The sequence below is a fragment of the Lacerta agilis genome, chromosome 17 (genome assembly GCF_009819535.1).
Source record: "Lacerta agilis isolate rLacAgi1 chromosome 17, rLacAgi1.pri, whole genome shotgun sequence".
Taxonomy (NCBI): Eukaryota; Metazoa; Chordata; class Lepidosauria; order Squamata; family Lacertidae; genus Lacerta; species Lacerta agilis.
In genome coordinates this window covers 22,143,318-22,244,917 of record NC_046328.1, presented here as the reverse complement: position 1 = coordinate 22,244,917, position 101,600 = coordinate 22,143,318, and the positions used below count along the sequence as shown (strand labels likewise).

At 48.7% G+C, this 101,600-nt stretch overlaps 3 protein-coding genes across 3 annotated transcripts; 2 read left to right on the top strand and 1 right to left on the bottom strand.

The window, feature by feature from the left end:
* The first annotated feature begins 8,414 nt into the window (after positions 1 to 8,414).
* On the top strand, positions 8,415 to 35,157 carry MAP3K11 (mitogen-activated protein kinase kinase kinase 11). Its single transcript, XM_033174641.1, is given in 11 exon segments — positions 8,415 to 9,893; positions 23,744 to 23,924; positions 25,985 to 26,133; positions 26,307 to 26,482; positions 28,032 to 28,272; positions 29,342 to 29,455; positions 30,644 to 30,722; positions 30,724 to 30,771; positions 31,709 to 31,794; positions 33,762 to 34,110; positions 34,748 to 35,157. Coding segments are annotated over 11 exon segments (2,319 nt in total). The 5' UTR covers positions 8,415 to 9,199; the 3' UTR covers positions 34,950 to 35,157.
* Positions 35,158 to 38,609: 3,452 nt separating this feature from the next.
* Positions 38,610 to 48,432, top strand: KCNK7 (potassium two pore domain channel subfamily K member 7). The gene is given in 6 exon segments (XM_033136347.1): positions 38,610 to 38,949; positions 38,951 to 38,979; positions 46,294 to 46,428; positions 46,431 to 46,688; positions 47,631 to 47,657; positions 47,660 to 48,432. Coding segments are annotated over 6 exon segments (933 nt in total). The 5' UTR covers positions 38,610 to 38,653; the 3' UTR covers positions 47,848 to 48,432.
* Positions 48,433 to 51,255: 2,823 nt separating this feature from the next.
* On the bottom strand, positions 51,256 to 93,901 carry EHBP1L1 (EH domain binding protein 1 like 1). Its single transcript, XM_033136136.1, is given in 28 exon segments — positions 51,256 to 52,107; positions 53,195 to 53,306; positions 53,779 to 53,852; positions 54,287 to 54,386; positions 55,431 to 55,551; positions 58,651 to 58,724; positions 58,915 to 58,967; positions 59,645 to 59,660; positions 61,505 to 61,782; positions 61,784 to 61,831; positions 61,833 to 62,061; positions 62,621 to 62,674; positions 62,677 to 62,733; positions 62,736 to 62,818; positions 62,820 to 62,899; positions 63,658 to 63,706; positions 64,587 to 64,756; positions 66,271 to 66,447; positions 67,783 to 68,026; positions 72,268 to 72,389; positions 74,437 to 74,528; positions 75,856 to 75,891; positions 77,769 to 77,923; positions 79,073 to 79,251; positions 80,521 to 80,574; positions 81,336 to 81,431; positions 81,661 to 81,718; positions 93,683 to 93,901. Coding segments are annotated over 28 exon segments (3,003 nt in total). The 5' UTR covers positions 93,787 to 93,901; the 3' UTR covers positions 51,256 to 52,019.
* Between the last annotated feature and the right edge of the window lie 7,699 nt (positions 93,902 to 101,600).

The window sequence follows — 101,600 nt, the reverse complement described above, 5'->3', positions numbered from 1 at the left end:
ATGAGACGAGGAGGGGCCTTATGCAAACGTTGACCTTCGTACGCATGCGCACCTATGGAGCTCCCTGTGCCCGTTCAAAGGAAGCAAAGGTCCTGCGCACGCGCCTAAAATCTTCAACGGCGGAGAGCGAAAGTGAAAAATACGCATGCGTGTCTGAAACCGGAGCTCGGTGGGGGAAGAGGGCGGACATTAAGCTATAGAAGATACCCTAAGGACCAGTGCGCACGCGCGCATTGCTAGGTTCCTGTTTTTGTTGAGCGGGTTGAGAAGGCGGGATTCTAGGTGACGATCTTCTCTTCGATTGGCTCAATCAAGATGAGAAGCAGCCCTATCTCCCACTGAGAAACGAACCTCTATGCCTAGCCCAGTCCCTCCTTTTCGAACGCTTCAAAGCGTAGGAGAGCAGCTGATGGACGGGAGTTGCACAAAGGTGCCAGAATCCCTACTCTCCTGGCATCATCCTCTAATTTCAAGACGGGGTGAAGTGGGATGTCAGGCCCATCCAGTACTGACTTCATCGGCACAATAAAATATAATAATTTGCAGCATGCATATAGATTTTTTCGAAATGTTCTGCTTGCTAAATATATGTCATCGAAGCGAACTTGACAGAATTGTCCGTAATTCTTAGACTGCCCTCCTAACGGAGTACCGGTAAGTCCCACCGAATACTGTACAGTGGGACTTACTTTTGAGAAGACGTGCATAGAATTGCACTTCAGCATCCTTTTAACAACCCTGAAATATCTGAACAACGTATCTGAAGAAGTGTGCATGCACACGAAAGCTCATACCAAGAACAAACCATACCACATTGAGCCGCATGAAATGGAAGTCCATAAATCTCACAAAGAAACTGGCACAGATACAGACAGACATCTCCTTTCTAACCAAGAACAAACTTAGTTGGTCTCTAAGGTGCTACTGGAAGGGATTTTTTTATTTTTTATTTTGTTTTGACTCTGGCAGACCAACACGGCTGCCTACCTGTAATTTTAACAACCCTGTAATACTGACTGGTCTTATCCTCATATTGCAAAAAGAAGAGGAGGGCTGAGAGTCATTGGCTGCCCTTCAGTCATGTTTGGGATTGATGTGCCGGATTTACTATAAGCTAAACAAGCTATAGCTTAGGGCCCCACTCTGTTGGGGTGGGGGGCAAAAAATTAAAGGGATGTACATTTTCAAAATATAAGATAAAAAACAAAACCTACATACAGTAACAGTGTTTTGTGTTGTGTAGGCTCCTATGATGGACATATTTTGTTTTGTGCAAATGGCCCTAGAGCTGTTGGTGCGGAGGATAAGAAATAATTCTGACATAAAGGGGATATGGGTGGGCCAATGGAATTGTAAGATAAAAGCCTTTGCAGGTGATGTGTTTTCTGTAGAAAAACTATTGGCAAGTGTACCTAAGTTATTAGAGGAAATAAGGAAATATGGAGAAGTTGCAGGTCTTAAAACAAGTAAAACTAAGGTTTTAGTGAAAAATATGGATGCACAGGCTAAAAAAGATTGGCAGATAGCCAGTGGGCTGACAACTGAGAAAAAGGTGGAAGTATCTGGAAATATGGTTAACAGCGGAAAACTCCAATATATTTCAAGATACTTGTGTAAAGACATGGAAAAATATAAGAAAAAATCTTGAGTTATGGGGAAGAATGAAACTCTCTCTAATGGGAAGAATTTTGGTTATAGAAATGAATAAAGGTAAAAATATAGGGAACCCTGACCATTAGGTCCAGTCACAGACGACTCTGGGGTTGCAGCGCTCATCTCGCTTTGCTGGCCAAGGGAGCCGGCGTACAGTTTCCGGGTCATGTGGCCAGCATGACTAAGCTGCTTCTGTTGAACCAGATCTACTTGCACTTTGACATGCTTTCAAACTGCTAGGTTGGCAGGAGCTGGGACCGAACAACCGGAGCTCACCCCGTCGCGGGGATTCAAACCGCCGACCTTCTGATCGGCAAGCCCTAGGCTCTGTGGTTTAACCCACAGCGCCACCCGTGTCCCATAGAAATCAGGCCAGAGTCCAGCTTGCCACCTGGTTTCCCAGACGCTGCTGCCCACCTTTTGCCAAGGCAAGGAGAGACTCCCAGGGAAGGCATCTGGATTTGCCCTGGTGCGGAGGGGATGAACCAGAGACTGGAGGGAACCCAAGCCCCAAAGTCTCTTTCTCAGAGGCATGAGGCAAGGCGAGGGTGGGGAGAGCTGGGAAAAGAGACAAGGAAAGGGACTGGCTTTGGGTTCAGAGCCTAATTGATGAGCTGGGGGCAGGTGGTACCCGGTGTGGAAAATTTATTGTCACCCTCCCACACAATGAAATTACAGTGGTACCTCAGGTTACATACATTTCAGGTTACATACTCCGCTAACCCAGAAATAACACTTCAGGTTAAGAACTTTGCTTCAGGATAAGAACAGAAATCGTGCTCTGGCGGCACAGCGGCAGCGGGAGTTCCCATTAGCTAAAGTGGTGCTTCAGGTTAAGAACAGTTTCAGGTTAAGAACAGACCTCTGAAACGAATTAAGTACATAACCAGAGGTACCACTGTATTAAAAGAAGGAACAAGAAGATACAGTTGCAAGTGCTATTTTCTGGTTTATTTACTTAACATTGTGAGCATAAGCACTTAAAAAACCTTTTTTCCACGATGGGAATTTCTTATGAATGATTTTTATTTATTTATTTAATCTTGCTATTTTGCAGCCTACTGTTGTGGACTGCAGGAAGCTGAGGTGCTGTGTGAGTACAACTGCAAAAAACAAGCACCCCCACTCTTAAAGAGCTTACCTATAATACAAGAAGAGCCAGTGGCAAAGGAGGGGTGTGTGGATGGTGTGGACCACCCCGAGTGTCATCACAGAGAGGGGGGGGGAACAAAATGACAAAAATGTGAGTTGTTGGTTGTTGTTTTTTAATTGGGCTCACAAAACTTTTTAGTTCAGTCAACAAACGTAACAAAACACGGCTGGCACTGGGCACTACACCACGGGGGTTGGCACTTATGGTGAGCGATGAGTGGTGTGAGGGACCCCCATGGGGAGGGAGGGGCAGAGAGGGGCTTTGGGGAGGGGCTTGTGCATTTGCCGGAGAGGAGGACCCTTCTGGTTTAGGGCATGGGATTGCCAATCTCCTGGAAAGAGAAGCCTGGCATTTGGGGTCGGAGCCGTCCTCTGGAGACCCCAGAAGGAGCTGACTTTCCTCCTCTGCTCTCTTCCAGCACATCTTTGGCCACTTGGAGCACTTCAGGGATCGCCCCCTGGCCTCGGAGGCCCTCCTCCAGCTGAGGTGAGTGGGGTGGGTGGGGTGGGCAGGGTTGTGGGGTGGGGGGCATAACTCCAGGGGGAGCTCCAGGTGGACAAGAGCAGGCAGGAGGGAGGAGGGGGCAAGGGAGGAGGCAGCGTCTGCTTTGACTTCCCTTTACACATCTCTTTCTTCTTCTCCTCACACCCTCGCAAGATTTAACCCAGCACTCAACCTCTCTTCTCTCTTTTCCCGCAGGAACTGAAGAGGCACTTCCAGAGCCTGCTGGGGGGTCTTCTTCTGGAGGCCCCCAATGCTGGCACCCTCCACCAGCTGCTCACTGTAAGTTTCCTGATGGCATCAGGAGTGGGTTTAGGGTTGCCCCCTGTCCCTTACCCAGCAGACTGTCCCATTTCTGGGGCACAGAGTCCCCTGTCCCATTTGGCCACCAATTTGCCCCAAGACCAAAACTGGCAACCCTCATGGTTTGGGAGAGCCAGGGACTCCATGATGGGGGCAGCGGAGGGCCACTTTGGCCCAGACTGGCCCCTGACTCTGAGATGCTCTTTCCTCCCACAGGACTTCTGGTATTACGCCCTTTGGGGAAGTGACATGGAAAAGAAACTAGCAGCCAGCAGCATTTCTCTGCTGTTGGCCGTTTCACGAAGATTCCCCCACCTCAGAGTAATTATCTTGCCTTTCTGTATTCATTTCTTTCGTTGCTTCCATCTCCCCAAGAGCACATCCCCCAGCAACTTTTAATGCAGAAGATGCGGTGTGTGTCCCTGGGTGCCAGGATGAGGCCAGAGGCTTTTTCTGCCCCCTTTCCTGGTGCTGCCCTTCCACCTCTGCCCAGGAGGCTGCGGGCCCCAGGGAGGTCCTCTGGGGCATGGGGTTGGGCCCAAACCATAGGGAGACCCGTCCTTCCTGGTGTGGGGCTGCTTCTGTGCTCTCTTGCACCCATCCAGGGTGGGGTTTGTTTGTAGTGTTATCTGACCCAGATTTTTCTTTCCTCTGCAGAGCACAGGAGCTGGCCTGTTTCCGGCAAAATCTGAAAGAAGGTAAGCCCCACACCTTGGGGACAGCGAATTCCCTTGTCCCTTGTTTGCCTAAGACAAACCTCCCAGGTCTTCCTGCTGGGAGTCCTGCAGGACCCGCTCCCTGCCTGGCAGGCCTTTCCCACCTGTCCTAGGAGGGCAGCACCCAGACTGACTCCAGCTACAAAAAGCGGAGAGGACTGAACAGATTGTCTCTCTCTTTCTCATTCTCTTCCAGCTATGGAGATGCCTGCATATTAAGTGCTTTAGAATGCCGTCATCTGTGTGGGGTTTGCATGAGAGCAAGCGAGAGGTTTCCCCCCCAAGTCTCAGGCTGGTAGAAACCACAAATTGTGCTGGGTTTTGTGATGTCCAGCCCCGCTTCGGCTTGGATGTATTGAGGATCAACCAGCACAAGTGTAAATAAATCATAGAATTGTAGAGTTGGAAGGGAGATTGAAGATCATCTCGTTCTAGTCCCAGGGGCCAGATCCGGCCCAATCGCCTTCTAAATCCGGCCCGCAGATGGTCCGGGAATCAGTGTGTTTTTACATGAGTAGAATGTGCCCTTTTATTTAAAATGCATCTCTGGGTTATTTGTGGGGCATAGGAATTCGTTCATTCCCCCCCCAAAAAAAAATATAGTCCGGCCCCCCCCACAAGGTCTGAGGGAAAGTGGACCCCCCTGCTGAAAAAGTTTGCTGACCCCTGATCTAGTCCAACCCCCTGCAATGCAGGAATATACAGCTGTCCCATATAGGGATTGAGCCTGCAACTTTGGCGTTAACAGCACCATGCTCTAACCAACTGAAATGAGTGCTAATAACTTCCCTTTCTAGAAAGGAGAATTAGAGAGAGAAGTGATTCTCAAACAAAGAAGATGAGCCGAGGGAATGTCTCACACTGGAATAGGACTAAGAGTGACTCCACGCAGTCTTGATTTGGCCTGAGGACTGGAGCAATAAAAGGAAAGGGACAAAGCTTAACCCTGAACTTGCTCAAACCAAAACAGCGCAGCCCAGCCCAGGCATTTGTATACAGGAAATCACTCACATGATCTGCTTCAGCCTTTCCTGTGTTTGAATGAAACCGGAAGAGCGGGGATAATAGCTCGTTTTCCCACAATTCCCTCCTTGATGATTGCCCCATCAATGCCCCAAGGCCACAGGTTCAAGGTCTGCTGCAAGCTCTGTGCTATTTTCCAAAAAGCTACCAGAAAAGCTTGAGTCAAGGAAGCACAATCCTGCTGGAAACATCTACCCAGAAATTCTGCCCCCCAAATGCTTGGGAACCTGGCAAGCAGAGGAGGAGACAGGGAGTTTACTGCTTGATCAGTTTCAGAGAATGAGAAATGTCAAATCCTAGATGTGTGATCTCTCTTGACACATCTTCACTATGCTCAGAAGCATTAGGGGTTGCCATAAATTATTTTCCCTACCCCCTTGTAATCATCAATTGTTATTTTTTAAATGTTCCAGGTCTGGGTTCATGCTCATATTTGATTGTAAGCCTGCAGGCTTCTTTAAAAAAAGAAAAGAAAGAAATTCTGACAAAAACCAAAACAATGCAGAACAGAACACAGGGTTGCCATACGGAGGTCCAGTCTTAACCTGAAACCGTTCTTAACTAGAGGCGTGCTTTTGCTAATGGGGCCTCTTGCGGCCGCTGTGCCGCCGGCACACGATTTCCGTTCTCATCCTGGGGCAAAGTTCTCAACTCAAGGTAACTCTTCCAGGTTAGCGGTGTTTGTAACCTGAGGCGTTTGTAGCCTGAGGTGTTTGTAACCTGAGGCGTTTGTAGCCTGAGGCGTTTGTAACCTGAGGCATTTGTAACTCGAGGCACCACTGTATTTCAAAAAGTAAAATTTCTGAAATCTGTAAAGTTAAAATAGTGATTTTAAGTTTCCGCTGCTTTTTTGATCGCGTGGCCATACATCTGGGTTTCCCTGACATTTTGCTGACCCCCATGCCATTTTTACACCAAAAAACAGGACCTGTCAGGAATTTACCTGATGTATGGCAAGCCTACCTAAATATAACATAAAAATTACATATACCTACAACCATTGGTTAAATCTCTGTTCTTTACTTATGATTGGAATCCTCTTTTGGGGGGTCTGTGGTTAGTGGTTGCCGTTGATGTTCCTTTGTGCTACGTATTTAATAAAGAGATGCCATGTTGCTTGTAACTTTTCTTCTGTCTTTTTTAATTTGTTCGTTTTTCGCCTTTTGTGTCATTTCCCCCTCAATGCAATTGCCCAAGTTTGCTGGAAGCGTTCAAATAGCAAGTTGTCTCTCAAATTCAGGGGTCAGCAAACGTTTTCAGCAGGGGTCCAGTCCACCGTCCCTCAAACCTTGTAGAGGGCCGGACTATATTTTGAAAAATAATAATGAACGAATTCCTATGCCCCACAAATAACCCAGAAATGCATTTTAAATAAAAGCACACATTCTACTCAGGTAAAAACACCAGGCAGGCCCCACAAATAACCCAGAGATGCATTTTAAATAAAAGGATACATTCTACTCATGTAAAATCACACTGATTCCCAGACTGTCCACAGGCCAGATTTATAAGGTTATTGGGCTGGATCCGGCCCCCAGGGCTTAGTTTGTCCACCCATGCTCAAATCTTTCTACCTTCTAGCTATATCTTTTCAGCTTCAAGCATGCTCCAGATAGTAAGAATTTTAATATCCTTTTTTATCATTCCCCCCAAACTTTTTATCAAAATTGTTACATACAAAAACAGGTAGACACTGGGGGGAAACAGGCAAGTAACAAAGGGGGCAGGGTGTGTAATATAGAGTGTTACAGAATGAAATAACAGCAGCAAACAAGACCAATCTATATCACTGAATATCAGATAGTATTGAAATACCCCAACCATAATGTTTTACATTTTGACTTCCCTCATCAAATATGGGTAGCAATGCTATCCTGGGAATTAGGTCTAGTTTCTGAGCCATGTTAAGTCCCTTTTCATAAAATATTTTTTTCTATAATTTCACAGGACCACAACATATGGAAATTGGAAATAGACTCCACAGCCTCTCCAGCATAGTAGGCTATCAGTACTTGATATTCTGCTAAGACTGTGGGGAGCCAGGTACCATCTATGAATTAATTTGCATGATTTCTCTCTCACTTGGGATGAAACGGACTGGAATGGTATCCTGCTCTAGATTTGGTTTGGTTTATATATCTCTACACTGCTTTCCATTCAAATTAATCCCAAAGCGGCGTACAAACAATAACAATAACATGTAATAGAACAACACAAATACAACATTAATTGTATAAAATAATTAAGAGATCACCAGTGAAACAATTACAATTTATAGTCAACTTTATAGTCAGTTTCAGCCTCTAAGACTTGTTCCCACAGTTCTCTTAGGGAGTCTAATAACACTTGTGGCTTCTTGCAATATAGTCTTATACACTTCTGATACAGTTCACTTATCAGCGAAGGATACAATTATTTAGAAATAATGCATGTTTATTAATTTCAAGGCTGTTGGGGATGGGAACCAAACCAGGAGTGGTTAACCTGCGATCTCGAGATGTTGGAGGACTCATAACTCCCATCAGCCCCAACCAGCCTGGCCAATGATCACCAATGACTGGCGCTGCAGAGCAATAACACCCAATAACATCCCAAGGGGCACAGGTTGGCCATCCCTGCCCTAATCCATCCCACAGTATTCAGTGTGCCCCCCCCAACCCCAAAGGGAGCAGTGTGTGCATGCCCTTGTATATATTTTCTTCAGGAGTCAATTGTGGACCTGGTCTCTCTTCTCAGAGGAGGTTCAGAGGCTTTAGAAGTCTTCCTTTGATTGGCACGAGCTGCAGGAGAGCGCAGAGTTTCGATTTTCACAGAACGCTGCGCCGGGAGAGAGAGAAAGCCCTGCTCCGCTGGGAAGGGAGACAATGGTTTTATGTATCGCCTCCCACGAATCTGGAAAGCAAGAGCCCCCGCGTTCTGGAGGCCGCAGCTGACCCTTCGCTGGAAAGCACCCTTGCCTTTTGTTCCACCCTGGGGAGAGAGAGAGAGAGAGAGAGAGAGAGAGAGAGAGAGAGAGAGAGAGAGAGAGAGAGAGAGAGAGAGAGAGACCCGCCTCCCCCGGGGCAGGCCGAGGAATTCAAACCCCTCCCCTGCCCTGCCTTCCCCGCCTCGCTCCGTCCGGCACTTCTGCCCAGGACCGAGCGAAGCGAAGGTACAAAGCCCAGGCAGGCGCGCCATCGGGGCTTCCTCCTCGACGGGACGGCTTCCTTGTGTGACGGGGGTCCTGCCTGCCCTACATCCGTCCCGGCGCCGGCTTTGAAACGGGGCTAGCGAGCGAGTACTTTCCGCGGAGCCGGGCGCCGCTTCGCCTGGAAGCTTCGAGGGGAGGGACCGGACGGGACTGGATAAGGAAGCTGATCGCGGCGCAGATCCGCTTGGAGAGCCTCGGACGGTGTTGCCTTTGGAGAAGAGCAGGCGAGACGCCAGGGTGGGGACGGGGGACGACCACCATTGCTTACATCGGATCGCGTTGGCGGGTTCGACGGGGGGCCCCTTAACGAGTTCCCCGCCCGCTTGGGAGGAAACCGGCCGTAGGGAGCGGCCCCCTGTTCTCTGCGGGAGAGGCTAGACGGGGCGGTCTTCCGACCCCTGGTGTGGGCGATGGAGAGCCTCTGACCCCTGATTCGTTGAGAGGAGTCTATAAACTCAAAAGGGCTGGCTCCTGCTTCCTTGACGGGAGGGGGTTTTGGCAGGCAGGAGTGTTCACCCCACTTCCCTGCTAAACGCCCCTGTGGCTCCCTAGATGGTCTCCTTCCTGTGGGAAGTGGCGAGGAAGGCAATGTTAGTGACCTAGATGTGGGGGGCCCTGGACCAATGAGGCCCAGAGTACCCCAAGGAGCCCCTGGGAAGCATGTTCCGGAAGGCCCCACTAGTGGCCTGGGCGCCAGGTTCGCGGAGCGGGGGTACCACGGCCTACGCCAACCCTGTCTGGACGGCGTTATTTGACTACGAGGCCGCCAGCAGCGATGAGTTGACCCTGCGGAAAGGCGACTTGGTGGAGGTGCTCTCGTGGGACGCCGCCATCTCTGGGGACGAAGGCTGGTGGGCCGGCAAAGTGAACGACCAAGTGGGCATCTTCCCTTCCAATTATGTGTCGCCCAAGACGGGGGGCTACGCGGGCCCCGGGAGCCCCCCTGAGGCCGACTTCCGGGACCTGAGGCTGGAGGAAGTGATTGGGGTTGGTGGCTTCGGGAAGGTGTACCGCGGCAGCTGGAAGGGGGAGTTGGTGGCGGTCAAGGCGGCCCGCCAAGATCCGGACGAGGACATCAGCACCACGTCGGAGAGAGTACGGCAAGAGGCCCGGCTCTTTGCCATGCTGCAGCACCCCAACATCATCGCCCTCAAAGCCGTCTGCCTCCGCGAGCCCAACTTGTGCCTGGTGATGGAATATGCAGCCGGGGGTCCCCTCAGCCGCATGCTTGCTGGCCGCAGGATCCCACCCCACATCCTCATCAACTGGGCCGTGCAAATCGCTCATGGGATGCAGTACCTGCACTGCGAAGCCATCGTGCCGGTCATCCATCGTGACCTGAAATCCAACAACAGTGAGTAGGAGTGTTGGGGTTGGTGGTGGTGGTGGTGAGGGATTTGCATATATTTGCATATATTTTGCCTGAACAAATCTAGCTTGTTGGTTAGTTCGTGTCAAAAAATGTGCATCCCCGCCTTTCAGCCTGAAATTGCTCGCGTAACGTTATCTTAAACTCAAACAGTGGAACAAAACACGAGAAAATGTAACCGAGCCATAAACTGACAAATAATGAAAAGAACGACAACCGAGGAGGGAAAATAAGAATGGAACACGGAAAATTAACTTGGAACAGTCCTGTTGAAATAATGTCATTTTTTAATGCCAGCTTAAAGATGAACAGGGAGGAGGCCAGGCGGACCTTTCTGGGAGAGAATGTCATCTTCTGGGTGCCATGTTGGAAAAGGCTCTGTCTCTTTCTCCTCCTAACCAAACGTTTGCTGTTGTGCAGAAACACGGAAAGACACCACCCTGCTTGCAGATTTGAGTGCAATACTAAAGAAAATGAGGACACTGTAAGCCAGGAACAGGGAGCATCAGGCCTGGGGGCCAAATACGGCCCCCGGGACCTCTCTGTCTGGCCCTTGAACCTCACCCAAGGCCATAGCCCTCACCAGCCCTGCTCTGTGCCATAGCTGAGTTGTTTTGCCTGGTTTGCCTGTCTTCGGACTGTGAGAAGGTGTCTTGCTTGCCTGGGTGCAGGGTGGAAATATGTGGGGGAAGGGGGAGCCATGCAATTGCCTCTGGCTTTTATGTGCCCAGAATGCAACCTACTGCACAAAGCTAAGTGTCACATGCATTGCTCTGCCTACTTTTGCATCTGGCCCCTCCCACCCCTGGCATGCAGCACCTAGAGCATTGGCCACGAAGGAATGCGACCTTAATGTGCGGGGGGGGGGGGGGACGACTTCCCCATTCCTTCCTTCAGCCTTGATAATAAATGTCAAAACTGCAATTCCAAGTTGCATCAGTTTTATGGCCTGTGCTATGTCCTTCCTAATTTATTTTAGCTTTGGGGTACACAATCCAGCAGGCGGTTTGTGCCATTGTGTAGTTCATTGTGTAGAAATATAGCTTCCCACTAGGGATTGTGCCCCACAGGGGGCAGGGAACCACGGAAAGCCTTCCTTTCAGCAATGGCGCTGATTGATCCTCACCTGTCTGGGTTTACAGGGAAGGATTCCATGGCTGAAAATGTGACTTCTGGAATGGTGTATGCTCAGAGATGGAGGGAAGATAACAATACCAACAAAGGAAGAATGGCAGACAAAGCTAATAGAATATATAGAAATGGCGAGACTGACAAACAGAATTAAGAGATCAGGATTTTTTTTTTTTTTAAAAAAAACACCATTTGAGGAAGACTGGGAAGGTTTTATTTAGAGACATATTTGTAAACATATTAAGAAGTTAACAGTGACAGAATAAATTAAGCAGTAAAAAAAATACTGATATATGAAGATGAGGAAAATAAGATAAAGGGAGAAATTAGAATATGTTGTGGGAAAGGAAGTAATAAAATTCACCATGGAAGGGACAGGAAGGGAAGTCAATATCAATTGTGTGTTTCTTTTATTGGAAATGTTGTTAGTGTTTCAAGTGTAAAATAAAAATGGGGGGGGGGAGATGAAGGAAAGAAAAGGTGACTTCTGGAACAGGTGTACTGGGAGCAAGCAGCACTCTCAAAAGAAGCCATTGATAAGGAATATGCACCGTAAATTTAAAGCACCTGTTCCCCATAGAGAATCCTGGGTATTGCAATTTAAGGGTGCTGAGAATTGTTGCTCATTGAGGGGTAAACTACAGTTCCCGGGGTTTTATTTGCTTTTAAAGTATGGTGTATATGCAGCAATAGGAACATAGGAAGCTGCTGTATAGCAAGTCAGACCATCGATCTGTCTAGCTCAGTATAGTATAGAAACATAGAATTGTAGACTTGGAAGGCACCCCAGGGGTCATCTAGTCCAACCCCATGAAGCGAAGGAATCTGCACTAGCTGGCAGCTGCTCCCCCAAGATTTCAGCCAGGGGACTCTCCCAGCCTAACAGGAGATGCTGAGGGTTTAAACGTGGGACCATCTGTGTGCAAAGCGGGCACTTGACCACAGAGCTACATCCCATCCTGAAGGGGCAAGCTGCCCAGTGGACAGGAAGGTTTTGGAAGGCACAGGAAAGGAGCCTTTAAGCCAGAATCTGGCCTGGAATCTTCCTTCAGTTCTGGGACATGAGAAGCAAGGGTGCCTCTGAGCACATCCAGAGTACTGTCCCTCCCCTCCTGCCAAGTAAACACATTTTTTCCCTCTCCCACCTGCCTTAGTTCAAGAGGTGAACTAAGGTGGAGGCAGGCATGAGAACTAGCAGGTCCAGTTTGGGAAATGAAGTTCTATCTTCCACCCTCTCACTGTTCTCCCGGAGTTTTGCCACCAGACAGCAAGCGAGCGTGACCCCAGTGACCCAAAGCTAGAAGGAAGTGACAGCAACACACACACACTCTCTCTCTCTCCCTCCCTCTCCCAGAAACTAACTCTACACTGTCGTTTCCTCTTGTGAGGGCGAGATAAATGTTTTTCTTTCCATGCAAACAAGAGCCTGATGATTTGAAGCCTTTTCCTCTCTCTCCAGGCGCTGGGCTTCCTCCAGCTGTAGATTTGGGGAGGGGAAACCACGGACAAGGAGGGGGAATTTTGTACCATACCATTGCAGCCCTCGCCCTAAGCAACTCTTGCTTGGATCCGTTTCAAAGCAAATCTTCCTGTGGCAGAAGCCCGCACCTCCCCATCGCAGATAGGCAGATGGCCAGTTGTCTCCCTTGTGCCGGTTGCAAGGCACTCTGCACATGTTCAGAGGCACATTGTCCCCTAGATGTCACGTCTTTCCAGCAGAGTACTGGTGGAAGGGTTCCTGTTTCAAAGCTGATTGGAAGATGGCTGTTTTCTTAGTCCCATCCCAACTGCCCGCCTCCGTCGGTCATATGAGAATCATGCCTTGCAGGGTTGTTTTCATTCTGGAATAATGAATTTAATTCTGGGTTAATGAATTTAATTTTGTATTAAAGAAGTTAAATCTGGGTTAAATGGGGAGCATCTGGTTGGCTACCATGGGGAACAAGACACTGGAAGAGGTGAGCCTTTGCTCTTAATCCGGCAGCTCTGCTTCTTACGCTGCGGGAACAGTACCTAGCAATTTGTTCCCTAAATTGTAGTTATTACAGTTTGCAAAATGCCCACCATTATGTCAGGCATGGTGTGAGAGGAGGACAAGCCCGTATATGGCAGGGAATGTTCACCGCGACAGGATTCCTCCAAATATAGGACTAAATGGGAGCTGCCTTTGGATGCAAAGTTGGGAAGGGAGTAGATGTTAAGCACCCATCCTGCACCTGTGTGCAAAGCACTGTCCTCGTTTCTTGGTCACTCCTGAATGTGACAGAGTGCTGCAAACTGGCATATATGCATATACTTTAGGCCCGCGGATCTTCCTGGCTCAGGGGCCTCACCTATCCTAAGAACGATTACTTCCCTCAAAGCAAGGACAAATGCTGCTGTCATCAAATTGGAGAGTCAGAAGGGACCCTGAGAATCATCTAGTCCATGGGTAGGCAAACTAAGGCCCGGTGGCTGGATCTGGCCCAGTTGTCTTCTAAATCTGGCCCACGGACAGTACGGGAATCGGCGTGTGTTTACATGAGTAGAGTGTGTGCTTTTATTTAAAATGCATCTCTGGGTTATTTGTGGGGCATAGGAATTTATTCATTCCGGCCCCCCCCCCAAAATATAGTCCGCCCCCCACCCAAGTCTGAGGGACAGTGGACCGCCCACCTGCTGAAAAAGTTTGCTGACCCCTGGGGAATATGCAGCTGTCCCATATGAAGATCAAACCTGCAACCTTGGTATTATCTGCACCACGCTCTAACCAACTGGACTATCCCATTCGTGCACAAGATAGGGAATCTTTTCAGCCTATGAGCCATTTCCTTTCTGGGGTCACATGTCCCTTGTAGGCAGGGCTGGCAGCAAAAGTGGGCGGAGCAAAAAGAATGTTAATTTTACCATTGTATAATCAGCTAGTTTCTACACACACTCAACACATTGCTCTGTATCCTCCATCAAGAAGCATGATCAGAGTTCAATGACACATTCCAGCCTGGCAAAAACACCCAAAGGAGGATGTGGAGCAGGGCCATTTCTGGATTGGTGCCAGGGCCAGACAAATCCATCTCTTTCCACCCATTTTGTCACGTTTCCACATTAATCTCTTTCTGTTTTATTTTAAAAACCAACATGAAAACTGGCATTCAAAATATGTAATTGATTTTGGTCATTATTAAGGACCAAAACATAGCTGTCAACCTTTTCCTTTTTTTGCGGGAAATTCCCTTATTATAGCATTGGGAAACAGCAGGGAGGGTTGACAGCTATGGACCAGAACAGTGTCGTGAACATTCAAAGAATCCAAATCAAATTTTATTAAACGGTCACAGACCAAATCGTCAACATTCAAAGAAGGTGAAGTTTCAAACAGCACATTTGTTCAAAAGGTGTGGAGTGGATCAGTTTCAATTGGCCAGGATCAAATCCCTCAAACTCCCCTTATTTGAAGCCCCATTACTCTGAGGTTGGGGTGAATTTGTGTGAAATTATTATTATTAATATTATTATTATTATTATTATTATTATTATTATTATTATTATTACCCTGCCTGTCTGTACACTGCCCTACATACAAATAATAAAATATATAATTTTATTTATTTATTTTATATTTTATATTATTATTTGTGGTGCTTCCAGTTTGCCCTTTACTGAAGTTGTCCTGGGTGGCTGTACATATAGCCTCTCCTAACGGGCTCAAAAAAACCTTGGCACCTACCTCTCTATAGAAGAATAAGCTACCGTAACAGAACGTAGACCGGAGCTTTCCCAACTTGTCATGGTGGTGACGCACTTTTTAGACATGCATCGTTTTGTGACACAGTAATTCAGTTTTGCTAGCAAACCAGTAATTCAGCTTTACCAGCAAGCTCTCTTTCCAGCCCACACTGAAGCCGACACGATAACGTGTCATGACACACAGTTTGGAAAGCTCTGATGTAGACAGTCGTTTTTAAGTAGTTGGAGGTGGCTTGAGAGAGAGGTTTCACTTCCTGTGATGTACACACACATGCAGACTTCTTTCTTCCTACTGTCACTTCTGATCAAACAAGTTTGCAGGGGTGGGCGGGGGGGGGTACGAAAAACTTGCCAAACCTGTTTATCACAGGTGAACATGGAAGGAGTAGGTACACCCCCCAAAACAGTGATCCCTCTTCCAAATTGCTTTCAACTCCTCTCAAAGAACAACAATTGCTTGTCTACAGGTTCTCCCTTCTTTATTCCAGGTCGTGTGTGTGTGTGTGTGTGTGTGCGCGCGCGCGTGTGTGTGTAAATTTTGTCACTCATCTCAGTATTCGACCATCTGGCAATACCTGAAAGCAGCATGAGAGTCGTCTTCAAATATCTGAAAGGCCGTCCGTCATGCAGAAGACAGAGCAGACTCAGGCCACCTTCACACCATGCTATAATACTACCTTATAGTCGTGACCTCCGTGCCAAAAAATCCTGGGAGTTGGCGTTTGTTAAGGGTGCTGAGAGCTTTTGTGGCCTTGCTAACTGTTGTTCTGGAAGTCTAGGTGTAGAGCCCTACTGTAGGTCTGGGAACGGCAGGGAAGAAGGTTTTGGCTAAAGATTAAGAGAAAGTTCCTAGTGGCATAAGCTGCCCGACAGAGAACCAGGCTGCCTTGGGAGTCTCAGGTGGGCTCTCCTTTGCAGGGGCTGTTAAATCCCAGAGCCTGAATGGCTGTCAGTCAGGGCTGTTTCACTGTAACGTCCTGCACGGAAGATCCTTCATGGAGGTCATCTTGTGCAACCTCTTGCTCCACGAAGGATCTTCAGTAGATCTCGGGGCTTGCCATTAAGCCAAACCAACACAGAGTTTTCATGTATTGATGACTTCATCAATACATGAAAACTGTGTTAGTTTGACTTAATGGCAAGCCCTGGGGAGCTGACTGTGGGGAGGGCAGTTGCTACAGTATGTTGTGAACTGCCCTGTGAGCTACGTGTGTAGGGCGGTTTACAAATTTAAATAAATAATAATAATAATAATAATAATAATAATAATAATAATAATAATAAAAAACACAGCTTGAGCCAAGGCTTGGCCCTCATCCCTGTTTTCAGTGCTCCAGTTTGCTGTTGAACATACAAAACGCTAACAGAGAGGAGAGTTTCTTTATACCCAGGCAAAGTGGCACTTGCAACTTTACACCACAATATTATAGGGGTTGGATGGCAGTGCCTCAAACACCATTCTTTATTCTCATTGCAGGAATTCCAGCCCCCTTCAGTGAATTCCCAGGGTGTCTTACTGTAAATGCAATTAAAGAGTTAGAGAAGCACCACCATTTAATGCAGCAGCTGAAAAGCAAGGGCAGGAGATAGAATTATTCTTAAAAGCTGCTGCTGTTGTTTTTAAAAGCACATCTTGTCCCCATGCAGAAGCCAAATCAGAGTCGGCGCCACCCACGCCTCCTTAAGGAGAGCATTTCACAATGCTCCTCACAGAGAAGGCCCTTTCCCCGGTCACCACCCACTGCGCTTCTGATGGCAGAGAACAGCCGGCAACGAGACCTAAAAGCAGGGACGGGGAGCTTGCGGCCCTCGGCCTGGCTTCACGTGGCCCTCAGTCTAATATCATGTGGGTGGCAGTAGCTTGGGGTTAGAGGAGAAGAGAAAGTGGGGAGTGGGAGGCAGGAACGGCCGAAGCAGATGCAACGATGGAAGGGGAGAAGGAAATCCCTGTGCAAGAAAGTAGTTCAGACCTCCGGCAAGAGAAATCTGCCCATTCCCTGGCAACCTGCCAGGCAAAGAAAGGTGGGGGTTGTAGAAATAGGCAGAGAGCGAGAGCTGGCAGTGGGAGGGTGGAAAGGGGAGCTTACCCATCCAATCCTGAGTGTTACTACTTCCCATTAAGGTAGGGGGTAGTTGCTGACAGTGTTCGAAATTAGCCAGGCGCCAGGCGCATTTTGCACCTGGTTTTCGACCACTCGCAACCAATGGAAGATGCCTGGGCGCCAGGATGGCGCCTGACATCTCTACCACCTGGGGACCATTGGATCTGGACTGTTTTTTTCACACGCTAAAACCCCATCCTGTAGAATTCTGTCAGTTAAATTTTATCTTCACAGTTGGAATGAATTTCAGGAACCAAATTGCTTTATCTGTGCAGCCTGAGCAGGAGCAGTCAGCATTAAGAAAAAGAGGTCAGAATAGGCCGATAGATATGCGGACTGTCCCTGGATCAAGTGACTTTTCTTCTTTTAAGTTCTTAAGCTAGCTCAGGGTTGTCAGCTGAACTAGCCAGATGTTTAATCAGTCACAGTGAGTCCATGAAAAAAGAAGACTTTAGAGCCGTCTTGCCCTAAAATGGCAACTAGACATTCTGTTTTGGCGACTGCAATCTTGGTTTAAGGAGTCATTTGGCGCTTGGCTTATACTGTATACCTGAGTTTCTAACACGGCGAGTCTTGGCTTGCCTGCACACTCCAGTGAGGGATCTGTGTAGGGATTCTCAACTTAGGTGTCAGCTTTTGAATTGGTGGTGGCAGCTGCTGTCACTGGTGTGCCTTCAAAGATCTTACTACTCCTCTTGTGGTGCTGGCACAGTTGTTCTCCACCCCCACCCCCCACCATGGTGAGGATCTCAGTTCTGCCTGTTCTCTCTCCTGTCCTGGAATTGTGAACCAGAACTCCCAGACAGTTGGGGAGGCCATGGAGTTGTGAAATCACGAGCAGAAAACCCCAGCATGCCAATTGTGCAATAATCACCATGGGAACTCTCTTGTATGTAAAGCAGCAGTCCTTGGTAGTAGAATCACAAGTAGGGACCCTGAGGTTGTTTATGTGCATGTGATTGAACATCCGTGTGAGAGGCAAGATTATTTCTGTGTAACATATATATCCTCCTTATGTTCCAAGTCTTTGCTCCGCTGTTGCAGACCATCCAGCTAAGGCATAAGTGTTTCTCTGTGTGCGTACTAGTTGAGGGAAGGATAATTCACTCTGTAGCTGCCCCAAGAACTCCCCCTGTATTATACTTAATAATAATATTATTTGTTCAAGGTTGTTTTCCATCTGAGCCTTATTCTGAGTAGACCTATCAGGAGGATGTGGACTCTGCTTAAAAACCTCTGTTTTTAAGCAGAGGTAGGATGGCCATCTCTCATGGATGCTATAGCTGAGATTCCTGCATTGCACGGGGTTGGACTAGATGACACTTGGGATTCCTTCCACGCTACAATTCTATGATTCCATGATTCTATGATCCCATGAAATCCATAGCCATAACTAGCTTAGGACTATTGATTCCCATGGGTCTACCCTGATGAAAACGTAGTTGTTGACGACAACCCTAGATATGTTTATTTATTACCTGTCCTTCACCATGATGTTCCAGAGTCTTAAAATCAGTTAAAACTGATATTGCAGTTCCTTGAGAACCTTGTCTTTTTGAGAGGGAGAAGAGACAAATTTCTAGTCCTTTATGCTGCCAAGTAAAAATTCAGTGGGCCACCCATGAACACAAGGTAATGTGTTGGTTAATTCGTAGGTTAATTCGTAGCACTATAGTACCACTTGAAACAGTTATGGCTTCATCATCATCATCATCATCATCATCATTTTATTTCTACCCTGCCCATCTGACTGGGTTGCCCCAGCCACTCTGGGCGGCTTCCAACTTATATAAAAACATAATAAAATATTTAAAAACTTCACTACACAGGGCTCCCTTCAGGAGTCTTCAAAAGGTTGTATAGTTACTTATCTCCTTGGCTTGGGCGGGCGGGCGGGGCGTTTGCATAACTCCATACCCTCTAACATTTCTCCGATGAAAATAGGGACATCCTAAGGAAAAGCGGGACATTCTGGGGTCAAAACAGAAACCGGGACAGCTTCTGTAAATCCGGGACTGTCCCTGGAAAACAGGGGCACTTGGAATGTCTGAAGTGTGGGTGCTGCCACACTAAAAAGATGGATTGTGGAATAAGTGTTACGTGGCACATGAATCGGTGCCAGTTCCACAGACCAAAGCGATTTGGGTGGGTATGTAGGGAGAAGAGGCGACTTATTAAGTTGTGTGTGTTTGTGTGACGGTGCTGGTAAGCAGACCTCCCTCCGGGATCTCTAGGAAGGCTGTGGATGTCGGTGGAGGGTGTGGCGTTGTTTTAAAGAGGGCTTTCCTTGCATAGGGTGTTCTTTCAAGGCAGAGGAGGGAGGGAGGGAGGGAGGGAGGGAGGGAGAGAGAGAGAGAGAGAGGAGAGAGAGAGAGAGAGAGAGAGAGAGAGAGAGTTGTTCGCCAGCCTCTCTTAAAACAATGGCCCAGTGGTTGTGGCAGAGATCTGGTCCCTTCACTTCCTCCCCAGTGGCTTCCTGCTTGCTCTGGCTCAGGCTTCCTCTCTGTCCCAGCCGACGGGGGAAGGGACAAACGTCTAGGCCTCAGAGCAGCAGCAGCTGTTGGGGGCGGGGAGGGTGCCTTCTTGGGGTACTTCTGTCGGGGGAGCCCCTTCCCTACAGCCCAATGGAACAATGGACCGATTCTCCTGCCAGCGCCACACACAATGGGGCGCTCAGTGACGCAGCGTCCCAGGGAAATGCTTGAGTCGCCTACGGGTCATGGGGCCAAAGCCCAGCCAGTACGGCAGGGCCAGGATTGCCTCACAGCCAGGGCTGTGGAAAGGGCTGGTGGGCCGTAGCTGAGGGCCAGGGCTGAGAGGGATTGATGCTCCCAACTGGTACTAAAGGAACGTGGGAGGGAGTCCTTTTGGGTGTCCCAGAGGGAGACAACCATAACCATTTCCCAGGACCTGGGAGGTTCAAAACGGTAACAGCAGTGCCTCTGATGACGTGCAGAGTGCAGTCTTGGGTCACCGTATCCTGTGCTCGTACAGCTGGATTAAGGAGACAGGCTTTTTTTCTGTTTATTGGGTGGTGTTGTTTGTATTTATAATGCTCTGCAGCATCTGTCAGTCATGAGAGTGATAGACACTAATCCGCTTATGCGTTAGGTAAGGCAGATAGATTACAATTCCAAATATGTCAGATCAGAAAGGTATGGCAAAGGCAGCTCTGTTTCAAGTAGCATCAAGGATTATTTGGTTTATTCATAACCAAAATACAGTCGTACCTTGGAAGTCGAACGCCTTGCAAGGCGAACGTTTTGGCTCCCGAACTCCGCAAACCTGGAAGTGATTGTTCCGGTTTGTGAACGTTCTTTGGAAGCCAAACGTCCGCCGTTTCCCGAACCTTGGTCCCCGAACGTTTTGGAAGTCGAATGGACTTCCAGAATGGATTCCGTTCGATGTCCGAGGTACGACTGTAGTGAAATGGACCTAAGTCTAGGTGGACGTGCACAAAGGGCTTTTGCCTGTATGTATCTGCAAGGAGGAGGGAAGGAAGAGTGTGACACCTCAGGGATAGGAGCAAACTCCTAGGGGCCAAAGTTCCTTTGCCCTCCCTCAATAAAGTGTTTGAGGGGGCCAAGCCCCCCAAAGTTGATGGGCATTGCCATTCAGATGGTGTGGGTGAGCCCCAACATGTGATTGATTATGGGGGGCCGGGCTTACCTGCTCCCCCAAAAATATTTTACTCAAGTTGGCACCCCTGGCTCAGTGGGAAGACATCTACTTGGCATACAGAAAGCTGCCATTTCAATCCCTGGCATCTCCAGTTAGGGTTTTTGAGAGCTGGACATTTTCTTTATCTCTGTCTGGCAGCCACTCAGAAAAGGCAACAGCTTTCTAACAGGCAAGCTGCACATTGTTAAATGCACGATCACATTTAATGTACCTACTTTAAAAAGGTGGGGGTAAGGAAGCCGAATTGGGGCCACAACACAAAGGGAACGGGGTTAAACCTTCTCTCTTGCCACGGTGAACACATACACATGGAAGTTGCTGTAGACGCTTCCCTCCTGGGCAAAGAGCAGCGTTCAGTGCGGTGATATTTATCAGAGTCCAGGCACAGAAGAAGGAAAAGGTTTAACAACCCTCTCCCTACCACATGCCACTGTCTAGATCCCTGACCAACATAGGCCTGATCCCCCTCCCCAAATGCCTGCTCTTAATAAAACGAAACCTGCGCACACTCAGTGTGATTATTGGTTCCTAAGATTTGCCGTCTCCTATTCCGTGTGTGCCCCATTATATATTTAACATTGCCCCCAAAACTGTTCTGGGGAAACATCCTAATAAGTAAGAGCTGTCTGGAGGCAGAACAGGCAGCCTCAGGAGGTGGTGGGCTCTCCTTCACTGAAGGTGCTTAACTAGAGACTGTCAGGGATGCTGTCTCTGGAAGATTCTTGCCCTGGGCAAGGGGTTGGGCTAGATGACCACTAGGATCCCTTCCAGCTCTGGGATTCCACTTCCACTCATATGTTGGGGGAACTTAGAGAAGAGCATTGATCAATGACTACAATCATCTAGATGCTCCTTCTGGCTCCTGGATCTCAAGTTGTATAGGTCTTTAAGGGGAATCACTACCATCTCAAATAGAGGTTTTAAAAAAAAAGTACCAAGAATTACATGTGCTTTTTCCAGCTCTGGCATGTTGCATTCCTGACAGCCAGGCATTAGTTTCTAATGACTGGTCTCAGGGCTCTAGCGTTGATCTTGGAGCATCAAACAGGTATGGTAGAGAGCCTTAAATATGAGGACTAGCAACTTTAAAATAACGCCCAAAGCCATTGGAATCCAGCAGGAAATTGAAAACACACTTGCAGCGGCAGGAGAGAAGTATGAGTTCAATCTGGACAATTCACCACTGTACTGAGCAAAATTCTTTCATCTCCTTACTTTGAAGAGTAGTGATGGGGGGGGGGTGTCAGCTTTTTGGACCATCAGGGCGTAGAGCCAGGACTCCTGGGTTCTTTTGCCTGTGAAGTTCTGAGTTGGGTTTAGTAGGTTAGAGCGGGGGAGCGTGACTGCTTCTGCCTCGCCCTGGCGCAGTTTCCATGCAGTGTGTGTGTGTGCCAAGAAGCTTGGCAGCGTGGGCAAAAGCTGCCAGCACAGGAAGCTCCTTTTGTGCCAGGGAGGTGCTGACAAGGGTGCCTTCCCAGGGAAAGATTGCCACATAGTGCAGCAATAAGAATGTCAGGAGAGCTCTGCCGGATCAGGCCCATCTAGCCCGGCATCCAGCTCTCAGATGTCTGTGGGAAGTTCACAATCAGGACCTGAGTGCAGCAGCCGTGATCCCCAGCAACCAGTATTTGGAGGCATAGTGCCCCCAATAGCATATGTAAAATATCGCCATTGTGGCTAGTAGCCAAATCATAACCCCGTAGCCACCAAAAAGGCAGTACTCCAGAATAGCAACTTAAGCTGAAAAGAATATGTGCAGCTCTGTAGACTTAACATATAGAACAAGAGAACAAGAAGAACAAATGTTTAAAGAATATTGGAAAACGTTTATTGAATATATGGGGGGGGAACTCTGTACAGCTGAAAGCGCTGGAAGCATTAAGATAAATTCAACAGTGTAAATAAGTTTTGATGGATGCAATAATGGAATACTGAATGGTTTAGTAATCAGGCATGTCCAGCTCCGAAGAGACTGTGATCTACTCCCGGTATAAAAAACCTGGCAGTGATCAACCCATTGTCATTGGATTGCACAGAGTTTTTTAGCTTCCCCCCTGTAACTTTTTGTACATGATAAGGATCCCGCGATCTACCAGGATCAGCCGGGGATCTACCGGTAGATCACGATCTACTGGTTGGACACCCCTGGTTTAGTTTTTGTAAAATATGCAGGGATTTATGATGTGCAAAATGAACCATGGAAAGAGAAGAACGAAAGTCATTGATATTTTAAGGATGTTTAAATGAGTATTTTAAATTGTAAAACAGAAAATTTAATTAAAAATTAATCTGTATATATATATACACACACAAAAACAAACAAAAAGGCAGTACGGAGGGCTGTCACAAAAGGCTGTCAGCCTTTGTAATTTAAGCTCCCTTTAAGCTGTTGCTGCTATTATTATTATTATTATTATTATTATTATTATTATTAGTACCCCGCCCATCTGACTGGGTTGCCCCAGCCACTCTGGGCTGCTTCCAGCATGTACAAAAATACTATTAAACATTAAAAACTTCCCTTTAAAAGGTTGTATGATCCACTATGTTGAAGTCCATTAACCACCTTTAACTTGCTATTTCCCCCTCTCCCAATATTTATTAAGATAATGTGCTAAAACCCAAATAGCCTTGAAAAATAAAATTGTACCCTTAACTTTCCATCCCACCAATGTTGGGTCCATGTCCTAACTCAACATTAGGACAACTAGGTCATGGGAGACTCCGGGGTTTAAGTCGTCAACACAGCCATGAAGCTCAGTGGGTAACTTTGGGCCAGTCGCTATCGCTCGTCCTGACCCACCTCACAGGGTTGTTGTGAGAGTATAAGATTGAGAGGGGAAGAAATCCGTATGCCACCTTGAGCTCTCTGGAGGAAAAAAGGTGCGCCATACAAAATTATCATCAGGATGGGGCAATGGTAGATGTCCGTGTTAATGGGAGAAAAGGTATTTTGTTACTATTTGTAACAAAAGGACTCTGAGCATATGAAGGGTGTCTTCTACTCATTCCTGATTAGCTCCTCAGATGTACATGGGGTATTTTAAGGAAAAGGCTTCCAGGTTGTAGGGAATGAGGGCCAGGGAAGCTTTGGCCCAGCAAGGCCTCTCTGATGCGTTTTCCTGGATGGAGGCCTCCAAGCCTCCTTCACTGGTTTCCCTCAGAATCCCATGTCTGCTTCTTCTCTCCCCTCAGTCCTGCTGGCGGAATACGTGGACGATGGAGATGTGAGTGGGAAGACACTGAAGATCACTGATTTTGGGCTGGCCCGCGAGTGGCACAAGACGACCAAAATGAGTGCGGCGGGCACCTACGCCTGGATGGCACCAGAGGTCATCAAAAGCTCCACCTTCTCCCGGGGCAGTGATGTCTGGAGGTGAGAGGGTGGGGTGGGCCCTGTCTAAGGTTGGATTTTGGCCTTGGAGCCCAGATGTGCAGGAAAAAACAAGGACTCTCTTGCCCTGGGACACCTCCCTTGCCAAAGCAGAACACCCTGTTTTGAAAACCGTGTCAGAGTCCCAGTTAACTAACATGCTCTTCACGTTCTTGCTCCAAGGATCCGTGGAATTCCACAGCAGGTAAAGGAAGCAAAATTCTGCATGTGTGTAAGAAAAGAGTCTCCCCTCTTACACACACACACCTTTCAGGCTGGGTTTGGAGCTTTGACAGGGAAGCAGCTCAGACTGAGGGTTTGTCTGGGAGCTGGAGGTTCCAGCCCTTTCTGGCTCTCAGCCAGGCCCTGATCCAGGCACGTGCTGACATGCACTTCCCCCTCCTCACATGCAGCTAGCCAGGCACTTTGACAGCAACTCTGAAGTTCCTGACTGCCTTGCCATCTCCTCTGGCCTTGAGGGAGACTGGAGGGTCTGAGTGACAGCCAGTTGGTGCGGGGATCCCTAACAGGTCCTCACGATCATTGGCAATGTGGGTATCTGCTATGGGGCCGGATTTGCTCCCCTTGTTCCTCCGCCAAGGACACTCCAGGTCCAGGTCTGGGCAACGCTGAACGCAGGCCGTGTATGTGTGTGTGTAAGAAAGAGGCAGACAGAAACAGGCCTCATTCACACCAAAGTGCTCTGATGCCACTTTTAAATTGTTTTGTTTCCCCCCAAAGAATCCTGGGAAAGTGGGAAGGGTGACTAGCATTTTTAGGAGACCTCTGTTCTAGAGCTACACTTCTCATAGCAGTTTACCAATGAATTCCTCTTTGTGGGGAACTCTGGGAATCTGTAGCTCAAGGAAGGGAATAGGGGCCTCCTAACAACTCTCAGCTCCCAGGATTCTTCGAGAAAAGCCGTGACTATTTAAACTGGTATCCCAGTGCTTTAAATGTGAATGTGACCACAGTGGGCATACACAGGACAGGACATTGGGTAACAAGTGACTGAAACCATTTTTCATTGCCCGGCTTGGGTGTGGTGTAAAAACCCCTTGTGAGCTTGCAGCTCGAAGTCTCGATCGCAAGCATCAGTCGTAAGTAAGCGTAAAGAGATGGGCTTAACTTTCCAGGTACATGTTTGCTTGTCGTTTTAGCCCTGCTAATTAACTGAGGGAAAAGAACCCCTGGGTGGCTTACAAATACCAACAATAAAACAGCCTTTGCCCTCAGGCTTACAAGCTAAATTGTTGATGTTGTTTTATTCTTTGTACCCCACCTATCTGACTGGGTTGCCCCCAGCCACTCTGGGCGGCTTCCAACAAATATAAAAGCATGATAAAACATCAAACATTAAAAACTTCCCCAAAAGACACTGCACAAAAGGAAAATAGATTGGGAAGAAGGAGGAAAAAGACACTAGGCACTAGTTCTAGTAATGAACAGCTGGAATAGCAGATCAACTGGAAGGGGACAGAGTGGAACCCTCTATGGATGTAGTTTCAAAATGTCTGGATAAGAATCATGAGGAGGGACTTTATAATTCCCACCCCCAATGTAATATTGGGGTAAAAATAGATATGTCTATGAATTTGGAAAACTGATAAAGAGGATAGATAATGAATTCAACAAGGGGGGACCTGAGGAAGTCAACGGGAAAATGAACTTGAGGAAAGGAAGAATATCTGGCCTACAGAAATGGGCCAGGCCTAAGCAATGACATTGAGTATGTTAATTATTGTTAAATGCGAAATGGTTATTGTCTTTCCCGGTGAGAGAGGGGAGTGAAAATCTGTTTCCCCCAGTGAGAGAGATGGAAGGATGAAAATTTAACGAAATTGTAAAGTGCTTAAAATTGTTAAAATCAATTAATTTTTTTAAAAAATATATATAATTCCCACCCCCACCCCTGCAAAGATCAGGAGAGGAGGGAAGCCCAGAGCTCCACTGTTTGGCCTGTTCTGAGAGGGCAGCAGAATATCACCCTGCAAGCAGAGATCCCGGGTGACTCAACAGCACCCTAGAATTTAGCCCTATCTCCCTTGTCCTTTTCCCTCCAGCTATGGGGTACTCCTTTGGGAGCTTCTCACTGGCGAAGTTCCGTACCGGGGCATTGATGGCCTTGCCGTGGCCTATGGGGTCGCTGTGAACAAGCTAACACTTCCTATCCCGTCCACTTGCCCAGAACCCTTTGCTCGTCTCATGGCAGGTAAGCAGGAATCAATAAAGGAGGCGGGACTTAGGGATTCCATCGTGAGATGGGACCCCCTGCAAAGAAGGTGGGAAAGGGCTGTACCGGGGAGGCTACCCATTTCTGGCACCAGTTTGACCTCTGTGTGCATTCTGTCTCCCTCCCTCTCGCTTCCCTGTTGGTCCCGCCAGAGTGCTGGGAGCAGGACCCCCACCGGCGCCCCACTTTTGCATCCATCCTGTCCCAACTGACGGTGCTGGAGACCCAAGTCCTCCATGATATGCCCCAGGAGTCCTTCCACTCCATGCAGGACGATTGGAAAGTCGAGATCCAGGACATGTTTGATGAGCTGCGTGCCAAGGAAAAGGTGAGGGGGAGGCGAGAGGAGCTGGAACGTTCATTCGGGGGCAGGACTCGGGCCTAGAATCTCGCTGTTGTACCAGAACAGAACACTTTTGAAGGCAGCCTTCGCCAACCTGGCACCCTCCAGATGTTTGGGACTACAATTCCCATCAGTCCAATGGGAGCTGTAGTTCAAAACATCCAGAGGTTAGCAAAGACTGCCTGGAGGTATCAGTCAATCCATCACTTATTTTATGATACGGTCACAGGCCTGCCAAAATAGAACAAACAGAGAATAAAAACATGATAATTAAAACATTCACTTATTTAAAACGCAATATGATACAAAGGGTAAAGCATACATATTTTAAATACCAATATGATACAAGAATAATCCATCTGCTCCCAGAATGAAGGCACAGGATATCGCCCTGAAACTGGGGCCTTGTACATGTCCCCGCATTACTGACAGATAGCGCTTCTGAAACAAACATAAAGTGTAATTAATGAGTATGAATGGGCTTTGTTCTGTTCTTTCTTTTTAGCTGGGAGGGAGGGTTGATGGCTGCCATTTTATTTCCCAGGAAGCCACAGTACGGCGCCACAGCTAGGACATTCTGGAACAATAAAATGTTGATGTCCAGGAGGAGGCAGCAGAAGACAAAGAAGGGTGAGGGTGGAGACAAAAACAAATGTGGGTAATTAAAACCAGGGGTGGGGAACTTTGGCCCTTCAGATATGACTTTACTGTAACCCCTATCATCACTGGCCATTGGCCATGGTTGCTGGGGCTCATGGGAGTTCTGGTTCAGCAATGTCTGGAGGGCGAAAGGCTCCACATCCCTGAATTAAAGGAAGGCGAATTTACTCTCTGAATTGCAAGTCAAGTGAGGGGTTTACTAATGAAAATGGGTGGGAAAGCAATTTCTGTGCACCCCTTCGCCCAGGTCAGTGGAAGGGCCCATTTGCTGACTGGGACTGATGGAAGTTGGATTCCTGGATGGGCCCTGGGAAAGGGCCGTACCTCAGTGGCCAAACACCTGCTTTTGCACACAAAAGGTCCCATTGGCCATGCTTGTCAGGGCTGCTGGGAGTTGTAGTTCAGCAACATCTGGAGGGCCAAAAATTCCCCATACCTGAACCAATGTTCTCAGTATAAGGCCATGTTCACACCATACATTCAATGCACTATGGCACTACTTTAGACAGTCCTGGCTTCCCCCAAAGAATCCCGGGAGCTGTAGTCTGTAAAGGGTTCTAAGAGTTCCCTGTGGAGAGGTATGGATTGCTAAACCACCCTGGGAATTGTAGCTCTGTGAAGGGAATAGGGGGCCTCCTAATAACTCTCAGCACACTTCACTACACGTCCCAGAATTCTTTGGGGCAAGCCATGATTGCTTAAAGTGCTTTTAAAGGTATGGTGTGAATGTGGCCTAGGTCAGGTTCTGGCCCTGCTACTTCTCATCGGAGAAAGGAAACTCTGTCGCCCGCAGGTTTCCAAAAGCCAAAATACTCACTCTCTTGCTCTGACCAGACCCACACGCGTACCTTTCCCCCACCCCCCTTCTTTGCAGGAACTGCTGAGCCGCGAGGAGGAGCTGAAGCAGGCAGCCCTGAAGCAGAAGTCCCAGGAGGAGTTCCTGCGTCAGAGGGAGCACGAGCTGGCGCAGTGGGAGCTGGAAGTCTTCGAGCGGGAGCTGAGCCTCCTCATTCAGCAGATGAACCGGGAGCGTCCCTACGTCAAGAAGCGGAAGGGGACCTTCAAGAGGAACAAGCTGAAAGGGAGGGACAGCGAGCACATCAGCATGCCACTTGGTAGGGCCCTGGGGGGGGGGGGGGTGACCAAGCAGAGGGCAAGGATTCCCGTCAAGGATGACCCCTGGTTGGAAGGGGTGTCTTGACAACAGGCCTTCTAGGAATATAGGGTTGTTGTTTGTTTGTTTGTTTGTTTGTTTGTTTGTTTGTTTGTTTATACCCTGCCTTTTCCCCTGACAAGACTCAAGGCAATTGTATCCAGTGCAAGCCCTACTTACAGTAGACCCACTGAAGTTAATAGACACGTCTAACATATTAATTTCAACCAGGGTGGATTTGATTTAAATCAAATTGATTTAAATCACTAGTCAGTAAGACTTGGTTTAAATCACAATTAAATCACTAGTCAGTAAGACTTTGTTTTAAATCTTTTTTTTTTTACAGAAAGATTCATTCTTGTTGGTATCATCTTCATATTTACAACCAGATGAAGTTTTCATTTTTGGAATAATAATAATTTTCAGAGTGGTTTTCACAGTTATATCAAAAATTACTGATTTGGTTATACATACCGTATTTTCCGGCGTATAAGACGACTGGGCTATAAGACGACCCCCAACTTTTCCAGTTTAAAATATAGAGTTTGAGATATACTCGACCGCAGATTCTCCACCCGGTGTATAAGACGACCCCTGACTTTTGAGAAGATTTTCCTGGATTAAAAAGTAGTTTTATATGCCATAATATACAGTAGACAGATAATTATGAAATTATCATGAGGTTTTCAACTGTTTATATTTGGACAACTTTTCTACTGTACTTTATTGGAAGGAGAAAAATAATCATTTCCTTAATAACAATTAAACCATTTATTTAACTAAAACAATAACATTATAGCATATGTACCCATGTTTGTTAACTGATGTGGTTAACAATTATAAAAACAAACAAACAAACCTGTTGCCAGTCCTAAGTTCAGTGATGGGGATGAAGAACCGTGAGCCAAAACTTTGGAACATTGACAGAGCCTGGATTTCTGAGCTGGCCTTTTCTAAATTAAACTCATTTTAACTATGCATTGTTACAGATGGTGCTACTGGGTAATTCATGCCCCCCCTCCTTATTTCAGATTTTAAGCATCGCATCACAGTAATGGCTTCTCCTGGATTGGATAAAAGGAAGGACTGCCTGGAGATGGGGGCAGGTGGCTCCCCTCCCTTCCAACGATTCCGAGCTATCCGATGTAAGTAACGTTTATTGGTGGTGGGGGGGGGGAAGGTGTAGAAGTGGAGCAAATGGAATCAGGAGTGTTCAGACTTCCTCTAGATAACCCCAACCAAATCCTGGCTGATTGACGGCGATTTTGGAGTGAAATGGCACCAAGTTGTGCTCCTAGTTAGGTGAGGCGCAAAGGGCTGCCAAAATGATCAAGAGATTGGAGCAACTCCCTTATAAGGAAAGGTTACAACATCTGGGGCTTTTTAGTTACAAGAAAAGGCAAGTAAGAGGGCAGGGAGACACGTTAGCGGGTGGTATAAATGATGTGAGGTGCAAAGGAAGTGGCTACAAAGACGCTTTTTCTCCCTCCCTTATAATAACTAAAATTCAGGAGCATCAAATGAAAATTGAACGTTGAAAAATCAGGGCAAACTAAAGGAAGTATTCCACTCAGTGCGTAGTTAAACCCTGGAACTCACGGCTTCAGGAGGCAGTGAGGGTCAGCAATTTGGATGTCTTTAAAGGGGATTAGACAAATTCAGGGAGGATGAGGCCATCAGCGGCTGCTAGGAACAAGGGCTATGTGCTACCTCCAGCATAATCAGTCCACCAGCGGCTGGTAATTGCAGTGGGGAAGTATGCTGTGGCTCTCAGGTCCTCCTTGTGGGCTTCCAAAGGGCATCAGTTTGGTCACTGAGCAAGCAGAATGCCAAATGGGCCTTTGGTCTGATCCAGCAAGGCTCTCGTGATATTCTTCTTATGGAACAGCTGAGCCAGGTACCTGGATTTTGTGCAAACCAATAAACTGAATCTTAGCCATGACACAACAGTTCTGTTTCAGAGAGGTGGCATATGACCAGTTCTGGATGGAGCTGTAATCCCCTGAGGGAGTGGCTTTCCCCCAAGGAACTCTGGGAGTTGTAGTTCTTTAGTTTTGCAGGGCGGGCTCCAAATTCTAACTGTTCCTAAGAGGAGGAAGCAATTATGGTTTGAGCCAGTTAAGGTTAGTGTGCAAAAGTGCCATTTAATACATGTACCCCTTTCTTTTTTATTTTATATTCTTTATTGAAAAATTAAAAATTGCGTCCACAGAGTAAGATAAGACACAAAAAAGAAGAAACAAGAAATAGTACCTATGTAGAAAACAAAACAAAAAAAGAGGATAAAGTAGGAAAAGTTGTTTATCTTTGCCCTCCCACCCCACCCTTTGCAGTGGAGCCAAGTGAAAATGATCGAAATTGGGGTCGGCAGTCGCCGCGTCGAGGGGACGAGATTTGCAACGGCCGTACCAAAGAGCTCCAGTTCCCCCAAACCATGTGAGAGCAGTACGCAGAATGGCAGGTAGGGGGCAAGCCTTTCCCTCCTCCCCCATTCCCTTGCTTGCTTTTAGGCTGAGAATGGGGATGCCTGGGTTAAAAGAAAGGACTGCAGCTCAGTGGCAGAGCACCTGCTTGGCATGCAGAAGGCCCCGGGTTCAATCCCCCAGCCTCTCCAGTTAGAAGGATCTAGTTGCAGGTGATGGTAAAGACCCTTCTCTGCCAAGACCCTGGAGGAGCGGCTGCCAGTCAAAGCAGACAATGCTGGCCTAGATGTACGAACAGGCCGACACAGCATAAGGCAGCATCGTAGGTCTTAATGACTGGAGCAAGCTGTACTGTCACGGACTGGCTGGGTGCAGAGGAGCGGTGGAAGGCACCAGCTGGGGAATCCCCAAGGGAAGAAGGCTCAGAGCCAGGGGGTTGGTGGTGGGAGGACGATGAGTGGTGAGAGGGAGAAGGAGCAGGTGGGAGGAAGAGGAGGAGGTGTCGGAAGCGGAAGAGGCAACAGGGTTTAGTGAGCAGGAAGAGGCTGTGGCAGAGAGCTGCCCAGAATTGGAGGCAGAAGCAAAGTGGGGTGAAGAGGCAGCAATGAGGCCGGGTGCTGAAGAATCCAGGGAGTCTCCCCCTCCTGCTGTGACCTCCCCCCTGGTCTCTCCAAACACAGAGAGGAATAAAGAGGGCACAGCAAAGACAGACAGGGCGAAGGAGTCTCAAGTTGCTGGGGAAGGACCAGGGGGGCGGGGGGCGGGAGAGAAGTCTTTGAGAGAGGTGGGAAGGCAGGACCTCATTCCTTGCCTCATAGAGGCAAGACGTATAGGCCTGCGCTGTTTTGATTTATTTGGCTACAGCGTTAACTTCACTGACGCCAGTGTTTATATTGCTGACTTACTCCTGACTCCGGCTCCTGACATGTACACATCCCCTGAACACGTTGCAACCCTTTCTTGTTTCCCTCACAGGAGAAGGTCGCGGCTAGAAGAAACGACGTGGTACATGGAGCCAGAGGTGCTGCCCGTTCCTGAACAGACCCAGCCCAGCCCAAATGGTGAGCACTTTTCAGGGTTTTTTTGCACTGTTCTGTCTCCTGAATTGTTTCCCCTGAGGACCTGTAGTTCAGTAATAGAGTCTGTGCTTTATGTCTGGGGTCAGGAACCTCCAGCCCACAGGCCTTTAGGGCCTACCAGGCCTTTCTCATTTTGACCCATTTTGGCCAAGCATTGCCCAACTGCCCTACACCTTGGCATTATGTCTATGACGTGAGAGGCAGGAAAAGATGCATCTGGGCCAGAGGGGAATGGCGGGTGCCGTCCTTCAGCTGGTCGTCCATGCGGGGGGAAACAGGTTGGCTGGTGTCACTGTAGGTACCAGCTGATTAGGAGATGGGCAGCCCCACCTACCTGTCAACGTGGCCTGCATACATGGGCAAGAGAGGTTCCCCATCCCTGCTTTACATGCATTTCCCGTTACCTGTTATGTCACTGGCATGTTTATACTGCCCCTGGAATAAAATGAACACCTGGCACCTGGAGTTTCCTCCTTTTATTTGCTGAGCTGCATCTGACACATAGGAGCTTCCCTGGATATAGTTTTTCCACAGCTGTTGCATGCCAACAGGACTTTCCAAACGGTGGTCTGCTGATTCACCAGTGGTCCAAGAGCTTCATTCAGGTGGTCCAATGCCATACCTGATGGGAATTAGAGCTCTCTGAGGGCTAAACTGCAACTCCCAGGTTTCTTGGAGCTATGTGCTTTAAACGTAGAATAGGAGATGACTTCAACAGTTCGCATTCTGTGGTATTTTGGGTTCCCCTTACAAATTTCTATTTTTTTTAATGGGGCACTTCAGCAAGTCTTGAGGTGTGCCCAGACCTGCTGACACTTCCCTCTTCTAGTCAGGAGGTGTCACTTTGACTACATAAGCCATGGGTAGGCAAACTAAGGCCTGGGGGCCGATCCGCCCAATCGCCTTCTAAATCCAGCCCTCGGACGATCCGGGAATCAACGTGTTTTTACATGAGTAGAATGCATGCTTTTATTTAAAATGCATCTCTGAGTTGTTTGTGGAGCATAGGAATTCGTTCATTCCTGCCCCGCCCCCCACAAAAACATAGTCCAGCCTCCACAAGGTCTGAGGGACAGTGGACCGGCCCCCTGCTAAACAAGTTTGCTGACCCCTGACATAAGCAATAGCACTCACAACCTTAACAATAGATACAGAGGGAGTGGTGTCAGCACATGCCTGTGAGAAGGGCTGTAGCTCAGTGGCAGCACTCCTGCTTTGCATGCAGAAGGCAACAGGTTCTATCCCGGGTATCTCCAGGTCAGGTTGGAACGTATGGACTGGCTGGAGGCAGAGGAGTGGTGGGAGACATCAGCTGGGGAACCCCAAAGGGAAGAAGGTTCAAGGCCAGGGAATTGGTAGTGGGATGATGATAAATGGCAAGAGGGAGAAGACAGGGGGGAGGTGTCAGAAGCTGAACGAGGCAACAGGGAACTTCATTAACATGTGACCCCAAAATTTCAGATCCTCCCCCCCAAAAAAACCTGATGCCAAGGTTTAGTGCTAGTTTTAGTACTGTTTTGTGCCGCAAACCCTGTGTTCCATGCCACCCCCCAAAAAAGTCATCAACAAATCGGGGTCACAAGTTATACCAAAAAATCCAACTTTGTCATGTTGACTTCAAGCAGGTGGCCAGAGTTTAGCATCAGTTTGTGCCGCAAACCCCGCATTTTGTGCCAGCTTACAAACGGACATTCCAACTGGGGTCACTATTAAATGACCCCAAACCAACCTTGTCCGATTGACTTCAAACCATGCCAATGGCAGTCTGCTGGTTGGTGCCCGCAAACCCCACATTTGTGCTGCCCCCCCCCAAACTGAGTGGGCTTCAGTTGGCTAAGTGGGGACTTAAATTTAGCTAAGTGCAAACTTAAGTGGGCTAAGTGGAGACTTAAGTTTGTAACCACTATGTCAGGTTGTGGCTTGACTTTCCAACTTTCTTACCCTAACAGGCAGTGTCCCAGTCGACTCCCCTGAAAACCGAAGAACCCCAGTCCCAGAACGCCCCAGTGCCCCCCGACTCATCACAGCGGGCCCTGCTTCGGGGAACAGCCTTGCTTGCTTCTCTCGGGTTGGGCCGAGAGCTTCCGTCCGCCCTCCAGGAGCCCCCGCCACCCTCCCCTCCGCAAGAGTCCACCCCCACCGTCCAGGTGGAGCTGTGCAAGGAGGAACCTCCTACAGATCTCCTCGTCGATGTGGCCTCTGGGGGCAACAGGGGGGCCTTGCCTCCTCTCTGGAGCCAGATGTCACCCAAGATCCCGAGACTTGTGGAAGGCCGCGGCAACAAAACCCAGAAATGGGGTAAGTCCTGGCAGGAGAATTTAGGAGGCTGCAGAGGGTGAGCTGGTGCAGATAAGGGCTGCAGCTCAGAGGCTGAGCAGACGCTTTGCAGACAGGCAGCCCCTGGGTCAGCCCCCAGCTAGGGCTTGGAATTGTCCCCCCGGCTGCGCCCCAGAGAACTGATACCTGTCCTTGTAGGCAAGGCTGAGCTAGATGGATCAGTGGACTTGGGCCACATTGGCACAGTTAAAGTGCTGTTATACCACTTTAAACCGTCCCGGCTTCCCCCAGGGAATTATGGGAGCAGAGTATTGTTAGAGGACCCCCTTATTCCCCTCACAGAGCTACCATTCCCAGAGTTCCCTGTGATTCTGTGAGGGGAAATAAGGGTCTTATACCAACTCTGAGCATCCTTAACAGACTACAGCTCCCAGGATTCTTTGGTGGGGTTAAAGTGTTATCGTAGCTTCCTGTCTTCGTAGGACGGAGGCCTTAGCCGAATCTCTGGGTGTTAAACCAGCGTAAAAGGCGGCGGCATAGCTGAATATAGTTTTTTTGAAGTTTCACAACCAAATTCCAGTCCCCCCCCCCGGGTTTCTTTCTGCTTGAGTTAGGGGCATCATGGCTAATGTGTGCTTATGCTCTCTGTTCCTTACAGATGGTGCTCTCCCTTCTCCTTCCTCCCCCCGCAGCCCCCGTTCCCCCCGCCCCTCCCCACACGCCAGCCTCATCTCCAGGCCCCGCCCTTCTCCTGTCCGCAGCCGCATCGACCCCTGGAGCTTTGTGTCTTCCGGGGCCCGCTCCTCCCCAGTCCAGTCCCCTCGCCTGGGGCCGCGCCAGTTCAAGCCACTGGGTCCTGAAAGGACCAATCCTTTTGCGGCTCCCGATCCCTTTGCCTGTGGGGACTTCTCAGCCCCGATGGAGCCAACAGCGCCAGCCACCCCCGACCCCTTCCTCGTCGCGTCCAGATTGGCTCCGGCGGGGCGGCTCAGCCCTTCTCCGTTGCCGCGCCAGACCCCCGGCCGCTCCCACCCGAAGAGGAGCTGCCGTGGTGGACAGCAGCTGCATCCGCTCAAGGACAGACGGCCCCAAAGTGAAGGGAAAAGCAAAAGAAGGAGGTCCGCCTTCCCGAAGCACCTTTTCGTTCAGGAAGTTGGCGCCTTGAACTTTGAACCCCACGCTCAACTGTGATTGGACATGAGGCTGCAAATGTAGTCGAAGGCTGGGAGCATGGGCTCGCTGTCGAAAGGGGAGACGGGAATCACTGTCAAGGGGGAGGGGGGATTTCCCCACGCCATAGGGGGGGAGGTGGGGGGGCACAACCGCACACCCTACAGACCTGAGTACCTTCTCCCCTTCCTCCCCACTTTCCATTCACTGAGCGCCTTAACCTCAACAGTGTTGGGAAGACTTTGTTTCTTTCCCAGCCAATTCCTTCAGGGATGTCAAACCACGGGATAGTATTGAGTGCCCCACGGAAGTGATGAGGGTTGTGTATATTGGGCAGGAGGTGGGGGTGAGGGAGAGCAGAGAGCCCTTTCTCACGCCCCTCCATGTAATGAACACTAACCGGTCAGACCCACGCTGGCAAGTCACTCTCCTCTCCTCCACCTTTGCTGGAATGGCTTGTGGGGCTTCCAAGACCCCCGCGTTGGCCAGGCTCGCTTGCTGGCAGCTATTGTCTTCATTGCGTACCAATTCTCCATTCACCACGAGGGGCACAGCTCCACCCTGGCACGACTAGGCCTTAGTGGCTCTCCCTCCACTGAATGCAGGGGCGGGAGTGGAGCAGCTTTGTCCAGATGTTTTGGAAGACAATGCCCACCACCCCATAGCCAGCAAGTGCTGATGGGAGTTGTATTCCAAAACATCTGGCAGACTCCCAAGTTGGCCAAGGCTGGCATGCAGAGCCTGTGAAGCAAGCAAGACTCCACTCTCTTTTCTCTGTATCCTTTGTCCCCAAGACGGGTGACGCTCCTCCCGGTTTATGCAAGGAGGGGAGCCTGCCACAGCTCTGCAGCATTCAAGAGCGAGCCACATTGCACAAACATGAGAGGAGATAGCCCAGAGTGGGGCTACATACTGGAGCCAGATTGCCCCACCTGCTTTTGCCCGTCTTTTGACGTGGACGTGTAAGAGGGAAGCAAAGAATGTCTTGCACCGGGCTGCACTTGCAACGAAAAAAAATCAGTGCTTCTGCCTGGTTGGAGCCTGACAGCCACTAGCACTTTGAATGTGCAATTCTACTGTGTCCGCCTCTCCCCTCTCCCCACCCTACTTGAAATTCACATGTGAGTGCCAGGCTCCCTCGTGCACCTTGTCCCGCTCCACGAGGGAGCCACCTGTGTCAAGCCCAATCTCAACTTGTGATGGGCCAAGCCTGTGAAATGAGACCAAATAAACCTCTGATTGCTGCCTCCATCCTGTGTGTCTCCCATGGTCCATAAAGGGGGTCTGCAACACCTCCCTAACGGTGGGTGTGGGCCAGGGTGAGAGGGGGGGGAATAAAAATAAAATTCCTTCCAGTAGCACCTTAGAGACCAACTAAGTTTGTTCTTGGTATGAGCTTTCGTGTGCATGCACACTTCTTCAGATACACAAAAGCTCATACCAAGAACAAACTTAGCTGGTCTCTAAGGTGCTACTGGAAGGAATTTTTTTTTATTTTTTTATTTTCTTTTCACTATGGCAGACCAACACGGCTACCTACCAAGAGAGAGAGAGAGAGAGCAAACTTCTTCTGTGTTTAATATGGTGACTGGCATCTGCAGGAGTCAAAACAGCAGCCTTGTCTAATTCTATGCCTGCATTTGTGATAACTTGGGACTTCGGTCACATTCCCATTCAAAGCACTACGACACCACTTTAAACAGTCAAATAATCCAAGGAAGGGTAGTTTGTTTAGGGTGCTGAGAGTTGTTAGAAGACCCCTATTCCCCTCGTGGAATAACAACCAATCCCTCTTAACATGGCACCGAGTATTGTAGCTGAGAATTGGGAGGGAATAGGGAAGTTCTTTAAAAGCAGAGTGTTAGAAACTCGGCTGGAGTGTATGCCACAGGTCAAGAAAGGTTCCAAGAGGGACGCATGGTTAAATATTGGAGGAGGGGGCGAAGGGACCTCGGCCCCTAGGAGTTGGCAGCCTTGAAGTGATCCCCCCTCCCGGGCCTCGTGATGTGGTACAAATGAAAGCAGAGCAATACGTTCGGCACCAGCTTGCCAGAAGGTGCCATCTGACCGTATTGGAGACTGCATTTGTGTAAGGTTTGCTCCTTAGCCTTTTCTCCTCCTGAAGATATCCCATAAGGCAGGAGGTTTAATGGCAGAGTATTCCTTCACGTAGATGGGCTACCTCCCCAGGTTGGCGAGCCCACCTGCCCCTCTTAACACTATTAAATTAAATATCCATGTAACTGTCCAATTGCCAAGAAACATAGCTGTTTGATTTCAAAAGAGGAAAGTTCCTCAAAATGAGGAAATTGGTTAAAAAAGGAAGCTGAAGGCAGAGCCAAGAGGGTCAAATCACTATAAAATGCTGAAAGTTGTTAAAAACGGAGGAGGTTGAGTGTGCAAGCTACCCCTCCCCCAAAAAATCACTGCCAGAGGCAAGTTAGAGAATGACAATATGGCTTTGTAGACTCCAATACTCAAGGAGGCTTCCTGTGTGTTTATAACATGATTTTCAAGGGTTCTGAAATACACAGAGACCCCACCATGACCACAGGACACACACCCTCTTCAGAAGATCACCCTTTACTTGTGGAGGTGGGTCAGAATGGGGTTGGGGGTAGCACAGTTGCCCCTCCCCTGGCATGTTCTATATACTAATGCAAAATGCCTGAAAAGGGCTAATCTGTGAAGCAGCAGCAAAAATGGCCAGTGTGGCTTTGGACTGCATTAATAGAGTGTCTCCTTTGTGTGTAGACTCCCAGGTTCAATCCCTGGCATCTCACAGGTAGGTCTGAAACAGCTGGGGAGCCACTGTCAGCCTGCCAGTGCAGACAACACTGAGAGAGATGGACCAGTGGATCTTGACTCCGTATGCAGCCGCTTCCGACGTTCTTTAAGTGACAGGAAGCAAGAGTTCTGCTAGTCAGGCCTCATCTAGAATACCGTGTCTAGTTTAAGATGCGGGGAAATTGAACCTGAGACTTTTCATATGCAAGCCTCTTTGACTGTGTAAAGGCCCTTCCCGGGGGGGGGGGACACTGGCTGGCAGCAGCTCGTGTTTTGTTTTGGTTTTTTGCCCATCGCTACCCGCAGAAGCCTGGGATTGAGCCGGAGACCTCCCTTTCCCCCTGCCCAAAAGGGTCCTTTTTGTTCTTCTTACGTCCGGCTCTGGGCATAGAAGCGCACTCTCGCTGAGAACGGATGCCATGAGTTGTGCAAAGTTAGACGGCGCGCCCGGGAAGCCGAGCTGCGAGGGTTAAAGCAGCTGTGCGTCACGGGGAGAAGGAACCGGTTGCCGCGCCCTGGGCTGAGGCCAGCTCACCTGGGACAGGTGAGAAGAGGCTGCTGGCTCGCTTGCTGGGAGACGGAAGGGCCGGGCCGGGGGCCGTCGAGGATGGCGGTGTGTCCAGCTGTGCCGCCGTCGTGGCGCTACGGGTTACTGCTGGCCGCCTACGGGCTCTTCCTGCTGGTGGGCGCCGCCGTCTTCGCTGCCCTGGAGGGGCCTCCCGAGCGAGCCCTGCTGGCCGCCCTGCACGACGCCCGCGGCCGCCTGCTGGCCGAGCACCGCGCGTGCCTGTCGGAGGAAAGGCTGGCTGGCCTTCTGGAGCGCCTCATCGACGCCGGCAACTACGGCGTCTCCGGCCTGGGCAACGTCTCCGGAGACGAGAACTGGGAGTTCACCTCGGCTCTTCTTCACCGCCAGCGTCCTCACCACCACAGGTAGGTCGTCGAGCTCAGCCCGACGGGGCATCCCTTTCCTTTTAGAGCTGCGCTGGCAGAAAACCAACCGGGAGAGACTCCAGCTGCCCTAGGCTGCCCAGGCACACAGGTCTGTGATCAGCCTCAAGCTGTGAGCAGCAAGGATGGAGGAACCCATCCTGTCCGCCCAGCTGTTGGTGCAGCTTTTACAGTGTCCGACTAGGACCTGCAAGACCAGGGTTCAAATCCCCAGTTGGCCATGAAGCTCGCTGGGTGACCGTGGGCCATCACTGCCACTCGGTCTAACCTACCTTGCATGGTGGTTGTGGGTGTTAAATGGAAAGGAGGAGAACCATGTACACCCCTTTGAGCTCCTTGGAGGAAAAGATGGGACAAAAAGGCAAAATTAATGATGCTGATGCTGCTACAGGAGAGCCACCTGCCCCATGCCTGCCAGTGGCTGGCTAAGTCCTCTGCAAACAAAGGTCTTTTGCTCTAGCCTGCTCTCTGATCCTTTGAAGTGGCGATGTTGGGGATTGAACCTGCGGCTTTCTGTGTATGCCAATGCCAGGCATTCAGCTCATTGAGGTTCCTTCTGCATGGCAAGCTTTGCACAGAGAAACAAAACAGCCCTTTTATTTATTTACCTAATGGCATTTTAAAGGCAGGTTTGCCATTTATGAGGTAGTTGTTATAGTCTTACAACACCTTACAATGTCACACAAGCAAAAATAAATAAATAAAATAAAACACCCCAATCTTACTCAAAAGATGAAGTTAAGGTGATGCATCAGAAATCCCATATAACCATTCGTGTAGAGGCAATATATGGTTTATGCTAACCAAAAAGTCTGGCCGTAATAAAATATAACTTATTAGGGGGTTAAGCTGTTGGTTAGGGTTAAATAGATTGAGCAATGCCAGCACTGGGCATTTATAGGCATTTTGTCTAGCAATTGCTTTTATTTCAACAAATACTTCCTCCCAGAACTGAGCCACTTCCCTGCATGTCCACCACATACGTTGACTCAAGCCTTTAAAAACAAAACAAAACAAAAGTGGTATCAGTCATTTATATCTTGCCAGGACTTTGCAATCAGTATAAACATAACGTGGATATAAAATGTGCCAGCATTAAAACTGAAGAGCAAATACAAACGCCAGTAAAAACCAAGATCATAAAAAAAAACAGCTGCGTGGAGAAGGGTTTCCTCCACTGGATAGCTCAGGGCTAGAGCATAGTGTTGATAACGCCACAGTTGTGGGTTTGATTCCTGTATGGAACAGCAGCACATTCTTGTGTTGCAGGTGGTTGGACTAGAATAAATTATCCTCAGGGTCTCTTCCAACTCTGCAATTCCAGACCCTCCAAGTGTCCCTATTTTCCAGGGCTGTCCCTGATTTAGAGAAGCCATCCCAGTTTCTGATTTGATCCTGGAATGTCCCACTTTTCCTTAGGATGTCCAGATTTTCATTGGATAAATGTTGGAGGGTTTGGAGTTATCCGACCCCTGAGCCATCTGAAAGCAGCCCTGTATAGGGAAGTTTTTAAATGTTTAATGTTTTATTGTGTTTTTTAAATATGTTGGAAGCCACCCAGAGTGGCTGGGGCAACCCAGTAAGATGTGTGGGGTATAAATAGTAAAATTATAATTATGGAATGGGACGCCCCTATTTTCATCGGAGAAATGTTGGAGGGTATGCAGTTCTATGATTCTGTTATCCTATTCCATTTGAGTTGTCGCAGTGGTGGGTTTACCCCTGCTTATCTCTGCTTGAGGAAGACAAAAATTAATCCCCCAAGCAGAGGGTTCCCAAACCCTCTCTCCAAAGTCGGAAGGCGCATCCAAGGTTAGGCCGCATCCTCAGAGCAAACCCATTGATATGTAGGGGCCTAAGCTAGTAATTCCAGTGCGTTCAGTGGGTCTGCTCTAAGAATAACTACCATTACAACTCCAGGGTCTCTTCCAACTCTGTGACTCTAATCCAAAGAGTTTTTAAAAGGGGAACGGATCCTGGAAGTCATCTAGGCCCAACCCCTTGCTCAGGGCATGGATCTTGCAAGGAGAGCCTCAGCTGAAACACTGAGGCCACCACCTCCCAAGGCAACATCTTGGCCTGACAGCCTCTGTTTAAGCACCTCCAGCAAAGGAGAGCCCCATCTCCCAAGGCAGACTGTTCCACTGTCAGGCAGCTCATTCCGCTAGGCAGTTTCTGCCATTGGTTAGCCAAAATCTGCTTCTGTGCCATTCCCACTCCTTGGCTCTGGACCTGCCCCCTGGCGGAGCAGAGAGCAGGTCTGCTCACTCCATCTTCTGTGAGGAAGCTCTTCAGATATCGGAAGATGGCTATCATGTGTCCCCTTCATCTTCTCTTCCGCAGACTAAACATAACCAGTTCTATTCCACACAATAATTTGTTTCCAGGCCCCCTCACTTGCCTGGCTGCCCTCCTCTGGACGTGCTACAGTTTGTCAACACCCTTCACTCGCGGTGCAGCATAAACCAGCACAGAATAGGGTGCCACAGTTACTTCTTGTGATCCTGCCTAACCATGTGTATCTAGGAACACGGCCTCATTCCAACACTTAAGGCAGTTAGCCATCAGGTCACCATGAGCTAATAGTCATGAAAAGCCTTTATTATCCTAGAGGGCAAGTTAGAGTCTCAGTGTCAGGATAACGCAAAACAATAGCACACTGCATTACAGTTCCACAAAAAAATTAGAATGGAGGTTGCTCTTTCCTGGCTCTCACACACCCATTTTGTGTTATTTTTCAAACTGATACATCCATGGACGAGCTTTGTTCAGACATGTTATTCCGCCTTTCCAGAAAACATGAGCAAATACGTTCTTTGCAGATTATGAGCAGAGTTCCCAAAATGTTAACAGTCCATAGAAACGGTGGCCTGGGGTGCAACCTTAATCGCATGCAGAGGTCAGGAAATAACATTTTTCCTGTGCCATAATCCAACTTCTTCTGCAAGTGCTGATCCTTAGATAGCCAAAAACTGTATCACATTCCTACAAAAGGATGGGAATTATGTTGCAAAGCAGCTGGAATGCCCCTGGTTGTGGAAGGGGACGTTTTTTCAAAAGAAAGAACTGGGTGCAGGAGATGGTTGTCCTCAGAAAGTACAACTGGCCATTGGTGCCTGCAATCTCCTGTGCTTTGGCCAGCACAGTTTGGTTTCATGGTGGCATCCCATCAGGTGATTGACAGGTGGGCAGTCCCACCTCCCCTGCAAAAATGGTCCAAGAGGCTTGGAGGAAGTCAGGATCCGGCCCATCAACCAGCTCCAGCTCCCCATCCACAAAGTACAAAGAGGAAATGAGCTTTTGTATGGCAGTAGAGGCATTAAGATGTGCAGGATCGAATGCCTTATACCGGAGTTATTTATTTAGCTTGTCAAAAGTACTCACTGCAATCAGCTGAATGCAACCGGCCATGCTCGGGCTCCCCAATCTCTCTGCCCGCCAACGAAAACTAATAAATGAATAGATGAATAACTATCCACATGACACTGACACAAAACCCCTGCAAGGATACTATGCAAAAGAAGGAAAAATCATTACTCCCCCTTCTTTCTCCCCCCATCTCTCCACGTTTTCTCCTCACAATGCCTATGATAGCAGTATCTTACACCAAACGTAACTGACCTGTAGATAGGATTCCGTGGACTGAAAACAGAGACACTAATGTACCTTTGTAATCCATGAAAATATTTCAATAAAAATAATTTTTAACAATATTATAGCTGATAAGTGAGCAAAATCTCCAAGCAGGAACAGGCCAGTTTTGGGGTAGCAGTGGGTTGCCAACTGCCCAAAGCCATTGCAAATGCAGAGAGGGGAGAAAGGGCAACGTGCCCATTCGACCCAGTGTTGCCTGCTCTGACTGGCAGCAGCTGTCCCGGCTGTCAGGTCCCGAGACAGGACTTTCCCCATCGCTGCCTCCCTGCTCCTTTGAACAAGGTCAAAACTGCTGCATGCAAAGTGGGACCGCTGTCACCTAAGTCACGGCCCTCCCGAATGACGCTAAACCTCAGAAGAAGGTGGTGGTGGTGTTTTGGGGTGACAAATGAATGGTGCTTGTTCCTCCGTATTTTATACCTGCAGGCTGAGGATCAGCTGGGCAAAACCAAAAGCAGAAAAAGCCCCACCCTCGTAAGACTACAGACGCAAAGATAACGTGACCTGGATCAGTTGCCCTTTAACATACTGCGAAATAGTTCTGCACACACATCAGAATGATTAATGTCTGAGAGGTGAAATTGCTCTCTCCAGGAAGGAGTAAATCTGCAGTTTGGGTTCCTCCTGCACTGTGATGGAGGCTCAACTGGCCTTGGTGACTAGAGTGCCTTTTTTCATCTCTGGCCACTTTGCCAGAGGGACAGTCCCGGATTTACAGAAGCCATCCTGGTTTTCTGATTTGATCCCGGAATGCCCCCCCCCTTTTCCTTAGGACATCCCTATTTTCATTGGAGAAATGTCGGAAGGTATGGTGTTACGCAACTCCCGAGCCAAGGAAATAAGAAACTCTACAACCTTTAGAAGACATCTGAAGGCAGTCCTATATAGGGAAGCTTTTTTTTTTAATGTTTAATGTTTTGTTACGTTTTTTATATATGTTGGAAACAGCTCAGAGTTGATGGGGCAACTCAGTTAGATAGCCGAGGTATAATCAAATTATGATGGGGATGATGGAATAAAGGTAATTGTAAAGGTACCCCTGACCATTAGGTCCAGTCGCACATCTCGCGGCGCTCATCTCGCTCTATAGGCCGAGGGAGCTGGCGTTTGTCCGCAGACAGCTTCCGGGCAGGGCCGGCGCCATTTAGGTGAACTAGGCAATTGCCTAGGGCGCCAAAATGGAGGGGGCGCTGGCCAGGCTTGGGCAGGGGGGCGGGACGGGCTAGCAGCAGCTTCTCCGCTGTAGTGGAGAGGTGCTGCTTGCCCCCTACACCACCACCCCGGCTCCCGCTAAAGCAGGCTTTGGCGGGGGGGGCGGGTGGGACGGGCGAGCAGCAGCTTCTCCTTTCAGCGGAGAAACTGCTGTTTGCCTCTCCACCCCCACCTCCTGCTAAAGCAGGCTTTGGCGGGGGGTGGGGGGTGCCAGAAGGTGGTCTGCCTAGGGCGCCAGAAACCCTAGCACCGGTCCTGCTTCCAGGTCATGTGGCCAGCATGACTAAGCCGCTTCTGGCGAAGCAGAGCAGCACACACACCGTTTACCCTCCCGCCGGAGCGGTATCTATTTATCTACTTGCACTTGACATGCTTTCGAACTGCTAGGTAGGCAGGAGCTGGGACCGAACAATGGGAGCTCACTATTTTCATCGGAAAAATGTTGGAGGGTATGAAAGACAACTCGGAAACTTCAATTGGTCAAAATATAGCAGCCAGATTACTGGCTGGTGTCCTCTTCAGATCTCAATTTAAAACAGCTGCATTGGTTGCCAGTTTGTTTCCAGGCCTCATTCAAGGTGCTCATTAGTGTTTTAAGTCCCTAAACTCCTCACCTCCCAAGTGATCTGCCTCCTTCCCTACAGATCCCTTTTGATTGATCTACTGCCCTTAGAAACTTGGTGGGATGGCATCCTGGGAGAGGGCCTTCTCTGGGGCAGCCCCTAAGTTATGGATGCGTCTGGCGACTTTGTTATCCAGCTTTCACTGGACACTGAAGACGCACCTCTTCATCCTGACCTCTGGCCTCTTGACACTGTATATTTTAGGAGCCACCTTATTTTTTAATTTTTGTTTTTTAACTGTTTTTAATATTGTGATAGGGTTGCTATATGTCTGGAATTTCCCAGACGTAGACAGGATTTGGCTGTCGGAAACAGTGTCTAGGCGGAAATCGCATAAACGTCGGGACTTCCCATTTGAAGTGTAGATTATGTCTAATTTACTTAAAATAGCTTCATTGTGTTGTTGTGTGTGTTGTTGTTTCAAAAAAATTAAAAAGCTCAAGAGTTTTGTGACCAAATTTTCACTTTTTGAAATGTGGCAACCCTAATTGTGCATTATTGTGTTTCAATATTAATGTTGTGTTTTAATTGTTGTAACCTGCCCTGGGGCTCTAGAGTGAAGGGCAGGTTATAAATTATTGAATTAATAATAATAATAATAATAATAATATAATAATAATAATAATGATAATAGGCAGGAGATGCAAAATTGTCTCTAGTCTGTCAGCAAATTGCATAGACAGACTATTATTATGCCAGTTCATTCTTCCAGAATAAAAAAGCTCAAAAACACCAACATCCTGGAGTTAATCTAGATCACCCTATCTGGAAAATTCACCATACCGACACGCCTAGACTAGTGCTCAAATTACAGAGGAGGCCAGAGCGGCCCATCCCATTTTGCAGAAGACTTTTAGAAAGCTACAGGGAGGCAGTGATTTTATTATAACCAGAAGAAGCACTTGGTGTGATGGTCTCTGGCACACCATGCATTTAAAACACCCTTATACCCAGGTGTAGTGGCCAGGGGGGTCAGTGGTTGGGGAAGATCAAAGGCACATTACTATTTCTGCAGCAGGGACCTCCCTCCAGGACCCTAGAGCCACCGAAACAGTGCGACAGGGGAGCTCTTTAGCCACTAAGAAGATGCACTCCTATTCATTGTGCTGGAGCCAATCAAAGTGAAAGGCAGAGAATCAGCCACTGAGGGTTGGCTCCTAGGGTCACTCTGGAGAAGGTGCATAGGAAGAACATTGAGGTTGCCTTGTTTTATGTGCTCCCAAGCTAAGCATTTAGGAATACTGAAAATGCAAGGGGCTTCTGTTTCAAGAGACTGGCATGCAAATTCTGTTACATACAACGAGGAAAGCACAACGCAAATCAATCTGACATGGGCAGTTGCCCCCGCCACAAATTACCGATAAATAAATAAATAAATAAAAACACTTATCTAAAAGTAGAAACTATAGAAAGATTTTGACAGATTTTTCTGAGCACTTGGGTTCTGAAGAAACAACTTGTTGAGACATTTCGTTCCAAATCTGCTAGGCAGAGGATGGTGACAGGTGGGTGTCCTGCCCCCCACCCAGCATCAATCCTGGCTGCACCTATGCACTCCGAAAGCAGATATTGGTACGCTCCGAATCATTTGCACCAGACATAGCAGATCTAGCTGAAAGGCAACACCTGGAGCTCTATCCTCCATCTGTGAGACGTCGTCAGAGTTCAAAGGACCATTTCCACCAGGAAAAAACACCCAAGGAAGGTGCAAAGAAGCAGGGTGTAGCCTAGCAGGTGGGTCTGGCTTGTGTGAAGGCAGGCCACATAGCGGAGACTCACGCAGCGCGCCTGTTCCTCTCGCCCACAGGTTATGGACACACGGTCCCTCTCTCGGCTTTGGGCAAAATATTCTGCATCCTGTACTCGCTGCTGGGCATCCCCATGACCCTGTTGCTCCTGGCCTGCCTGCTCCAGCACCTTCTGCCCCTCCTCAGCCACCGTCCGTCCGGTACATCCAAACACGCTGGGGTTTCCCGCCAGCCCGCGTGGCCCTTGTCCACGCCATGGGGCTGGGGCTGTCCACCCTGGGGCTCTTCATCCTCATCCCTGCCATCTGCTTCTGGGCCCTGGAGGGCAGCTGGAACTTCCTGGAGTCGGTGTATTTCTGCTTCATCTCTCTCAGCACCATCGGCCTGGGCGACTACGTGCCGCGAGGGAGCTCACAGCCACCTCTGCACGAGCTCTATGAGCTTAGCATCACTTGTAAGTCACTAGGCGGCGCTGCTGCACATTATTTATTATTAATGCGTAATTATAAGATCTCTGTTATCTTCTTAGTTATGGAATCTTAGAAGGGGGCATGGCTGTGCCTACCATGAACGGACCCTGCATCTCTCTCTCTATCTCTCTCTCTGGTCAGGCATTTAAACTAGCCAGAAGCTGTTCAAATCCCCACTTAGCTAATGGGCTTGACCAAGCAGATGGGCTCAGATTCCCACTTACGGTAGTCTATAAAATGGGGACTATTGACCTTCTGCAGCGTTTGAAACAGAAGTGGAAGCAAATTTCACAATGCCCTTTTTGCTGCGGATGCGAGCTAGAACATTGTTGTTCCGCCCTTCATTCATAAGAGTTCAAGACGGTTCACCGAATCAAATGCAGGATAAAAATAAGTAAATAAGTAAAACAAAACAGCAAAACAATAACCTCCCCCTTCCCACAGACACATTTAAAAGGGTATAAAATATTAATTTTATTTTGAAGAGGAACGTTTTCACCCAGTGCCTAAAAATATATAACAAAGGCGCCAGTTGAACCTAGATGCAATGTTGTCTCTGCCCCAAATGGTTACAGCCTGGATTAAGACCTGCATAGCAAACGTGGGGTGAGAAGTCAGGGGCTGAGGTGGGGGAGACATGGGGAGGCTGGCCATGGGAGAACTAGTCAAGAGGCTGGGTAGGTGAGGTATGGGTGGGAGGTCAAAGGGAGAAATGAAAGAGGAGGCAAGGTACGAAATATTGTCAAATGGGGGAACTGAAACAATGAGGACTAGTAGCTTGGTTTCTGGTGGAAAGGGCCTATAAAGGGGGGCATTGTGATTAGGAAATGCTACGACCATGCCCAAGATCAGGTGGGGAGATTTAAAAAAAATAATAATGCTGCCCCTCCCTCACTGACCTTTATTTTCACACCCACCCACACCAGGCTATCTCCTTGTTGGCTTATTGGCCATGCTGTGACTCTTGAGACGGCCTATCAGCTACAGGAAGTCCGGGCTTTTGTGCGTTTCTTCGCTCCTGCCAGTGACCCACCCCAGGAGGATGACGACCGTCTGGAGATCTTGGCCAGAGACCAGCTTGCCTTGACCACAGTGTCTGGTTCCACTTCCCAAGATGTGCCTATGGAAAGAGGTGCCACTTGACACCTCCTGGGGGGAGCCAACCCTCCCCCAGTCACCGTTGGTTTTAACGGGTGTCTCTGTTGATGGATGCTTTACTGGTCTTTATTTGCGTTCTTGCTGTTTTATTGTATTTTATTATATTGTATTATTGTTGTTGTTGTTAACTGCCCCGAGCGCCATTTGGCGGAAAGGCAGGGTGAAAATTTAACTGATGTAAAATAAGAAACTGCACCCTCAGCTCCCCCTGCCCATGCCCAGCCTTCAGTGTGCACCCTAGAGAGGAAGAGTACATGTGATAGAGAAGCATTCAGAGAGGGAGCATGGAGAAGCCACAAGTAGGAAGTCCATATATTCTCTAGGGGTGAAAAGGGAAAACAAACAGCAAGAGCTGAAGCCACCTCTCGAAATGCAGCACTTTGTGATTCTGTGAGCCAGTGACTCCATTCAAGCATGGTTAATCTATTTCTGATTGCTCTTCTAAAAAGCCGAATCCAGGAAGCAGTGCAAATTTTGACACCACCTCCAAGAAATCTCACAGAGAAATCTCCTTCGTTCTTTCTTGGTCCACATTCACAACATAAGTAAAAAGCACTACGATGCCACTTTAAACAGTCATGGCTTCCCCCAAAGAATTATGGGAGCTGTAAGTTTAAGGGTGAAGAGAGGAGACCCCTGTTTCCCTCACAGAGCTGCAATTCCCAGAGTGGTTTATCAATCGACCCCTCTTCCCTGGAATGATGAGAACTGTAGTTCTGGGAGGGGAATGCAGGCCTCCTAAACTCTCAGCATCTTTAACAAACTACATCTCCCTTGATTCTTTGGGGAAGTCATAGCTTTTAAAGTGGTATCTTAGTGCTTTAAGAATATGGTGTGAATGTGGACACACACACACACACACACACACACACACACACACAGCACCTGAGAGATGCAGTAACCATGGAAATCCCTCAACATGCATAGCTATTAGGCTGCCTCACACATAGTAATTTTTAAAAGCTTCCATTCCAAACATAGAAGGAAGGAAAGCTGTGGCTTGGATGGGGAGGCCCTGTATGCTCCTCCCAGTCGATTTCGAGATGTTTCCTACTCAGGGTATGTTTAGCCTGGAAAAGAGGAGACTGAGAGTAGATATGGTAGCCATCTTCAGATATCTCAAAGGCTGCCACATGCAAGAGGGAACAAGCTTGTTTTCTCCTGCTCTGGAGGGTAGGACCCGAACCAATGGCTTCCAAGTTGCAAGAAAGGAGATTCTGACTAAACATCAGGAAGAACTTTCTGTAAGAGCTGTTCCGACAGTGGAGCGGTCTCCCTCGGCAGGTGGTGGACTCTCCTTCCCTGGAGGTTTTTAAGCAGAGGTTGGATGGCCGTCCGTCATGGATGCTTTAGTGGAGATTCCTGCATTGCAGGGGGTTGGACAGGAGGACCCTGCCAACGATTATGCTGGGCAGGGTGTAGTGTGGAGACTGCTGTTGTGCTCAGGCCCCACTTGTGGGCTTCTCGGAGACAGATGGCTGGCCCCAAGAAGAACAGGGTGCTGCTGGATGGGCCTTTGGAGTGATACATCAGGGCTCATATTTTATGTCCCCTACTTTCTGGAGGTCTGCATCACAGACAAGAACCATTTTCAAGGGCCACACTCCCTTCGTGGCAGCCTTCTGGGGGCCACATGCCAGAGGTGGTGAAGGGCCAGAAGCAAAAGCAAGCTAAGCAACAAATGCGAATTTTACCAGGTGAGTTTCTACATTCACTCCTGTATCCAACAACCAGGAAAGCACAAGGTGTTAGCAGAGTTTGAGAGCATTTTCCAGTCTAACAAAACAGTAGGGTGAAAACCACAGCTGAGCAGAGGATATGTAGCCTGGGCAGATTCCAAAGGGCCAAACATAGAGGCCTTCAAGGGTTGCATTTGGTTCCTCTGCTTCAGCTACCTGAACAAAGCCAGTGCAGTTATGTTTATCTGGCTGTCAAAAGGGTAATTATTCTGGCTGTATGAGTAAGTCAAAGTACTTTATGTATCATTGTCAGCAACACAGTTACTTAAAATATAAGAATATTTTTCCTATTTTTCTTCTTTAAAAATTATTTTACCCCGCCTTGGGGTCCTTTGGGAGGAAGGGTAGGCGATCTAAATAATGAGTGGTGATTTTGGAAACCACCCAGAGAATGTTGGGTTTGGGGGCAGCACAGAAAGGCAGTTACCGTAAATAAAAAGCCTGTGTGAATCTTTCAGAGGAGGGCAGTTCCCTTGCAGCAATCAGTGAGGGTCACAATCCATTGGAAGGGGAGAAAGAGGGTTAGAGTAACGAGTTCTCACTTATTTATACAGCTTACACAGTCAATTAGCACAAAGATGAGATTAGACTAGTGGAAAAAAGCTGACTGATTGTGGTACAGCCCACTTCCTAGAAGTTTTTCCTCCTGCCTAGTCAAGGGACAAGGGCTGTTTCCCAACCCAGTGCCTGCATGATGCCAGAAATAGCACGCCACCCCCCCGCCATATCTATTGCCCCTTGTCCTCTTTCCCGTATTCTCTACCCCATTTTCTCTGATTCCTGTTTATTTATGTACCAGATTCCATTTATATCCAGTCTTTCCCCCAAGGAGCTCAAGGTAGTGTACATGGTTCCCATCGCTCTGCCCACCAAACTTTTTTCTTCATCCTTTCGACAACTCTGTGAGGTAGGTTATGCTAAAACAGGGAATGCCAACCTTTTTAGTCCAGTGGGCACATTTGGAGTAATCAAGGGCCCCCTCTGCTCGCTTCTCCTCCCCCTCCCCCTACAGAGTAAGTGCATGCAAACTAACTTTCCCCAAATGATCTGTGTTAAAGTCGTATCGGTAATCTGAGCCCTGAAAAACATGTCAAAGTTCAGAAGGAAGTGGGAAAGAGCCCCACTTCCTCCTCCTGCTCTATGTACTTTTCATGGGAGAAAAAGGTAACCAGCCTCATGACCTCATGTCCAAGGGGGCACAAAGTGGGGGGTGGTATGCTCAGAGGCTTTGTGAGCACCCCAGGAGGACCTCGAAAGTGTCGCATATTTTGGTGACCCCCTGGGCTAAAAGGTGCTGAATGGCTCAAGGTTACAGAGTAAGCTCCACAACCGACTAAGGATTTGAACCATAGTTCCCCAGACCTTTGTGCAATACTGCCATACCTTTAGGCCTTCGTTCTGGTAAGCCCTAGGCCTTCCTGCTTACTGTGTTCTAATAGCATACAGCATTTCCTGTTCTTTTGCTACCCCTGCCGAGGTCTCAGTTGCCACACGGAAGAGGTATTGTTCACCAGCCTTCTATAGCTATACCTCACAGCAAGTGTTCAAAGACTTTCTGTGACAGAAGGGCAGCTCAGCCAATGGACACGAAGCAGCAGGTGATTTCCAGCATGTATCGCAAACACACCACAAACTACCTTCCTCACGCACCTTGTGTCTTTTGATATATTTATTTCAAACTCTGGTACAAATTTAGTGCAAATAACCAGGGAGGGACTGGGCTGAGGGGGAGGTGCAAAACTTGGGGGGGGGCAGAGGGAAGTTGGCAACTGTCACATCTGGCTGTAGGAGTATTCAAGGCACTTTGTGGCTTTTGTACCATCGACCAACAACAAACATTGATCATTAAAAAATAATAATAATAGAGCCAAATAAACTTTGTAAAAACAGCGGAGGTGGGGAGGAGGCACCCGTTTTCAAACCCAAAAGAGCAGCTCACATGCATGTGCACGCACACAAAAAATCACACACACACACACACACACACACACAAATAAATATCGTTCCTAAAATTTGGAGAGTGTGAATTTGAAAAGCTGATTTCTTCCCTCTCCAGGTAAACCAGGATACATGGGCACTGCCCTTTAAAAGTGGCATCTTCTCTGGGGAGGGCATGGAGATAGGGTAAGAGAAAGAAAAAAAGAGTTTGGACGATCTCCCTTGCCCCAGTGGGGGAAAACAAACACACCCCTCTTTGGCATGAGCAGTCAAGCAGCTGTGCCCCCCCCCCCGAGGACTGTGGGCAATGACGTGCTCCAGCAAGGCTGTGGCATGGCAGGCGAGGCCCTCCCAATGGCTAGTGGGGATTTAGGGCTGGGGTTCCCTTTGGAGTGGCAGAAGTGCTCTCGTGTGCTGTGCCTCCTGCCATCCCATGTATGGGGGAGTGTGGGGAGAAGAGGCAAGTTGCGGTGGCCCATCTCAGCTGACACGGCACTTCTCCTTGCGGCTGAGCTTGTGGCGTCTCTGCTGCAGTCCTCGTTCTAACCGGGCGTCCTCTTCCAGAGCTCTAAAGTGGTGTTGGAGGGCAGCAGGCAGAAATGGGGATGAAAAACAATGGAAAAGCAGCATTAGTGGGTAGAAAGTAGAGCCACGTCACCGACAACAGCAGGTTGAGCCCCCCACCCCACCCCACACTACTTAAGTACCTATCAAGAGCCCTGCTAGCCAATGACCCATCTAGTCTAGCATCCTGTTCTCACAGTGGCCAATCAGATGCCCCAAATGGGAAACTGACAGGCAGGACCTGAGTGCAACAGTGACTCTCCCCACCTGCAATTTCCAGCATTCACTGAACACAGTGAACGCTTATTTCTGAACAAATGTGATGCAGAGAGGATCACACTTTTAAATCGTCGCACCACTTCCATTTATCCCCTCCAACCTGCTTCGAAGAAAAACAAAACAAAAAGGAGAATTGGTTCCATGAAAACAACTCAAAGGAAAATCAAGGTTCCACCCTGATTTTTTAAAACAAATTATTTTAGATGTTCCATTCAGAAACAAACTCTGGTCTCCAATGTTTACATTTGACACGAGCATCAGTGTTGGGGGGGGGGGAGGGCAGGGCAGGGAACAGGCTGACACAATAGCCAACCTACTTCAATGCAACAAGTCTCTCTAAAAGCTGGCATGATATCCAGGTACATCATCACCCCTGTTAGCTTACTGTTCTCATTTCTATACTGTAAAATATGCTCAATATTTTAAGAATACTGTCTATTAACTCTTCTTGTCAATACAAGTTTCTCTCTGCAGCTACATGGCAAGGATAATAGAGAAATTTAGTTGGTTGTGGTTACAAAGAGGGAAAGGTACTCCGCACGTGTGCAGAGGCACTGGTGCCTTTGCTGTTGCTTGAGTGCTCGGAAAGACCTGGTCCTCGCATCAAGAGCCCAGAGTCTAGGAAACCTTGGGAAATAAGGCATTTTGGCTGCAAACAGAAAGATTAACAGGTACCAGAGAAGTTCTTACACCAGAGGACCCCCCAACTTCCAGTCTCACACGTCTGCAGTCCCTGCAGGTAGCTTCACCCCTGTGCTTCAACTGCCAGCATCCCTCTTCCTCACACTCCAAAGAAGAGATGAGCCACTCACATCTCTTTGATGTCCAGGTCTCTCACCAGCTCGTCCCTCTGGTTCACCAGCGACACCAGCTCTTCCAGAAGGAGCTGCTCCCGCTGCTGTTGAGCTTCTGTTTTGAGCCAGTCTGGAGTGGGGAGAGGCATAGCAAGAAAGGCTGATCCACCTTCCAATCCATAGATATAGAAAGCCACGTACAGATGTACATGTATATATTAAAAACTGCAAATAAACCCAGGCGTGCAACACACACACACACACACACACACACACTGTAGGGCGATTAAAACATCTGAAGACTGAAGAAAACAATTTTGAAAACAGCAGTAGAGAAAACCAAAACATTGGAATAAAAACCAGAATAAACTTTTTTTTTAAAGGAACACTGAAACAGAACTTTCATCTTGCCACCCTGCCCTGCTGCCAAACTTCCTAGATCTACTCCCTTCTTCATCAACATCCCCAGTCAGGAAATGCTCCAGGGGCCACAATAGCCCAGCAAACCAGGCATGCTAGAGAAACACTGACACAGCCTCCCAGGCCCCTTTCCCCTCCAGGTTCCCTTTCCCAGTCCTCCACTCTGGTTTGCAAGTCCTCACCTTCAATAGCCATCATGGCTCTCAGCTCACGGCTCAGGAGTTCAAATCGCCGCTCCAAGTCTTGCTCTTCCATCCTGAAGAAGAAAGGAACAGGCTGCGTTCAGACACCCAAAAAGTACCGGTAACTCCTCTTAGCAGCTGTTTCTAAGAATGACAATTCCCTTTGGAATGTATGTTTTTGAAGTTTAATAAAGATTTGTATATTAAAAAAAAGAATTACAATTCCCAGAGTTCCTGGGAAAGAGACAGGCTGTAAAACCAATATGGTAGCTCTGTGAAGGGAACAGAGGTCCACCAAAGACACCTGGCACCCTTAATAAACTACAACTCCCAGGATTATTTGGGGGAAGCTATGGCTGTTTAAAGTGGTATCACAGTGCTTTAAACATGGTGTGAATGTAGCCTTGGATCACATGAGCAAGCCATCATGCTGTGTGCTCCATCAAGCAGTGGAAGTCCTGTCCCCTTCAGTGCTGCCATTTTCTCTTCCCACCCCTCCTGCACTCACAGCAATTGCAGCTGGTCTTGCCGTCGGATCAGGGCATTCTTTTTATTCACCAGCGTGAACCATTCCTGGATCAGCTCCTCCTCCCTCAGTTTGTCAGCACCTGAAGTAGATCAGGGGAAGAGAGGGAGGGTGGGGATCTCTGATAATCTTTCTTCCCCAACGTGCAAACATCTGGAACATCTGGAGGACATTTGTCACTACCGAGAATTTTACAATTGCAAGCAACTTCCCCCCACCCACCCACCCAAAGCCATATGTGACATCAGATGTGTAGGGCATAAAAAGCGGGACTTGCAAGTGTTTCACTTTCAAAGGGCTTCGTTTTCAGTACTGATCAGCACTGATAGCAAACCCACTTTCATGGCTGTGCTAGAGGGACTTGCTGTCAGCACAGATCAATGCTGAAAATGAGTCCCTGCCCGAGAGCCACATGCAGGGCTGGATTTAGGATTGATGAGGCCCTAAGCTACTGAAGCTAATGCGGCCCTTTATATGTCCAGCTGTCCTTTGTCAACAACAAATTGTCGCTGTTTTTTTGTGTTGAATATATGCTATATGGTCATTTGTGGACCTAATAGGTATCTAAAGCTATTTGCCACTGTTGCTGTGTGTAGGTTTTATTTTATTTGTTTTTATCTTATATTTTGGAAATGTACATCCAGTTTCTTTTTCCTTTAATTTTTTTTGGGGGGGGGCCTAAGAGAGTAGGGCCCTAAGCTATAGCTTGTTTAGCTTATACGTAAATCCGGCACTGGCTACATGTGAGGTTGGATGAGTGCTTGACGGGCTTGTAGGGGTGTTGCATGTCACTGGACACCTGTGGGTGGGGCCTGGGGTGAGCAGGGGCATTTAGAAACACAGGAAGGGTGCGCCCAGGAAGGGGAGGCTTTACCCTCCCCCTCCCACCTTCCTCCCCATCACAGGAATGTACTTTGCATGGGCAGGAATTGTGCACTCAGCACAGAGGCAGCAAAATGCGGGGAAGGTCTTTGCAGGCTTGCCCACTCTCGCCCATGAGGTTGCCCCCTCTCTAGAGTTTCAGGCAGGGGTCTTTCCCAGTCCTACCTGGCAATGCCTGTGGACTTCTGCATGCAAGGCAGATGCTCTACCACTGAGCTGTGGCTCCCATCCCCAGTATTCCTACCTGATTCCATAAGGCCCCGCAGGTCCTTCTCCACCACAGCTGCCCGCCCATCAATTTGCCGCTGTTCATTCTCCAGAGCCCGGAGTTCAGCAACCACGTACTGGCTGGTGTCTTGGAATCTCTAGGGTGAAACCACAGCAGTCATTAGAGGTGGTGTCTGTCCTGGGACGGGGGACGTGAATACCACCCTGGGGCAGGGAAGAGCTAGACTGTTGCCTACAGAAATGATATCCCAGAAAGCATAAACACCTTGCTAGAGATGAAAACAAGATCCATTATACAAGAGGACATTCAAACTTGCTTTGTTACCTGCGGATTATCCCAATCTGCTTCCTAGTGGTGAGAGTGTGACTTTCAGATCTGGGAGACCTGGTTGTTAAAAGTCCCACCTCTGCCACAGGGTGACTGGGTGGCCTTGGGCAAGTTTGCATTCCGGTTCAACCTCAGGTGCCCAATCTAAAATTGGAACAACAGTGGCCAGCCTCACAGGGTGGTTGTGAGCAGGAGGGGGGGGAACCACACAAAGGCTGTTCAGTGCTTTGCCAATTTAAACGAGCTGTAGAAAAATGAAGAAGGTGCAACTTATTCTCATTGTAAAATCTACTTTTTTTGTGGGCAGTGATGGCCACCAACTCAGATGGTGTTAAGACTATGAATCGAAAAAGAAGATGCTATATGTACTTGTTTGTTTTGTAACAATAATTTTTTTTTAATAAAAACTAGTTAAAAAACAAAAGAGGATTGGACAAATTCATGGGAGAGAAGGCTACCAATGGCTATTATAGCCAAGGTGGCTGTTCTCTGTCTCCACTGTTAAAGGCAGCTATGCCAGTTGCTAGAAACCACAGCAGGGGAAAGGGCTTTCATGCTTGGGTCCTGCAACTGGCTGGCCACTGTGAGAACAGGATGCTGGACAAGTTGGAGCACCGGCCTGGTCCAGCAGACGCTTCTTATTCTCTGAGGAGAGGCTTTGCAGGCTTGGGACATTTTCATAAGAAGGAGCAGTAAAGCACATTATGAGCAACAGATGAAGCAGCCTAGTAGGAAAGCAAGTCATTGATCAATCAAGCCCAGTATTAGTTACTTTTGACTGATAGCGTCTCTCCCAGCTCTGCAACCTGAGATCCTTCAAATGTCAAGGATTAAATCTGTGACCTTCTGCATGCAAAGCATGAGATTTGCCTCTAGGTTACGAGGCCCTTCTCTTGTAACACGCAGAAAGAGAGGAGAGACCAGGAACTGCCTAGAAAAATAAGTTAGTAGAATTAGCTACCCAAATCTCTCCTGGGTTACTCATATGCTTTCTAGAACAGCTATGAGTGGCAGATGGCAAAGGGCAGGTAATGAACAACCAACCAACCAACAACAATTGCTATCTTAAAACTAAAGGGACATTTCACACAAGCCCGGCTCCTGAAATTAGCAATTGATTTCCCCCCACACCAGAGGCAACCAGAAGAATGCAAGAGCAAGTTTGCAAGATTAAGCAACAGGCTCATCTAGACCACATGTGTACCCTACATTTAAAGCCCTATGATTCCACTTTAAAACAGTCATACCCTCAGCCAAAGAATTATGGGAACTGTAGTTTCTTCAGTGGCCTGTGAGTTGTTAGGAGACTCCTCACAGAGCAAATGTAATTTTTGTACCCCACCCATGTGATTTGGTTGCCCCAGCCACTCTGGGGCAGCTTCCAACAGGGTATACAAAAACACAGCAGCAGCAACAACTACAATCACATAACAGAACAGAACACGTTAAAAGTGTCTCGATGCAGGGCTGCCTTCAGGTGTCAAAGGAAAGTTGCATAACTATCTCTTTGACATCTGATGGGAAGCCCCATGAAGAGACATTGAGTGTTAAACCATTCTGGCAACTGTAGCTCTGGGAGAGGAGTAGGGGTCTCCCGACAACTCTCAGCACCCTTAAGAATCTACAGCTCCCAGGATTCTCTAAGGGAAGCCATTCCTGTTTAACGTGGTATCATAGCATTTTAAGTATATGGTGTGAATGTGGCCCTAGTCCAGCAACTTGATCTCACAGCGTTCTCCATGCTTATGGGAAGTCTGCAAGCAGGACATGAGTGCAAAAGCTCTCTCCTCTCCACTTGAGACTCCCAGCAACTGCCTCCGACAGTAGAGGGAGAATGCAACCATAGTAGCCAATAGCCACCCATAACTGGTGGGAGTTGGGGGAGGCAGGCAATTGGTCTGCTTCCAGCACCAATTAGCAGGGAAGAGGCCCTTAGGAGGCATGGAAGTTGACTAAGAGCCATATGCCATATGCCACGATGCCAAACTCTGCTGCCACCCACCCACACAGCACTCGACTCCCCTGGGGGAAAACCCCTCCTCGTAAGATGGTGGCAACATCCCCACCATCTTTGGGCACATATGGGGTATTTTGAGGTTTCTGTTTCCAATAAAGGAACTTGGATGACTCACTCGCTACAAACATGGTTGGTCTGGGTAGGAACTGAAACGGCCTCCTGTGCAGCACAGCAGTCATGCTGTGACAATGCAATTTCCTGCAGGGACTTGTGCTCTTGGACACCTTCCTTGAGAGCTAGAAACTTGTCAAGTGTTAAAGCCAAGTTCCTTAGGATTCTGAATGAGCTGCCCAACACAACTGCAGCTAAGAAGAACCTAGTCTAAATATGTTGCTCGTCTCCTATTACTGGAGGATCGCTCTGGTGAGTTAAACCAAAGTTTTATCTAGATCAGGACACTTATATGCAGCAGTAGTCAGCCCAATGTTTCTGAGAAGCTCGGACACTACACAGGGAGCTGAATTTTGACTACGGTTTGGCCCCATAATCTGGGAAATCAGAGGTAGATTGCCTTAGGACATGGAGGCTCCATTTAGTTATGTTTAACAAAATGGTTAATAATAGCTGCAAATAGTCTCCAGTTATTCATGCTTTTCATGCCGTTGTTAAAGAGCCCCCAGCCAGGCAAAAAAAGGGACACCCAGGAGGGCAGAGGTGGATCAGATTTTAGGATTCAAAGTCTCCTCTTTTTGGTGGTGGGGGGAATGTGTATTTTATAAAATCTGTGGTGTTAGGGGACTAGCTTCCTTTTTCTGGTGCGCCTTTTTTACCAGCTGAAGCAGCTGCTAATCAGAGAAAGGCTGCTTTCAAATGAGGCAGTTTCGTTTTAAATCAGATCTTGCTCCAAAAGCAATTCTAAGCTCAAGCGGCCCAATGCTTCCCACATCTTACCGGAATCTCTTCATTGGTGCTGATCTTCAGGCTGGTGTCCTGGGGCAGTTCGTGGGAGGTAGCAGTTGGAGGGGCTGTGAAGAAGAGAGCCAGAGATAACCAGGCTGATTGAATTACAAGGTTTTTTTTGTTGGGCTGGGGTAGATAGAAGGGGTATTCAGACCAGAGCACCTGCTTATGCAGGGGACCCTTCAGAGACAGTTGGGAGATGGAGGAAAAAGCAAGGCGCCCACCTCTTTAGTTCCGGCAAGGATCCAAACTCACCTGGGTGCCGGTGAACTTTTGGTCGGGGTCTTGATCCCCCATCGCTAACAATCCTGGGAGAGGAAGGGGGGGAGAGAGAGGAAAGTGGGTCTTAGCAAAGCAAACTGAGTCATGTAACTTTCATCTTTGAAAAATATTGAACAGACTTGGGAGACGGAAGTAGAGAGGCTGCATCCTCTCCGGCCCCCCAATGTTGTGGGAGCTTACCCCATCATCTGCGGCCATGTGCCATGTTGGCTAGGCTGATGAGACCTGGAGTCTCAACTAGAGGGCACCATGTGTTGCCACCCCAACCTCCCAAATCCAGTATGCACCAGAAGATTTGGACTACAACTCCCATCTGTCAGGTGTTGAGTCCAAGATATGGAGGCTCCAAGCTGCTACAGAGCAACAGAGCAAGTGTTTAATTTATACATTTAAACAAACAACAGGGTAGTATTGCCCTAAGGGGGTGGGGAACCTTTGGCCCTCCAGATGTTGCTGAACTACAACCTGCATAATCCCTGGCCATCGGTCATTTTTGCTGGGGCTAACAGGAGTTGTTTTAATGCAACGTCTGGAAGTGAGAAATTGCAAGTTTTCGATCAGCATTTTCACCTAGACAGGTGTATGGTCTTCACCGTTTCACCATGCGATAGCACATTCAAAAAGAACATGGAAACATGGAGATGGCTGGCAAGCGAGCAAGCCCTGAGCAGAAACCAGCCAGCTTTGGGAGGGGGGGGGTTGCCATCTACCCTGATCAGCTGCAAATGCAGAGAGGTGAGGAAGGCATTAAAGGAGAGAGGTCAGACTTTTATCCGCCTGGCCTGATATTGTCTGCTCTGAGGGGAAGTTGCTCTCCTGGGTGTCTGCCAGAGGGAGTATATTTCCCATTACCTTCTTCCTGATCTTTTGAACTGGAGATGGAAACATGACCTACAGCCCATTACTAGCAGACTATTCTACAGCAGGTACATCCAGCTTAGCTGCCTGCACTAAAATTAGCAAACCAAGCATAGAAGCAGCACACATAAAAGGCACGTACTTGGGAAGCAGAAAATCAGTGCTGGCTCCAGGTTTCCATCAAGATGGCCTCTCTATGGCTCCCCCCACCCACTTCCTTTTGGGCCAAAAGGCTCTGAGAATCGACAGTCTGCCCTCTGCAGGGGTGTAGGCCTTGGCAGCTGCATCATGATACCAATCCCAATGCCAGCCCTGCACAAGACATACCTAAAACAGATTCTGGCCACTTGCACCATAAATTTAAAGCACTGCACTGCCACTTTAAACAGTCATGGCTTCCACACAAAGAATTCTGGGAGCTGTAGTTTGTTAAGGGTGCTGAAAGTCTTAGGAAAACTCCAGTTCCCCTCACACAGCTACAGTTCCCCGAGTTCCCTGTGAATAGCAATGCTTGTGAAACTATTCTAGGAAACTGTAGCTCTGAGAGTGGAATGTGGGGTGTGTATGTGTCTCTTATCAACTCTATTACCCTTAACAAACTACAGCTCCCAGAATTCTTTGAGGGAAGCCATGACTGTTTAAGGGTGGCATTGTGGTGTAAACCACTGAGCCTTGGGCTTGCCAGTCAGAAGGTTGGCGGTTCAAATCCCACAACGGGCGGTGAGCTCCATGCTCGTTCCCTGCTCCTGCCAACCTAGCAGTTCGAAAGCATGTCAAAGTGCAAGTACATAAATAGGTACCACTCTGGTGGGAAGGTGAATGGCGTTTCTGTGCGCTGCTCTGGTTCACCAGAACCGGCTTAGTCATGCTGGCCACATGACCCGGAAAAAACTGTCTGCAGACAAACGTCGGCTCCCTCGGCCAGTGAGATGAGTGCCACAACCCCAGAGTCGTTCGTGACTGGACTTAACTGCCAGGGGTCCATTACCTTTACCTTTACGACTGTTTAAAGCAGATGTGCTCTCTGTTGCGGTAAGAACAAAGGAGAGTCTCATGGCACCTGAAAGCCTAGCAGATTGATAGTTGTGGAACCAGAATTCACTTTGCCGTCTAAAATGGCTGGATATCGTGCACAAACACACATACCCCAAGTACGGAGAGAAAGAAGTTTTTATTTTATTAATTAATAAAATGATTAGTAGTTCACCAGGACAACTCAAAAGTGAGGCACATAAAATTTTAAGCTTTCAATGCAAACACTGTTATTGGTTCATCGTGGACAGAGCAAAAACCACACAGAACAACCCGTTCACCAATGAGAAACAGAACAGAAAATCAGGTTAGGGCAGAGGCCTGCAGCTCTTCCAGATGTTGCCTAACTGCAACTCCCATCTGCCCCAGTCAGCACAGCCAATGGCCAATGATGACAGGAGGCCAGCTGTTACAAAAGACAGCCAAAAAGGCCCAGTTCTTGAAACCTGTCCATCAAAAGCAACTGCCAAATTTCAAAAGCAGGAAACCAGTGTCAGAGTTCAATGGTGCCTGGAAGCCAAATGGCAGCTTTGGCTGTGCTGAGGGAAATGCAACTCTGCACGTGCCCAGCAGCACTCTCTCCACAGCAGCGTTTTTCAAAGCCAAAAGCTTGGATCTGAAGCAGTTGCTGGGCCAAAGCCAAGCCTAGGTTAGACCCGCCTAGATCAAGCACCCATGCTAAAAGCTCTTAGTTCAGCAGGGCAAGGGGTTAGCAAAACCAGAAGCGCAACGATAAAAAAGCAGCCATGCAACATTAACCCGGCAACGCGCCCAAGCAACTTGTCCAGTGTCTTCCTGGGAGCTCCACTCACCATGGCCAGCCGCCTGGCAGGGTCCTCAACTGGGCTGCCCGGCTCCCCTTCATCCATGGACAGGGACTCGCTTTTGAGCCGCGAGCGCCGCTTCTTCACCAGGTCTGCATCCCGCACATGGGCGAAGGTGGACTTGGCAGTGGGAGCGTGGGGGGGCTACCGGGCCTTGGCCCCCTGTGGAAAGCCGGCTGCAAGGGGCGTTCGATGCTGCCCCGCGACGCAATCCGCTTCAGCCGCGGAGGGGGAACCAGCTTCTCCCCATTGCTGGTGGGCGGCTTCCCCTCAGGCCTCGCAGCTTCTGTCCCAGAAGCCTCTGCTTCCGCACCCTGAGCGAGAGTAGCCCCATTGGCCAGCAGCTTCCCATCGGGCTTTGAGGCAGCAGTCTCACAGTCGCTCGGAGCAGAGACTCTTCCTGCTGTTCAGGGTTTTGACTGGCCTCAGTGCCATTAGCCACGGCTTGTTCACCAGGCTTCGGGGCCTCAGTCCTAGAATCCAGTTGGGCCTCAAAACCGGCCCCACGTTCCGTGGCTGAATCGGCTTCAGCGCCATTAACAAGTGTTCCCATCAGATTGGGAGGCCTCCGCCTTAGTGGGAAGAGACTGTGTGTCTGCAGTACTCTCACCACAGCCTTCTCATCAGAATTTCGCACCCTCAGCTTTACAGTCCACAGTTCTGAGGGGCTCCGGTGTGGCTTCATCGGCTGGCTTGACAGCTGCGCCATTGACAATTCCCTTCTTGTCAGCTTCTGCCATGTTCACGCCTCATGTGCCCGATCTAGTTCCACAAGCTGTGGCGGCTCAGCACTGTTGGCTCCGCCACCTTGTCCTCTGTCACAGCTGCCTTCCCAGAATCCTTTGCAACACCTGCCTTCTCCTCACTCTGAGAATGCTCGGGGGCAGCATCATCCAACTTTGCTTCTGGCCTTCCTCTGGCATGGTGCTGGAGGCCTTTGCCACCCAGAGTCCTCTGCGCCTAACCCCCAGGCTGCTCTGTCTGGGAGGCAGCAACATGGAGGTGCTGGGAGTAGAATTCGGGGGATCAATGGAGCCAGACGAGTCCGTGTCGAATTTGCCCACCTTGTAGGTGGTTGGTTGCTGTTGGCGGCAAACTGCACCACATTCAGCTCTTGCCCGGTGAAAAAAGCCCGGATTTGGCATAGGTATGTCATGACGATAGCGGTCGGGCACAGTCAGGAAAACCATGTCGGCAGGGTCCATCACCCGGGAGATCCCCAGTGAGGCAAAGCCATCAAAGGCCTGATTACGGAAGAAGAGAAAAGAGAGGAACTCAAGAGCCTGTTGAAGCCTTTTCCCAAGCAAAGGGCTTTTTCCACAGCAGGGTTTTATTTATTAACATCATGCTCTCCTCCTCCCCTACTGCATTTTTCAAGGGCTAAAAAAACTTTTGTGTGTGTGTGTGTGTGTGTGTGTACCACCTTTCCTCCAATGAGCTCAAGGTGGCATATATAGTTCTCCCATTTCATCCTCATAACAATTCTGTGAGGTAGGCTGAGAGTAAGTGACTGGCCCAAGGTCAGTAGTGAGCTTCAGGGCTGAGTGGGGATTTTAACTCAACCTGCCAACACTCTAACCACTACACCAACTTGACACTTACCCATTTACAGGTGGGAGGATGAGAGAAACAGAGGCCTCCTGCACCTGTCTGTCCTTTTCACTGGGCCACCCAGTTTCTGAATTATTTATCCCCAGAACAACCCTGTGAGGTAGTCTAGGCTGAGTTAACAGAGGACTCCTGCACCTGTCCTGTCCTTTTCATTCTGGGCCACCCAGAGTTTTCTGAATTATTTATCCCCAGAACAACCCTGTGAGGTAGTCTAGGCTGAGTAACTTGGACTTAAGGCCACCCAGAAACTCAATAGCTCAGCTAAGGATGCGAACCTCTCTCCAACAAGGCCTTGGGACCTCCTATATTAAGACGTCCCTCTTAGGCATGTCCACGCAACAGCCTGGCGCAATTTCTTCTGGCTCAAGGAAAGCTGGAGCTACAGACTCACCAGTTTATTGTTCTCTTTGATATCAAGCGGGTCCAGGGCTTCGTAATTGCTGGAGATGGGAAGGGGGGGGAGAAGCATAAAGTCTGTGAGCAGGCTTTGACCTGGATCACCTGGGACCCCAAAACTTTCTATCACCACCACCACCACACTGTCCGTACTTGGCCCTACTGCCACAATGACCCCCAACCTTTTTCGTTACCTCTGCTTAAAACAACCTATCCCCAGGTGCCTTGATCTCTTTCTATCCCTATGCTTCTGGATGTTTTCATTGCTCAGGCCAGTAGACACCCTCCTCCCCACCCAATTCACAGGGGGCTCCCCACCTTCCAACAAAGCCTTTTGAACCACTGGAGCAACCTTTACCCATTGGCTGGCCGGCTTTGAGGTGCATTCATGGTCCCCTGCAAGCCTAGCTTTGCAAGACTAGACGACCCTTCCAACTCTACAGTTCTATGATTCTAAGGCAGATTCCCAAGTTCTTCACATTTCCTGCAGCATCCCCACAAAGGCAGATTTGTTGAGCTTTCTGGAACATGCAAATGCTATAAATTCAAGGGGAAGGCCCATAGTTTAGGGGCTTTCAATGGAGGAGGTCCCAGGTCCCATCCCTGGAGTCTCCAAGTAGGGTTGAGAGATTCTGCTACAGGCAGTCTACGCATTACAGAACTGGCTGGACCAATGGTGTGACTCGATAGAAGGCAGGCCACTTCCACTACACTGATCTACTCCTTCTAGAAGAGATAATGAATCCAGACAACATTCTTTAACTAGGTTAACTGTAAGAGCCACAGGCGGGACACTAGTCCTTTGGGTCTGCCATCAGGACAGCTCCCTTACGTATCAGTTCTCTACCACAGTGAAACAGCCGTGCAGCCGCCACCATGGGCTCCCATCAGAACAGGAGCTCTGCACTCAAGACAACAACTCACATCTTCTCTGGGTGGAAGTGATGCAGGATGGCACAGAACGCCAGCCCATTGCGCCAAGACGTGGTGAAGTTGGTGATGCGGACACCCCGGGAGCCTGCCGTCACTTCCTGACACCACTCCAGCAAGGACTGGCTGGAACTCACAAGCGATGGGCTGGTGGGGGAGTCAACCTAAAAAAGGGTGGGGTAGGGGAGGGAAGAAGCTGGTCATGGGTCTGGTGAGGGGACACAGATAGCTCCCTCCCTGCACCCGTGGCAAAACTTTCTAGGTCACAGGGGGGTGTTGCTGGGCCACAACTCCCATCGTTCTTGGCTATCAGCCACATTGGCCGAGGCTGGTGGGAGCGACAATGCCTGGGGAAGCGGCAGTGAAGATGGCGCTTGCATGCCATCCAGCCACTGCTAATTGGGTCTATCAGCATTTCAGTATGCTTGTTCAAGACAAAGGTTAAGATGGATATGCAACTATGAAGGTCTGCTCAAAATGCTCAGCTCATTGTCTCAGCGTTAGCTTCTGCTGGGTGGACAGCAACACAGCCATTCATTCATTCATTCATTCGTTTGTTTCATTCATTCGCTCTCTCTCTCTCTCATCTCTCTCTCTCTCTCTCTCTCACACACACACACACACACACACACACACTCACACGATCATGGAACTCCCTTTCAAATAACACTCAGGTGCTCCCCACATTGAAGCACCAGGTAAAAGACCTTTCCATTTGCCCTGGCCTTTGGGATGCATTGAGCATTTAAAAAATGAATTCTATTGTTTTTCTGCCTACTATTGTTACTCTTTTCTGCACACCTAACTGTTTACGACATGGCATTGACAATATTTTACTATTGTGTACTGCCATGTGTGGGATATGTTACTGTTGGCCAATCTGCTCTACTGAGCTTGTTGAAACCAACACACAGACACAGAGACAGAAATACACACACACACACACACACACACACACACACACACACACACGTGTATATACATGCAGGACGGCTGTATTCTGCTTTGCATGCAGAAGATCCCTGTTTCAATCCCCAGCATCTCTAGATAGGGCTGGGAGAAATCCCTGCTTGCCTGAAATCTTGGCAGAGCCGCTGCCAGCCATTGCAGACAATACTGAGCTTGATGGGCCAAGGGTCTGACTTGGTATAAGGCAGCTTTCTATATAGGCTGGGATGCAAGCAACAAACCAGCAAATATCCCTGAACCTGCCCACAGTGGCCATGGGGCACGCTGCTTCACCTGTCCCTCTGCAGCATGTTATGATCGTTGGGAGCCCCAGCGGGTCTCTGTAGGTCTCCTGCTCTACACTATATTCCTGCCCCACCCCAGGAGGAAAGGAGGAGCCATCATGAGCTCTGTCTCTTCTCTCTCAGCAGGACCCTTCCTGCTCCAAATCCCGCACCCAGTTTAACTGGTAAGGTTCAAGACTCACTGCTCCAGAATCGAACACATTTAAAAGGAATGAGCTTCTGGGATCCCATAGTTTCAAGGTATCTTACAAGAAGGCTCGAACCACCATGCTCTGCCCTCAGCCCTCTTATCACCACCTCCTTATATACAAAGCAGGGAGTGTCCCACAACAAAACCAGAGTTAGCTGCACATTGAGAAAGCAGGGGAGAGAATTGGCCTGGGTTGTCGACAGTAAGGAGGATGGCATGGCACGGCCTTCTGTACCTGGGATTCGCCTTGAGCTCCAAGGTCTGTTGCTGTGCCACGGGGTGGGGGGGACTGGTGCCAGAGTTTCCTGGCTGGACTGGGCACTCCTCTCCTTGAGGGAGCGGGGAGCTGGGAGAGGTAAGGCAGGGCCCTGAGGTGATGGAGGACTTGGGGGGTGAGGAGCTTCAGTCGAGACTACCACTTGCTCTTTGTTCCTCAGTGGCAAATTATCTGCCTCTGTACTGGATGCTTTTTCTGCCTTGACCTCTCCGCTGTCTGATGGACTGCAGCTCTTCAACCATTCTTGGCCCAGCCCTGCCCCTTTTAAGCTGGGGGCACTGCTCTCTGGAAATTCCAGGCCCAACGCCTCACTCCTCCTGTCCCCATCCGGCTTGTGCGACTCCGCTGCTGCCGCCGTCTCCAGAACACCTTCCGGCCCTTCCTCTCTGCTGCGTTCTTCTTTGCACTGCTCTCTCCATCCTCAGAAGCCATACCTTCCACTTGAGCAGTTCTTCTTCTGCCGTCTCCTCCTGAGAGGTCCCTCCGGAAGCTCTTCTCCCCTCAGCATTCCTCCCATCACCTGCTCCTTCCTCCGGTCCTGAAAACGCCAAGCCTTCGGCGGGCTTTGGAGACTGCTCTCAGCAGCTGCCATTTTGTCATCCACATCCCTACTCCTCTCGGGACTGGGTGGGGAAGTGAGGACTGGGATGGGCATTCTCTGCCATGCTCACCTCTGCCATCTCTTCCCTGCCCTCCTTTGCAGGAGACAGTGGCGACTCTGGCGAGGTTCGTAGGCCGCTGCCACCCACCCCAGCCAAATCTTCCTCTGGCAACAAATTCGCCTGCTGCAGGGGCACTTCAGGGGAAAGGCTTATTGGTGGGCTGAGGCCTTCAAGCCTCTCAGACACTTGGCAACAGCCCATCTCTGTTTTGTCCCCTATCCAAGTTTCCTCCTGTTTAGGAGCCTCCTCCACAGAAACAGCTTCACATGGCTCCTGGATGGTTTCAGCCTCAATCTGCTCCCTCTCCAGTTCCAAAGGGGGCATCTTTTCCACTCCACAGCCCCGCTCCGCCATCAGAAAGCCCTCCTTTGAAAGCAACCCCCCTGCTCCTCCTCCTCCACCCCACTCCTTGCTGGGCCAAATGGGGGTACCTCAGGCAGGCTGCCATCTCCAGGAGTCCATGTCCCCCCTTCCCATTGCTCCATCTCCACCACAGCGCTACCCCCACCAGGCAAGACAGGAGCAGTGCTAACAGGGATGGATCTCCTGCTGTGCTAGTTGCTGCTTCTGCAAAAAAAGCAGCCGTGGGGGAAGGCCCCATGAGGGGAGACAAGGCCATGAAGGCTGCATCCGAAGACGACCCCATGAACCTCTGCGTCGTCGGTGACTAGGAGGGGCCTGTGTTCAGCGAGGGCTGAGTCTTCTGCAAAATACATCACCACAGAACCATGGGTGGGAGAGGAGGGTCTTTCTGCCAGGCTCTTGCAGCCTAGTCTTTCCCCGGCGGGCCATCTGGGGCACAGGGCACGCTGAAGGGATTGGAGCTGCCCTCCACCAAAGATGTGGCCACCTCTGCCGAGGGGCTTTGAGACTCTGGGGACAGCGGCATCTTCTCCAGCCTGCGTTTCCGCACAGGGGGGGCCTCAGGTGCCAACGGAGGCGAGAGAGGGAATCTGTGGGCTCCGGGCTGGAGGTCCCCTGAGGGGCTCTTCTTCCTCCTTTGTGGCACAGGAAGAGGTTCCTGCTCTCTGGGTTTCCAGATATCGCCAGGCCTGGAAGCAAGCAAGAAGGAAAGTCCTGCGAAATTGGCCCCAAAAAGACAAACAATTCTTTCTTCAGCCAACGAAAAGTTCAAACCCCTTCCTGGGTGAGAGTTGGGATGGAGCACCACTGTCTCCCGCCTCAGCCTCTCTGTTCCTACCAGCATTCTCCCTTAAGATCCTAACTCTCCATCTCTGCTCTGAGACCCACTTCACTCCTGCATGTTGCATGCATGCAAAAACAACACCATTACATCCCCAACACTGCTGCCTTCTAGACTGACCCTGGGAAACAGCAGCCTTGTTTGTTTTTTTGCAGGTTAGCAGAAGCAAGCATGGGAAATGGTACAGCGCAGTGCAAAAGTCCAGAGAGAATGGAAACGACAGGCATGGTAGGGAAACAGGAGAGACAGAGGCAGAGAACGCAAGTCAGAAAAATGACCTCAACAACACAATAGGGAACCTGCAGTCCTCCTGTTTTTGAACTACAGCTCCCATCAACCCCACTGACCATTGGCTACCCTGTTCTTTGTGGATGGAGTTATTCATCCCAAGGACCCTCCAGATGTTGCTGGACTCCAGCTCCCATCAGCCCAGACCACACAGTCAAAGGAAAGATGGGAGTTGGGAGACCCACAATGTCTGGAGGGCGGAAAATTCCCCATTCTTAATTCAGAGCATTCCTATGGTGTAGAACAGACCCATCTAAGCACTGTAAGCCACACTCAAACGACTACATCGGATGCCCTTTAAAATGTGTTGTGGGAGTTTTTGTTCTTATTTTTAATATGTGTTTTGTGTTTTTTTTATATTTCAAGTTTATTATGTTGTGAACCACCCTGAGATCTACGGATGAAGGGTGGCACACACATTTTATTAAGAATAATAATAATAAGAAGAACTTCAGGTTCTTTTACAGATGACCCCTGCCCAAAGCTAGCCCTGCCAGTGTTTGAATTATAGAGGGAGATAAAGGGAACTTGCTCCCCACCTCCTACATTAGTGACTATTCTTAAAAGCTAACAAGGGAGGGGTATGATATGACTGAGTTGGGACTTGTGGGTGTCATTATGGGACTCTATAGCTCTTCCTCCAACCATAATTTGAGCACTGATCCATGCAAGGGATTATGCTGCCCATCCATTTAGGTTATTAAACACTTTCTACATATTTATTTTCAAAGCGCCCAGAGGACGTTACGTTATGAAGCAGCAAAGAAATGCTGCAAATAAAACAGCTAGCTTATGGAAATAGTTAAAACTTATGGCACTCACTGCAACAAGATGCAGTGATGGTCACCCATACAGGCATATTAAAGTGGGATTAGACAAGTTCGAGGAGGGTAAAGCTATTGATGGCTTCTAGCCATGGTGACGACATACACCCTCCAGCATAAGAAGTGGCATTCCTCTCTGAGGAGCAGCATTGGAGAGGGGTCCTGCACTCACAACCTTCTCCCACTGGACTTCCCACTGGGACATCTGACCAGATGCTGGACACTAGGTAGCCCTTTAGTCTGACCACGTAGCCAGGTTCTTCTTACGAGAAGAAAAGGAAAAACTCGTGCAAAATCTGCTACCACAAAGTGAATCAGAGCAAACTGTCTGCCTTCTTGCAAAACAACCCAGAACCTTCGCAACAAAAAGGGTTTGGCTTTGTTGCTGTTGTTTTAAAGTTCCCTACAGAGGCAAAGCAGAAGACCAGTGGAAACCAGCAAGCAGGACCAGAGCGCAACACCAACTTTCCCTGCTTGTGACTCCCAGCAAGTGGAGTGTAGAGGCATCCTGCCTCGGATCCTGGAGACCACAGACAGCCTCACTCTCCATAAATTTGTCTAATCCAGGATTTCCCAAACTTGGGTCTCCAGCTGGTTTTGGACTACAACTCCCATCACCCCCAGCTAGCAGGACCAGTGGTCAGGGATGATGGGAATTGTAGTCCAAAAAACCCAAAACACAGCTGTTGGAAACCCTTTGCGAAACCCTGTTCTAATCTAACCAGATCACCACTATGGGAAGCCTGAAAGCAGGACCTGAGCTTGAGATTCCCAACAACTGGTATATAGAGGCTTTGAAATTGCCTCCTCCCACACACACCTAAGCAAAGCCATGTAGTCGAGACTCATTTTAAAGAACGCTGTACATGGGGCTTACCTTTGAAGGTGACCCGGAAACTACAACTAATCCAGAATGCGGCAGCTAGACTGGTGACTCGGAGTTGCCGCCGGGACCACATAACACCGGTCCTGAGAGATCTACATGGCTCCCAGTACGTTTCCGAGCACAATTCAAAGTGTTGGTGTTGACCTTTAAAGTCCTAAACGGCCTCGGTCCCGTATACCTGAAGGAGCGTCTCCACCCCCATTGTTCAGCCCGGACACTGAGATCCAGCACCGAGGGCCTTCTGACGGTTCCCTCATTGCGAGAGGTGAGGTTACAGGGAACCAGACAGAGGGCCTTTCGGTAGTGGCGCCCACCATGTGGAACACGCTTCCATCAGATGTCAAAGAAATAAGCAGCTATCCATTTTTAAGAGACATCTGAAGGCAGCCCTGTTTAGGGACGTTTTTAATATCTAACGCTGTATTGTTTTAACATTCGTTTGGGAGCCGCCCAGAGTGGCTGGGAAGCCCAGCCAGATGGGCGGGGTACAAATATAAATTATTATTATTATTATTATTATTATTATTATTATTATTATTATTATTATTATTATAACAGTGCTGGGGAGGAGGGAATATGTTTTTTTTGCAATGGGGCAGTGCAGTGTCCTGCTTCCTTCCTAGCCCCACCCTCGTCCTTCTAAACAGCCGAATTCCCCTCTCCCCAAGCCCTCCCTGCCCTGAGAGGCCTCTCACTTCCCGTTCCTCCTGCGAGCAAACTTCTCTTTTCTTCCTGCGAGTGGAACAATCTTACTTCTTCCTAGCCTTGGGGGTGGGGTAGCAGGGACAAGCAGCTATATCTGGCAAGCACCTTCACACCCAAAGAAAGGAGAAGCAAAACTCGCAGCTGTCCGTCTCACTTGGCTCCTTTGCTACCACGTGCATTTCAGGCCCGCCCAAAATAAATAGGGGCGCCTTCCTCAGCGGATCAGGGCAGACAACAAAGCATGAGGGATTCTGCACTTCCTGTGTCCAACAAGAGCATGAGAAAGAAAGAAAGAAAGAAAGAAAGAAAGAAAGAAAGAAAGAAAGAAAGAAAGAAAGAAAAGGGGCATCTGCACGATTCATTTAAAATGCTATGATAATACTTTAAGCAACCATGGCTTCCCCCAAAATAATAATAATCCAGGGAACTGTAGCTTGTTTGGGGTGTTGAGAGTTGTCAGGGGCCCCCTCACAGGGCTAGAAGCCTCAGAGATGAGCGATTCTGAAACTGTAGCTCTGTGAGGGGAGGAGGAGGGCTCCTAACAGCTCTCAGCAGCACCCTTAACAAGCTACACTTCCCAGGATCCTTTGGGGGAAGCCATGACGGTTAAAGCAATATAAGACATAGCTGTCAACCTTTTCCTTTTTTGTGGGAAATTCCCTTATTATAGCATTGGGAAACAGCAGGAAGGGTTGACAGCTATGTATATAGCAATGGGGAACAGCAAGGAGGGTTGACAGCTATGATATAAGAGTGCTTTAAATGTTATGGTGTGGATGTGGAGGGAGAGACAGCATGAAAGCAAGAGCAGAGCCCAGGGCCAAAACAGACATGGATCTCAAATGAGATGCATTTCCCCCCACCCTTTTAACAATAGAAGTTGTAGCAGAAAGGAGAGAAGGACTGGGACTATTTTAAGCCCATCCTCTGTTCCACAGTCCCATTTTTCTTAAAAAACAACAACCCCAACCCCACCAAATTTGCATCCAAAAGGAAGCTTCCATCAGTGACGATTATTAAGACAGAGAGAAAAACAAGCAGCCAGGAGAAATGCATGCAATGTCGCATCTTGTGCCATTGCTCAAACCCAAACAGACGCGCCTCCTTTCAAATTCTGCGACAGGACCCAGATGTCTAACTTCCCCCGTCTCCCGATAAAGCAGCACTCACCTAACATCCGTGCCGTTCAATGGCGCCAGCTGTCCCCGGAGCAGTTCGGGTCCTTTCTCTTCCTTCTCTTCTTCAGCCCCTGCCTGTGCCAACTCTGAGAAAGTCCCCGCAGCTTGGTTCTGGGTGTCCGGGCCTCCTGAGGGGCAGTCGCTCCTCCTGGCAACACACCACTTGCCCTCCGTGCCCCACACTCCCAACACACTCTGCACCACTTACTGCAAAGGGTGCCGCCCCAGAGATGGTAGGGGCTGGCTCTGCTGCAGTGGGAAGGCTGTCCAAGGGGGCAATGGTGCCACTGGGAACAGCACCGAATGTTCTCTTGGGAACCTCAGCAACAGCTACGGGGCAAGAGAGAAGAGCTCAGGTGTTGGGAGGGATGGGGTAAATCAGTCAAATCCATTTCTTTCCGTTCTTTTTATAGTATTGAAAAAGTACATATAAATAACACAAATACCATAAAAACAAATAAACACAAATTACATTAATCCCTACAAACTCAAAAAAAGACACCCTACCCACCCCCGTGACCTCCCTCCACCATGGCTCGACTTCCTAAATTTTATTTGATTATTTCATTGTATTTGTAAGAATCTTCATCTCTTAACAACCATTTCTGATTTCATTTTCATCTTTGCTTTACCTACTTATTCATATTCTCACATCTACTTTACATATTTAATCTATGCATATTAACATATCTGTTTTAGAACAGTATTTTCCATGTATTCTTCAAAGCAATTCCATTCTAATTTTAAATTTTGATTGTTTGGGATCTATGGGCTGCTGTTAGTTTTGCTAACTCTATATTCACTTAGCTTATAAATCCATTTCTTTCAGTTTCTCATTTACCCCATCTGAAGTTCTGTTTCCACATCAGTTTGCATTAAAAAAACAAGTAACAATGAAAACTCATTGGCATTTTGTGCAAAATGTCTCCTAACAGACACAGTCTCGTATGCAGTTTTGCCTAACACGTTGCACATTTTTTGCAAAGCAATCTTCCCTGATATAATGCTTTCTTCTGTGTTCTTTTTGCCTGGAAGCCTGGAGAGCTGCTGCCTGCCAGTGTGGACAACACAGTGCTAGATGGACAAATGGTCTAATTCCATATAAGGTAGCTTGCTACATTCCTACATTCTTTTTTAACTGGAGATGCTGGGAATTCAAACTGGGACCTTCTGCATCCCATTGGGGCTTCCTCCTGGACCCTTAGAGAGCCACACCGTGAAACAATGTGGAGCTAGAAGGTCTAAGCTAGGAGTGCCTTTCCTAGCTGGATCCTGGCTTACCTAATGGTCCACTTCGCCAATCACTTGATGCCATCACAATATTAGGTGACCCATTTTTCCTTCGCAGTCCAGCTTAAGTTCAAAGGAAGATCCTAGCAGGGCTTGCAGTCAGAGCTGATCAGTGCTGACTGGATTGGCTGTGCTACAGAGTGCCCACGAGGTCACTCCACAATGTAGCCGACCTCAGCAGGCTTGAAGTTCGTTCCTATCATCACTGGTAGTGACAACAAGCCTCCCTTGCTAAGAAACAACTGGAAGCACACTTTCAGGATGCCAATGCTTGTTGGCAACCGCAACCCATGTGACAACATCTCAGGTGGGGGAGAAGCAGGCATAGTTTTTGCAAGGTAACCACTGCAAGCTAAATGGGGACCTGTGCTGGACCCAGTAAGGCCTGCAAGCAGGAGGTGCTCAATCACGGGTCTAGACCTGGCAAAAGACCGCTTCAGATACAGTGGTTGCCCCGCTAGACGAAAATAATTCGTTCTACAAGTGTCTTCGTAGAGCGAATTTTTCGTCTAGCGAAGTGGCAATGGAGCGCGGAGGTTTTCGCACCAAAAAAAAAAAATCGTCTTGCAAGGCAGCCCCATAGACTTTTCGTCTTGCGGGGCAGCCTTCCGCTAGCGAATGCCTTTTGTCTAGCGAGTTTTCGTCTAGCGAGGCATTCGTCTAGCGGGGCACCACTGTATTTATCCTTTTTAATCCTCTCTACCACAAATGAAACCCCCTTCTTCCCTTACATCTGCTTCTCCACCTTGCCAGTAACGCACCCCTTCAGTCATCAGTCAAAGCATCACATCGACACCAATCACTTCTATCCCTTTAACAGTCATGGCTCCCCCTGCAAAGAATTCTGGGAGTTGCAGTCTGTCAAGGGTGCCTGAACGTGTGGCTCTATGAGGAGTCCCCTAACAACACTCGGCAAACTACCAGTTCCAGGATTCTTTGGAGGGAGCCTTGGCTGCCAAAAGTGGTGCAATAGCAGTTGCAACGTATGGTGTGGATGTGGCCGACTTCTCCCCTCTGCCCAGCCCACTCCCCTGCAGAACAAGGTACTCAGCAACCTTTGGTAGGCAGACTCCTTCCTCCCGCTTACCTTCCTTCCTGGAAGGGGCAGCTGTTGCCAACGTGCTCTGAGCAGACGGGTCCTCCTCTCCTCGGCCAGAGTGTTCAGATCCCGTGAAGTGTCTGTGGTAGGAGGAGGAGAGATAAAGGGGATTAGATACAATTCGTGGAGGATAAAGCTATCTGTGGCTACTAGCCACAATGGCAGTTTTCTACCTCTGAATGCCAGTCACTGGGGTCACAAGCTACTGTTGTGCTCAGCTCCTGTTTTTGGGCTCCCTTTGAGGTATCTGGTTGCCCACTGGGAGAACAGAGGGCTGAGCTAGATGCACCCCCTCCCTCCCAGCCTTTGGCCTAATCCAGCGTTAGAGCTCTTCACATGTTCTAATCTTAATCTACTGCCTGTACCGAATGCCAACACTACCAGAGCAGCCCCCAAACTTCCTGGTCCCTTTGCAGTCATTTTAGTCCCCCTGATAGAGATGCAGGAGATGTGGAGCTAGAGAATCCCTCTGGAAACAACAATGACAGCAACACAAGAACACACTGCTAATCGTGCCTGGACTCCCCTCGCAGAAGGCTGCCTGCTCTCTCTTTCTCCCTCTCACCTTGTGAAGCCTCAACCCTTTGGAGCCCCTTCCCAACTGAAATGAAACCACAACACAGGCTTGCAAAGGACTGACCCTTGCAATCCAGCCCACCTCTCCATTTTGTCCCCTTCCTCTCCTACTACTGCCATCATTTGGACGAGGGATCACCAACTATGAGGACATTTGGCCTTTGGAGCGACTGCTGTGGTCACCTCCATTCGCTTCTCTTCCCCTTCCGCAGATCAGCCCCCACCCCCCTCTTTGGCAGAACAGCAGAGAGAGCACATGGCTCACATTTTGCTTTTTCAAGAGATCTGGGTAAAAGCCAGATTCTGTGGAGTTAAGCCGAGCCTTGAAGAGCCCATAGAGCTGAAAGAGGAAGTGGGAAAGAGTGCCACTCTTCCAACTTCCTCCTTTAGCTGTATGTACTTTTCAAAAGTCCTTGCTAATTGACCATGGGGGCAGTCAAAGCTCAAGAGACTTTGTGGGCAGCAGGAATGACCTCAAGGGCGCCACTGCACCCACAGGAACCATGTGGGCAACCCCTGATTTAGATTGCAATCTCTCTCTCATGCACACAAAATAGAACACCACCTCTTATGCTAAAACACATTCGCTGGCCTTGCTCTAAAAGGGCACCAGGTTGGGCAAGGCTGCATTACACAATCACAATCATTCTCTGCTGCATGCGAATCAACCCGCAACAGGCAACACCCTCCAAATAAGCAGCCACAATTGTGAGCATGTCACAAGTTCCCCAGTATGCATTGGGAGAAAGTCACGAGGTTGAGTTCCAGCCAGATTATGAAAACGATGGTTCAATGGTGCTAAGCAAACCTTGGGCGTCTGCCTACGCCTACCTGCAAAATAGTCCGTCAACACGTTTTGGAGAAATCCTGAATGGATGAAACAGACAGACAGACAGACAGAGAATAAAGAGAGAGAGAGACTTAAAGGCAGAAGCAAATGCAAAATCACTGGTGGAGAAAGCACTGTGGGGGAAGGCGAGCAATGATACAGCAGATTCTAGGAAGAGGGCAGGGCATGCATGAGTAAATAAATTTGGAAAAGGGACCTTTGAAAAGCACAACGTTGTTCCCAGCCAGGCAAGAAAGATGCGGTATCTCTTTTGAGAAGGAAAGCAAAGAGAGTCCAGAAAGCCAATGGATGTTTGATGGGGTGGGAAATTCTGTGATTGTGCTGTCCAACAGGAGGAAGTGGGACAGTGAACAGGGGATCAGCCTCCTGAAAATTTCACCAGAATATAAAGAACCTGCATTATACCCAGTGAGATTTTTCTCTCTCCATCTATCCCAGTATGACCTGCTCTGACTGACAGCGGCTCTCAGGGTCTCAGGCAGAGAAGCATCTTTCTCATCATCCTCAGGATCCTGACCTTCTGAGGGAAGAGGAAGTACAGAGTATACCCAGCACAACCAGCATGGAAATGCAGTGGGATAGGAGAAGATGGATAGTTCACGCCATCAGCTTGGTTTTCACTGTATTTACATGTTTCTCCTCTTCCAGAGAGAGCATGGAAATGCAAGCAGGTAGCCTCATAGCAGGCTAGTAAAATGGCAGCCTAGTAACTTTATGTGCTTTTTTTACAAGGCTGCACTGAACAATGGTTGCAACCTTCCCTCTCTCCTCCTCTGGCATGGCCACAAGGGACGAATCGGAAGTGTCCACTTCTGCTTTTAAACTCAGCAAAGTTCCCTGTTACATAGGTATGAAGTCAGGGAAACACTGGTTAGTTTAAACTATAGATAATGAAGAAGCCAGAATCATAAACCACAGTTTGATCCTGATGTTTGAACTAGCCATAGACTAACCAGAGTTCCCCCAAGTGCAGATGTAAAAGAGGCTTGGGTGAGTTTGAAGGAGAAGGAAAATATTCCAATCTCCCGAAGGGGAAGTACATAAGCCCAAGGCTCACAGATGTAACCCTAAACCAGCCATGGGAAACTTGCTGTCCTCCAGAAGTTGTTTGTGACTTCAGTTCCCACCAGGCCCAGCCAACAGGAAAAATGGTCAGGGCTACTGTTAAGCTACTGTTTTAGTGCTAGTCTCCCACATTTATTTGTTTATATGATGCCTTTCTACCTGACATCAGGCCTCCAAGGCAGCTGACAGTAAGCAAGATTAATACACAGAAAAATCAAAACATAATGAAAACAATAAAACCTAAACCAGAGAGTGGGAACCAGCAGCCCCCCCCCCACCCCAAGGTTGCTGGATGACAACTCTTTATCATCCCTGACCACTAGTCATGCTAGGTGGGGCTGATATGAGCTGGTGTCCAACAACATCTGGCCACAGGTTCCCCACCCTTGGGTTTAGAGTTTGGCCACCCTTTTGCTTAGGTGTGTTTTCATTAATTTCTCTTAACCAACGGCACTGGCAATTCAAACTACGCTTGATAAGAGCCAAGTAAAACATACAGCAAGACCTCAGTGGTTCAGCAAGTTAATTATTTGTAAAGAGTCTTGGAAAACCAAGAGCTGGTGGGCCAGGCCAAAGCTCCACAAAAGACCTCAGCTCACCTGCAAGTTAACTAAAGTGAACTTTGACAAAACCCAAGCAACATGCTCTCTCCAATTCAAGCTCTAGCAAGGAACAATTCGCTCTAGTTCCAGGAACCAGGAGTGGAGACGGAGGGGGCGACTTCCAAGACTGGAGGGAAAATGCTGGCATCCCTCTTTCATTGATGAAAGAGGTCTGCAGGGCTGGGCCCAAGAAATGTGAGGTTTCTGGCACAGGAGGGTCCCCCCACCTTTAGACGATGCCCCCTGGCTTGCACTATCCTCTTGGCGGCTCTTCTTCAGGGCTTCCTCTGACTCCTCTTCGCTGTCAGCGAAGTCCTCCAGGTTGGCGATATCAGAGGGTTTGACGCTCATCAGGCTTGCCAGACTTTGCATGTCCTCATCCCTGCAAAGGTGAAAGGGTTAAAGGAATGTCACAAGAAGGCAGCTGCTTTTCCGTCATCCACCCTCGCCAGGACATTTTTGGCCAAAAGTGACTCCCCTGCTCCCTGAACAATGGATGCCAATCCAGTTATTGTAGATCTTACTATAGGAAGATAGGAAGCTGTTGATTCATCTAGCCAAGTATTTTCTTCAACCAATTCCAAGTGGTGGTTTTGACCTATAAAGCCTTAAACGGCTCAGGACCGCAATACCTCAAGGACCACATCTCCCCATATAAACAGACCCTGGACTCTGCGTTCATCATCTGAGACCCTTCTTCATGTGAGGCTCAGAGGGTGGCAACACAAGAACTGGCCTTTTCTGCATTTGTGGAATGCCCTCCCCAGGGAGGTTCGCCTGGCATCTCATTATATGTATTTTAGGCGCCAGGCGAAAATGTTCCTCTTCAAACAGGCCCTTGGCTGATTAATATTCTACAACCTTTTAAATGTGTTTGTGGGAAGGGGGAGGTGTTGTTTAGTTGGTTTTGTTTTAACTATTTACTTGTGTTTTTTACCTTGCATTTTATCCTGTGGGCCACCCTGAGATCTTGTGATGAGGGGCAGTATGTAAATCTAATAAATAATAATTTATTCGATTTTGTGTTTTTATATCGTGGTTTTATGTTGTGAACCGCCCAAGACCTACGGGTATAGGGCAGTATACAAAATAAGTAAATAAATAAATTTTATTCTGTCTAGTGGTGACTCTCCAAAGTTCCTGTCTCGCTAAGTGCCTTCCTTTTCCATCCCCCACAACCCAAAGATTTTTATCAACATTCAGAGGAGGTGCTCCATCTCCTGAGTTAATTGCCTCCGATGCGAAGCTACCTTTGGCAAAGACAATCTAGCTCAATATTGCCAGCTCTGACTAGCAGCTATTCTCCAGGGTCTGTAGTAGGGAAGAGTCTTTTCCCATCTTCTTCCACCTGATCCTTCCAACTGGAGACGGCAGGCATTGAACCAAGGACCTTCTGGAGGCCATGCAGGTGCTACGATGCTTTCCCCAAAGAGAGGGCAACAGAGGATTCCAGGATAGACTCATTTTTAAAAGGGAGAAGGTCAAAAAAAATAATAATGGAGAAGGTCCTCCCCCCTCTCCCCGTACTCACGTGGCTTTCCCCTCACGGAGGAAGACACAAGAGAGGGTGAGCTGCAGTGTGGCGGTCACCACCTTCACCGACCGCGGCTTCAGATTCAGCTTCAGGTCCACTTGGGTGGGCGTGGTGCTGGCAAAGCGCTTAAGGTTCACATCCACAGAAGCCAGGACTTTCCGGTGCCCCTTCGATTCCTGGCGTGAGGGCGTTAACAGTCACGATTTCCGCTTAGGACAACTGACATCCTTTCCGCGCATATATTCACAAACTCGCCCTTCCCGCTTGCCCCTTATTCCTCCCACAATGCACTGCTTTCAAGCCCCTTACCCCTGCATGACTCCTCCCCGCCACGAAGAACCCATACTCAGCCACAATCTCATGTCTCCCGGCTATCAGAAAATTGCCCTCGTTGCCAGCATCTGCCTGGGATCAAGTCAAAATACTTCCTTTCCACCTTTAGCACTGGGGAATGTTTTCCAGCCTGAGGGCCGCTTTCCCTTTTGGGAAGCCTCCCAGAGGGAACATCTCAGTGGTAGGCAGGGCAAGAAGCAAAAGTGGGAGGAGCCTTGAATGTAAATATTACCTTTGTGCAGTAATCTAGTTTCTACACTTCCCTACCCACCTCTCTATCCTCCATCCAGGCAAGCGAGAGGCTTTGTCAGGGTTTAAAGGCCACATTCTTGCCAGACAAGAACACTTGAGGTGCTTGAGGGGCGTGGCCTGAGGAGAATTCTGAGGGCCAGACAGAGAGGCCTGGAGGGCCGCATCTCATTCCCTTGGGCCTGAGATTGCCCATCCCTGCTTCCTTGCCTTGACTGTCTTCTTGGATCATATAGTGGGGCCTTCAGAGGTAGAATCATAGAGTTCTATAGTTCTAAGGTGCCTTGGAGATCATGCAGGAATCTTGCAACTATGACATCTCTCTGCCTAAAAAACTCCATAAAAAAAGAGCCCGGAGCCATCTGAGGCAGCCTGCTTTGCTGACCAACAGCTTGGCATAGGAAGCCGTTTCTCTGCAAATCCACCCATTCAGTTCTAGTCTCTTTGGAGCAGCAGGATGCAAGTCAGCTCCACTTCAGACATGGCAGCCCGTTGGACAGCTTAAAATGGCTACAGCATCACAGAGCTGGGAGGGAGAGAGGGAGCACACACATCCTTGATGGAGCTGTAAGCTGCCGGAGGGACTAAGACTGGCACGGCATCACAACCACAACCTCAGAGTGAAAAATCAGTGACACTGACAAGGTCTGTCATTGCTGCCTGAGGTGAGGGCATCCTTCTTTTGCTTTTTAAGAACTCAATCAATACAGTTCTGTATTGCTGGGCAAGGGACACTCCTGACAAGAAAAGATGCCCACAGATTTAGACAAAAGGCCTGGACCCCTGCCTCCTCCCAGTTCCTATTCCTAGGCCCACCAAGGCCCACATTTGAGGCTCCCAGAAACAGGTTCACTTCCACATACGTTTTCAATCACGAAGGTCCAGTCTTTGTCTTCATATTCCTCTACATGGGGATCCTGGAAAAGCAACGAGAAGAAGGTCACCTGGTGTTGGGGTCTGAACATACAATGCCTAGGGCTGCAATCTGATCACAAGCACCCTCCATCTAGGATAATCAAGCCTCTTTCAGATCAGACCGTTTATCCATCTAGCACAATATTGCCTGCTCTGACTGGTAGTGGCTCTCCAAGGTGGGGAACCGTGGGCCACATTCCTGTCTAGGCAAACTTCTGTGATGTGGGGAGTGAGGAAGTGCCAGCAGTGGGCAGGGCCAGCGGGAAAATAGGTGGAAAAACAAACGTAAATATTAACTTTGTACAGTAGGCTACAGTCTATGTACACTCGCACGACCCTCTTTCTTTTGCAAAACGCATTATCGAAGGCCACACTGACGCAAAACAAAAGCACTATGACACCAGTTTAAACAGTAAATGGCTTTCCCCAGAGAATTCTGGTAGCTTGTTAAGCGATTTGGGAGTTGTTAGAAGACCCCTACCCTCTTGCCAGAGTTATAATACCCAGAGTTCCCTGTAAAGAAGGATTGATAATTATAGCTTTGTGAGGGGAATAAGGGGTCCTCTAACAATAATCAGCACCCTTAACACACTAAAGCTTCCATAATCTTGGGGGCGGGGGGGGGGGAGCCATGACTGTTTAAAATGGTATCATAGCATTTAAATGTGCGGTATGGATGCAGCAGAAATCCTCCTCCTCTTAAGGCCTTCCTTGTGTCAGTCATAGAGCCCACAACAGACTCCCAGCACTGTGGCTGCCATACCCGATAGAGCGTCACCATGATGTCCACATTTTCAGGTACCATCCACACCACGGTACCCCTGTAGGGGTTCTTGATCCCTGGCTGCCAGCCATGAGCCTGCAGGTGGAAAAGCAGATAAGAACAAGCTAAAACATCAACCGCTGCCTCCAGAGGTGCAGCATCTGCTGGGATTTGGACCCCGCACCTTAAGGCAGCCTTCCCCAACCTTGGGCTTGCCAGATGTTTTGATCTATACAGCTTCCATCCACCCCTGTCAGCTGCAGAAGGGCCCCAGATTGGGGAAGGCTGAGGCCAAACCCTGTCGTAGTTGAGAAAGTCAACACACCTTGGAGCAGATCCGCCGGTTCCTTCGGGTCCAGACCACAACCAGCTTGTCGGGCTGCCTGGCATTGGGAGAGAAGACAATTCAGAAACAAGAACAAAGAGGCAAACGTACTAGAACCCATAGAGATGTATAGGCCACGTACCTCTACCTGTTCTTACCTAAGGCAGAGATGAGGAACTTCTGGCTCTACAGATGCACCTTGATTACTTTTATATATCCCTGTCTGGCTGGGGCAACCCAGTCAGATAGGTGGGGTACAAATAAAACAACAACAACAACAACAACAACAACTTACTTAAAATATCTAAAAACTGCTAAACACATCTAAACAGTGCTTATTTCTGGGGGTACGCAGGGGTACGCATACCTCTAAACATTTTGTGAATCTAAGTTTGGCCTCATTGAAGGGCAGTATTATTATTTTTTTGCCAAATCATATTTATTAAAGTTTCCAATACAACAGAATCATATGAAACATTCCAAATTACATTCCAGATTATTTATCCAATTATCAATAATACAAGAAAAGTTCCAAATCAACCGAATTATTATTTTAATTTTGTTTAAGGCTTCCCATGCTTCAAATTCCGGAGGTATTTATATCTTAACTATTGTCTTTTGTTTTCGCATTCCAATATTTTCACAGCCTCTGATATGTTCCAACAGGCGAGATAAATCAAAGCAAACAGCGTCTCTGTGTGGATTTAAGTCCGTACTTCTGAAGGGCAGTATTTCAATATGAGCAGGAAAATGAGAGTATACCCCTGCCAGGGTCATGTGGAAGCCTCTCACGAGAAAACGCACTTACTAGGCTGGTTGCTTTAGGGTAATATTTATTAACTTCATATTTACAAGCCAGAGCTAATTTCTCACGCATCCGACCCATCACTCTCAGTAGCCAGCTTGCAGGACCGCCCCCAACATAATACAGTAGTCTGGGCAAAGCGACCCACCTACGCTGCTCACATCCTTTCCTCTCCCTTCGCTCCAGTGCTGAGGAATGGAGACTGTCCGTTGAGCCGTTCCTGAGCCGCTGGACAGCTGCCGGTGCTGACCCTCTGCAACATCAGAGACTCCCTCCTCCATATAACCCTTTTTTGTCCCTCTCTCCTCCTTCCTCCCTACTGCTTTCCACAGCCTCTTGGTCGCTCCTCTCTCCCCCCTCCCTCTGCTCCAAACCCCTTTCTGACTGTCCCATGACAAACCCTAAACATTTTTTGAGGGGGAAAATCATTGCATCTAAAACAAATTGAATTAACAGGTTTTTTTAAATCTATTTACTCACTGCATTTATATGCCGCCTTTCTGCCAAGGCACCCATTAAAGTACTACCACACACACAAACACAAACACACACACTTGACCATTTCAGTCAACGGACCTGGCACGGCTACAGGCGCCACATAGAACACCTTGTACATTTGTAAGTACTCAACCTTTTAGTGTGGCAGCACCTAACTTGGGAACTCCCTGCCTATTGGTATTAGGCAAGTGCCTTCACTGTACTCTTTTCAGCACCTGCTGAAAACATTTTTGTTCAGGCAAGCCTACCCGGATATTTAGAAAGTTTATGCAAGTCTTAATCTGTTTTTAGTTTATTATTATTAGGAGGAAAATAGCATACAGTAGTGGCAAAATCAGAAGCTGGCCATTGCTTGTAATGGAACTGGGGAGTAACACCACTGCCCCACACCCCATACTGGGAATGCAATAGCAGCAGTGGTGGGCTATTAAGCAGAAGAGATGACAATGTACCAAGTAATCCCCAAATACCACCAGTACACTCCTGGTTGGCCTGGGGGGTGGATCATAGCTTCCCTTTTCTCCTGAAACCAACTTGGCGAAGAGACCAGCCGAAGAGTTTCTTCTTCAGAATGGCATGCAAGAGCAACTTTCCCAGAAGTCAAATTTGAACTGGAATTGGGGGGTGGGGGCACACTTGCCACCACTGAAACAGAGCCCAAGAGTAGTAGCATCAAAATAATTTTTTTTAATTGTCCAGTAGCACCTTAGAGACCAACTAAGTTTGTTCTGGGTATAAGCTTTCGTGTGCATGCACACGTATCTGAAGAAGTGTGCATGCACATGGAAGCTTATACCCAGAACAAACTTAGTTGATCTCTAAGGTGCTACTGGACAAATTTTTATTTATTTTGACTGTGTCAGACCAACACAGCTACCTACCTGAATCTAAAATATTTTTTGTTAGCATTCAAAGCACAAAGTCCTGTGTGTGTCTACACAGAAGCAAATTCCTCCGAGTTCATTGGGACTTCATACCCTTGAACACTTATCTGATAAAAATAGGGACATCCTATTTAACAAGTTGTTGTTGTTGTTGTTGTTGTTGTTGTTGTTGTTGTTGTTGTTGTTGTTTTATTATTTATACTCTGCCCATTTGACTGTGTTGCCCCAGCCACTCAGGGTGGCTTCCAACATACAGTGGTACCTAAGTTCTCGAGCGTTTCGGTTTTTGAACGCTGAAAACCCGGAAATAAATGCTTCCGTTTTCAAATGCACCTTGGAAGTTGAACGGCTTCCGCTGCATGTTTTTCTATTTTCTCCATTGAAATTCAAATTCTCACCTTGCGCCTCAGTTTTCGAACATTTCAGAAGCAGAACGGTCTTCTGGAACGGATTACGTTTGAAAACCAAGGTACCACTATATATCAAAATCTAATAAAACATTAAACATTTTAAAAAGTTCTCAATACAAGGCTGCCTCCAGATATCTCCTGTCTTGGGGGTCGCATACCCTCCAACATTTCTCCAATGAAAATAGGGACATCCTAAGGAAAAGTGGGACATTCCAGGATCAAATCAGAAACCGGACGGTTTCTGCAAATCTGGGAATGTCCCTGGAAAATAGGGGCATTTGGGAGGGTCTGGGACTTGTTCAAATAATGTAAGGCCATACCCACACCTTACATTTATAGCAATGTGGTATCATTCTTCACAGGGAATTCTATGAATTATAATCCTGTGAGGGGAAATAGTGGTCTCCTGACAATTCCCAGCACTGTAACAAACCACAACTCCAATAATTATTTGGGAGAAGCCATGACTGTTTAAAGTGGCTCCGCACCGCTTTAAACGTATGGTTTGATTGCGGCCTACATCTCCATACGGACTGAGGCCTTAACTGCCACTTTATATCCCACCATTTATTTATTTTAAACATTTCAATGTTGCCTCCCTACTTCCAAGTCTCGAGGTAGCCTGGAACAATACTAAAAGGCATATGGAAACATGGAAATATACAGGAAGAAAACACAATCGAAAAACCAGGAGAGAGTTTAAGGTTATAATGCCCTGAGCCGTGTGAGCACCAGTGAAGGCTTAGGTGGGCTGTTCTAGCCATCCTCAAGCCTTCAAATTTGACAGAGGGTTAGTCTCATGCAGCAAAAACAGCATCTTATAAAAGCTAACAAAGCCTTCAGTTGGGCATATGCCGGCCTTTGCCAACCTGGGATGGAGTTGACCAAAGTTGGCATTTGTTTTGTGGGCTGAAGCCCACTTTTTAAGGTGCACTAGCTTCCAAGGACCACACCAGCTTCTTGAGCTGATCCTCAGCAGAGAATGACTTATTTGCTGGAATGTGGAAGGGAACCCATGGCTTCTGTGGTTCAGCGGAAAGGAAGACTTCCTCATTTTCCTTTCCGGAGTGCGCTTTTGAAACCAAGAAGCTCTGGGGCCAGGCAGTAACTTGAACTCTGGCTCAGCAGCACAGAGGTTATTTCGGTGGGAAGCTTTATCTTCCCCTTCCCAGACTTCACTGGGCGCGGCTCTGATCCTCCTCGGAGCTGGGCCAGGTCGCACCCAGCTAACATGGGTGTCAAAAGAGACCAGCCCCACTGCTGCCCTTCAGGCCTGATCACATTTCCCTTCATTTCTCAATCGAATCAGGAGTCTTTGCTCTTTAGCACACACCCCCTCAGATAAAGCTCCTCTCCCTGCCTGAAGTTTAGGATCAAACTGGATTTAACCCAACAGCTTTCCCTGGTTCTGAATAGGACCCAGGTGTCCTGGGTTCCTCTTTGCCAGGAAGAACATGTGACGATCCTGAGACATGTTCTGAGCAGTGGTGTTGGACTAAGGGGAATAGGCCAGTCCCCTAAATGTTCCTCAGGTGCCTCTTTCTGATCGAGAGTGCTTTTATTTTTCATTGCATTTCTATAACGCTTTATATTTTCGAGAACAAATCTCAAAGCAGTTTACAACAGACTAAATCATCAAATAAGACAGAATCAAACAAATCCAAGCTTCAAGGAAAATATTTCAGATCATCTTAAGTTACATTTTGCTTCCCCCAGTCGCCAACATGGCATCCACAGATCTCCTCATGGTCACAGTTGGACCCGCGCAAAAAGCACCTAGGGCCTGGCTAATTTCTAACACTGCCTACTATAGCAGGGGGTAGGGGACTTGTGGCCTTCCAGATGTTTCGGGAGCCCAGCTCCTATCACCCCTGACCATGGGCCATGCAGGCTGGGGGCTGATGACAGCTGAAGTTCAGCAACATCTGGAGGGCCGCAGATCCCCCTGCCCTTGTATTAGAGCAGACTCCTGTGCTCCCCAGTCACAGCATACAGTGCACTATCTATCTATCTATCTATTGATGAAAGTGATACCCAGCTTCATCTTAATAGCCTCTATAATTCTTCTGGGCTAGTGGCCAAAGGCTAATTTTAGCCCCTGAGGGCCAGGAGTCATAAATTCGCTGCAGGTGCTGGGTTAAATCTGGGCGCAGTGAGGAAACCCAATACACCCACCAAGCGTCCTTCTCTTCATCACAGAACAGCCTTGCAGGACTCTCCCTCTTCACTTTCACCCAGAATGGAGAGCCAGAGGGGCAAGGACCCCCATGAGAGGAGGACTCAAGGCAGAGGTTAATCTCAGAACGAGGGGCTGGAGGTCAAGTTTACCCCCAAGCTCCAATGTGTAAGGGCCCAACTAAGGCTACACTGTGTAGGTAAGGTAAAGGTCAAGGACCTCTAGACAGTTAAGTCCAGTCAAAGGCGACTATGGGGTTGCGGCGCTCATCTCGGTTTCAGGCCGAGGGAGCAGGCATTTGTCCACAGACAGCTTTCCGGGTCATGTGGCCAGCATGACTAAACCACTTCTGGCGCAACGAAACACCGTGATGGAAGCCAGAGTGCAAGGAAACGGCATTTACCTTCCCGCTGCAGTGGTACCTATTTATCTACTTGCACTGGGATGCTTTCGAACTGCAAGGTTGGCAGGAGCTGGGACAGAGCAACGGGAGCTCACCACATCGTGGGGATTCGAACCACAGACCTTCCGACCGTCAAGCCCAAGAGGTTCAGTGGTTTACACTACAGCGCCACCCACATCCTACACCATGTAGGAGGGAGCAAGAGAACAAAGAAACACTCTTGACATGCACACAGGCACTCTTATTCTTCAACATTTCTTTTTCCATTTTGCAGCTGTGTTTGGCTCTGGTGCTGGAAAACAGGGTCTTGGGCAGACTATTCCCCTGTTGGGTGCTGCTTCGGGCTACAATTCCCATTGCCCACAGCCTGCACTGCAGCTTTGGTCGGAGTGTAAACCTGTATCCTTTTGTAATGCCAACACCAGATAATTACAATTATATTTAAATCGTTTTTGTAGTGTTTCAGGGTGGCAGGTGGAAGCTTTGCCTCGTTTCTCCAACCCAAGTCTGCCAATAAACTCTACTTGACCTTCCACATCCTAGTGTTCTTCAGACACTGGACTACAACTCCCATCATCCCTGACTTGGCTAAGGTGACTGCAGAAGGGGGGAGATGGGAATCCAACATATAAAGGGATGCAGGTTTTCTGCCCCTGTTCTAGGAGCTTGGTTCTGTGAGCTCTGGAGATAGCTCAGTCAGTAGAGCATGAGACCCTTAATCTCAGGGTCATGGGTTTGAGTCCCACGCTGGGCAAAATATCCCTGCATTGCAGGGGGTTGGACTCAGATTGCCCTGGTGCTCCCTCCCAACTCTACAAATTCTATGATTCAGAGCCAGGGATGGGTCCCCAAAATCAACACAGCATCTCAGGCTGGTAGCAATAAAATGTGTTCCTAAACATGTGCCGAGTGCCTAATTCTGCACCATAAGTGAAACTGAAGGTAAACACTCTTAAGTCAGGCTTTAAAAAGAGAAAGAGCAAGAAAAGTACTGGGGTTTGAGCCAAGTTCTGTGTGGCTGAATCGTCCCACACCCCCACCCCCAAATCCTGCCAAGTCATGGGAATGAGGGTGTGGCTGAGGACCAGCAAAAGTACTGGAAATAACTTGAGCTCCAAGGAATCCGAGAGCTCTGAAGTCAAATTACCCCCAAGGGGAGGATAGACTCCACACTCCCACTCGGCCGGGTCCCTGCTCTTCCCATCTGAGACAACCCACATTCCCTCCCTCCTGTTTCGATTTTTGCAGTGGCTCCTGTTATCCTAACACACACACACACACCCTGAAGTTTCAGCCCTCCCTTTTCCATTTTTAGCTCTGCAATGACTAAATATTTATCATTTCCCGAGTCCCTTATAAGGCCTTTGCCATGTCAGAATGAGGGGAGGGGTGTGTGTCCTTATTCGCTTGCTCTTCCACCATATCCGTCTGTCTGTAACTCCCAAAGTCTGGCAACCGGCTCTTCTCCCAGTGGAGTTTGTTGCAGGGAGGGGGCAGGGGGGGCTAGACATGAGGAGTAGGCCTGACCTCCAGCATCTCACCTCCCCACCACTTAAAAAAAGAAAAAGTAACTATATCAAGTCAGCCTTCTCCCACCTGGTACCATCCAGATGTTTAGGACTACAATTCCCATCAGCCCCTGCCAGCACAAACTACAGTAGTGTATTTCAGCACAGAACGCCAGATCTTGCCCCTTCTGCCCTGATCTTCTTCCTCTTTCTTCCACTATTCTGAATGCAAACCTCCAGCACATCATATATGTCAGGACTCCAACCAGGAACATGCAAAGCAAAAGAGGAGGAAGAAGTGACTCAGAGCATGTGCAGAGTACATTCTCATCTAAGATCAGCATCCTAGGTAGGTTTGAGAGGCCCGTCCTGTTTCTTTCAAGTCCCTGAAGCTTGAACAGATATCACCAGCAGATGACTTTCCTTGGGGAGATGCTAGGTGCACCCCAACTGGTGCCTCTCTGGCCGGCCAAGGAACCAGAAAGCCCACAGCTCAGCAAGTGAGAAACAGCATGTTCCCTGTTCCCTGCTCCGCTGTTCATGCTGCTCCGCTGTCTGTGCTCGTTGAGCGCTTAGGAAGTTATTTTCTACCAAGTCCATCTACTGATCCATCCTTCTGTGACTGGCGACAGCTGTCCAGAGACAAGGATGTTTTCCCCACTAGTTACTACCTGATCTGCTAGAATCATAGAATTGTAGAGTTGGAAGGAACCACAAGGATCATCTATTCCAACCCCCTCCAATACAGAAATCTTTTGCCCAATGTGGGGTTCGAACCCAGAATCCTGAGATTAAGAGTCTAGTGCTCTACCAACTGAACTATAACCTGGGCCCTTTCTGCAAGCATAGGCAGATGCTGTGCTGCTGACTTTTGCTTATCACCCCGAACCTAAAGCAAGATTCCAGCCCTCTAGTTCTGAACAAAGCACTGATTTAAAATAATAACCATTTCTTTATTCTTTAAAGCATTTTTACCCTGCTCTTTAGTTTAAGAAGGCTTCCAGATATGTTTACAAAGACCAGTAGTAATAAGATACAGCCTGTATGCTCTATCCTGAAGCTTATAATCTAAAAGACGCAACACAAAAGGAAAAAGGGACTGGGAGGGAGGAGGGGAAATGCAAACTCAGCTGCTAGTTATTCATGACTCGGCATAGAGGAAGCTGCCTTATCCCAAGTCAGGCCCGGGATTCGTCTAACCCAGAAATGTCTGCAATGGCAGGCACGAGTCTCAAGACAGGAATTTTGCAAGTGACATCAGTTAACCTGGAAGACAGACGGCCCCAGCCAGTCGGATGGCACAGACAGCGCCTTGTGAAGTGGAGAGAAAGAATCAGCCTCAGGCAACTGAGCAAGGAGGTCAGGCTCAGTTCTGCTTTCCCTTCCTGACCACTGCAAAGAAATTTTCAGGCTAGCAACGTCAGTGTCTCGTGTCTATGGCTGTCCCTGGTGTCCTTGGCACAGCAAAGCAACCTGCTGCCCCAAGGGAAGAGACTGCTTTCCTACTGCAGGAATGACCCATCCATTCAGGATCACACCTTTATTAGACTGGCAAAGCAGGAACCCAAATGAGATGAGCGACCTCCTAGAAAGACCACCAGATGTCAGGGACTGGCTGGACGAGGAACAGTGGTGGCAAACTCCGGCCCGAGAACCCCCTAGGGAAGCCTCAGAAGAGGAAGGCTCAGAGCCAGGGGAAGACAGGTCAGAGGACGGAGGGGAGGCAGAATGGTTGGATGCTGAACAAGCAGCAGGCTTGAGTGAGAGAGGGGAAGAAGAGTTAGAAAGCACTGCAGGCGCAGGATAGGCAGCTGAGGAGGAGGTAGGGACTAAGGTTGCAACAGATTCACAGGCGCCTGCCAGTCCTACTGTATTCAGCTCCACTCCTCCCTTGTCTCCACCGGCACAGAGGGCTTTGCATGTAGCAGAGCAGGGAGCTCAGAGAGCGGGGGGGGGGGGGAGCCCTCCCCGACAGAGTTTAAGACAGCAAGGGAAAACAGCCAGGTGGGGACGAGACTTAAGGAGGCACAGACTGGCAACTCCTGCAACTGTGCCCATAGGTTTCTCTGTTTGTATTCTGTTTCCTCAAATAAAGAATCGACTTTACTGCTTGTCTGTGAGTCTGATCTGCAGCTGAACCAGCCCTGACACCAGATTTCCCTAGAGTGCAAAGGAGATGCACTTCCACCCTCCCCAACTTGGGAGTTTGGGGGACAGGGGAAGGAACTCCTTCAGTGACACCATCTCTAATCAATCTGTCCCCTTGCATTTGGACCAAGCCCCCCCCCCCGGCCACCCTTGTACAGTTTACAACAGGGGTAGAGGTCCTTTTTCCCTTCTGGACATCTTCCTGGGGCTGCATGCAACTGCTTGGAGGAACTGGAAACAAAAGTGGGCAGAGTAATGAATGTTCATGTTTACTTTTGTGCAACAAGGATGGTTTCCACACACACACCTATTCTGGCAATAATAATAATAATTTTTATTATTTATACCCCGCCCATCTGACTGGGTTGCTGCAGGGACTCTGGGCGGCTAGCAGCATATATAAAAACATGATAAAACATTCAACCTTAAAAAGCTTCCCTATACAGGGCTGCCTTCAGATGTTCCCTAAATGTTATATACAGTGGTACCTTGGTTCTCAAACTTAATCTGTTCCGGAAGTCTGTTCCAAAACCAAGGTGCGCTTTCCCATAGAAAGTAATGCAAAATGGATTAATCTGTTCCAGACTTTTAAAAACCCCTAAAACAGCAATTCAGCATGAATTTTGCTATCTAACGAGACCATTGGTCCATAAAATGAAAGCAATAGACAATGTACTGCAGTCACACAATCAATCAACCAATCAATCAATCAATCAATCAGTAGTTGAACCGGGTTCCACGCAGTCACGAAAACAAAACAAAAAGAGCCACAAAAACGCAAAATAAATAGCAAAAACAGACAGACCTCAGCGTAACACTCAAAACGGTGCACGTTCGGCTTTCGAAAAAAGTTCTCAAACCGGAACACTGACTTCCAGGTTTGCAGTGTTTGGGTTCCAAGTTGTTTGAGTACCAAGGCATTTGAGAACCAAGGTGCGACTGTAATTACTCATGCCAGTCAAAAGCACTCAGGGGGTGGGTGGCCAGAGAGGAAAGGGTGCGCCTGGAGCCTGAGGCCCCTTGCAATTCCCTCTTTTCCCATCTCACCATTATTCCTAGCATCGTGGGCACCCAACCATCCTCATTCCACCCCCCAACATGCCAAGATACCATGGTCGCTGCAGTTTCCAGGCTGGATTGCCTCAGCACATGCTCTGCGTGGGTCTGCCCTTGAAGACAGCGCAGAAGCATCAACGGGCGCAGAGCGCAGCTCCCCGTCTTCCTGTTACAGCTACTGGGTGACAAAAAACAGATTTCGGTCTGCTCTGCACAGCATCAGTTGCATTGTTTACCCATTTGCTTCCGAGTTCAATTCTACATGCCAGAGCTCAAAGTTTTGCAAAGCCCACGACCTTTGCAAGCCCACCCATCGACAGAGGCCTAAACGTCATGCATGTTATTATTTATTTGCTTCCCTTGTTAAATTCACATCTCAATGTTCCACTAAACGGTGCTTAATCAAAGCAGCTAACAAAGTAAAAATTGAAACATAGAAAACCTAATTGTTACATGGGGGGTGGGGGTGGGAATGAGGATACCCCCCCCCTTGCATGGGCCACCTGTGTCCTGCAGGTTTTCCACCCCTGACTGCTCTGTAATTGTGGCAGAATCCGCTAGACCTTTTCCAGATGGGTTTCAACATAGAATCATATTTCACTTCTAACAGGCATTTGTCCAATCTGGGTCATTTTCTGGGCTTATTCAGTACAGTACGTAGATTGCTTTTAAATGCAATTTTTTAAAAAATGCCTCTCCTGTTGTTTTCATGATTGCATGGAGTTGTTGTTTTTTATGTCACAAACCACTCTGGACTACTTGGAAACTAGCAACATCGTAAATGGGTTAAATCAATAAAAAACAACAACATTATTCCCTTTCACCTCCATTTACCACTTCCTGGTGCACAAGCTTCTACCCGTAACCTAGAACACAACTTGTGAAATGCAAACTGGTTAAAAAGGCCTGCACAGGAACCGGGTGCAGCCCCTGGTACAAATCTCATCTTTGCCATGAAAAGTCTAGGTAGCCTTAGGCACGCAAAAGCAACAAAGGAAACTGCCTTAATGCAGAGTCAGGCCTGCACCAGAGATGGGAAAACTTTGCCGCCGCCCCCAATGTTATTGGACTCCAACTTTCATTATCCCAATGCCGAGTTAGAGGAGTCTAATGATACCATTAAGGCCTTTGGCTTTCCTGGTCTGAAGACATTTCCCAGCCCTACCAGGAAATGATTGCAGTCAGTCCTAAGATCTTATTTATTTTAATTTTTTTCTAAACCAGAGGAGTGTACAATTGTAAAAATACAGTGCTATCAAGCAATGATATAAACAATATTAATTAGGAAGCAATGAACTACAAGATTACTAAGCAAGGCAGAGTCCACAAGCATTGCTCTACCACTGAGCTATGGTCCTTCCCATAAAAGATAAAGTAAGCTTCTAGTCCTCGTGGTTGTGAATAAAAGGCAGATTTAAATAGGAACCTAGGAAAATGCCTTATAGTACCAAAACAGGTTATTGGTCCATTTGGCTCAGTGTTGTCCACACTGACTGGCAGCAGCTCTCCAGGGTGTTGGACAACCCTCTTTTGCAGCCCTGCCTAGCAATGTCCAGGTTTCAACCTGGGACATTTTAAAGCGCAAAGCATGCCACTGCCCCTCACCTGGAAGAGACCTCCCCCCAAACTGTCCCTCCTCTCGCAACCTTTTGCATCTACAATACAGGTTTATGAACACAGGGCCATTGTAAAAAATTATACGAAGATATAATTTGAAGGCTTTAGTGTATTCTGTGTGTACAAAGTATGAAATAGAATAGAATAGAATATAGTTGCTAGAGCATGAGGCTCAATCTCAGGGTTGTGAGTTCAAGCCCCACAATGGTCAAAAGATTCCTGCATTGCAGGGGGTTGGACTAGATGACCATCGTGGTCCCTAACAACTCTACGATTCTATATGATAATATATTATATCCCTTGGGTTTATTACCAACACCGGCCTACCTTACAAGGCAGTTGTGAAACCCTACCCCGCCCTTTCACAATTGCTCGTGCATTCCCCGCCCCTTTCTCCACTTCCTGGGTCCCGTCCCCCACCCCGCAAAAAAAAAAACCCTCGTGTACTCACAAGACCCTGAGTCACCGTCTCTCCCTCTCCCCCACCCCACGGCCCCGCTGCCCCACCCAGCCTCACCATTTCTTGGTGCACTCCACCACCAGCTCCTGGTAACAGGCCACGAAGTGGAATTTGGCCGCCCGCTTGCCGACGCGCTGGAGCCGCTTCCACACCGTACTCATGGCCGCCCCGTCGGTTTCCGCGCCTGTCGCCTCGCTGCTGCGGCCCCGGAGGAGAGCTGTGGGTCGCCGCCGCCTTCTTCACACCCCACCGGCGCCCCTCCGCTTGGCCCCCATCACCCGCTGCTGCTGCTGCTGCTGCTACGTCTCCTCCTCCCCGAGCTCCGACGGGGCGAGCAGAGCAGCCTGCAGCGAGCCTGCCTCCTGCTGCTGCTGCCGTTGCCGTCTGAACGCCTGGCTCGCAGCCCGCGGAAACCTGGCCGGGAGGAAGTTGGTGCAGAGCGAGAAAGTTACAGACATCGAAGCGGGGAGAGGAAGAGAGAGCGGGGGGGGCGGGGGGAGCCCGGTCTCCGTCCGCCGCTGGCAAACGGGCTGTGGGTGTGATCTTCAGACGGAGAGGGCGGAGCGCGGGAGGGAGCAGCGGCAGCAGAAGGCGGCGGCAGCAGCAGCGAGGCAGAGAAGGCAGCGAGCGACAGCTGACGGCAGCTACAGGACCCGCACCCACCCCGGGACGTCGGGGGTGCTTGTCTGCAAAGAGACCCTCAGACGAGCTGCCTCTGGGCCTCGGGCTTGCGCTCCGTCGTTTTGGCCGTATCAGAAGTTCCAACCTCCGCTGAGTTGTTTCTGCCCGTGAACAGACGGCCTCCTCCTCCCTTCCCCAACTCCGGCCAAAGTTCGTGAATGGCTTCAAGACGCCTGCCTGCTGGGCCGAGCAGCAGCGTAAGGAAGGAAGCCTGTCTTAGGAAATAGGGCCTCTGGGCACATGCAGAGTGTTTGCCCGCCCCGCGCGCGGCTGCTCAGATAAGGTGCCATGTCCCCCCCCCCCCCAGCTACTGCCGTATATAAAAAAGGGAAATAAATAAAGCACGCCACACGGAGCAATTCCTCTCCCCCTCCCCCTGGCCGTACATTTTCCTGCGTTGGCCATTAACCAGGAGGAGAAGGAGGAGGAGGAAATTCTGGCCAGCTGGCAACCCCGCTTTGTCAACAGCAAAACCGGCAATGCTGCTTGGCAAGGACAGAAAGACAGTCCAGGGCCATGTGAATAAGTAAATTGTGGAGAGAAGGGTGCCTTCTGAGCATGTGCAGAGTGCATTTCCCTTGACATTAAATAATCCCTCCCATCGAGCGTTAGGAGGCTCCTTGCTGAAAGGGTTGACCTCCAGGCAGCCACTGGCCGCTTTTGAACCTTTTTACATTTACATCCAACTTTTCTTTCAAGTCACTTGGGGGCACCTACCCAGTTCTCCCTGGGTATGGTCCCAACACCCCTGTGAGGTAGATTAGGCTGAGAGATAGGCCGCCCAGGGAGCTTCATGGCTGAGGGGTGGGGTTCGAACCCTTGTCTCCCAGGTCCTAGTAGTCTGACACCCTAACCACTGCACCACACTGCCACATCCATTCATTTCCTCCTCACCACTGGGGCTGCTCTTCCACAGCAGATGATAGACAGATGACCTTGGGTCATGCTAGTCACTTTCACACACACACCCCAAAAAATCTAACCTACCTCGCAGGGTTGCTGTGTGGATAAAATGAGAGGGGACTGTGTGCGCCCCCTTGAGCTATTTGGAGGAAAAACAGGCTATCAATGGCATTAATTAACAAGCAGTAACATTCTCACTGCCATCCACAGGCGTTCCCTGGAGGGTTTGGAGAGGGAATTGGAAGAATAATACCCACCCCTTCCTCACCATATTGCAAGCCAGAATGTATGACATAATACTTTAAAACAAAACAAAAACAAAGTAAGGATCCTCCCGAGCAGACATGCTTTGAAGTTTTGTTGCCAGCTTCAGGCCCCAAATTCCAGGTCTCTGAATCTTTCACCTCAAATTCTGAGCCTTCATCACACTCCTCAGCCCTCCCTCCTTCCCTTCCTCGCCTGCCATCTCTCCCTCTATCCCTTCCTTCCCTCCCTCTCTCCCTCTGCTTCTTTGGCTTCTCACATATTTGCCTTTCCAGCTCAGAGGGTATAAATAAGCACCCCGTAAACTGATCCCAAACTGATCCTGGCATCATCCTGGGTGGGACGGGTTCGTCATGGAAATTCACCAACCCCAAATTTAGCAACCGAGGGACAGAATCTGTCCCAGAGGCTCCGGAAGGGCAAGTGGGAGGGACGAGGCTTCGTGTAATAGCCTAAATAATGCGACACCCTTCAAAAGAAGGGGTGGCTTAAAACGGGGTGCTCGCCTATCCCCACGCAATCACAGCTCTACCACTGTAAGCAACACACAGAACTGCAAGTGACTTTTCACTTTTGGTGTGTGTGTGTGTGTGTGTGTGTGCATATCCTGTTATGGTTCCACCCACACGAGTGATTTGCCATAATATTGGAGGGGGAGTAGCAATGCACCTGAGCATGCTCTTTTAAAAATTCCACTGAAGTTTTTAAATTTGCACTGAAGTGCTTCTTCAACATTAGGTACTATTGCACAATTGCAAACTTTTAAAAGGGTGTGTGTGTGTGTGTGTGTTTTAAAATCTGCAATTCACTGGTGGGGAACCTCAGGTCCAAATGTGGTCCTCCACTCCTTTCCATGTGGCCTTCTGACTCTCCCAAGTCCCCAAACTTCCCTGGCTTTGTACCTCGAGAATTTTTGCCCGGCTTGCATGTCCCTGAGCTCCAGTCATGCCTCTTGCTTGCCTAGATGGAGGGCAGAGAAGGTTGTGTGATTGTTTGTAGGAAACTAGCCTACTGTACAAAGGTAACATATGCATTGATGCTCTGCTCACTTTTGCCTCCGGTCCCACAGAGTGTAAGGTCATACCCTCCAACACTTCTCCAGTGGTAATAGGGACGTTCTATTCCACAGTAATAATAATTTTATTATTTGTACCTTGCCCATCTTACTGAGTTGCCCCAGTCACTCTGGGCAGCTTCCCACATATATAAAAGCACAATAAAACATTAAAAAATATTCCCTAGACATGGCTGCCTTCAGGTGTCTTCTAAAGGTTGTGTTGTTACTTATCTCATTAGCTCGGGGGGGTCGCATAACTCCATACCCTCCAACATTTCTACGATGAAAATAACCCCAGAGTCGTCCGCGACTGGACCTAATGGTCAGGGGGCCCCTTTACATTTTTAAGGAAAAGCAGGACATGCCAGGATCAAATCAGAAACTGGGATGGCTTCTGTAAAACCGGGACTGTCCCTGGAAAATAGGGGCACTTGAAAGGTCTCTAAGGTTATCAAATCTGCTATTCATTATGGCTTTGTCCTACCTCCACTGCTGGAGGCAGCATGCCTCTGAAGGTAAAAGGTAAAGGTAAATGACTCCTGGACGGTTAAGCCCAGCTGAATTCGACTATGGGGTGCGGCAGTGCTCATCTCCGCTTTCAGGCCGAGGGAGCCAGCATTTGTCCATCGACGGCTTTCCGGGTCATGTGGCCAGCACCGTGATGAGTGCCAGAGTGCATGGAAATGCCATTTACTTTCCCGCCAGAGCGGTACCTATTTATCTACTCACGCTGGTATGCTTTTGAACTGCTAGGTTGGCAGGAGCTGGGACAGAGCAACGGGAGCTCACTCCGTCATGCGGCTTCCCACAGGCGTCTTTGCAAACAGGATGCCAGGCCAAATGGGCCACTGGCGCTTATGGGGTAGCTGTGAACAGGAAGGCAATTATGACTTATAATATTTGCACCACACCTTTCCTTTAACAAATTAAGAGGGCTCGTACGGGATTGTCTCGTTGTTTACTTCACAACAACTTTGCAAGGTAGGCTACGCTGAGAAACAGTGGCTTGTCCAAGCCCACACAAGCAAACTTCATGACTCAGGAGGAATTTGTCTGAATCCACCCAGGTCCTTTGTTCATGACATCACACCAAAATAACATAATGTGCTGTCAGAGCGTGTTTTCCGGTTTTTAGCGTGGTTACCTTACCTTGGGAGGGGTGGTGGGACTTAGCAGCTGGAATTAATAAAGAATCCTTAAGGCTCATTTGGAATCTGTTGCTACCTGTTCCAAGGCAAGCATTTAATTAAGCACTCGGAGCCTAGTTCTGTGGTGCAGGACGCGGGCTTCCAGTTAAGAATGCTGTGTAAGCCAAAAGCTTTCATCATCCTTCATGCCAACAGAAGCTGATCCAGCCCAAGGAGTTATCTGACCCATTTGGCACCTCTCGCTCCAAAGCCTAGTCAGGAAAGTGCAAGCATGCTCTGAAAGCTGGTGCGGAAAAGTGGTTCCCATGGCGGCAAGCCTGAGCACAGCCACAGGTTCCTGGTGGCTGGGAAAGTGCGTTTCTTGCTTTTCTCAGTACGTACAAGAGCTCTAGAGGTGGGGAGGAGTTATTTTGGGGGGGGGGAGAACAGCCCTCTCCGGGGCCCCACCCAGGACAAACAGAGCCTTCCTGTGACTCAGCCTGGCAAGAGCTGGCTGCTCACCCTGACACAGCAGGTGAGTGTGGCTGCCCCTGGGGCAAGACTTACAGGTGGCTTTGGCCCAGGGCCTGAATAGCAAAGAGGGATCTGGAGACGCCTCGTTTTCTGCTGAAGTTTCTGAGAAAGTTGCCCAGACAGAGCAGGCCAATTTGGGCGAAGAAGCAGGAGGCAGCATTGGATTGCCAAGAGAGGCTGGCTGGGAAGGCCTGAAGTCCTGCTTGAAACGAACATAGGAATATGCCCTCTTTGGAGTCAGTTCCCTTTGTCTTTTCTAGCCCAGTATTGCCCACAGCAGCTGGCAGGAACTGTCCAAGGTTCCAGGCAGGGCCTGATCTGGACATGCTGAGGACTGAACCGGAGACCTTCTAATTGCAAGGCACATGGAGCTCCAGACCTTCCCTAAAAGGTGCACGGAGTGGCCCCGTGACTGGGTTCTGGGACCATGGCTTTGGGACTCTGGGCAAGTCACTCGCCCCCAGCCTCAGGTGCCTTTTAGAGGAACAGCAGAAGAGCAATTTTCAATTTTACAAGGTGCATTTAGCAATCAGGGAGGGACCACCGTGCAGGAGCAGAGAATATGTTCTGCATGCAAAAGGTCCCAGTTTCAATCCTTGTCATTTCCAGGTAGGATCTGCGAACGACTCCAGTCCAAAATTATGGAGTGCCACTGCTGGTCAACGTGGACCAAGGGTGGCTAACCCGTGGGTCTCCAAATATTGTTTGACTACAACTCCCATAATCTCTTGGCCATTGGCCACGTTGGCTGGTGGGAGCTGTAGCCCAAGAACTTTGGGAGGACCAAGAGTAGCCATTCCTGGTGTCAACGATATTGAGTTCTATGGACCAATAGTCTGACTCCATGGGAGCTAGCTTCCTATGTTCCTTCTGCTGATAATGTGTGTGGATGCTCAGTGTCCTTTCTAACTGCATGCAAAGTATTACAATTGAGGTTTTGCTGAGGGCAGGATTAGATAGCAGATTCCTCCCAGCTTTTCAGGGTTGATCATTTTGTACTTGATGAGAGAGAGAGAATGCTAGCACAAAAGCCTTAAGTGCTCTTGAATTGCTCAGAATTACCTTTTGCCCACTTCAAATACGCCCTGTTCACTATTTTTTATGTTAAAGTGGTGAATGTTAACACCCAGCAGTGTTTTGTGCAATGGTATTTTGTTTGTGAAGACCTTGACAGGCAAGACCATCACCTTGGAGGTGGAGCCAAGTGACACCATTGAGAACGTCAAGGCCAAGATTCAGGACAAAGAAGGCATTCCCCCTGGCCAGCAGAGGCTATCTTCGCTGGCAACGAGAAGCCAAGTTACAGGGAACCAGGCAGAGGGCCTTCTCGGTAGTGGCACCCGTCCTGTGGAACACCCTCCCACCAGATGTCAAAGAAAAAAACAACTACCAGACCTTTAGAAGACATCTGAAGGCAGCCCTGTTTAGGGAGGCTTTTAATGTTTAATAGATTATTGCATTTTAATGTTCTGTTGGAAGCCGCCCAGAGTGGCTGGGGAAACCCAGATAGATGGGCGGGGTTATAAATTATTATTATTGCACAAATTGTCCCACAATTCTGCAAACAGCCTTGCTCTTAGAATCTCCTCTTCCCACTGTGTTGGATGGTTTCTATTCAGTACTCCAATTCCCAGAAAGCACTGAATTTGGGCTGGAGCTTTACCGCGGAATCTTTTTCCCCAGTTCCAGCAACAAGCATGTGCAAAATGTCCTCCTCTTCTCTTCACTGGTAACCCCCCTCTGCAGCTTCTGCCATGCCCGGGGTTGTTGAGAGTTGCAGTCTGGAGGGCACCAGGTTGGTAAAGTCTGGCTCTACACAAAGGCAGGGTTAGAGCCCACTAACTTTTCTCAGGCAGTAGGGGAAGGGGACAAGTCTCCCAACATAGGACATGGTTACCCAACACAGATTGGGTCATAAGGCTGGGCAGCCAACACTCATTCAATCCAGAGGCTGGCCTGTGTTCTCATTTCTGATCCTTAGTTCTCCATAGTTCTCGTTTCTGATCCTTTGCTTGCCACATTTTGTGCATTTCCTGAGCGCATCTAATGACTATACAGCTGCCTGGATATCCATGCTTGAAAGCCTGAGAGCCCGCAGGCTTTTATCACGGAAGATAGTATTGTAGCCTAAACACCAGATCAAGTGAGATAACATAAATCTAGGCAGCTCCTCAAAACTTTCCTCCTTCACCTTTGAAGTGAGTCTTTCTTCTTTTTCTTTTGCACTGCAAAATGCCTGGAACAACTGATCATCCTGATGCACAAAGTCAGAGAGGCCCACAAGTCTAGCCACTTCTGAGATCCCTCTCAGTTGTGGCACCAGCAGCTGTTTCACAACTCAGCCCAAAGGAATATTCCAAACCCCTGATTTAAAGGAAGTGCATCAGTCCCTGGAAGAGTGAGGCAAATGTAAATAGGAAAGTCAGGAGCTGTGTGTGTGTTGGAAAAATATTTCAGACTTCTGGGAGCCAGCATCTAAATGTTTAGACATCTGTCACCCGTGCTCAAAAACCTGGGCGCATGCAGGGTTTTGAGGCAACACAGAGCACTGTGTTCATTTGTTCCAGCCCAGCGAAGAGTTCTTTGTAACTCTAAGAGACCGGGCAGATTTGTACCACACTCTTCAAAGCACAACCAACTCACATTTAAAGCACATGACTTTCCCCAAATAATTATGGGAACTGTTTGCGCAGCTACAGTTCCAAGCATCCTTAACAAACTACAGTTCCCAGGATTCTTGGGGAGGACGGACCATGTTTTAAAGGCACGGTTTGGATCTGCCCCCAATCTTGTTTTCCTTTTCTGCCACCCTCCTTGTTGTATGAGGAAACAAAAGCAGCTCAACTTTGCCGAGGAGTTGTGTATAGACTTGGTAGACATTCCCTGGCACGATGCCAGAGTCAAGAATGGGCGGAAACAAGGAGCTGGGGAAGCCCAATTATTGAGACAATCTGAAAACCAGACAGTTTTCAGCAGCCTCACAAACAGGAAGCAGGGAACAATGGTTGCCTCAGCGTGAAAGGGATAAATACGCTGGGGTGTGTGTGAGAGCAAATACTGGGGCAACAGATCTGTAAGACTTCACCCAGAACCTGTTTTGGTTGATGTTTGAGGTAGTGATGGTGCCTCTGACCATGTGCAGAGTAGCTGCACAACCAGGGGAGGGGGGAACCTTTGGCCCGTCAGATGCTGTTGAATCCTTACCCTCAGCATAAACCATTCCACCCACTCCCCCCCAAAAAACTGTGGATCAAGGCAGAGGACTGTCAGTAGCGGTACCATTGGAACAGGAACTGGGGGGCAGCAGGAGTCCCTTCCCATTGCAGCCTGGAAACATTTTGAAATAAAATAAGCAACACACATTGCCTTAAAGTGAGGTGTAAGATGGTCACATCTAGAGTCTCAAACA